This window comes from Nycticebus coucang, chromosome 5 (assembly GCF_027406575.1).
Source record: "Nycticebus coucang isolate mNycCou1 chromosome 5, mNycCou1.pri, whole genome shotgun sequence".
Taxonomy (NCBI): Eukaryota; Metazoa; Chordata; class Mammalia; order Primates; family Lorisidae; genus Nycticebus; species Nycticebus coucang.
The window spans coordinates 103,954,550-104,098,728 of NC_069784.1; the positions used below are offsets into that span (position 1 = coordinate 103,954,550).

The 144,179-nt window shown below is 37.8% G+C and overlaps 1 protein-coding gene across 1 annotated transcript; it reads left to right on the forward strand.

Moving 5' to 3' along the window:
- Window positions 1-31,171: 31,171 nt before the first annotated feature.
- On the forward strand, window positions 31,172-119,671 carry RSPO3 (R-spondin 3). Its single transcript, XM_053592663.1, has 5 exons — window positions 31,172-31,739; window positions 65,234-65,425; window positions 67,399-67,545; window positions 78,128-78,325; window positions 118,461-119,671. Exons 1-5 carry the CDS (start codon window positions 31,643-31,645, stop codon window positions 118,649-118,651), a joined length of 825 nt encoding a protein of 274 aa, XP_053448638.1. The 5' UTR covers window positions 31,172-31,642; the 3' UTR covers window positions 118,652-119,671.
- Window positions 119,672-144,179: the final 24,508 nt, after the last annotated feature.

Consider the following 144,179-nt stretch of genomic DNA (forward strand, 5'->3'; position numbering starts at 1 on the left):
GGCCAGGAGCACAAACATGTCTCAGACAGAGGACAGAATACCACGGTGCTAATAGCCTCGTAGACAGAATTTCCAGGAAATAAGTCACTGAGAAAAGGCATTTGCAGAGTGCCCAGGAAGAAAAAGCTGCTTGCATGAGTACTATGAAACTGAAGACAGAGGTAAGTCGCACTCAGGAAATGTAGTCAGGATCTCATAGTTACACCCACAGCCCCTTACAGAAACAAACAAATGAAAACAACAACACAAAACAAAAACAAAAGCTCAAGGGACTCCTTTTAGTGCCTATGGAAAGCTCTTAGTCTATAATCTAGGTATGGTTAAAGGACTAAATATTTCCTGAAAATAAAATATAAGATAATTGGAGGCGGAGCAAGATGGCAGCGAGTAACAGCTTCCTTGCATCTGGGCACCATGAGTTTGGGGAGATAGGACTCCAGGCATCTCTGGCTGGTGGGATCTGCCTATCATCACCCCTGAGAGGACACAGGGAGTCAGCGAGAGACTTCTGGACCCCAAGAGGAGGACTAAAACAGTGGAAAACCGGCAAGTGGTCGCGTGTGTTCAATCCGTCTAAACCCGCCCGCAACTGTAAGTTCAGTAGCAGCGAGACTGAAAACCAGAAAGACCTTACCTGTGAACTGTTTTGGTGTCTTTGGACTTGGCACTCAGCTGAACTGCCTTGGGGAGAGCCTGAGAGGGAGTGCGGAGAACTTTGGCCTTTGTCTAGGGCCCCAGTCTGAGCCGCTGAGCCAGACGGAGCTAATAGTGTTTGGCTCTGGGTTACAGGCAGCCATTGTGAGCGATCTGCCCTGGCAAGCTCCGCCCTTAGGGTCGCAGAGCTAGAATTGGGTGGAAGCTGGTAACCCAGCGACCAAGTAGCCTAAGGGCAGGGTCTGAGCCGCCTTGCAGTCCTAACCCTCGGGGGCAGAGGGAGACCAGCTTTGGCACACAGGGTAAGTGAATAGCCACTTCAGCAGTGATTCCAGTGACAAGCACTTCCCTGGGAAAGCTTCTGCTCAGCAAGTGAACAAGTTCAAAGTGCCTTTTAAGTGGGCTGAAGAGAGATTTAGGGTGTCTACCTGCTGGGGTTTGAGAAGCTAGCAGCCTCCAGTCATATCAGAACTGTGATTAACATCTCATACCCCAGAAGACCACGTGTTGCCCAGACAATATTCAATAACATAAACATACTGCTTTGTTTTTGGTTGTGTTTTTTTTTTTTGCTTTGGTTTTTTTTTTTGTTTATTTTGATGTTGTTGATGTTGTTTTGTTTTTTAAGTCAAACCTTTTCCATATAGATCCTTTTTTCTTTCTCAATTTTTCTAGTTTAATTGTAATTTCCCATTGCTGCCTATTTCAATAATTAGAACTTCATTTTTGTTAGTGTTTCTACCGCTATTATTTGGTTTCCCACCAAATTTTATCCCGTAAAGTTTTCTTTTTGCTTGTTTTGGTTTGATTTATAGCATTTTTGTCTTTCCTCTCTACTTGGTGGAGGTGGGGTACTGTGTCTGATCAGGTTAGCAAAGAGCTGCTGACCTCAAGGGAACCACCCAACTGGGCAACCCCAGAAGGTGGTTTTTTTTAAGGTTGTATCAAAGTACCCTACTGTACACCTATATTGCTCTGTCTCCCTCTTTCTGTGCCTCTCTTCTTTTTGTCAATATTCCTTTTACCCACCCCCTCTCCTTTCTCTATCTTTCTTTTTTTTTCTTATCACTCGGTCCTCCTTTCTTTCATCTTTCTTTTGCTCTTCAACCTTCTAACCCTTCTGGTCCTGTAACCCCTAGTCCACAGGCACGAGAACGTAAAGAGCAAGAGGAAGTGAAAGGAAAATTAGGGCAAGGAAACAGATAAAAGAAAACACTCATGAGGAAGAATCAGCAGAAAACTCCAGGCAACATGAAGAACCAGTCCAGAAAAACCCCACCAAGGGACCATGAGGTAGCTACTGCAGAGGATTCCACCTATACAGAAATGTTAGGAATGACAGAAAGGGAATTTAGAATACACATGTTGAAAACAATGAAAGAAATGATGGAAACAATGAAGGAAACTGCTAATAAAATGGAAAATAACCAAAAGGAAATTCAAAAACAGAATCAAATAAGAGATGAACGATATGAAGAATATAAAAAGGATATAGCAGACCTGAAGGAACTGAAACAGTCAATTAGGGAACTTAAAGATGCAATGGAAAGTATCAGCAACAGGTTAGACCATGCAGAAGAAAGAATTTCAGAGGTAGAAGACAAAGTTTTTGAGATAACTCAGATAGTAAAAGAGGCAGAAAAGAAGAGAGAGAAAGCAGAACGTTCACTGTCAGAACTATGGGACTTCATGAAGCGTTCCAACATACGAGTTATAGGAATTCCAGAAGGAGAAGAAGAATGCCCCAGAGGAATGGAAGCCACACTACAGAATATTATAAAAGAAAATTTCCCAAATATCACCAAAGATTCTGACACACTGCTTTCAGAGGGATATCGGACCCCAGGTCGCCTGAACTTTAACCGAGCTTCTCCAAGACACATTGTGATGAACCTGTCCAAAGTCAAGACAAAAGAAAAGATTCTGCAAGCTGCCAGGAGTAAGCGCCAGTTGACCTACAGGGGCAAATCCATCAGAGTGACCGCAGACTTCTCTAATGAAACTTTCCAAGCAAGAAGACAATAGTCATCTACCTTTAATCTACTTAAACAGAACAATTTCCAGCCCAGAATTCTGTACCCTGCTAAGCTAAGCTTCAAAATTGACAGAGAAATCAAATCATTTACGGATATACAAACATTGAGGAAATTCGCCACAACAAGACCGGCTCTACAGGAAATACTTCAACCTGTTCTGCACACTGACCACCACAATGGATCAGCAGCAAAGTAAGAACTCAGAAATTAAAGGACAGAACCTAACCTCCACACAGATGCAAATGATAAAACTAAGCAATGGACTCTCACAAAATAAGATGAATAGAATACTACCACACTTATCAGTTATCTCAATAAATGTTAATGGCTTGAATTCCCCAGTGAAGAGACATAGATTGGTTGACTGGATTAAAAAACACAAGCCATCCATTTGCTGTCTGCAAGAAACACACCTGGCTTCAAAAGACAAATTAAAGCTCCGAGTCAAGGGTTGGAAGACAATTTTTCAGGCAAATGGAATTCAGAAGAAAAGAGGAGTTGCAATCTTATTTTCAGATACATGTGGATTTAAAGCAACTAAAGTCAAAAAAGACAAAGATGGCCACTTTATATTGGTCAAGGGAAAAATACAACAAGAAGACATTTCAATTCTAAATATTTATGCACCCAATTTAAATGCTTCCAGATTCTTGAAGCAGACCTTACTCAGTCTGAGCAATATGATATCTGATAATACCATAATAACAGGGGACCTTAACACTCCTCTTACAGAGCTGGACAGATCCTCTAAACAGAAATTAAACAAAGATATAAGAGATTTAAATGAGACCCTAGAACAACTGTGCTTGATAGACGCATATAGAACACTCCATCCCAAAGATAAAGAATATACATTCTTCTCATCACCCCATGGAACATTCTCCAAAATTGACCATATCCTGGGACACAAAACAAATATCAACAGAATCAAAAGAATTGAAATTTTACCTTGTATCTTCTCAGACCATAAGGCACTAAAGGTGGAACTCAACTCTAACAAAAATGCTCGACCCCACCCAAAGGCATGGAAATTAAACAATCTTCTGTTGAATAACAGATGGGTGCAGGAAGAAATCAAACAGGAAATCATTAACTTCCTTGAGCATAACAACAATGAAGGCCCAATCTACCAAAACCTGTGGGATACTGCAAAAGCAGTTTTGAGAGGAAAATTCATCGCTTTAGATGCCTACATTCGAAAAACAGAAAGAGAGCACATCAACAATCTTACAAGAGATCTTATGGAATTGGAAAAAGAAGAACAATCTAAGCCTAAAGTCAGTAGAAGAAAAGAAATATCCAAAATCAAATCAGAGATCAATGAAATTGAAAACAAAAGAATCATTCAGAAAATTAATGAAACAAGGAGTTGGTTTTTTGAAAAAATAAATAAAACAGATAAACCATTGGCCAGACTAACAAGGAATAGAAAAGTAAAATCTCTAGTAACCTCAATCAGAAATGATAAAGGGGAAATAACAACTGGTCCCACAGAGATACAAGAGATCATCTCTGAATACTACCAGAAACTCTATGCTCAGAAATTTGACAATGTGAAAGAAATCGATCAATATTTGGATTCACACCCTCTCCATAGTCTCAGCCAGGAAGAAATAGAGCTCCTGAACAGACCAATTTCAAGCACTGAGATCAAAGAAACAATAAAAAATCTTCCAACCAAAAAATGCCCTGGTCCAGATGGCTTCACTCCAGAATTCTATCAAACCTTCAAGGAAGAGCTGATTCCTGTACTGCAGAAATTATTCCAAAAAATTGAGGAAGAAGGAATCTTCCCCAACACATTCTATGAAGCAAACATCACCCTGATAGCAAAACCAGGAAAAGACCCAAACAGAAAGGAGAATTTCAGACCAATCTCACTCATGAATATAGATGGAAAAATTCTCAACAAAATCCTAGCCAATAGATTACAGCTTATCATCAAAAAAGTCATTCATCATGATCAAGTAGGCTTCATCCCAGGGATGCAAGGCTGCTTTAACATACGCAAGTCTATAAACGTTATCCACCATATTAACAGAGGCAAAAATAAAGATCACATGATCCTCTCAATAGATGCAGAAAAAGCATTTGATAAAATCCAGCATCCTTTTCTAATTAGAACACTGAAGAGTATAGGCATAGGTGGCACATTTCTAAAACTGATTGAAGCTATCTATGACAAACCCACAGCCAATATTTTACTGAATGGAGTAAAACTCAAAGCTTTTCCTCTTAGAACTGGAACCAGACAAGGTTGTCCTCTGTCACCTTTACTATTCAACGTAGTGCTGGAATTTCTAGCCAATACAATTAGGCAAGATAAGGAAATAAAGGGAATCCAAATGGGAGCAGAGGAGGTCAAACTCTCCCTCTTTGCTGACGACATGATCTTATACTTAGAGAACCCCAAAGACTCAACCACAAGACTCAACCACAAGAAGTCATCAAAAAATACAGAAATGTTTCAGGATACAAAATCAATGTCCACAAGTCAGTAGCCTTTGTGTACACCAATAACAGTCCAGATGAGAAGCTAATTAAGGACACAACTCCCTTCACCATAGTTTCAAAGAAAATGAAATACCTAGGAATATACCTAACGAAGGAGGTGAAGGACCTCTATAAAGAAAACTATGAAATCCTCAGAAAGGAAATAGCAGAGGATATTAACAAATGGAAGAACATACCATGCTCTTGGATTGGAAGAACCAACATTGTTAAAATGTCTATACTTCCCAAAGCAATCTACCTATTCAATGCCATTCCTATCAAAATACCAACATCGTACTTTCAAGATTTGGAAAAAATGATTCTGCATTTTGTATGGAACCGGAAAAAAACCCATATAGCTAAGGCAGTTCTTAGTAACAAAAATAAAGCTGGGGGCATCAGCATACCAGATTTTAGTCTGTACTACAAAGCCATAGTGCTCAAGACAGCATGGTACTGGCACAAAAACAGAGACATAGACACTTGGAATTGAATTGAAAACCAAGAAATGAAACTAACATTTTTTTTTCTTTGTTAAAACTAACATTTTACAACCACCTAATCTTTGATAAACCAAACAAGAACATACCTTGGGGGAAAGACTCCCTATTCAATAAATGGTGTTGGGAGAACTGGATGTCTACATGTAAAAGACTGAAACTGGACCCACACCTTTCCCCACTCACAAAAATTGATTCAAGATGGATAAAGGACTTAAATTTAAGGCATGAAACAATAAAAATCCTCCAAGAAAACATAGGAAAAACACTAGAAGATATTGGCCTGGGGAAAGACTTCATGAAGAAGACTGCCATGGCAATTGCAACAACAACAAAAATAAACAAATGGGACTTCATTAAACTGAAAAGCTTCTGTACAGCTAAGGAGACAATAACCAAAGCAAAGAGACAACCTACACAATGGGAAAGAATATTTGCATATTTTCAATCAGACAAAAGCTTGATAACTAGGATCTATAGAGAACTTAAATTAATCCACATGAAAAAAGCCAACAATCCCATATATCAATGGGCAAGAGACATGAATAGAACTTTCTCTAAGGACAACAGACGAATGGCTAACAAACACATGAAAAAATGTTCATCATCTCTATATATTAGAGAAATGCAAATCAAAACAACCCTGAGATATCATCTAACCCCAGTGAGAATGGCCCACATCACAAAATCTCAAAACTGCAGATGCTGGCGTGGATGTGGAGAGAAGGGAACAGTTTTACACTGCTGATGGGACTGCAAACTAGTACAACCTTTCTGGAAGGAAGTATGAAGAAACCTCAAAGCACTCAAGCTAGACCTCCCATTTGATCCTGCAATCCCATTACTGGGCATCTACGCAGAAGGAAAAAAATCCTTTTATCATAAGGACACTTGTACTAGACTGTTTATTGCAGCTCAATTTACAATCGCCAAAATGTGGAAACAGCCTAAATGCCCACCAACCCAGGAATGGATTAACAAGCTGTGGTATATGTATCCCATGGAATACTATTCAGCCATTAAAAAAAATGGAGACTTTACATCCTTCGTATTAACCTGGATGGACGTGGAAGACATTATTCTTAGTAAAGCATCATAAGAATGGAGAAGCATGAATCCTATGTACTCAATTTTGATATGAGGACAATTAATGACAATTAAGGTTATGGGGGGGGGAAACAGAAAGAGGGAAGGAGGGAGGGGGGTGGGGCCTTGGTGTGTGTCACACTTTATGGGGGCAAGACATGATTGCAAGAGGGACTTTGCCTAACAATTGCAATCAGTGTAACCTGGCTTATTGTACCCTGAATGAATCCTCAACAATAAAAAAAAAAAAAAGATAATTAGCCACATTTGTTACCTGAAAGAAAAGAACAGAGACCCTTTCCACCTGTTGCCACGAGGATTTTTTTGATTTCTAATTTAGTGGGTTAGTTATTGTATCTAATATCTGTTCTTTTTTTTTTTCCTCCTTGGTAATCCCGTTTGTACATCTTCCACTATTTGAATAGATTTTGTAACCAAAAAATGACACAGTGAATCTAGTGAAAAATAAAATTGAGTCCTGAATTTAAAAAAAAAAAAAAAGAAAAGAAAAAGTAGATCACATCTTACATAAATGATACTATATAAACAATTGCAGTAGTAAAAACGGGTAAATAACACTATGCACAAACCAGCCTTATAACCCTAAGTCTAAGAAGTAGATGTAACTGTCACTAAAGTAACAGATTCTGAAGCCAAAGGGAAATGCACATGTCCTGTGTGTTGGCGAACACCAAACATGAATAAATACAAAAATGAAACAAACAATAAACAGAAAAAACAGACTTATTTTTTTTTTTTAGACAGAACCTTAAACTGTCGCCCTGGGTAGAGTGCCATGGCATCACAGCTCACAGCAACCTCCAACTCCTGGGCTCAAGTGAGTCCCCACCTCCGCCTCCCCAGTAGCTGGGACTACAGGTGCCTGCCACAACACCCAGCTATTTTTGGTTGCAGCATCATTGTTATTTGGGGGGCCCGGGCTAGATTTGAACCCACCAGCTCAGGTGTATGTGGCTGGCACCTTAGCCACTTGAGCCACAGGCGCCGAGCAGAAAAAACTAAGACTTCTTTAAAAAAAATAAATAATGACAACCTGTAAAGGTCACATTAAATCAAAGTTCCAGCGGAGGAAAGAGACCTTGAAAAAAATAAATTTAAAATGTATATATAATTAGGAGAAAATAATTTGCAACATGTATGAAGTAGAAGAGAAGTCCTTAAAGGTCAGATGATGACCAGTAGAGTCACAGAAAAGAGATATAGACGAAATTAGAAATGATTTCTTTTTTAAGCTGAAATGGAATAACAGAGTTAAAATCCACATTAGAAGGAGTAAATGACACTATGTACACTGTGGTAACTGAAACTAGTCATCCAGTGAGAATGTTTAATATATTCTCCCAAAATAATGCAGAAAAGGAAAAAAAAATCCTAAATGATAGCTATGTAGGCTAAGTAACAAAGGTCTAGATAAGCAACAATAGTTAACACAAAGCACCTCTCAAAGCACTTCAGATACTTTTAACACATTTATCTTCCTCAACAACCCATCCCGGTATTTATAAATATAAAAATTGAGTAGAAAGGATAAAATGACTAGTCAAGGTCAAAAAAGCTAGGAAGGAGAGAGAAAATAGTACAACCCAGGTCATTTGACATCAGAATTTGCTGTTAGTCACTTTGCTATGCTATTATTTCCCCCCAAAAGAACACTAGAAAGAAAGAAAAGCCAAAGAAAGAAAAAATTTCAACTGATAACATGAAAAGTTACATCAAATGTCAGAATTAATCTATAAAAATAAACGCTAACTAGACAAAAATTTTACATGATGAAATAAAGAAAAAGAATAGCTTACATAGCTTTTTTCTGCAATAATAATTGGCAAAAGTTGTTGAGAGAAAAACTTTTTGAGCCAATAATTTAATATTCAGCCAAGTTATTATTCATCTGTGAAAGGCTCAGATGATATACCAACCTCATATACTCCAAGGCTCAGAAATATACCAACCTCATAGCAGTTATGAAAAAAAATGACACACTCAAAAAATTTGGCATTATTGCAGTTAAGTAGGAAAAGTAGGTTATAAACAATAAGTATTAAAACAATGTACCCTACAAATACATACAACTATTATTTGTCAATTAAAATTTTAAAAATATAAAATTATAGCCATTAGTTAAGCCATTTTTGAAAAATAAACTATTTTACAAATATATGCATTAAAAAATCTAAAGATTATATACCAAAATGTTGGCATGTATGCATATGAAAAGTTTTGCTTTTTGTTTTTGTTAATTTGTTTTGTTCACTTTGGGGTTTATTTGGTGATGTTTGGTTTTATGTTGGGTTTTTTCTGGGGAGGGTAACCAAGAAATGAATCAAAATTAGGAACTTAAGAATGGACAATCATCCTATTAAGAATGACAATAAATGCTGAACTGCATTAAGCATAAAATCAAGTTGATATATTCACTTGATAATGAAAATAAATGAAAAAACACAAGAAAAATAATTATGTGTTAATAGTACTCTAGTATAAAATCTAATTTAAAAAAAAATCAGAGGCTAAAAAGAGTAATATATTCCTGTGTATCTCATCATACATGTGGGCCCAAATGCCGCCATGAGAAAAGTAGAAATTGTGGTGGCCAGTATACACTGAAAGATATTTGTCATCCTTAATTAAGGGAAAAAAATTGAAACAACAATGAAATTTTATCTTTCAGATATAAGCTTGTCATAAGTATATATCTAGTGCTGAAAGTGTAGATAAAATTGATCACAATAAAAAAATCCATAGAGATAATAAGAGGTGTAAGACTTGGGAGTATCTAGTAAAATGCGTAACATTCAACCCCAGCAGTATCACTCATAGTATTTCTCTAATTCCAAAGAAATCTTTGAACATGGGTACATAGAAGCACTTACAAAAATATTTATTACAGCATTATTTGTAATAATAAAAAATTGGAAACACATGAATGTAAGTTAAAAAGGGAATAGATTAAATTAATCTATTTAATAGATTAAATAGTGGCCCATCCTGATGATACCATCCTGGTATTTCATTGTATGAAATACTGTGTTTCAAAGACCAAGAACACTGTGTACTGATACAGAACAATCTCCAAGATCCATTGTTTCATGAAGAAATAATAAAAGTGCAGGAAAATGCATAAAATTATTTCATCTATAAAAAAATACACAAAGCGAAAAAAGATACATTATTTATCTTAAATATATACAAAAAATTGTTAAAATCTGGGGGGAACTAGGGAAAGAAGAGGAGGGGATTTATTCTTGTAACACCTAACACCTACATGTTTATAATTCCATAGGAAATTTATTTAAAAATAAGTAGGTATCTGTCAAGACCCAGGTTTTCTAGAAAACAGAAGCTAAGCTTGGATTTTAATGCTTTATTGGGGGAAACAGTCAGGCTGGGAGAAGGGTATGCAATCCCAGGGGCAGCAAGATTAAGAGAAATAGGAGCTTGAGGCAGGGAATCAAGGAAAAAGAAAACAGCACGGGCCAGTGTGGAGCTGGCAGAGCTTTGCAGGAAAACAGCTGGGGACTGTTTTCCTGCAAAGGAAACACTGGAACACTGTACCTTGGAACACTGGGGAGTGGGATAGGGAGTAGACTATGGTACCAGACTTCTCATCTCTTATCTTCATTGGTCAACTTTTCCCCACAAGTTAATTCCCCTGAATTCCTGGATTGGGTCAGTCATGCCCTCCAGCTAGTCCTTGTGAAAGGCAAATCTCAGGCCCAATGTTCAGTGTTCATCAGAATGCAGAACCAGGGGAAGAGACAGACTTGTCAGGCATTTAGTTGATTTGAACCCAGTTTAGATGCCACAGTAGGTCCTTCCTTCAACAGGTGCAATAAAACCTTACTACTTGCCAGAGGAGCCTAAGGCAGCAAGTGGCATTTGAGATGAGGTGACTCCACAGTGAGACAGCCAAACATGTACCCTGAGCAAGTGGCCAAGCCCCAGGGAAGCAGGTGGGCCAGGTGAATCTGGGAAGATGCACATACGTTTGATTCTGAAATGTGTTCATTAAATTATAAGAATGCACAAGTTTTAGAATTAAAAATGAATAAACCAAAGTTGCTAATTTAATTTTAACCTTCAACAATAAGAGAATCGAGGAAATGAAGAAAAATTTTTTGGAAAAAAATGAAGGCTTTTTAGTAGTAGAATTAAAAATGGGATACTTGTTTTCCAAGTTCCTAGACAAGTAAAACTAAAATATAGGTCATAATGGTATAAAAAGGGGAAAAGAAGAATGCAAAGAAGCACAAAAATTAGGAAGCATAAAACAAAGTACCAAAAATAAACATGATACATTTCAACTGTACAAATGGTTAATAGCCCATCAAGAGACAGGACACAGATAGTATTAAAGCTAGCAAAACAACAATATCCAAGTGTTTATGGGCAAAATACTTTTCATCAGTTCTTCCATGTCTCAGTGTACAAACTCAGAAGTTACCTTCATCTAATGCAAAGCATCACTAGCTGTCAATAGAAAGTCCCCAAAAGGCAGAGATGAATATAAATTTCTAAAGCATATGCAAAAAACATGATGTTCAAAGCTGAGCAATTTAGAAATCTGAATTTAAACACTTAATGACACCCAAGTTACCATTAGCAGTAGGGATATGAGTCTACTTCGTTGATTTCTAACATAGGGAACAAAAAGTATCAATTTTGAAAACAAAAACCATAGTAACAATGGGATTTGGGGGAGGGGTGGAGGAAGAGCATTAATTCTTATGCTTTGTGAAGAAGACCATTGGGAGCTTTACTTTTTCAGGTTTTTTTTTTTTTGAGACAGAGCCTCAGGCTATCGCCCTGGGTAGAGTACGTGGTGTCACAGCTCACAGCAACCTCCAACTCCTGGGCTTAAGTGATTCTCTTGCCTCAGCCTCCCAAGTGGCTGGGACTACAGGCGCCCGCCACAACGCCGGCTATTTTTTGGTTGTAGTTGTCATTGTTGTTTGGCAGGCCCCGGACTGGATTCGAACCCACCAGCTCTTGTGTATGTGGCTGGCACCTTAGCCACTTGAGCTACAGGCACCGAGCCTACTTTTTCAGCTTTTTTGATTTAAAAACAATTTTGACTGAACAGAAATATAAAGGCAAAAAGAGCAGTTCAGCAGGAATAAATTGAATAAGACTTTTAAGAGAGCATGTTATAGTTAACATCATTGTTCCTGTGCCTCTGCAGCAACACCAACATAGCTTTGTCTCCCCCCAAACCTTTCTTTAATGTTTTTGTATTATTGAAAATAAAACTTAATTTCTGCTCTCCGTAGTTCAAGGATTTGGGGCAAAATTTTCAAAGTCAATATCTAAACATTTGAGATAATTATTGCACTTCAGAAAGGTACATCAGCCCTCAAAGCCTATTTTATCTAATTTTTAGAAAAACTTACAGTTAAAATGGAAAATAATTATTGAATTTTGTTCTATTCCTTCATTTTTACCTGTGATATGAACGGCATCTAGAACCATAAAAAATATAAGGAACAAAGACCATGCACCAGGAAAAAGGCAATGAAGACGACCAGAAACATTTCTTGGTTGTAATTAGCCAACAGTTTACTAAGGAAACTGCTCTCATGGCACTAAGTTTTCCCTAAGGAAGGATCTTGGTACTGGATTTATATGTCTTCATAAATAAGCACAGTAGCTATAATGTGTTTAGTTTTAGATTCTGAAAATAATTTTATGGCTTGGTATTTCTTTTTCTCAGGATACTCAAGCACTAAAATTATCAGTTATCCATTTTAGTAACTTCAAAAAAGATTTGAGTTCAGTACACACCCACATGCACATACGCACACACACACAGACCTCAACATCAGGTATTTAAAAGAAAAAATGAAAGAAGGAATAAAGAAAAGAGGAAAGGAGAAGGGGAGGGGAAGAGAGAAAAGGAAAGAAGGAAGCAAGGAAGAGAAGGAGGGAAAAAGCAGGGAGGTAGGAAGATTTGTTAAAGAGTAAGACTTGTCCACAGAACAAGTGTAATGCAAAGCAAAATGCAGAGAAGAAAAAAGAAAGCAAAATTCAAGTGAACTTTAAAGGAAGCTGAAATCATTCCTATAGTGTGTTGAGAAGGGACAAAGACTGGGCCTTGAAGAATATTTAGGATTTCTATAGTTATGGACAGAAGTTGAAAACATCCCAAAGAGAATAGTAATGTAATAAAAAGAACAAACACTGGAAAGGCACAGAAGGTATGAGGTGGAAGAATGTGTGATCCATTTGTGCAATGCTTAGTGATCATATAAGCAGACTAAGAACAAAATGATGATACAAAGTGATGATACAAGCATACTTAGACGTCCAGGATTTTTCCAGAAGCTATTAGCTCATACCCAGAATTTCAAGACATACTTTCATACAAATTATAAACTACCTTCTATACAAATAAAATCATAAAATTTAGATCTGGACCTTCTAGTTCAACTCTCAGTTTTAGCAGAATGAAAAAACTGAATTTCAAAGAAGTTAAGTGGTGTTTCCAAGTTCACACAGTTAATTAATGGCATCATGGAGACCAACATTGCAGTCTTTTATCCCAGTCTGGTAGGAAAATTTTTCCTGGCCCTCAAATACTCTCTTACTCCACACTCTACTCTCCCTCTCTTCCCATTCATGCCAAAGTATGCACACGTTCACATGCTGACCCAAGCACTCTGTCACCAAGAGAGAGGGCATTTTTCTCTGTAAGAGGCTAATTGGTTCACACAGGAAGTCAGTCTTTACCTCAGCCTCATTAGCTCCAGGTTCTAACCAATTCCTGGGATGGACCTTTATTAACCAAGAGGGTCAAAACAGATTGTCACCAAGAAAAGGGATTCATAAAAAGAACCAACAGCACTTGAAATGCATTAAACATAACTTTCTAAGATTTGACTCCCTCTAGAGTATGTTGAAGGAAAAGACCTGATCCCGTAAATTCTTTTCTAATACACATTTTAAAACATGGGAAGTTCATGCTACAAACCCATCCATCCCCTCCAAGGGGAGGGAAGGAAGATAGTTCTTAAAAATAAAAAAAAGCAAAAACAATTCAATGTATTTTAATGGATAAAATTAAAATATTTCTGTTGAATAAAATACTCTCTAACTCATTCACCTGGTGGTTCCAGGGCCGGAGATCTCTAGTCAAGTCATTAAATACTGGCATTGTGATTTAAAGCATGAAAATTCCAAATTTATAATAATAGATTTTGTATGAATCAGATGGTGTTTTTTTAAAACAAGCTAGCGTTTAATAAACACTATCAAATCAAATAAACCTACCTACTGTAGAGCCTTTATTTCTACAATTTAAACTACCCTACCTGAACTCAATGAAATTCAGCTTCTCACATCTCTGATGAACATATATTCCTTTGTAAGGATGCAAATGTTACTTCTTCCTTTATGGCAGAATACACATGTACTAGCTGCAAACTGCAAAAAATGAAAAGAATGCAAAATAAGGAACTGGCTTAATTCTCCTGAAATCTTAACATTTGAAAACATTGAAGAAAATTGTTTCGTGAGTTTTGCATTTTCAATCTCAGGTAGACCTACTTAACATAATAGAAATTTTCTCAATGTCACTGAAGCTTTATGGACCATACATCCATTATAACAAAAGTATGAAATCCCTCATAGAAATAATTCTTCATACTAACATAATCAAGTTAGTACAATCATAATCAAGTTAGTATGAAAAGAGCTAATGTATAGTTCTTTTTTGTCCATTTCCATTCTAGTATGGAACCTACATAAAATACACGTTAACACACACACATAAACACACATCTGTGATGTTTATCTGTAATATGTATTTGTGGATTTTAGTGAGCTCCATTTCAATGAGCTTCTATATCTCATGTCACCCTACTGCAGTGTTACTTGACTTAAGTAGCTAAATAAACTTGGAAATAATATGGAAAAAGAAACCATAAAATCTTAATTTGACTAACAACTCAATCCTCAACTGTATATCTGCACAAATTCTACTCTGTAGAAAACACAGTCCATTTTAGGCAAAATGACCCCTTACTTTATTCTGTCTCAGTAATGCTCCTCTCAGTAAAGAAAGCTCTTGCTTGGTCTTGGATTCCCCAGAGATTAGTTGACTAGTAACATGCTTTGGCTTGTCTGCTAAAATCAATAATTAACTTGACTGATTAATATATATTAAAAGGGTAGAAGAAAGTCATGCTGTAAGGGATTGGCTTTTTATCTGAACACTGGGCACATCAAGGGTTCATTTTGACTTTTGTGAATCCCTTAAAGCAGAATTGCTCACCTTCTGCAGAACTGAGAAAAGAACTCCAGTTTTTCACAAGTTGCAAAATCTAGTGACTAATCCTTATAATATTGTATTACACAGTTGTGTGGTGTCTCCTGATGTCAATAGACCATTTCCCATTCCACAGACTGGACTCACTTGACTTTCTGTTTATTTAAGTGACACTTGTTTGAAATGCTGGGTGCTTCTTATCCCTTTGAGTCACACGCTGTGTCTGGGAGCCTCTGCTCTGGCACTTTTAGCACCTCATTAATTACTAACTCCAGCAAAGTCCTGCTGTTTTGCAACTCTCCTGCTTTTGTTGGGAAATCACAAGCCCTTGCTAGAAGGAGAAGGCAGGACAATAGTTATCAGCCAAATGTTCAATTTGGGTGCAGGTTACAAAGGCTAATTATCTTAGGGTCTTGTAATTTCCATAGATACTCAACTAGATAAGATAACCCATTGTGTTTCTAACCATCCTTTAAATTTAACACCAGGGGCAATCCAGGAAGCACTTTTTTTCACTAACCAATTTATAGTATTTGCATTCAGCTAACCAATATTCAGAAAAGCGAAATAATCATTAAAGTTTTACAGTTAAAATTGGTGATGAAATAAAAAATAGTCTTTTGGTTCAAAAAGACAACATTTTGAGGGAGAACATAGACAAATATTCATGAGCATAACAGAACCCTCAACTCCTACGGCACTTACTGTATGGAATTGATCACTGGCTGTCAATATGTGCTGTGTTCCAGCAAAGAAGTTCTAATATCACCACCCCAAATAAGTTTTAAGCCTTGGCCCAGTGCCCATAGCTCAGTGGCTAGGGCATCAGCCACATGTACCCGGGATGGCGGGTTCGAAACTGGCCCAGGCCTGCTAAACAACAATGACAGCTACAACAAAAAAATAGCTGGGCGTTGTGGTGGGCGCCTGTAGTCCCAGCTACTTGGGAGGCTGAGGTAAGAGAACCACTGAAGCCCAAGTGTTTGAGGTTGCTGTGAGCTGAGACACCACAGCATTCTACCGAGGGTGACATAGTGAAATTCTGTCTCAAAATAAATAAATAAGTTCTAAGCCCTTCAGAAGCAGGGGCCATATCCCTTAACAATCTTTTCTATCTACAGCGCCTAGGAAGGTGTTTCACTTATTTTTCCATGTAGATGCTTAAAATACATGGTATTTCTCCCACTATGAAATACAAATAACACCATAAATAATCCCATGAATCAGTGTATGGTATTAAGAAAATACTTGAAAGGCAATTTAACATAATTTTTTACAAAGTTCATGTGTCAAACCAACCTGTGTTCTATGTCAGGACAGACGATATATTGGAAAGATGCAATGAGTATAATCAATACTAATATTAGAAATGTGCTGTTGTTCTTTATGACCCGTTAATCAATAAAGAGACTATATATTCTTGAAGTCAGTATTCCTCAATCTGAGGATCACATAAAAGCAAAAGGAATCCAAAGGATGGATTCCCACCATCCTAAAAAATACCAATTCATCCCCTTCTTATTGAACCATAGGAAGCTCAGTCAAATTAACCATTCTGATGTGCCTTCTCTCTTCCCTCAAAATCATGGTTATCTTCTCTGGAAATGTACCCTTTTAACTCTAGTCCCTTCCCAAACAAAAAGATTTAGAGTTGTTCACAATCATTCACTGATCTAAATGCAGTTCTTGATAAAGACAAAGGGATTCGGTCTGATTTGAGGGCCACCTCCACCTCCGCCCCCAGCCTGTCAGATACTTTAGAACCTGAATCTCACCTCACATTCTCTCCTTTCTGTGTCTGTCTGCCTGCTTCTCCACAGTCCACATCCTCTTGTCACTGGGTGAAGAATGGAACAAGACTGAGACAAAAATAGGCTCCCACGAGGTCTCCAGATAAAAATTCTGCAGAAATTCCACTGGAAATTCTGATTTATGATACTGCAGAATCTAGACTGGACTCTATGAACAAAGGTTCTAGGTGATTTTTATCTTTAGGTCCTTTTGGGAAAGAGTAGAGCAGTGTGTCTCAACCATGAAAGTATACTATCATCTCCTGGGGAGTATTTAAATCATACAGATACCCCAATCACCAGAGATTCTGACTTAATGGTGTTGAAATGGAGTCCATTCAAGTGTCTTTTTTTTTTTTTTTTTTTTTTTTTGCAGTTTTTGGCCAGGGCTGGATTTGAACCCACCACCTCCTGCATATGGGGCCAGTGCCCTACTCCTCTGAGCCACAGGCGCGGCCCTAAGTGTCCTTTTAAACACTCCCTCAGATGATTCTATTCTGAAGCACCTTCTCAAATGTTCATGTACGTACAAACCACTTAGGAAAATGGTTAAAACAAGGAAGTAGATTGTGATTTGGCAGGATGGGGTGGGGCCTGAGATTCTACATTTCTGACAAGTTTCCACATAATCTTAGTGCTGCTGCTCTGAGGACCCAACTGTAAGTAGCAGGGCCTATTAAACTGAATATTTGGGGGAATAAAGGCAGAGCTGAAGCCAGCACTTGCTCACACATCCCTCCACCACCGCCCATTCCCCATCAACATACATTACATATGTACTTTCTTTTTATAGGTAGAGTGCCATGGCATCATCATAGCTCACAGTAATCTCAAAGTCTTGGGCTCAAGCAACCTCCTGCCTTGGCCTCCTGATTAGATGGGACTACTGGCACCAGCCACGATAGAGAGTTTTTCTATTTTTAGTAGAGATGAGGTCTCCCTCATGCTCAGGCTGGTCTCAAACTCCTGAGCTCAAGCAATCCACCCACCTCAGCCTCCCAGAGTGCTGGGATTACAGGGGTGAGCCACCATAGTAGGCCTTATATTTTAGATTCCTGTGGTGAGTAAGAAGCATGGCATGGAAGAGAAGATTGAAAATAAACTGCCTAGATGGAAGAATCTTATGATCACCAGTGAAAGGACATACCATAGGGCCTTGCTCAAGGCCTGGAATGAGCTCTCAGGATTTGCTGCTGATGGGAGTCTGAACATTCCTCAGGGGCCTCATGCAGGGAGGGAGTCAGGCATTGGTCTCAAAAAAGAAAGGCCAAATTAAATGCCTACTCCTTCCCTCAAAGAGTAATATATTCAACACCTAAACCCCTCTTTCACTATATCTCCATTAGATTTAAACTTAGATTTGAACTTGCTTCAAATTTTGGCTTACCACTCATGTCTTTAAAACTGGTTGGTACCTTATCTAAATGGACCTTGTTCTGCTCTTTTCTCTGTAGTCTAAGGGTGACTTTTTTCTAGTGATAAAAGTACGTATATAAAACATTTTGATTGTTGGTATATTTCTTTAGGTCTTCTTCATGACTTAGTTATGAGCTCCTGGAGAGCTGTGTCCTTCATTTCTTTGGTGTTATTCTCACCACACTTGTTAAGTTTATACTTATTGTCCAAAAACTGGTATGTATATGCTCAATGACAATGGGAAATAGAATCCACATAATGTTTAGACATGGCAGCTATTTAAAAATAAAGAAACAATTTTCATCAATACAAATAGAGGGTAATGCATTAAATGCATTGCCTGATTTGAGAAAGGTATTATTTTTTCCTTAAGTGTGACTAAAAAAAAGAAAAAAGGGGATCAGTTTTCTGCAAAAAATTCATATGGATTTCCCCAATTATAAAAACAAATAGTGATTTCAGTTATCAAAATAGATGCAGAAATATTAGGGCTTCTTTCTATTATATTTAGAACTCCTCAATAAGAAGTATATGAAAGTCAATGAAGAATTATTAAGATAATGAAAATTAAAATGTTTAATCCGAAAGTGGATAAATTCATAATTGTTTTAAACTTGATGAAGGGTGTTCTGAAATATAATGAGGATAAGGACAATGCCCGAAGAGGGTAACTACTGAAGGAATATTAAATAAGTGTAGGCCCAGTGCAGTGACTCATACCTGTAATTCCAGCACTCTGGGAGGCCAAGGTGGGTGGATTGCCTGAACTCAGGAGTTCAAAACCAACCTGAGCAAGAAGAGTGAGATCCTGTCTCTAAAAATAGCCAGGCATTGTGGCAGATGCCTGTGGTCCCAGCTACTTGGCAGGCTGATGCAGCAGAATCCCTTGAGCCCAGAGAGTTTGAGGTTGCTGTGAGCTATGAAGCCACAGCATTCTACGACGGACATTAAAAATAAATAAATAAATATGTTAAATAAATGTAAGTAGGCTCATGCCTGTAATACTGAAACTGTGGGAGGCGGAGGCGGTCGATTGCTTGAGCTCGGGAGCTGGAGTCCAGCCTGAGCAAGAGTGAGACCCCCATCTCTACTGAAAATAGAAAAACTAGCCAGGCATTGTTGCAGACACCTATAGTCCCAACTGCTTGGGAGGCTGAAGCATGAGGACGACTTGAGCCTAGGAGTTTGAGGTTGCTGTGAGCTGTAACGCCACAGCACTGTAGCCCAGGTAACAGAGTAAAACTCTGTCTCAATAAATAAATAAATATATGTGAGTAAATGAAAGAATGAATGAATTGCTGAATGAATGAACTATTCTCAGACTCTATTGATGTGAAACTAGCGTATGGATTTCTAAAATAGAATGAGTGATGAAACACTGAGACAGAATTCAGAATCTTAGTCAGTGTTGCTAGTAGGACCTTGGACAAGTCATTTGGTCTTTCAGGCATCAGTCAAAATAAAATTATGTATATATTAGATGATCTCTAAGAGTACTTCTGGTGCTAGAGAACCATAAATTTTGTAGGTCAAATTAAATTGGACCAAATTTGATTCCTTAAGAATCAAACGTTTTACCATTTTCTAGGCAAAGATTTCAATTTGCCTTTGAAATTTCAGGTCAGTAAAGAAGACTTATGCTGGCATACCTTGCCATTAGAGAGAAGTGAAGTTTGTTCTGTACATAGAAAGGTTCTAAAGAAGATGGGAAATTCCTTCCCTGAAAGTCTTAAAAACAGTATACATCTTTGCCTCTCAAGGATGTTTAATCATTCCCCTACCTCAGGTACAGGTGGAAAACAGGTTTCATATTCTATTCCAGCTCCCATCAATTAGCAGTGACTTCATAGAGTGGTTTGCATAAAGGATTCTGAAATCCCTTAGGCCTTGGGGTCCAGAGTGCCAAGATCACATCTGTCACGTGTGTTTCAGAAGGAAGCTGCTATGGCACAAGACTGAAATATTTGCCCAGTGTGAAAGATTAAACTAACTGATCTTTCAAGGACCCTTCAGATTCTCTAAAATATATGTTTCTCCACTTGGTATTAAAGGTAATCATTCTTTAACAATGAACATGATACATAGTATCTTATTCCAGGGGACTCAGATGCTCCATTTTTGAGTCATTCTTACCCATCATCAATGAGGACCTATTGAATTTAGTCTGTAAATTACCATTACTTTCTACTTTGGTATTTTGATGAAAAGTATCTATTTTTTATTGTGTGATTTATTCCTCTTTTGCATACATATTTTGATTTTTATATGTGTGAACTTATTCTGACTGAGGATATGCAATGTAACTCAGTTGCCCCAAAACTACAAAGTTAAGTTTCTCACTCATGTTACGTGTCCAGCGCAGGTAAGTGGGGGCTAGGGAGAAGGGGTTTTTCACTGTAGTCATTGAGAAACCTGACCCATGCTTCCATGATCATGACAGCATTAGAAAAAGAAGATGTTAAATTCAACCCTGGCTCTGGAAACTTACTTTGAAGTGACCAATGTCACTTCTAATCTCCTTTTTTTTCAACTTATACATTCCATGTATAACTTTAAAAAGAGGTGGGGAGAAATGGGGAGATGTAATCCCTGCATGTGTCCAGAAAGCAAGGTGAGGAGAAACAGAGCTAATAGCTGAAATGCTCCATGGTGACCACAGAAGGCCGTGCCAGGGTCAGAATTACAGGGAAAATTGCTTTGGCCACTTTTCACCCATGCTTGAGTATTGTGTAAGATGTCTCTGGCCTCCCAAGCAAATCTGCCATTGAGCAATTATATTAGTTCCTACCAGCGCAAAATTAATTATAATTTATCCTCCAATATGTGACTATACGTTCCTTATGGACATTTTACACACAGCCCTAAATGTCCATAATTCTACCCCATCTGACTGATGAGAAGTCAAGAGGAGACTAGAGTCTGACTTCTTTGTTCTACTCTCCCACTCTCTTCCCTCCTGTTCCAGAAGAGTTCTCCATTTCCTCTTTCCTTTGATAGGGATATTTTAAGATTGGGCGGTGCCTGTGGCTCAAGGAGTAGGGCGCCGGTCCCATATGCCGGAGGTGGCAGGTTCAAACCCAGCCCCGGCCAAAAAAAAGATATTTTAAGATTTCTTGCTACACAGTGGCTTTCAGTGAAACTGTGTATTTGGACCCAACTTTGCTTGTATATACAAATGAAATTTGAAGTTTAGAATCTCTTTCTCTCAACAAATCCATGGCAAGACTAATATTGGCAGGATTTCAAGGAAGGCAGCTTTGAAACTCAAAGCAGAATAATGACATTGTGTTCTAGGGGTCATCTGCTCTTACCCCAAACAATAAATGGTCCTGATTCAATGGGCAGAGTAGCACAGGGCAACATAATGTTCATAGAATGAAAAATACATCTGCTTATCATTTTCAAAACTAGTACCTTCAAATTAACCAGAATATCAAACTTCAGAGCTATAAATTTAACCAAAAGTTGTTCTTTAAGTGGGGTAGTCTTTAAATTAAAATATAATACAGGTACTAGTATCCAGTCAAACATATCTATGTTGCTACTCAAGTTTCCTCCAAAGAAGCATTTAGAAGTTGGTGGTGCAGAGGAAATACTTTCGAACAATCCTTACTAGTCAGTATCAATAATAACACCAATTTTGATAACAATTACTTTAAAAAGAAAATGGGTGCAAAGTAAAAATGGTGTATGTGTTTTGCCTAACTTCCTTATGTTCAATAGAATATATGCACTCGCTTTCAATCTTTGGGGCAAGTTCTGGATAATTTTTCTTCTTTCTTATTTATGCCAAATCTCAGGTGAACCTACGTCAGGGAATTTTTATTTACATTTAGAACAATCCATGTGTAAACTTTTATACAATCTGTCCTTATGTTTAGTAGATTCCAATAGGTATCCAATTTAAATTTATATTAATGCTTCATAGGCCTATCTAGAAAATAAAGTTCATCCTTGTAACAGCCACACTTCTCCTTTATGGCCTGGTTTTTCTTGCAGCTTCCATTTCTTCCCTCACTTCTCCACCTCCCATACTTACTCAGCATCCTTATGACACAGGTGTTCCCCCTACGCACATTTCATAAAGCCCTCCACAAATCAGACCTTCTTGCCTTGCCAAGTGTCCAAGATTTGTTAAGAAGAAACCAACTTCATTAAAATAATTCACTCATTATTAACTTCCTTGGGAATATTTGCATTTAAAATAAATTACTAAATGTGATGATTCCAAGGAGTACATCTAGTGATGTGAATAATTCCAACAATGAGAACAAAAAGAGGAAAAAATATAAGTACAGGTGCATATCTACATAGAGGAAAAACAAGCTAAACACATGAATATAATTATTGGGGGAGAAATCCTTGAGGTATTTCTATTAGAAAGCAGGCTGGCCTCTAATTTCTAACTATTATACCATGTGCTCAGTTCATTTGGGCTGCTACAAAAAATACCTTAGACCTACTGAGTAATTTATAAAGCAACATAAAGGTATTGCTCACAGTTCTGGAAGCTGAGAAGTCCAAGATCAGAGGCACCAGAAGAGTCATCAGCTGGGAGAACTTGCTCTCTGCTGCAAGGATGGTAGCTTCTTGCTTCGCCTTCACATGGGATGAAAGGCAAGGGAGCTCCCTGAGCCACTTTTCTTAAGGGCACTCATCTGATTTATAAGGATGGAGCCTTCATGACTCAATCAGTTGCCAAAGACCCCACCTCTTAATAAAATCACTCTAAGGATGAAGTTTCAACTTTGGGGGAGACACATTCAGACCATAACATCATGTATCTTTTAAAAAACATAAAAGACACCATACTATATGTAATTTACAGTATTCCTTAAAACAAGTATTGATTCTTATGACCACAAATAATGAAAATTCACCCTAAAGTCAGTAAAATCCAATGTATCATTCTTCAGTAAATCAGAGAAATCAAGTAACACTGAGGACGTAAATGCATTAATTTACTTGCCTTATTCTCTAAATCTTTAAGGCAAGTTCATTTTTTAGGACAAAACAATTGTACGTCATTTCATTAACTCTCAGAATTCTGAAATTGAATGAGGTAGTGCTTCATGTTTCTGCACTCTAAAATGGTAAGCCTTACTGCCAATTTTACTAGACAAAAGGCTGCCCAGAAAGGAGGCGCTGATGCAGGGGTTCTTTTTAACGAGGAACCTTCTATTTTGTATGTACAAATCTTAAGTAATACTATGTATGCTAGCTCTTGAGACAAGACAGAAAAGAAAGAAAGAACAGATTAAAGTTTTGTCTGTACAAGGAAAACCCTTGTGACTTCCCCCAAAATGAGAATGCCACAATGATTTTTCTCTACAAGTTCCAAACCATAATTGCATTTTACTTATGGATCTAAAACTGAAAATTTGTCCCAGAAATGGCCTGTAACTTTGTGCTGCTTTGATATTATGAGGCTTTGAGTCTAGAATGGAAGCTCAGTTCACAGAAACAGCTAATCTAGAACCAGACAGTCCCTGTAGGTGGTGAGCTAAGGTATGTGGTCAACCCTCAGTTTTGCTTTCTTTTTTCAGTTCAGTGTCAGTTTTCTGACTGGCCAACGGGTTCAAAAGTTTGACTTTCTACGTGAGTCAATAACCTGCTCATTAGCTCTGTAGAGGATTAAAAATAGCCAGCAAATCTTTGCAATTCCTCATACCAAAAGACAGGGTCTGTTGGGTAAACCCTGGAATCTAGGCTGGCCCTGGTAGCTTGTTTTGACCAATAAAATGCAGTAGAAGTGACAGTGGATGACTTCCAAGGAGCCTTCCAGTTTCCTTTCGCATGTTCTGGAATCCAGAGAGCTCCATGTTCTGAAGATGAAAAACCACCTGGAAAGAGAGTCCTGCCATCTCCGACATCTCAGCTGAACCAGCCGCTGGATGCGGCATGTGAGGGCCCTGGGGAGATCAGCAGAAGAATCGGTCAACCCACTAAGTGGTGAGAAACCAAGTATATTTTAAGCCGCAAAATTTAGTGGTGGTTTGTGATACAGCAACGCACAGCTGACACAGAACCTCTAGGAAGAAAGTCCTTTGCTTCCTGCCATCCTCTTGCAGAATTCTTCTCACTGAGTCCATCTTACCTACAGACAGAAACCACCACCTGCCACATGTGAGAGTGGGAAGTGGGCTGGCAGCCATACGTCAGGACCACCAGCCACTCAGACCTTGTTCAGTTCCTCAAAACGGCTTGGTATCTCCCACATCTGGGGCATGTGCTAGAGGCCAACTGAAATGAAAATATGTTTCTGGAAAGAAAGGATTATCTGGGGGAAGAGAGGGAGAGGAGGGCAGAGCTAAACCAGCCCTTTATCACGAATAAGTGAGCAAGGGTTAGGATCCAGAGTAGGCGACTTTTCAGGTGGAGGGAACTGGAAGGCTGAGTGGATAAGACTCAGTGGGGGACTTCTGACAAGGCCTGGGGTACAGAACACTGTCTGGGGGGAACAGGTCCAAAGGAATACAGAAGGTACAGAGAGGGCCGGGGCAGGGAGAAAGGGCCACAGAATGAGAGCAACCTTCATTTCTTTGGTGGCTTCTCTAAATATGCTCAAACTCTTGTAGGAAACAGAAGGTAGAATGTCATTTTTTTCCACATGACAGGAATCTGCCCACATTGTCGCTACAGTAAACCCGTCAAATCATTAACCCGCACAGACCTCCACACAGGAGGTTAATGTCCTTTCCTTAATAACACTCCCCCGCAGTCAACACCCCCAGAGCCACAATGGATTACTGGAGGAGGAAGGGCCTGGTACCACCCTCGGGGTGTGGCTGCCTCCCTGGCAAGCAGGCGGCCAACCGTGTCTACTGACCACTGCAGAGCAACAGACCAGCTCAGCCCTCCACCTCTGAATCAGGGCCAGTTTAAAGCAAAGGAAGGACTCCTTCCTTATCCGGATGGCGATTCACCCTAAGTCCTTTCAATGCTGGACATCTTAGATGCAGAGTTTATCTTTTTCCTGACCATCCCTCAAGCATTGTTTCTTTTTCCTCTTCGTACAACATACCACAGAGCCCTTATCACGTAGCACTTATCACATGGAAACTTGGATGGGTTCTGTGTCTGCCTCCCTCCTCAGGCTGTTCACTTTGAGAGCGGGGTCCTGGTCCCCATAGCTTTACCTCTCTAGGGCCTGGCATGGGGCTTGCCACATAGTCAGTGAATGTTGACATGAAAGTAACCAGCTGACCAAAAGTAGCTACCCACCTGCATCGGTGGTAATAAATGTAAACGCTAAGTGATAGGTAAGTGTACAGGTGAGAAAGGTTTTGTTCTGTTTTGTCTGTAAACATAGCTACTTTGCAAAGATGTTTCCTAAAGTTTATTGTTGAGCATGTGCTTATATACTTTTACATGCCACTTTGATTCTATTATAAACTTCATCTTGGCTTTTAATCAGAGCACAATATACCCCATGAAGTCATTCCTTTGATATTCTTGCCTTAAAGGCCAGGCATAAATCTCTGCCTCAGTGTTCTGCCTGGAGTCACTCACAGTAGGCACCATCAACAAATATTTATGAGAGGAATGGATGGCAAGTTGACCTTAGCTTCCTCCGCCTGCCCTGATCCCCTCTCTTCATCCAGCTCAGTTCTAATCAGAGTGCATTCCTCTAGAAAAGCAGGATGATACAGTGGAAAAAGCAGTGGTTTAAAATCAGACAGCCTGGTTTCAAGTCCCAGTCCAGACACTGAGACCCAGCATGAGTTTTTGAAAGAGAAATAGCTGTATAAAATGATTAATTTTTAATAGTGGACAGGGTTAAAGGAACCAACAGGAGATAATAAGACACCCAGGAACTAGGAAGGTAAGGCCATTTTCACTCCTAGGTCCAAAGTGTCAGGAGGAGTGAAAAGTGGTATTGAAACCTAGTTGAGAGATGAAGTCATGAAAAGGGGCTGCCTGACAGAGCTGAGGTCTCCCAAGGACTATAACCACTTCCAGAATGATGCCAAAGCGGGGAGGTGGCATCACTCTTTCCTCCTGTGCCCTGATCCTCTGCAGTTGCTCCCCTTTGGCTGAACTCAACCAGAAACCAGAGGAAGGGAGCTCTGGTGATTCAATCCCAACCTCCTGGCAAACATGGAAGGCAGAGAAAATAAATCTTGATGTAACCCAAAATATCAAGAAGGTTTTTTACAATTTCAGGTAAGTGGCACCTTTCTGGCTTCAGTTGTCTCCTCTATGAAACAATGTGTTGTAAGTATTTTGAGATACACGGAAAAGCAATTCCAAAAATTTGTTCATTACTATGTTCCCTGATCTAGTACGCTACATCTTATATTATTTTTATGTCTTTGGCACCCACAACTTAAGGCTGGAACCACAGATACTTAAACATCCCTCTTGATCTTCTGAAGAGGATCCTAGGACAAAAGAGATATAGCTGTAAGTTCTTATCCAAAGAGATGAGCAGAAAAAAATAACAAGTAGCTCGGGTGGTGCCTGTGGCTCAAAAGAATAGGGCGCCGACCCCATATTCCAGGGGTGGAGGGTTCAAATGTCACCCCTGGCCAAAAACTGCAAAAAAAATAAAAAGTGACTCTTATTTCCCACTTTTTATTCCAAAAAAGAAAGTAACAACACAAAATTAAAAGAATGGTCCTCACTTTGTGAAATACATGTATCTTCCTCACCTATGATTTCTATAAAACCAAATAGAATCTCTTCTCCAAGAGATGCAGAAGCCCTTTTCTCTACTCTATTTAGCAGTCTGCCCAGAATCCTCAGTTTAAAATTTGGTCTTCCTTGTTGTCCCAATGTCTACAGAGATCTAGATGGATTAAACTAGTCCTGGGTTTATCTTCACTGGGCCAGAGTCATCTAGGATTCTTGTAATGGGTTAGGCATTTCCAGAAAGTCAATGAGCTTGGAAGCAGATTTCTAAATCTGGACCTATTTAATTAAACACAATTCCATAAGTGAAAGCTGTGATGTCACACAACTAGAAATAGCTTTGACATTTGCAACTACAAGTCTGTCTTTCTTATTTGGAGACATTGCCATTATTTTCAGAACTAAACAGGACTTTGGAAATTCACTTACTTGAATTTCCTTATTTTTCAAATGAAGAAACCTGGAACACAACAATACTGTATAAATACAAAACAAGGACTCACCTCAGCCCCCAGATTTCCTAATCTAGTGCTTGCCAACTGCAACACACAGCCTCTTTATGGTAAAGCTCTATAATCATGCAAAAATTTCTCAGGCATTAAATTCTTTATATTGAGTATCATTGGACATCCACATTTTAAGTGAGCCCAGCAATCAACTGATTTGTGAAAGGAATTTTAAACATAGGCATACCAGACGGTACTTGCCACAAATTTATAAATGTCCCATAACTTCATCTAGGAGGAAGAACATTCTTTCTTGTTGACAGCAAGTAATCCATCATGGGTCTTGATGTTCTCATTTTCTTAATGTTATGTAGATATTTAATCACTTTTTAAGTCATTATAATAATCCTATCTCCCTTCTTTCTCTCTCTAAATGTAATATTTGTCCTTCATCTAGGAATCTCTCTGGCTTTCAAATACTGCTGTCTGCTCTATATTTCAGGGATAACTTCTAGCCGCATCAGCTACATAGACCCCGCCAGCAGTACCCTGTGTGACTTACTGACTCAGATGCCTTCAGATCTGAGCAAGTGGGGAGTTGAGCATTTTCAAAATCTGCATATTAGCTCTGTGGTATAATGACTGATGTCAGCCCTGACTCTGCCAAACATCTCTCATCACTGCTAGTTATATCCCTTTCCAAACTATTGCGCTTGCTCTTTCTTTCTGGAGCACACCCCCTTCTACATATTTGCAGTATGGATTCAACAATATGACAATCATTTTCATTCTTTAAAGTGCCACTGCTACAATGGATAAAAATAACTTTTTACTGTTGTCACTGCCTGGTTGGGAGAAGTGGTAAAGGAGAGAAAAGAAGTTGCAATAACTAGTCTGGATATGCTTAACCTCCTATCTTGGTCCAAAACTATTCTATTCTCCTGGCCTAAGTCTCCTAAACTCTTAGTTGTCCAAATTCCCTGGGACTAATGTTTTTTGGAGAAAAATGACAAACAAATGTTGACCTTCTAGGCTAAGCCTATGGTTTTTAACTACTTTAGGCTTGAGTTTGCAATCCACAGGCAGCCACAGGCTTCTGTGAGCGATTTCTTGATTTAAAAAAAAAAAAAAAATGGGGGGAGAGGGTACTATGTTAAACAAAATATACCATGGCATGATTTCCATAAGCTTCTAGGTCAGTCGAGGGAATGTAAGACTCAGCCAGGCAAGTAAACACACATTTAATAGTACATTAACATGGATCAGGAAAAAGTTATTCTAAAGCATAGCGTCAAGAGAGAAAGAAGACTCTCCCCGTTTATTTAATGTTTTCCTTATGTTTCCTCCAAGCAGAGCTTATTCCTTGACAAGCTTTTCCTTCCCACTGCAACTAGCACTTCTCTTCTGGGATGGCTCAAGAATTGTAGCTTCTCACTGAGTTTGTTTATTTATTTACACTGCCGTTCTTGTTCTCATCCAAACTAACATATGTCTGCACAACACACGGTGAAAAGTAAATGTCTTCTTTCATGTTTATTTCCCTGAAGTTGTTCACCAAATTGCTTTTTTACATCCCTTTTGCAATCTCATCCCATCCGGCTCAAGTATCCCAGATTAGAAAGGCTGTCTCTGGAGTCCTTTTCAAAGGGAGCCTCCCATAGCCTTTAAATCCCCATGTTTTATGGTGTAGATACTCAGGATCTGAGGTATTAGGTAAGAAGGAAAGCAAAGCTGATGGGGGCAGGCTCAGACAAATAGTGACTTCTTTTTGGATAATCATTATTGGAATTGTCCTGTTATCCTTAACATCTGGTTCAAAGTGATAAACTCAATCATTTAGTACTAGACATTAGGCAATAGATAAAGGGCAGAGAAGCTCTCTGTGTGTGTTGGCGTGTATGTGTGCCGTCCTACAGAAAGACAAATGTTGTAAATGAGAACTCTTAAAAATAAGGCAAAAATCATATCTTGATGAGGTTATCGCCTTCACCTAAACCTCAAGAAAACTATGCCTACTTTCAAAATTTCAACATAAATATGCAAAATGATAAATGATATTTAATTAAGGAATTAGCAACAAAAGGTCAGTCTTTCAGATTGTAATTTTTAACACCTTGAAAAGAATGTGTATTTCAAATTCCCTTGCATCCAGGCCATTTTATTGCCTCAATTCTGCCTTTGGGGACTTGTAACAAATACAGCACCGGAGGCCTGCAGAGACATACAACAATGTGTAGCATTGCAAACTTACAAGCTCGCGTGGACAGAAGTAATAACCTCTTTTTCTAACACACAAATTGATGGCAATCCAGTAATAATGATTACAAATGGAGAATGGAGAGAGAAATACAAATCTTACTTGTTTTCCCACAGGGCTTTGGTGATTTCTTAAACCAAAATTATTTGAGCATAAGAATTAGCAAGGTGTCTGTAGATCAGGAACTTTTTCATAGTGGCCTCCCAGGAAGTTTGCTACTGTGTAAAGCTGTAATGCTACAGAGTGTACAGAGGTAGTCCTTCAGATATTTTGTTAAATACAACATTTAGGACAGGTTTATACAAAAGTTACTTTGTGAACTTGTGACTTTCAAACTAAATACTTCTTTCAGTAACTGCTGAAGGCTCAAAGGCTTATGCTACTGGAGAAAAGAGGTGGTAAGCTTGCCATTGACTGACAGCCAGCGTGTACTGGACTCAGAGGTGCTGGCCCTCTTCTTCAAACCCTGGGTGGGCCAGGGGATCCTATTCTTTGCTTTGCTGCCAGGGGTCCCCACTTACGCTAGGAATAGAAGAAAGTCATGGGCTTTCCACTTCTTCCTTAAGACGGGAGAAATCCTTCCAAATATTATTCCCAGTCCCCCAAATGAGAAATGAAAATGCACAACAGATCCTCGCAAGAACTTTAGGAGGCAGAGCTGGGGGGCGGAGAGAGCGCGCCTAGCGATGGCGAGTTGACTAAGGAGGGAATTGCCTGGGGGAGGAGGAGTCTTCCAGACCCACAGTAAAAGCTTGGTTTGGAAGAAAGCCCCAGCACGATTGAATTTCCAACGGGACGGTCCCCAGCGCACACACCTGTGGGTCCTCCCCCCTCGGAGCAGGTAAACCGCGGCGGAGCTGACCCGCAGCGCCCATGGAGTTTCCTCCGGACCACCGGCCTGGCGACCAGTACAGCTACTTTTATTGAAAGAAAGAGAAAAAGGCAGCAAAAGAGAGGGTCGGAAAGGCTGAGAAGGAGTCCGGATCCAGAAACCCTCCAGCGATCTGCCAAGGGGGCGAGGGGCGAGCTCCCCCAGGCCCAGGCATTGCTCTCTGGCTCTGGGGGAGCGGGAGACTGCAGGGGCGTGAGGGTGCTCGGCCACCGAGAGCAGGGTGCGCCCAATCTGAGGCCGCGGAAAGAAGCCGCACTGGGCGAGGGGCACTCCCGTCCGCAGTACCTCCGGCATCTACCCTCCCAGCCCCAGCGCGCCCAACTCTCCCCGCCGGAGCTGCCCTTCTGGGGACTCTTCTCCGCACGCAGTGCTCCGGCTCTGCCCCCGCTCCTGTTCTTCCGCCGTCTCAGCGGCGTCCAGAGATGCTCCGCCACAGACCCAGGACCCCTTAGGCGCCTCTTCCAGTCCCTCTGCCAAATCGCAACGCCTGTACTTTTCCAGCTCCCTCTTTCCCTCTTGAAATTGAAAGTTATTGAGGTCGCTCTGGGTTGTTGCTGCGGCAGTTTCCTTCCCCGCCCCCCGCGGTCATCCCCCCTCCCCTCCCCCCTCCCCTCCTGCTCCCCTATGGGGTGCTCCCGGGAGCCCAGCCCAACACTGGAGCGGCTCCTGCTCACGAAAGCCAGAAGCAGCTCGGGGTCTCTCCGCCGCCCCTTGGCCATGGCCGCGGTGCCGACGGCGCCCGCTCCCGAGCACTCCTGGGGCCCCAGCCGCCGCCGCCGCAGCTTCTGAGCCCAAGGGGCTGCCGCCGCCGCCGCTAGCCCGCCTGGATCCCGCCCGCGGCCATCGCCGCCGCCCACCATGCTACCTGAGGCCGCCCCCGCGGCTCCTGGAACCCTCCTTCGCGGCGATGACAGCCACCCCAGAGAAGCCGCTGCAGTTCAGTGCTCGGACAATTTGAAAGTACAATAGTTGTTGCCCTGTCCACCCGCCCCGCTTCGCTTGCCATCACAGCACGCCTATCGGATCTGAGTGGAGAAGTCCCGCTGCTCGGGTCCTCTATCTATACGCCTAACACCTACATATATTTTTAAAACAGTAAATATAATTAACGATCAAAACTATAAAGGAGAAAAGGAGGGAAACATTACTGGGTTACTATGCACTTGCGACTGATTCCTTGGCTTTTTATTATTTTGAACTTTATGGAATACATCGGCAGCCAAAACGCCTCCCGGGGAAGGCGCCAGCGAAGAAGTAAGTGCAGGGGTTTTTACGCATTTGCTCCCTCCCGCCGCTCTCACCTGTCGGGTCGCTTAGCCTGTCCTAAGTTGGCTCCCAGAGACAGCGGTCTTCCCGCCCGGCACCCCACGCCTTCCAAAGGAGATAACAGGTTGGGCTCTGGGGATACTGACAGCGCCCCTCTCTTCCCCGGCATCCTACTCCGGCGAACCTGGCGCTAACGTGGCTCCCGCCCCCCACGTAGCTCAGGTTCGTTGGAAAGTTCTGTCCTTGGTTAGACTCGCTCTAGGGATTTGTGCTTTCCTTTTGAAGATGGACAGGGGTCGGAAGCTTGGACGCTAGGCCCGCAGGGTATCTGACCGCTGAGTAAACGCCGGGGGAGGAGCAGCCGCGGGGGCCAAGGCAGCCGCTCCCCTCTGGTAGCGGTCTCGCGCCGGGCCACCTCGGCAGGGGCCTTAAAGCGGCGTTGGGGGTTCGAAGCGCCGACCAGCGGCCCAGGGAGCCAGCCAGCGAGCCAGCGCCGGCTGGGCCGAGTCCCTAGACGCGCGCTAGCGAAGCAAAGGGGAGCGTAGGGCGCGGGGGCTAGCGTGTCCCAGCGCTGGCGGAGCAAGCTAACGTCCCACGCCTGGGGGGCTGAAGACAGAGAAAACCCAGCCTCTGGGAGACGGAGGTGCCGGTTTCCAGTTACTGTCTTGCCTGTCACATGTGAGCCCTTTTACGATCTCAGGCCCTTTCAAGTGTGTCCCCTGAGACACACACACACACACACACGCGCGCGCGCGCGCGCGCGCGGAGGATGAGGTTCCCCCAGACACTCTCGCCTCCTCCCTGTCCTTTATCCTGTCACTTGGGAGGCTGGAGTTTTAAGAATTGTCCTAGCTGAGATTAAACCCTCCAACCAGACTCCGTCTGTCCAAAGGTGGCAACTTCCCGAGATAAGAGGACAAAAGCGAAGGCAGCTCGTAACTCTGCTCTGGGGTCGTCTGGTGCGCTTGCTGCTGCGATGTGTGTGCTCGGGTGGGGAGTCCCTTCTCAGACCCCAGAGCCGCCGGGAACGACCCTGGCTCCATCGTTGGGGGCGCTGGTGGGAGAGAGAGGAATAAAGCTCCCATGGAGCTCGAGAGGCGCAGAGGGCGATGTTGCTGCCTGGGCCCCTCGGATCTCCGCGCCGGCCAGCGCACTACCTTGGTTGCGCCTGGTCCCCCAAGCGTAGCCCTCTGCAGCGTCCAGCCAGGGAAGCCCCTCCGGGCAGGAGCAGGGGCAGCTCGGAGGACACAACACTGGCTTGTGTAATATGGAAATTTTGTAATTGCTTCTCGACCGCTATTTGTCCTGCCCTGCTCCTGAGCACTAGGGTCCCCTGAAAGGTGCCTTTGTACCGCTCGCCCGGGGCAGACAAGGTTTAATTCACCCGAAAATTGCTTCTAAGAAACGTGGCCGGGCCGGAGCGCCAGCGGCTCTGGTTCGGCCTCAACGCCTCTAGATCGCATAGCAGGGGGCAGGAGGGCCTAAACTAAATAGGTCATCCTATTTATTATTCTTGGCCTCTGAATGGTTTGTATTCTTCCTAACTCCCCTACCCACGCTGTAATTCAGGTCAGGAAGCCCTCTCGCTGAGGGCGCACTCTGGGGCTCAGCCGTGCCCTCGCGCCTGGCCGTCCCGTCGCCTCTCCTCGCTCCTCTCCGGTAGGGTCTGGCCTTGAGAACTGAGTCCCGGGGTCTGTAGGGAAAGGGGAGAGGCGTTGCCTGCAGCCTTCTATCCGATCCTCCAGTCCCTGCTGGAGGGCGCCCACAGACACTACCTCCTTCACTACACGAAGGAGCACCGCACCCCACCCCAACCCCAGCCGGGAGCCACGCTCTGGCAGGGGCGAGGCAGGGTACTGATTGTCAGTGTTATAGGCATCTCTGTTTGCAGCTTTGGGACCCTGTTTCTGAAGGAACACGCTGGAAAGAAATCTTGCTGCCCATTTGTTCTCACCTCCCCCGCGAGGACCAAGGGAAGCTGCCGCATTACGCTGCCCAGGTCTTTGGGGTGCAGGGGGACGCTTCACCTCTAGGCTGGGACTGGAAAGGAATCTAGGAGTTAAAGGGGGAAACTGCTTTAAGACCTGTCTTTATTGTGTCAAGGCCAATCAAAGGCGCCCTCTAGTTGTGTTGAGGGGCTATAAGAGGGAAAAGGTTGAATTGGGCTGAAATTTCGATTATTTTGTGGGAGTGGGTCTGAGAGAGAGCGCCTGCAAGCGATGCTCCTTCGCACGTGAATCTGCTTTTGCGACTTGGTTTGCTGTCGCAATCCTGGGAGAGGGGCGACCCCTTGCGTCCTCTGAGGAGACGGACGAGACTGCATTGGCAGGTGCAGTGCGACTTTTTGGGAAAAAAAAGTGGGTAGTGGAGAGCCTTATTAAATGCACAGAAACTCGCAGTCAGACTGCCTACACACAAACTCGCATATATAGTTTGTTTGGAAGTCTCTCAAAAGTGAATAAAACCCTTTTTGTCAAATAGGGACTAAAAAGAATAAGGTATTGGCAAAACTATTTTTTTTAAGGTCAATTTTCCTATTTTTTCTTCCAGAAGCAACTAAAGTGAATATTTAAGAATATTCCTCTGGCCTGTAGATAAATATCTTCACTTTCCTAAACATTTAAAACTGCAATTAAAGATATGAGAAGTTGGAAATTAAGGTGTAAGAACTGTTTTTCAGGGGTTTTTTTTTAATGCTATCTTTGTTTTAGTAGAAAAGTTTCTTACAAACTGAGGTAGATATTCATATGCAGTGTTAAATATTGTCAGTTCTAAATAACCATGGCTTATCCTTAGAAATAGCAAGTAAAGCAGGATCAGGATTGTCCTGTTTTCCCTAAAACAACTTTTATTCCATTTGTCCCTACTTGGTTACGAACCAGTGATCCTAGTTGTTACAAACTAATGTTTCTTCATATAAAAGAAACAAGATTTTAAAACAGGAGTCTTATAATTTTTAAACATTTATTTAAGTAATGGGTAGACAAATAAACAATAACTTTTTATCTACTTGAGTTGATATACAGCTCCTAGAGATGAAAAAAATTGAATTTATTCAAGAAAAAATTAAATACTGTTTTTATTTAAAACTACCCAACCAGCAATGTTTTTAGAGGTATGCCTTAGCTTTAAATACAACATGCTAAGTCAAGAACCTTGAACTCAGTTTCTGTATTATTTTCAGCTCAGCCTTTGCAGCTTGATAAAATCAACCTTTAAATTCCAGGTTGTGTGCTAATAAAATTAAACAGCATCTTTGCTGTCATAATGGCTGTCATACCTTATTAGTGCATCACAGTCTCACTTTGATTATTCATTTGAGCCCTGAAGAAGCTATGTGAAGTGTAGAGGCAGGTGTTCATCTTTTCATTATGCAAAGAAAGGACCTAGAAAACAGGGGTTAAGTAACCTACCAAAGCCATGCAAACAGTAGGTGGAACTTACCCCTTACCATGAATCTCTAAAATTATTTATACATTTATTTTATATGCTGATCCATTTCATAGAAAGGATATCAAGCTTATTAAGTAATAAATTTAATTGTTCCAAGATCATCATCCAATCTAATATGTTTATAGAATAAGCTGTTATCCTTGACTGGAAAATTGTGAATGATATTTATGTGTATTATGTATTGGTAACTAACATCAAAGAATTAAATATCTAATAATGATCATAAAGCTTCATAAATAGAATATTATTTGATCATCCAGAAGGTATTATAGGATCATATTGTGCTAGAAGTTTGTAGAAACATAAGATGCCATTTCATGTCCTTTTACTAGATGCTATCTATCAATTGGGTTTTAATTGCTCAGTTTCTAGAGAAATGGAACTTTTGAAAAGTCATTTATGCATAATAATTGAAAAGTGTTCACTGTACAATCTATAAAACTTTTTAAAGTCTTTCATAAAGAAATCCGAACAAAAGGAGTGAGAATACAAAGGAACAATTTTAATGGTAATAAAGGAAAAATAGACTTTCTGGAATATACTGGTCATTGCTCACGGCATTTTTTCAGACATCGAGCTATTGTTTGAAATTATGAGACACTCTTGGTGAGCATACTGCTAACCCTAGAAAGTAACAAGTTAACTAATAGAACAGAAAAATTCTTTAAGTCTACTATGCATTTTGCAATATTAATTTTGGATGAAAGTTGAGTTTAGATATTGGCTACAATGCATTTTTCTCACCTGTCTACATTTGCCATCAGTCTATCTTATTTTTGAGAGAGATCTTGTTTTACAGATAGAGACAGGAACAGAATTTTCTGGAGAAAGTACATTCTTTCACATGTACTGTGATATCTGTATAAATCAAAGACAGATTCAAATGCATAGGCAGTAGTGTCAACATCTAAATATACTCAAAAAAGTCTTTGTCAATTCTAATTTAATCATCATTATGCTGTCCCATGTTTAAAATTTTCTTGGTTTTATAATATTTTAATTCTCTGTTTATTACTCCACTAGAAGTATTTTACCAAGAACATTAGGAACATAATTTTAAAATAGTCCTTTTAGTCCCAAATTTCTCTAAGTAATTAAGAATGTGACAATAGCTGTGAAACTGATTGAATGTCATTATATCAATATGCCTTAAGTGTGAAATATGAACAGTATTTCAACTTGTAAATAGATAAGCTTTACTAAATTATTTCTCCATTAAATATTTTTCTGGCATTTAGTATTCTACAAATTAGATCCCCAATGAATGGAAATACAACTTGTAAAACTTGATTTTCAAGATATTATGGGGTAAACCTTACAACAGTACTACAAAATGAATGTAGTTGCCATATGATCCTTTTAGATGATTTGAATCTGGATAGAGAACTCTAGATTGCTACTAAATGTCTACAATATTTTCTAGTTAAATGGTTAATCTTTTTTTAGATGCAATAGTTCTTTTGAGTTTTATGTAATGTTGAAAGCATACTATATAGACTTGTCAGGAGCCTGTATAAAATTAAGACCAAAGATCCCAGCGCAATTATAAAAATGAACTATCAAAATGTAAAACCATTCTAAATATAGTGATTTACGAAGTCATCCTTTCCCCTTTCTATCTAACCAAATGTTTAATTCTGGACATTGCCCTAACCCTCTCTCCCTCACTATTCATTCACATATCCTATTCCTACCCTACTCCAAATCTTGAAATGCCATGAGAATGGATATTGTGTTTCATAAAATGTAAGAATCAACTTTGCTTACCATTAGGAAAACATCGTTTGGTTTTGAGAGCATGGTAAGAACCGTGCAAGACAGTGTGTTGAAATTGTATGTTTAACTTGGTTAGGACTATTTCTTCTCTAACAGTGCATTGTATCCTGGCATTCTTTTTATTTTATTTTATTTTAGAGACAGAGTCTCACTTTATCACCCTTGGTAGAATGCTGTGGCATCACAGCTCACAGCAACCTCCTGCTCTTGGGCTTAGGTGATTCTCTTGCCTCAGCCTCCTGAGTAGCTGGGACTACAGGTGCCCGCCACACGCCTGGCTGTTTTTTTGTTGCAGTTTGGCAGGGGCCAGGTTTGAACCGGCCACCCTTGGTATATGGGGCCGGCATCCTACTCACTGAGCCACAGGTGCCACCCTGACCTTCTTTTTAGAATGATAATTTGAGAAAATGATCCATCATAAATTATAAAGATTTTATTTGCCTTGCATTTGGTTTAGAAAGAAGAGACAAATTTCTTTCTTGATTTCCGAGTTTTTTCAGGATTTAATATGATGGAATTATCTTAAAACTTAACATTTGTTTGTTAACCTAATAAATTTGAAATGCTTTGTAATTACATGTATACCTGAACAAAATATCTGAAATATAAAATATACATCTGTAAAATGTGCCACCCATTTTTTTTATGTTTCTTTAATTCTGACCATCAACTACTTCCATTCAGGAATATTACTAGCATTCTGATTAAAGTACTCATCAAATAATACTGAAAAGCATAGAACGTTCCATTCTCATGAATGGTGGGGGTGCTGAGAATGCTAAATATCTAAGTGTGCTAACCAATCCCCTTTTTCGCTTCAAAGGTTTCAATAACATGAAACTTCAAAGCAAAATACCTTATTTCTTTTCACAGGCGCTCAGTTTGATTAATAATTTTCAAAGTTCATTTTTTAAAATATGGTTGCAGGTGCCTCTTAGAGCATTTCTGCCGTATTTATAATCTCGGCAAAGACCTAGTTGCCATCTGCTGTAGTTAAATTCTTCTGGAAGTATTTTAGGGAGAATTCAGCGGTACTAAAGAATATTATTGCCCAATGAAATATATCAAATACCTTTTAACTGTCTTTATATTTTATGTAAAAATAGAATCTAGTTTTGAAAACATCATCTTGGTGTTCTACATGACCTTTAAGAATTTCATGAATAGCAAGTATCATAAGTTTGTAATAGAAACTGAGACCTGAGAAGGAAGACTCCCCAGTGTGTGTTGGGTACAGGTTGACCAAAAAGTTGAAGACCTGGGTTCAAGAGTCAGTGCTGCTACTAACGTCTGGATAACCCAGGCATTAATGCAGGCAAGTGCTTTTACCTCATTAGGCTGATAGTTCCTCATCTGCAAAATGAGGAGATGGATCAAGAATTTATATCCAAGCGTCCCCTACAGTCTCTTTACCTTGCAATCTTTTGGTATGAGAATGTTTAAGTCATGTCTAGAGAATTAAACAGTAACTTACTTGTCTTATTCAATTAAGTTTAGCAGATAAAGATTAAGAATACAAACAAATATAAGCATTCATTTGTTAGAAGTAAATTCATCACCTACTGATTAAAGAGTGAGTACCAATGTGAAGAAGGAATTAATTATGATATGCACCAACCTTCACAATGTTTAGTGTCTGAAAACCATAGTCACAGCATCAGTCAACATAGAGTAGGTTCATCTTGTCTTTGGGCTTGGGTCACAGGGACCAGGTTTAACATACCAACTAGAGGGATACAACAGAGCTTCCCTACCATGGCAGGCTTTCAGAGGCAGCCTGTGCTTATGAAAAAAAAAAAAAAAAAAAAAGAGGTGATTCTATTAGTCTAGCTATAAGGTAAGGAGGCCCTACCCTATGACAGTGAATGATTCAGCAAGAAAGTATAAATGGCAGATGATTTCTTTTGATCAAATCATCAGTTCTTGAAAATTAATTGGATATGAAGGGGAAAGAAGAGGAGGGCCATATTTGGCACTAAATTTTGGAGAATGAGGACTCAGGTCTGAGTGAATGGATAATGATGGCAACAAACAAAAAGAAAAATAAGAGAAGCAGGTTTTGTAGGAAATCTATTTGTCTTTTGAACTGATTTTACTTTAATAAGTCAGAAGACTGTTTAGGAATGCAGAACTAGTTTCAGGGAGTATCAAGGGCTGAAAACAAGTACTTTACAGTCACTCACATACAAGGGATGTTTACTATTATCAAAAGTGTTTGCAGTGCTAACATTGAAGCTCACTCTTCTTGGTGGTATCAAAATAAAACTAATTACATTAAGATTCTTTTTCTGTTTTAAATAGGGTTTAATATATCATTCTCAACTGTGATTTCTTATTTTTATAGCACTCTCTGTATTACATAAGGGAATGGTTTCTGGTATGAGCTATAGCTTTTAGTTGCCAAATCTTGCAGCTGAATATTATACTTAGAGGTCTCATTGCCTGTGGAACTGTTACCTTGCCACAGATCATAAGAAGACTTGAAACATTTTATGGTAATGAAAGACAAATTTCCATAAGATGTAATAATGAGTATTTGAAATACTCGATTTGGATCGAGTATCTATTCATAACAGTAGCATGCTACTTTTCAAGTAGGTTCCTCCATAAAGAGTGTTCTCTTAAACTAAGAGAATCTTAGGATGGGATAAAACTTGAAGGACTCCAATCCAAGTACATAGTGTGAGGATTCCATTGACAACATCCCCAATGAGTAATTTATCCAGCCTCAGTTACAGGCAGGCTGCAAGCTAGCTTGCTTTTTTTTTCCTCTTACCCATTCTGGGGCTTCTATATTGGAAGCCGTTTATTCTCCTCCTAGTCCTTTTCTGAGAAGTTGGCATTGGCATGGGATTAGATTTAGTTACCTTAAAACACCTTTCTAAACTGAGTACACACTAATGCAATGTACTATATTCACTCCCCCAAAAAAGTCCTCCAAAAACTAGCTGGTAAGCATATTTATAATTATACCCCAATACAAAGCACATTCCTGAGAGTAAGTGGTAAAGCAGCCCCCATTTTATAACCACATTATACAAACCACTACCACACAATATAAAATAACAGAATTTGTGAGCTGCTTATTTTAGAACACTGTTTTCTTAACATATGCTCAATAAGTCGGTAAGAAAAAGAACAGTAGTTTCTTATTGTTATGTTCTGTTATACAAAGGGATCTCAAGAGTATAGGCAGGGTCAACTTGACAAAGGCTGACATACAAGGAGAGGAAATACCTGTCACATTTTGCTAAAAAGAAAGAGGAAAAATAACATGCCAAAATATGTGCAGATGTCTTCTCTTCTATTTATACATGTGTATCTTCAGATGAATATATATTTCATGGGCAGCACCTGTGTCACTGGGTAGGGCACCAGCCCCATATACCGAGGGTGGCAGGTTCAAACCTGGCCCTGGTCGAAACTGCAACAACAACAACGACAACAAAATGAATATATATTTCTTAAACTGAGTGCTCTAATAATAATTAAATTGCTCCCATGTTTCAATTACCTGTGGGGGTGCCAGACCCTCTATTTGATGTTTTTGCAAAACTTGTCTCATTCCAATGTTATCCACACTCACCCTGTAAGGATTGAGTCAGTAGTCCCACTTTAGTCTATCATTCCGGAAAGGTGATGGACCTGAAATTGCAGTCAAGGCTTCACTCCAAAGCCCAGCTCCTGGCTTGAGTTCTCCACTCCACCCTAACCACTGGGTTGGTCCTCGAGGCAGTCGTGGAAGCCTTTTATCAAATTCCCCCTTACTTTTTTCTTTTCCTTCCCTCTTTCTCTCTCCCTCCTTGTTTAACAAACCACAAGTTCTTTTCAAACACTTACCATGGATATTGTTTCTGGTATTCAAGTTCTCCCCCCCACACACACACACACATTTCTCTCTTTTCTCCACCCATCCTTCTCTTTCCTTAAACTTGCCCCATTGATGGTTTTTAAGCATAAAAAGTTGCTGTTTTTTTTAATTAGAAGCAATAAGATTTCACTGTTTATATGAAATATATGAAGATTATTCTATCTACCGTATGCATATCCAAGGGAAAATTAACATAGGCTTGAGGATGTGGGAAAAGTTGGTAATTTTGCAGTTAAAAATCAAAATCCTTCTATGTGATTTATAACCACAGTAGATATTTCACTGGCTAGTTTTTGTTATCCAGAAAAATTGACTTTATGGTGTTTCATAAAATTTGACATTTATATTATTTTTACCACGACCATCTACAGTAACTTCTACTCTGAATTCTTGCTTTATGGGACTTGGTACAGAGATTCTCAGCCCCTGAGTTCACATTAGAATCACCTGGGGATCTTTTAAAAAATAGTATGTACTAATGCCCAGAACCCACCCTGGAGAAAATGAAACAATCTCCGGGCTGGGGCTGACATATTAGTATTTCTAAAAGTGGTCCTGGTGATACATGGTTGTTCTTATACTTGAATTTGACAATAAGATAAATAATTGAAGAATCCTAATTTTGGAAACTTAGCAGCAAATTTGTGACCTGCGTTTCTCAAGCAAAGCTGAGAAATATTGTCAGAGCCTTAAATCAAGAATAACTTTTGACAGCCAAAACAAACTTGTGCAGAGTGTGATAAGACAGGAGATACATGTCATTTGAACAAATAGTAGTTTAACATATAGAGTAATCTGATAGCTGTGTGTTGTTTATCAGTAAAGTTATTGTTAAACTTGCAGCGCTCCCTGGTGCAGACAAGACTATCTGATAGAGAATTATGTCAAAGAGTCCAAGAAAAAGAGCAAGGTGCACACAGGAGGGTGTGATAGTGACTTTATAACTGAGGCTGGCTTCCTAGAAGAGGAACACTTGTGCGGGAGAAGTGCGAACTGTGGCTGAGTGGGTTTGCTGCTGAACTAGACTGTGGGTGTGTGTGGGGGGGGTAAATAGGAAAACTGTCGAAGATGGGGTCTCACACATATTCATTTTTTCTCCAAAGCTACTTAATAATAAACAACTGTTTTTTTATGTCTAACCAGATGATTGGTAACGTGCCACAGAATCCTCCTTGTTTTTAGGAAAAACTTAATGGTTAGGAAACTTCCTAACAAGAAATAAATGTCCCGCTCTTTTATAGTTTCTAAAATTCCCAACTCACTTTCAATTGACTACTGATGATCAGTAAAACCACTATAAATAGCATAGTTTCAACTCTATCTTACTCAGTTAAGTTTTATGGTAGGTGGTTTAGTCATGAACTTACTGTTTGTACTTCACTCCTAATGTGCTCTTCTTTGAGGAGTTATCTTCATTAAATCTTGTTTATTAGTCTTTTCTAGTCCATGAAGGATTTTCAAATCTTGCCATAAACTGGGGAAAGCTCCATGTAAAAGGGAGGTGGAAGTCTGGGCTTCCTGTCACACTTAATTCTGCTTGTTAAGGGGGCTCTTTGGGAAAATTTGGGTTCCAACGAGTCACTAGGCCAAATCCCAATAACCACAATTGCCAAAAGTAATTAGACTGAGGAAAGCCAGGCTCCTTGGAAGGGAGGTCGTTGCAGCACGTTTTAGCCGTTGCTTCTCGGTCAGACCTTGTTACCCCTCCCTAAGGATTGGGAGCAATCATGAGTTCCAGAGAGCAGGAAATCCATCACAATACAATGCTTTCCACCCATTTTTTCAATAGATAATTCACCCTAAGCATGCAAGAGATAACCTATTTTCTTAATAGCTTATTCGCCCTAAGCATGCAAGAGATAGAAATGTGCCATCAGGACGTGCCTGTCAGCATCCCCTTGTAAACCACCTTGTCTGCCGCGTGAGCACACGTGCCCACATAGAAAACTCCCGCTGTCACCCCTGCAAGCTCTCCTCCTCCCTTCCTGAGTAGATAAAAAGAACCCAAGGAATTTTGTCTAAGTCTTCATAAAAGAGGTGTATGACTGGGATGGAAAAGGAAAGGAAGGAGTTCTTGTAAACATCCTGAGGTCAACTTAGATATAATATTATTGAAGTAACATTTGGCAACAAAGAAATGGTAGTACATTACATCAGGACAGGAGTTGTAAAATCTCTAGAGCTAGAAAAAGGTCAAGCGCAAACTCATGATTCCTTATGTTTAAAACAATACCTTTTACAAACATGGTGTTGAAAGTTGTGAAGTAGAAATTATCAACAAATCAGTGGTGCCGTAACTTTAAACATTTAATATATGAAAAGTTAAGACTGTTAAACCTTCCCATAGGAAAATATTCAAGTGGTACAAATGTGCCTGTGTTTAATAACTGAAGTCAAAGTTTGATTTTGAAACGATTGGCTAGCATACTCAGAAAAGATATTCTACCGCTCCATGGGATGCATCTTTAATTGAACAAAGACCAGAGCTACCACTGGTCATAGTCCTTACAGTGGTAAGTTTCAAATTCCTTTTTGTTTCGGGATGACTTTGGTATATTTTAGTATTCCTTTGAGCCTAAGCTACTAGTTCTCTTGTTAAATACATGGATGGGAGATTGCTTATTTTAAATTACGGGAATGAAATCAGATTCCTTTTCCAGCCAGCTTTTTCTGACAACTGGTAACTTCCAGGTATCATTTAGCAAATAAACCCTGTCCTTATACACTTTGCACACCTCGAAATTGTAATGACTTGCATGTCACTATGACCAATATAGTGGAACAATACATATGGTTTTCTTTATTCTTGAATTTGACAATAAGATAACCAAAGAAAAGAAGAATCCTAATTTTGGGAAATTTAGCAGTGAAACTTGGACCTGTACCACTTGGCATGTAGTTTTGGCCCTGAAACACAATACATACAGACTAACACTGGTTGGCCATAAACTGAGGATGTGTTTTTTGATCTAGAGTCCAAAACAACCCTCGTTTACTTGTTTGGTAACAAGAAATAGGGTCCGAACATGGTATCCCTAGCCTCCATGGATTGAATTTACATACATATTTCATGCTGTCCTCAAGATGGTAACTCTTAGTCCCCTCCACAAATACTGAATATAATTTTAAAGGACCAGTCTCTCATATAGCACATTTTTAAAACATCCAGCCAACTTTTTAATTCTTCCCAAAGGATTTTTTTTTCCTCCCCTGACAGTGTCTCATTTACTTGTCTTGGGGTTGAATGCCCTGGCATCGTAGCTCACAGCAACCTCAAACTATCCTCTTGCCTCAGTCTCCCAATTAGCTGGGATGACAGAAACCCACCGCAATGCCCAGCTAGTTTTGCTATTTGGAGAGACAGGGTCTTGTTTTGCTCAGGCTGGTCTCAAACTCCCAAGCTCAAGCAATCCACCAGCCTCGACCTCCCAGAGTGCTAGGATACAGGTGCGAGCCACTGCAGCCTCTTCCCACAGTTTTTAACAGATCAGTGGGATCATCTTGGAGGTCAGCTAGTCTTGCGAGATTACGTAGATGCATACTTGGCCTTAGCATAATAAAGAGCATTTGTTATTACACCCAGCACCACGCCTCTAGGACCAGCTCCTGATTCATGTTCATTTTCAGACCTGTGGACATTATGTGACCACATTCCAAAGTTTAAGTTCTAACAGAATGAATAAGAGCCCCACTGAGAGTATCTGCAGACCATTTCAGGCTACCACTACCATGTTCAGCATCTCACTGACATACCAGAAATTTATTTTAAAGAATTTTTTTCTTGACTGAATATGTTGTTTATGCTACAAAAGGAGAGTTTACAACCTCAAAAACTTTATGTACTAGTTTTTAGCTAAACTACTTAATTCACAGGGTGTCGAGCAGAAGTGCTATAGTTCATCAGATAAGAACATGTTTCAAATGAAAATTGCCAAGATTTTTCAATATAGGACCTTTTCTTCACCTTTTCTACCTGAAACTCACTTCCTCATCCATCCCCCAAATTCTAAACCAGTTGCTAAAATGAATTGAACACTCTTAATTTTAGAATTTTCCAAAGAAAAAAATTAAATATGCAGACAGCTGAATTAATTTATAAAATACTACCACGTTTATCTTGGCATTTATCTAGGCAGATTTCGGTTATCACATTCACTAAATCTTGTGTGCTGGCTCTACTTAGCCCCTCAGGAAGGAACACGTTTTTTTCTATGCCTTAACCACCTGGAGGACCATTGCACAGAATAAATTTGGTGTTTCTTCACACTTCTTGTACAAATTTCTTTCCTCATAGACAATTTATTTACTGGGTCTCTGAAGCCTAAATAATCCCTTTATTTTAAACCTGAAGCAAATGGAGAGTCGTTTTTACAAGAGCAATAAACTAAAGTGGCTGTTCAAATACTTGCTTCTCTGCACGCTGAAGTACCTTTTTGTTAATACAAACCCTTCATATTCTAGCAGGTAGCTCCCTGAAACTCTAGGGCTGCTTCTATTTATATAACCAGGAATCTCCCCTCCTCCACACAGCAGCCCCCTTGCTCCTGGGTGTATGCCAGCAATTTTGTAGGATTCATTCTGACAACTGCTCCGGTGTAAATATTTAGAGAAATCCTTTCCATTAAAGATTAAACAAAGTGTAAGTAACTGTTCCTAAATGATAGATCTTATTAATGCTTGCAACGGCAGGTCAGATGCTATCTGATGCGTAGATTTTAATATGGTTCTCTAGAGAAAAGACTAAAGAAGAAAGAACCAAGAGAAATTAGAGTGAGTTGTGTGTAATTTGAGCTGTAAAATATTTTAAACCATCAATAAAGAGGTGATTTTTTTTAATGTGCACAGATGTAGGAAAATGAGTCCATTATAATTGGCTGTAGTAAAAATTAGCTGCTGGCGCTTTAATAGTTTAAAAAAGGTGGGGGCAATTATACATCTTCTAATCATCCTGCCGGCTCAAATGCAGTACAGTGCTTGGCTATTTCTCCACATTCTCACCAAAATGAAGTAACATATCTGAGATCTGATCTGATGTAAGCTCTGGTTTCTATGTTATTATTCAACTATTAAAAGGGATAATGACTGAGCTCTTAGGCTTATACTGAATATCATTTATTAAAACAGGGTGGTACCCCAGGCCTCCAGGGGTGAAAGCATACCAGTGTTCCCTTTCCGCACTTTCCTAGTTACACAGAATTTTTCAAATGTTTATTATATACTAGGGGATTACACAGCTAAGCCATTTAAGGCACCAGAGACTTCACTGACTCAATATAAATTAATTCTACAATATTAATGATCCCTGCCATACATGACTAGAAAAGGTATACATAATTTAAACAAGTTATTATTTCCTCTTTCTCTTGATGATGTAAGGCCTACATTAAACTATAAAAAGCCATGAATTTTAATTCTATTTCTTTGTTGTTAAGTTCCAATCTAAGACTGCTTATTGAAAGGCATGTTAGAAAAAAATTCTACATAAATAATATTAAAGCTTTTAAAGGGAATTTTTCTTTTCCTTGTTTTGCTTCAAACATATACTGGCAGTCATTCACTACTGAGTTGCCAATCGAATCCCACTTGAATACTGTATTTATTATGATTTAGCAAAGAAAATAATAAGAAGGGATTTATGGGATATGAAATGGAAACTTCATAAACTTCATTGGAGAAGAATCATGTCTTTCTAATGACTTTACAAACCAGGTTTTCTTGGGTTTGAACCATAGTAAGAAAAATCCCACAGTAGGAGGCAGGGAGATTGATTTTCATTTACACACTGCTAGATAATTTACAGATCATTTAGTCTACGGTTCAGTTGTATCCACTACAAAATAGGACTCAGAATCTTTCATTTATCTGAAAACAGAAAACTGATATTGAAGCCCCTCCAATAGTAAGATCAGTGAGCTTTCCCCATCCATTCTTGGAGTATGCTGTAGCCTTAGTTGTCTAGCACAACTTCTAGAATGTGGAGTTTTGAAAAAACTTCGAAAGGATAGGTTTCTCTTTCTACTTTCATGGAATTTTCAGGCCATATTTTTCAAAAGCTACCTAACAAGAAGGAAATCTTATTAGGGGGAAATATGAAAGAAGAACTTAAATCGAACTTAGCCCGAGCTAAAATATCATACATTTGTTTATTCACTTAACAGCTATTTAATAAAAAATAATGCTGTCCTGAGATTATAAAAGTGAGCAAAAAATACCTGAAACCTGCCCTTATAGCAGTCACAGGAATTAGGGAAAGAAAATATGAAGCCAGAATTTAAAAACAAGATTAAATTGGAACACCTAGCTATCATTTCTAAGGTGCGTAATTTTTTTTAATTTGTTTAAATAGAGTTGGGAATTAATTAGGTAGTTTACAATGAGTCTAATACATTCTCAGATTGTTCTCCAGAAAACAGGGATACATAAGTCAGCACGTAAGGATGAAGCAGGAAGGTGGAAGGAAGATCAGCTAAAAACACTGGAATTTATTAGGTCTCCCAGCATTTTCTTGTCTTAAAATTTATGACCAATGAATGGGAGTCATCACGTAGCATGACGTTTGAGACAATCTTCGGAAATTTGCTATGTGCACTATAAACGCAGTTGGCATTGTTAGGTAAAGCTTGTAATGGAGTGGCATAGTTTGGCTAAGGGAATTTCCATTTTCGGCACATGACTAATTTCTATAGCTGAACTTTCACACTTGTTCATTAACTGGAATTACTTTTATTAAACAAACACTAAAATATTGCGTATTTAAAAATAGTGCATTTTTGTCCATCTCTCCGGGGCATTTTTCAAACCTTTTATGGTAACCTCTTGACCACAACATGGAACATACAATCTAATCTACTTAAAACACCAGTTTGGCAAACCCATGTCAACAAGTTATTTGGATTTCTTATGTAAGTCTGTTGAGAACTATTGATGACCTTTCCTTTAAAGATGACAGTTGCCAAAATTCAGAGTCTTAAAAAAATAACTTGATTCAGTTCTTTTCTTTAGGTTGTCACTAACTTGTGGAGGATTTTGAATAAAAAAAGGAAACTATCAGCTCTTTTCACATGCGTTTTCCCATTTAACCCTCCCAACAATTTTGTAATAGACTGTTGTCCATTCTATAAATGAGGGAAACTGAGACTCAAAACAATTAAGGAACAGATCAACATAACGTAGAAATGGTCGACCTAAAATGTGCACCCAGATTTTCTAACCCCCTGATCAGCTTTCTCCATTGCTTTCTGCTTTTCCTTAAGCCTGTTATAGGATGTTTAAGGAAGGGAGAATTCTCTTTCTGCAACTGAAATGCAATTATGAATACCTCATGAGCATGCCCAGCATGGTGGCTCACACCTGCAATCCCATCACTTTGAGAGGCCAAGCTGGGAGGATGCCTTGAGGTCCAGAGTTCAAGGCTTCAGTGAGCTGTGTTGCACCACCAAACTCTCCATCCTGGGCAACAGAGTGAGAACCAGTCTCTAAAATAAAATTAAACAAATAATACTTCATTAGAGAAAAAGTAAGATGAGAGAGATTGAATGGGTTTAGTTGACAGAGTGGTTACTTGGGAAGGGCAATGTAAAGGTTTTAAACTGGTTTTGAAGCAGAAGCCCAGTAAAAGATCACAACTGTTGATCGTAAAAAGATCCTCTCATTGCTGAATGGTAGCATTAGTGGTAGTAAGAAATGGAAAGATTTGACCTCTGTTAATGGAGGAGGAGGTAGCATTTGTAGGAAAGATTAGAGATGGGGATGAGGAAGGCTTCTAGATTCCTGGCCTTAGCAACTAACTATATAGCCCCATTTACTGAGATAGAAAATAGTAGAGAAAGAGCTTGTGTCTGTTCAGTGTTCAACACATTTTAACAGCTAGGAAGATCTAGAGAATGACGTATGCAGCATAGCCTCCTTGTGTTATTGAAGAAGATAAACAGACACTAGTGAAGTAAGTGACTTGATTGTTACAGCCAAGAGGAGAAATGACTCCTGTGGCCACTCTGTAACACCAAAATGCTACACAGCAGACTCACATTTCACAGAAGTGCTCTATGCATATTCTGGCAATCTGGTTTCATATTTGTTTAATAATGGTTTTCTCAGAGAGAATTATCTGTTTATTAGCTGAGTCTTTATTTCACAATCTCTTTTATTTCCTTACTCCAAGAGATGTCATCCCTTAAAAAGTTACAATAACCCGTTACCATAAGCTAAGAAGACTTGTGATGGAAACACAGTTTTTAAAAACAAACCTATTACATATACTGTACTCTCATCAAATATCCATTTCCTCATTGAGAATATTCTTACTTTATTCCTGGGAAGGAGGGTGTTTCAAATCTGGCCCCAAGCTGGCAAAGGATCATTTTGTTCATTTCAAGCAATTCCTTATATCAGTATAAGCACGCATAAGACATTGTCTCATCATTATCGTCTTTGATTTGTTTCAATACCCTTTGGAAATGGACAGAGCAGGACTCACCACACACACTTTACAGATAAACCTCAAAGATGTTAAGTGATTTGCATAGTATTACGAGGCTAGTAAGTGACAAAACGTAGTTTCAGTGTTCTTGTAGGATGACAATTTGTTTTGTTTTTCTACACGTTCATGACCTTTCCTGCACTGACACAATCCCCATATATCTACTGTGAGGTTTTCGCTATTAGTATGAATTTCTGTGGGGTTGGCAATAAAAACATGTAGATTAGAGACAAATCTTTGTTATAGGTAAGACTCCTGTTGGCTAGCAAAGTAAGTTGGCAGATCTTAAGGTCCTGTCCCATTTGAATACCCACCTAGAAGCTCATCTTGGGAGGAGGAGTTGCTCACAGCCAGAACACCAAGCATCCTTTGACAAACTATCTCAAGGTAAAAGAAAAACCTTACTGAGTGCTCTGTATGGTAGTAGAACTTCCTGAGGAACAAGTTGAGGTTTGAGATGAGGGGGTGTTTATTAAGAAATATTGCTACAAAGCAATCGTATGGGCTTCCTTCAAATATCATAATATTTGTTTCACTGGAGAAGTGGTTTGAACTAGATACCCCAAAGTTCCAAAATTTTATGATTTTTATCAGCTGGGAGCTAATTAACTATGTGTATCTCAGTATTCTCATCTGAAATTTAAAGAAGGAAGAGTTTGAAGATGCTTTTGCATTCCACAGTTATATTCACCGTCTTCTCAAATATTCTTTATGGAGTCCTACATAAAGAAGTTTGTTCATACCATTTCCCTCTTTCTCCTTTTCTGTTTTTCTAAGTTATTTTTTTCCTTCAACCTCCATAACTATTTAATTTCAGATTAATTTGAGGGTACAAAAGAACTAGGTTACAGTGTTTGCATTTGTTAGGTAAAGTCCCTGTTGTGTTGTGTTCCCAGGAGGTGGCCCACATCGTGCCCATTTAGGAGCACACCCATCTCCCGCCCTTCTCTCTTCTCCATCCTCCTTTCTTCCCCCCAACTTGAATTGAATTAAGTTTTTCTCTTGTGTGGGTGTGTACTTAACTTGGATGGAGTTGAAACACATTCTTCTTAGCAAAGTATCGCAAGAATGGAGAAGCCAGTATCCAATGTACTCTATACTAATATGAAGCCAGTACACAACCTAACACACACCTCCATAACTATTTTCTCTATAGTCTCCAACTGCCTCAGCTATCAGTAGTTGCTCCATCTTTTAACTTGTTGCATTAAATCTCTCGTTTATATATTCATGGCCTTTAGCATATAAAAAGATGAGTTTATGAATTGTATTGTAGGCTTCTTAAGTCAGAGACGATATTTTATCTCTCAATACAATCATTCCTTAGAGGACTGCTTCTGGTAATCACTGAAGAGATGCTTCTTTGTGAAGTTGTAATGATGTGATAGTGAAAGTATAATATCTATAATCACGTGTGTTAAACTCACCTGGGTTGCTTCCTATAACTGCAGCTACCTAAGTCCACCATCTTTATTTCCAAATAAAAATTCTTCTAGTGAAACTTGTGCACCTGCATTTTAAACAAGAAATGCAGGGCTATGTCTACATACGATAGAGTTTGGGTCCCACAGGTGTAGACCTTTGGCTTCTCCATGCCTCCTGATATCGTTTCCAGGGCATGTCTTACTTCTTCCAGTCCATTTAAGCAGGTGCTTGTCTTCAGTTTCTAGAGCCCTGTAGACCTTCTTGCCCAGAATGCCACGTGAGACTACCAGTGATACCCATTAAAGTCTGTGTCTGTAGTCCTTAACCAGTAGCCACTCCCTGTGACTCTTAGTGCGTCCTCTCATCTCCTGTATTAGAAGGAAGCATCAGCATCTGCTCCCTTTCCAGCCTCCTTGCTTAGAGGTTTTTGAGAGCTATTTCTGGATAAAACTGCCAGCTGCCTCCAATACAGATAGAAACAACACAGAATGGAGTCAGCGCCTCTTGAGTAAAACCAACTGTCTTATACCTACTGATTTTTTTAATGGGTGCCTGTAAAAGTGCTAGGTCCTTTAAATAGCATCTTTCTTGAGCTTCTCAGTATAATATATCAAGCATATATTCCCTAATTGCAGACAGAGAAGCCCAGGCTGAAAGATATTAAGCAACCTTTGACTAAAGAAATCATCAACCTGTGTGTGAACTCCTTCACACAAAGAATTGGTTTCATTCATCTTTGTATGCTCACTAACTAGCACTGTCTCTGAATGTCAAATAATTTAATTTTTTAAATGAATAGCTAGAAAAAAAGAGATAAATATTGGTAATTCTTCTAGAAAATGTCAGGATTGAGATTCCAAACCAAACTCTGTACGAGTCCAGAGCCAGCACTCCATCCCTCATCGCTGTGCTCCTGCGGGAAGTGTGCAGGGCCCGATTCCGAATGTGCTGGAATGAAGGGAGCCAGGCACTGAGTACCAAACAGCATCATGCTCACAAATGAGCACATGTGCTCCTCTTCTGTCAACAACTTCATGAATTTAGGAAAAAAAATTATTAATTTTATTTGCTCAGGACTTTAGATACAACACAGAAAACTGGATTTTTTTCCAATGGTATACCCACTATTTGCACCCCTTCTAATGCCTGTTAAAATACCACAGGTCCCTCGCCTGCTGTTTGCTTATGCTAAGCCTTCAACCACCAGATATGCGACTTAAGCATGCTATGTGGCAAGAAGACCCAAGTTTATTCATAATATAACAAAGTAGAGTTTGTTTTTAGCACAGACTTAAGTTTGTTTCATGTGAACAAATATGTGAAGTTAGTAGTTATGGACTCAGACCCAGGCAGATTCATTTCCATTAAACTATCACATTTTCTGTTTATGTTGATTTCTAATTATTTCTCCCCTTTAAAAAAGAAAGAAAGAATAAAGAAAAAGAAAGAAAGCCTCTCTCAGCCAGACCAGAGCACATAATGATTCCCACTGTTGGATGAACACTGTTGGATCTGTCTCATGAAAAACGCTGCTATTACCACCCACTAACTCATCAACAGGTCCTGGCTCTCTACAGAACCTGGGTCTCCATTACCCTTGTCCAACCCCTCTTGTCCTCTATTCACCTCTACTTGGGAACATGGCCACTTGCAGAAAGGGAAGCTTTCCCTCACTTAGCAACAGCTGGAGTTGCTGATTCCGTCTTACACTTACACCCATAGCAGAGTGTGTTAGCTATAGGACAGATTTTCTACTTGTGATTGGTGGGATAAAACCTGTTTTTGTTCTACAAATGCTTTGTTACAGTCTCAGCTGCAGTATCAACTATAACAAGCTGTTTGGTCACAGGAAGATAAATATAATTTTCCCTGCTTTGGAAGAATCAACTTGAAATATAGACCATAGATTATTCATTCATTTAATGAACAAAAGAACATAATACTGACATTCTAAAAAAAAAAAAAAGGTTACATTAGAAGTAAAAAACAGCAATGTTCTAAATTATTTAGACTTGTAATAGGCATTTTAAATAGCAGGAATTTAGAAAAATGCAAGGAAAGATATATGCAACAGTTTTTTTTTTTTTTTAGTTTTTATTCTTTCTTTGTTCTCATGACCCCTTGTATGTATCATAACTTTTCTCTTTCTCCTCCTCTATCCGCCCCCCCCCCACACACACACACCTCCAGTAAAACTAAAGGAACACTTAAAACCTTGAAGGAAACTAAAATTACTGCTGGAGGGAGATGGGGAGGAACAGAGGAGAAATGAAATGTTCCCAAGAGCAAAGAACATGTCAATTGATGCACAGTGTCTTCAAAGAGTGGAATCTTGATGTAAATTCTCAAGTTCATTACTAGTTGGAACATTCTTCTCTGATATAAAAGTTAATAAGAAAACATATTTTCATGGGATACAAGATGCTGGGTCTGCTCCAAGATCCATAAAATTAACAAAAATTAAAGTGAATAACTATCAGGCAAAATTAGTCCTTTCCTTTCCTCCTGATATTGGGAATACCAAGTCTAAATGTTACTAGGCTCTTTACTTCAGTCCACAAAGACCCGACTCCAATGCCCTTGTCTAATCACGTCCTGTCACTCCCAGTCTGCAGCCCTGTTGGTTCCCATGTGCTGTTCTTCCCCCACAGTCTTCCACTCTCTTAAGATGTTCTTCCTTGGTTTTTCGTAACTCCTCTGCATTCTCCAAGTCTCAACCAAACAGTAACCTTAAAGGGTCTCCCTTGACCACTGTATTTAAAGACATTCCTAGAGTCATTCTCTGCCTTATCCACCTGTTTATTTCCTCCACAACACTCCTCACTGCCCCGGCCCGCGGGGAATTCAACGGGGACCTGGGAAACAAAGGGGTCAGTCGAATGAGGGGACAAGAGACACGAAAGAATGAGAGCAAGTCAAGAGTCTGATCAAGCTCCGAAGAGTTTATTTTTCAGCTGGGCTTATAAGCACACAAAGGAAGTAACTAAGGGCTGTTCCTAGCAGGGCGGGGAGGGGGCTAGTTTCTGGAAAATTACTAGGAGAAGGACCCTAAGGCGGGGGGTGCATTTTTGAGGAGATATGCAAGGGGAAAGTACCGTTGCTGTTTACGGTTGAATTCCTGAGAATAGTTTGCTCGTAAAATCAAGATAGCAAGGGGTATTCTTGTGAGATGTTTTGGCTCCTGGCATCTCCTCCCTTTTAGTTTTTTAAATTGTTGGGGTCTGTCAGTTGTCGGCGTAGAAGAGAGGGCATTAACCTTTTGGGGGGAAGTATTGACCTGATTCCTCCCGCGGGCATAATGACCGCATGATAAGTTTGAGTGTCTTTTGGGGAGGAGAGGAGAAAATTTTACGACGCTAACCTCTATGCAAATCAGATTTGCTTCCAAGGGACTCAGAGAGGCTGTTTATGCCTTCCCTCTGCAGTGTCTTTATTGCACCCCGTAAAAAGGTACCCAGGTTGTACTCACATATGATGGTGAGTCAACGTGCATAGCTCTGAGTGCTTACGCAATTCCCGGTGGAATATCTTCGTTGGCAAGGCCCCGGTCTGCAAGGTCGAGTCTATGATAATGGACTTCAATGGGTTTTGATGCCAGGGAGTCAATCTGTGATTTGATAAAATTCATGATTTTGTTAAGAATAATGGGTCCAAGGGTGATTATTAATAGCAAGAATAAGGGGACCTGCAAGGGGCATGAGTAAGGAGTACATGGAGGATTTCCATCACTCGTTTGCCTCAGAAGAAAATTTTTGTTTTTGTAAATCTGAGCTAAGCTTATGAAGTTTGTCAATCTGTGTTTTCATCAGTCGAGTTTTCAGTTAAATAAAAGCGCCAAGCGAAGGGCTTGGTAACTGCTGGAACAGGTTGGCCCAGTGCTGGAAGGCAGAAGATCAGGAGATAAGGCAGCATCATGGATGGAAGTCCGTGGTTCTGTAAGGGAAAGGAGAAAGATAATCTCAGGGAGGTTTTTCTCCCTGGATTTTAGAATTGTTATCAATTTGTTTTACTAATCTTTCAGGCAGCCATCTGGCTGCATGTTCTTTCATATTTGGACTGCACATAATTAGTCTTACTTGGGCCAGGCTGTCTCTGCCCCAGAGATTGACTGGGAGGCCAGGCACAACATAAGGTTGGACAGTACCAGTGTTGCCTTCCTCGTCTGTCCATTTGAGGATTTCAGCACTCTGTTGGGGGTTGGAGGTTTGGCCAATACCCGGGAGATGGGTTAGGGAAGTAGTGAGGGGCCAGGAAGGGGGCCAGTATTTACTGGCGATTACTGTGGCGTCTGCCCCAGTGTCAAGTAATCCTTCAAAAGTTTTGCCATTTAATTGTAGCTTAAGGAGGGGTTTTTCTTGTGTGATTTGTCTGACCCAATAACCGTCAGAGGAACCGAGGTTATGAGTACCCCGGGTTTTTAGAGAATAAGGATGGTTGGAGGGTAAGAGGGGAAGTCATATTAGCTGAGCTATTCTTTGGCCTGGGTGAATGGTTATAGGGCCGAGGGAGGCGGAAGCAAGTATTTTAATTTCTCCGGCGTAATCATTGTCAATGATGCGGGGGGAATAGTGAGGCCTTGCAGGGTGGTACTGGCATGGCCAAGAAGAAGTCTGAAAGTGTTGGGGGGCAAGGGGCCATAAACCCCAGTAGGGAGGATTTGGATGCCCATTTCAGGTGTTAGTATTGCGCTGGTGGAGGAACAGAGGTCCAGTCCTGCGCTGCCGGCAGTTGCTCGGGAGAGGGAGAGGAGGCTTGGACTTGAGGGGGCGGGTTTTGGGGGACAAACCTGATAGCCCCAGATTTTTTATTTTGGAAGGTTTGTTAAATATCAAAGGCCTAAAACATTTGTTTAAAGAAAATTACCAGCCAAAAGATTTTAAAGGAAATACATAGTCAACTGGATCACATGTAAATTCTTTCACAAAGTCTCTTTTATGAACTTCATTTAACCTGCACAGACCATCTACAAACATTCTAAACTTTCTTTAACTTTTGCCCTGCCTTTCACTTTCTTACACAACCATTCTGCTTCAGGACAAAATTTATCATACAAGATTCTTTCTTTACACAATGCCATTCTCCTGTCTAATTTCTCTTACTCTTAAAAACTCACTTTCCACAAAACAGGATCCCAGTTTACCATGAAGTCACCCATTCACTCAGCCTAACTGATAACTAGAAGGTTTAAAAGGTAAGAATCTTACCCTAAGACCAAGATTCAGTTTCCCCAACAATTTAAACAATCAAATTATTTCATTTTACAAATGAGAGGCATTTATGAGATGTAACATTGATACAGGATTTTCCCACTCAGGGCTGGACAGGGAACCCCCATTTTTCAGGCTCCGGCATAGGAACAGAAACAGAAGGGCAGGCTGAGGGTGGTCTGGAGTGTTCTTTAAGTGCCTTCTCTCTTTCTTTAACAACTTCTTGGATATCAGGCCATTGGTTGTAAGTTTTTAAAATATCATAGATCAAGTTCCAGTAGGAAAATGCATGAACGGGGATTTTTTCGGGGCCAAATGTTCTATAACAATCTTTTAGACAATCACCAACTCTAGTCCATCTCAGAACATCAATAGTGCCTTCTTGGGGGAACCAAGGACAGATATTACCAATAAAAACAAAAAATTTATAGAGATCCTTTTTCTTTACCCAAATTCCTCGTGTCTTGAGGGACTCCTTGAGTCCCTGAATAAACAAGTTATGTTTACTTAACGTTTGTCCCATAAACTCGTTGCTTTTTCTTACCTTGACGGATCAGACTCGCAGGTGGGCAATTCTGCGGCGATCTCAGTGCGGATCTTCACTCACGTCCTTCTTGTGGCGCAGCGATCACAGTGCGGATTTTCACTCACAACCTTGGTGTTGCGGCAATCCAATGATAAGGGTACCCTTACTGGCAGCAACGTTCGATGACACCCCCGTACCCTTGCCCCTCGTCGGGCGCCAATTGCCCCGGCCCGCGGGGAATTCAACGGGGACCTGGGAAACAAAGGGGTCAGTCGAATGAGGGGACAAGAGACACGAAAGAATGAGAGCAAGTCAAGAGTCTGATCAAGCTCCGAAGAGTTTATTTTTCAGCTGGGCTTATAAGCACACAAACGAGGAAGTAACTAAGGGCTGTTCCTAGCAGGGCGGGGAGGGGGCTAGTTTCTGGAAAATTACTAGGAGAAGGACCCTACGGCAGGGGGTGCATTTTTGAAGAGATACGCAAGGGGAAAGTACCGTTGCTGTTTACAGTTGAATTCCTGAGAACAGTTTGCCTGTAAAATCAAGATAGCAAGGGGTATTCTTGTGAGATGTTTTGGCTCCTGGCACCTCACCATCTTTAATAATTCTTTGTTTACTCGCCTATTAACTGACTAACGTCAGGACTTGGAGGTCTTGTTCCCCCTGCATTTTCTGCATCACATGTAGTGTTGGGCACATTGAGCTCTCAGAGAATTTTGTTGAAAACCTTACTCAGAGTGTCCACATATATAATGAAACCCACTTTCATCTATTTTTCCTTTCTAATCCTGATTCTGTAGCATGTGGTCAGATGCAGCATAGCCCTGGGCCACCAAACTGGCATCTAGCTACCAAATATTCATCATATCTTAGATTTCAGGGATTCTACAGCTGCCATCACTTCTTGGCCATTTTCTTAATATTTTGAGCTGACTTGATTTTAGTGGAAAGTCTAGCTAATTGCTCTTTAAGTCTAGGTTTGTCTTATTGCTGTGGTTTTATTTGGAAGTATTTATAGAATATAAATATTAGACTCCCTGCAGGAAATTATTATTCAGTAAGAGAAAAAGAAAGACTTTCCAAGTTCTCAGAGAAATCATGTCCATTAAAAACAGTATGTTTCCCCACATAATGATAGTGGTGGAGGACCAATGAGGCTGTATTCAGCAGCTCCTGAATACATTCGTCTCTGAGACTATTAAGACTCTGAGACCATTGGCGTAGCCATAAACTTTCAGAGTAAAGGTTGATTCAGTGGGACAAAAGATGCAATAGACTGTTATCCTAGCTGTTTCAGCTCAATTAAAGCCTATGCTTGTTCCTTTGGTAAAAGACCTAATAGAGTAAGTGTGGAGGTATGTGTGCACATGCGTGTATATGCATGCATCAATGGGTTTATAGCTGTATATACGTACATATATACATTCATATGGAAACACACACATATATACATATTTAAATACCACAGGTGAACTTCAATTCATTTAATGATTAGCACATTGGTATAGTAAAACATTAAAATCATCAGGTAATAGTTTTGAAATGTACGATTGCATCATGCACATTAGGTACATTTCAAAACTATTAAGAAAGGAGTATAATTGTGATGGATGTGTTACTTAGTTCAATGCAAGCATTTCACATTGTATATCGAAGCAGTACCCTGAACCCCATAAATGCATCAATGTAGCAAGTAATGATTTAATAAAAAATAATTTTAAAATATCATCAGGTAATAGTATTTCAAAATAGCAAGATATATATATATATATATATATTCAGACATACAAACATGTGGCTCTTTCAACAAATTATTAATCAGAAATACAATATAGACTTCTATTCATCCAGATACCAATGTTTGAGAATATAAAAGAGTGCTATATGCCATAAGTAATTATATTCATTCAAAAAAAGGTTTTATACATACAGCAGAAGAACAGGCTCAGAAAGAAGAAACAAAAAAGCTTTTGGATGTATTTTGCTGTCTATATCTAACTCCCCCAAATTGCCTGAATAGTTGTGGAAACCTGGCCATTGTCGGTTCTACTTTGGAAGCTTTACCTAAGGAGCAAATAAGAAATATAGACTTGCAATACTTTCTTGGATCAACCCAATAAAATTTGAAAGAGACTGCCAAGTCATTCAAATTTTTAACATTATATTTTTCTTAAAGTGAACATTGCCAAGTATTCCAGAGGAACCACAAAACATCTCTTAATTTTCAGTAACCATAACATTACTCTAAACATAAATACGACTCTTTAACAATCCAGTCCCAAGATACGGTAAAAATGTGCTATCCTAACTTAGGCAAAGAACTTCACGTTTTCTTAAGGTGAACAGATTATTGAAGTAAATGATACTGCAAAAGCTTTGATTATTTTATTTTGAATGATTTATTGTATAATTAAGCATTCAAAATGTATGTAACTTGGAACATGATTTCTTTACCAGATATTCGTAGGCATAGCCCACTTAAAATCAACTAGTATAGATATTTTCTTAAGCACTTACTGTTTTAACATAATTATTATTTCTAAAAACACACAAAAGTAGCTTATCCCTTTTATTATATGTACGCCCTTCATTCACGGAGTAATCAAAAACAGTTTATTGAGAACCTATTCAATAAATAGCCACCCTATGTAGAAGCTGGGAATTATCGATAAAATTATGAAGAAATTATCAAACCAGCCAGACTCCTTCCCTCAGAACTATACAATCAATGTGAACATACTTGTAAAAAGAGAAGGCATGGAGGAAAAAACAGATGTAAAAATAACTTTGGTTATGAGATTTCTTTGGTTTCTTCTCTACATCCTATCTCTTTTTATTTTTCCTGATTTATTTTATTTATTTTTAAAATTTCATGTTAATGTGAGGGTACAAATCATTAGGTTACAATAAGTTACCATGTTAGTATTTGTTAGGGAAAGTCCCTGTTGCAGTTGTGTCCCATACCCAGGAGGTGTGCCATGTACCCTTAAATTCTGCCCATTAAGTATATCCTGTCTCTTAAGGCCACTGTATACAGAAGAGCAAGCAATGTATGCTGTGAGGACAAAAATCCCTTAAGGGGACTGTCCATCACTTTTTGTAATTAAAAATAACTTTTGTGAAATTTGAACCTATTAGATTTTAACTAAATTACAAAATCAATAAGTTATTTTAGTATATTTGGTATTGCTTTGAACTCAGTTAAACCCATTTTATTAATCTAAAGTCTGTTGAATTTTGTATTTCTGGAAATTCTCAGCCATGAATAAATGACCATCAGAGGTAATTGGCACCAAGCGATAATACATTTCTTTCACATAGCAATTTACAATAGATAATAGTACATTTGCAATTGATTTTCATAGAAGGGTAGTAAAGTAAGGCAACTCCTTGAAGCTTGCACTTAAATTGTTATGCAAACAGATTTAGTTTCCAATACTGTATGTGGTTGGATACATCATAAACATTGAAAATAAGCAGCCAAAGGTTGTATATTTACCAAATATTGTTGTTCCATTTAAAATTCTGTGTTCTGGATGTTTTACCAAAGTTGAATTAACACTCATGAGTATAACAAATTCCCTAGTAACTATTCCATCAGTTATATTATCACAAGTTGAAGGTTATCGGATAAAGAGTAGGAATGGCTTGTTTAATAGCTGGAGAAATTGAAGTCCTCACTCAGGGGATGTTTTCAGTTCAGACTCTGCAAATAGATTTAAGTTATGAACAAATACATGCTCTTTTCATATGCTTAACCTTCATAAACAAGTTAAGAAAAGACGCTTGCATCTTCCTCAATTTTGAAGAAAGACATTAATTTTACTGTGTATACAACGTATTTGTGATCAGAAGGTCCCAACTTAAAATTCTCATGAATTATATCCATTTTCCCATTCATATCTGTCCCCTATTATGCATACACATAGAAAGAGATAAAACCAGAAATCAAAGATCTAAGTTCTAAACTTTGCTCTAAACTCACTATTCATTCAGTAAGTTACAGCATTTCTTAGAGTCCTACATTGGGGACTCAACTCATAAATGAATTTGACAGCTTCTACTTATTTACATACTTGCTTAATCACAGAGCAATTACATTAGATAATTTAGCTTTTTATAAGATCCATGCTTTGAAACCAAAAGTGATAAGTAAATTTAAAGTATTATAAACATCTGCTGATAAAACACATTTTTCCCTCTTACTGAATGTCCCTTATTTTGGATTATCTTTCCTTTTCTGTCATTTTCTGCACATGTCCATTTCATGATGCCTTTTTAAATTAAGTTAACCACCACCAGAGACTCACATGTACATCTCCAACAGCCCCCTCAAAGTAAGCTCCTCTATTAACCGTCACTTCCTGATGTTTTATAAAATCTGCAAAATTAGTGTTCCCAAGCCATGTTTATATTTGCAGTTCTTTATTCTATGCAGATTGCCCCACCCTCCAACTTCAGGCTTCCATCCCCCTGGTAACTCTTCCTCTCTCTACTCATTGGCTGCAACTAGAAACACATTCTCAACTCCTTTCTTGCTCAATCAACATTCAATTAGTCACCACATTTGATTACTTCCACCTCCTAAATATCCTGGAACACGCATCCCTTCCTCACCACATTATACTGCTTCTGCTATGTTGTAAGTTATTGTCAGCTATATTAGTTACTGTTCACTATATTAGTCTTCTAGTTTCTATGCTTGCCACGCTGCCAGGGAAATTACCTTTCTAATACGAATCTGACCATATCACTCACTGGATTGAAATTCCCCCATGTCAACAGAACAATCTCCTTGGCCTAACCCACAAACAATCTTTTAATCTAGATCTACCCTATGCTTCCAGTCTTCTTGACCTTCCCCATTCCTTAGCCAGTCTTCTCGATTTGGCTAAATGCGTATATTTACCTCTACTCCGGTAAGGGCACTGGTGAACTCTAACACATTTTAAGACTTAAATTCAAATGCCAGATAGTCTAGTAAACTCCCCTACCTCTCCATGACTACCATCTCTATTTGGTCATATGAAATAACAGGGGAAAAAAAGGGATTCATAAATGAAAAATGAAGTTAGTATTAAAAGGGGGAAAAGAAGAAAGAAGCATGAGAAAGTAAAATCCTATCTTAGAATCACAAGATTTTATGGCTAAAAGGGTTGTTACAGTCAATCTAGACCAAAGTTTTCTGTGATTTTCATATAAAAGTAAAGCTCTTCCCTTCAGATGAAGTTTGGGAAATGTGTATCTGGTTGTGTAATCCTGACTGAATAATTTGGGTGATCCTTATACAGCATTCAAGAAAGCAGCTGCTACACTACTCAACCATAAAAAGAAAAAACTAGATTCATGGAATCTGAGCTTTGTAAGTCTCAATTTGTCTCTTCCCACAGCCAAGTATTTCAGCCTTCATGAAGAGATAAAGTTTGTCATTTCATATTCCAGATCCATTGCCTATATTCAGAATTTACTGATTAAAAACAAATGAAAAAAATGTTTTTATTACATAGATAATGCTAGAGTCAGGGCTTTCCATGTACCTGTCACCAGAATAGTGTACATTGTACTCCATAGGTAAATTTTTATCTTTCACTCCCACCTTCCTCCTTCGTAGTTTCCAATGTCCATTACTCTCTTTATAACCCCATATATCCTTTGTTTAGCTCCACTTATAGGTGAGAACATGTGGTATTTATCCATTTTTAGATGCTGCCTTAGAATAACTGTCTCCAGGTCCATCCAAGTTGCTACAAAAGACGGTAATTCATTACTTTTCATGGCTGATTAGTATTCCATGGTGTGTATGTATGTGTACTATATATGCATGTAAACACAATTTATATAAACACAGACATGTTCCTCTGTCCTCTGTAAATTTCCCTTAGATTTAAGCATTTACTTATATTTTTTCAAGCTATTTAATTATTTGGTGGGGAGGGAACAAGACCACATAGGCATACACCACATTTTCTTTATTTACTCCTCAGTTGATGAGCACTTCCATATCTTTCTAATTATGAATTGTGCTGTGATAAACATTATTTGCAGGTGTCTTTATATATATATATATATATATATATATATATATATAATGGCTTTTCCTTTAAGTAGATACCCAGTAGTGGAATTGCTGGATGGAATGGTAGTTCTACTTTTTTCTTTGAGGTCCATACTGTTTTCCACAGAGGTTGTACTAGTGCACATTTCCACCAAGAGCTTGTAGGTGTCCCTTTTCACCAAATCCGTACCAACATCTATGGTTTTTCGACTTTATTGGAGGCCATTGTGACTAGCATAAGGTGGTATCTCAGTGTAGTTTTAATCTGCATTTCTCTGATAATTAGTGATTTTGAGCATTTGTTCATATATGTAAAACTAGTAGAAAATTTCATTGTAAGTTGGAACAACAGGTCTTTTGTGATTTTTTTAAATCTGTTTTTTGAAAAACTGTTGTTAAAAAAGCCAAAGTATAAAAAGACAAAGAAAAGAGAACTATTGTAGCACCGTGTTGACTACTGCATTTCATCACTAAAAGCTTTAGAGAGAAAGAGGGAATTGAGCAAGGTGTTTTGGCATATCTCATAATTTTAGTGCAAACTATTACCAATCATGAGACCCAAACAGAGTTCTCTTGGACAAGTTTCCAAACATCAAAACCTAATTTTTTTAATGAATTTTTTCTTAAGGAATACCAGTTTTGGTGCTCTAAATATGAAAATTATATTTGTATTAACAAATGATCTATATAAAGTTATATCATAATTGACAAAAATTTCAGGGTGCATAGAATTAAAATTTTGTGTTTCTTCTCCACAGACATGTTTCCGAAATAGAGATAAATTGGCGTGGACCGATCTGATCCCCCTTCATTAAACCCAGAGTCACTTAGTCCACAAAGCTTGGAGTGATTTTCTTTCAAGTTAAGGTTCACTTTTGCACAGGCAATTCTTATGAAAAGGTTTTACAGGTTTTTACCTACACACTTGGCTTCTTGCAATGAATTCTTAACACACAGAGCTCCCTTGCCCCTTTTCCTTTTTTGGGTGTTGTCAAGCTTAAAATACATACACATTTTCTGTAAGTCTCCAATGCTGAGTTACCGGCATGAAAAATGACCCTGTTACTTGGACGGCAGTTTTCACTCACAAGTCCCCCAGGCCCTATAATGTCTAAACCTCCTGTGCCACTTTATATGGCTGCCCCACCCCACAGAGGAACATGTACAGGAAAAGCAGACTTCCCTTCCCCCACACATTTCCTCAGTTTATTTACAAAATGTCTTGGAATGAGAATGAGCTGCTTGTGGTTCCTGCGGCTGATTCAGAGATGGTTTCCTAAAGGCAGAGGATGCCGCTCAACCGAATGACCTCTCCGTAGCTAACCCCTGCACCCCATTAGGTCTTATAGGTCCCCCTTCTAACTGAGCCTGGAGGAACCTGTGTTTGAGGTAGGAACTTAGTAACCAAACATCACTGTGAAGACAGATTTAAGAATGACAAGATTCATCACTGCCTATCTCTTCCACTACCAACAAAAGAAGTGGGAAATACACTTGAGATGGCTTTAGACTCCTGTCATCAACCTTCCCTTCTTAAAGGATCATTTTTTCCCTTCTGGCATCCAGAAAGGATGATAAGCTATTAGTATTATAGTTGAATCAAGAATACATTAAGAAAGAAAATCATCTCAAACACCAACTACATGGGAGACCCCCCCCCAGTCAACAGTTTCTACCAGCTCACACATAGGTGATGATGATTAATGAATAGTTAGAAGATTTAAAGTTGTAAAGATCTTAAGTCAACATAACTCTCCCAAATAGTTCATTTATTGACAAAAATTTCAGGGTGCATAAAATTAAAATTTTGCTCAGACTTGCTAATGAGCAGTCTGGCTGACACAGTGGTGACACTTGGAAACTTTGGAATATGTTTAGTGATGATCCCTAAGGTAGACAGGTCCAGCCTCACCAAATATACATTCAATTTGAGTAAGTGAAAAATGAGGGCACAGAAACTATGTCTTCCCTCCCCAAGGATAAAAATATTGTATGTAAACTACCCTAAATAGTGACAAATGATCCATGTGGAAATACTAGTAAGATAAATATTACATTTTCACTATTATATGAATTTGAACTGGTAATATTAACCTCTCATGAGAAGAGATATTTCTGGAAAGCATTAAGGTGTTTTCTGAATAGCTATTATACTTTCATAATCAATGCACACTGGATCAAAAAGTAAAATTGTGTTTTCTAAAAGACCATAGTTGAAAAGAGATATTATAGAACTTAGGGTCCTTATTCAAGTTCTGTCCCAATGTATGTTGTTTTACTTGCTGAAGAAACAAGAAGCATGTACTTGTCATCCAACATACAAATGAAAAGCAAAACTACTGTAATGAGTATTAATTTCAATGTGTAAAGAGCACAAAATTACCAGTCTCTGACCTCCCAGGGTGGTATTTCAGTGAGGATATCAGATTCAGACACGTATATTCTATAAGTCCTTTGAGGAAATATGTTCTTACTTCTCAAATGCTCAAATTTTAAGAACTTTGAAATGAAAAACAACAAATATGCTAAAGGGAAAAATAGGAAAAAAAAATCCTACCACATTTATTCATTACTACCAAATTGAAAGCTAATGACAGAAAAAGTATGGCCTGCCCAGGAAATGTCATTTAACCTCTATGTCAACACATACGATTTAACCTTTGTTTTTGCCTTTCCATTTGTCTCCCCAGTGCATCCTAACGTCAGTCAAGGCTGCCAAGGAGGCTGTGCAACGTGTTCAGATTACAATGGATGTTTGTCATGTAAGCCCAGACTATTTTTTGTTCTGGAAAGAATTGGCATGAAGCAGATTGGAGTGTGTCTCTCTTCATGTCCAAGTGGATATTATGGAACTCGATATCCAGATATAAATAAGTGTACAAGTAAGTGACTACACAAAATTGTATTTTTATCTCATCCTTGGGGACTTTCCCAGGTTGAAATGGCCTCTCATATATTTGTGATATTTGATGTTATGCAAATAAAAATGTTTATCTGATAATTAGGCTCAACCATACTTGGACTTAGCCCTTAGGGCAGGAAAATTTTCACCACTAACTTACCAAAAAAGCACTTAAGTGTTTGTTTGTTTGTAGTTTTTGGCCGGGGCTGGGTTTGAACCTGCTTCCTCTGGCATATGGAGCCGGCACCCTACTCCTTTGAGCCACAGGCACCACCCAGTGTTTTTTTTCTTTTTTTATAAAAGTGAAGATTGAGAACATGACCATTACTTATCGAACTTATAGAGAATGACTGGAATCCTCACTTCCATCTGAGTTCCCATTAATATCAGAATTCTTCAATAACCTGAAGAATCATTTCAGGTATTTTGGCTTCAAGGATTCGGGTATAGCAAACAAAACATTTATTAATCAACTAGAAATCAAGATCAGAAGCACTCTTGTCTATACCCTGAAAGTCTACTCTCTACGCTGTAAACCAAGTGCCCTTTTAAAACTTTAAATCAGGAAATATCACTTCTCTGGACAGATATCACATGCATACCTGCTTCTCTCTCCAAACTTATTTCCTCCTACTCCACTTCTGCCATCTGGCACCACCCTCGCTGGCCTTCTTACAAGATCTTCCTATCTCAAGCCTTGCAATGATTGCTCTTCACTAGCTGTTCTGGCAGTTTGGAAAGCTCTTTGCCCACACCTTTGCAAGGCTGCCCCACTCATTTCATTGAACATTTTGTTCATATGTCATCTTCTCAGAGAAGCATTCCATGACCCATTGTATCCAAAATAATCAGCCTGTTCCCCATAGTAGTTATTTTTTATCTCTTTTTCCATGTTTTCCTATTGTCATTTTTTCACCACCTTTTGCTGTTTTTTATTTTTTATTTTTTTCCAGAACACTCATCACTGTGGAACCAAACTGCCTGGTTTCAAAAACCAGTGTGCTCTGTGGTTCTAGACTAGTGACATAGCCATTTTGAGCCTCAGCTTCCTTATCTGTAAGATGGAAATCACAGTAGTGACTATCTCATCAAATTGTTGTAAAGTTTAAATGACTTAATACTGTAAAGCGCTTGTAGCAAGCCTGGCTTACTGTAATTTGCCATATAAGGGTTGACTATTGTTCTGTTTATCATGTCTTCCTTCCTAAAATGTAAACCTGGAATGTGAAGTCTGGGCCTTATTTCTCTTGTACTTGATGCTGCTGTCAACCAATACCTAAAATAATGCCTGGCACATTATGGACAAAAAAATATTTGTTGAATAGTCCTCAAGAATAGCACAAAGGCAACATCCCAGTACATTTTATTAATGTTTAGATGAAATGTTTTTTAATATCATTTAATATAAATATAGTCTTGGTTTTATCAACATTCTTGGCTTAATATTTATTAAATTATTAATAAATAAAATAATTTTATAAGGCAATCAGTACAATGATTCTGAAATTAATAATAAATGTGCATAAATTAGATGATTGTAGAGGAATCCTAATTCAGTTTGGCAAAATAGTTTTGAGCCCCAAGTGTTTGACATAAAAGTTGCACATGCCTGCATTGTACACATCCAGAATTGATGGTTAAGATAATAAAAGCAGAATTTCTGGCTCGGTTCTTATAGCTCAGCAGCTAGGGGCTCCAGTCACACTGTGGCTGGCAGGTTCAAACAACGATGATAACAACAACAACAACAACAAAAATAGCCAGGCGTTATGGCAGGCACTTGTAGTCCCAGCTACTTGGAAGGCTGAGGCAAGAAAATCACTTAAGCCTAAGAGTTTGAGGTTGCTGTCAGCAGTGACACCATAGCACTCTACTGAGGTCGACAAAATGAGACTCTGTCTCAAACAATAAATAAATAAATAAAAGCATAATTTCGTTTTTTTACTTTTTCAGAATGCAAAGCTGACTGTGATACCTGTTTCAACAAAAATTTCTGCACAAAGTGTAAAAATGGATTTTACTTACACCTTGGAAAGTGCCTCGACAATTGCCCAGAAGGGCTGGAAGCCAACAACCATACCATGGAGTGTGTCAGTATTGGTAAGGAGAACCTCTAAGAATTTGAATGGATGATAATGTCGGTCTCCACGGAGGTGCTTATCGGAGTCTTATTTCACAAGAACCTGGAGGATGTCTCTTAAAGGCTCTTTTCATCCTTCTTTACAAAGATACAATCTTAAGGTGCTCCAACAGCCTCACCTGTCATGTTCCATGAAGCAATTTAACACCCAGTGGGTGCTCCATTATTTCTTAGGAACTGTCAATAATTGTTTCAATTCTGATCATTATACATTTATTTTGCATCATTATTTAATGAAGTTTTATTTACAGTAAAAGGGTATATATACTACTGTATATATATATATGTGTATACGTGTGTATATGTATACGTGTCTTGAACTAAATTTTCACATTAGGGCAAGAGTTTCATAGAAAACCTATGTTTAATTTCACCAGTGACCAAAATTATTTTCCAGAGGGGGAAAATGTAGTCTACTGATACAATCCATTCATGCTCAATAGATGGATCAAAAACCCAGAGAAACAGAATTGATACAGTTAAAAATCTCACTTTTCTCTCTCACACCGCTTTGCTGAAATGTTCTGCTTCAAGAGGTATTCAGAAATAAGAAAGAGAGGACTGTGGACTTACTCAAACTGACAGAATGAGTCAGTCCCAGGGTCTGATTAATTGCAGGCTGAGTTTCGTGGTAGGGGGAGGTCCTTCAGACAAGTTGTTTGTCTAAATAACAGATCACTGTCAGGCTATATTTTTCCTCTTTTAAATGTTGTGCAGCTACCACAGCTACAAGTTTGATGAACACTTGGGGAGCAGATGCTAAACCAAATGGGAAAACAGCCTACAAAATCTCAAAATCCCCTGGGCAAGAACTCCAAGAACCTTTGATGCTGCTGTGATGTTGGCATACGCACACAAATGCCCTCTTGATTCAGTACAAGATAGTCTCCAGATTTCCCCTTGGGGTCCGCACAGTACAGATCCCATTAGAATCTTAAGTGCCAGAGTAATAACTCTCGTGTCGTGGTTTAACCATTTCAGGTCCACCACAGACCTGAAAATGGTTTTTTTTGTTTCTAAACAAAGTTTTTGGTAGTATGAAATAAACAGATGATATTTTAAAGGTAATTTCAGAAGTATCTGGAAAACAACAATCCTGAACTAGTTCACGGCTCATTTTTTGTTAAATCTTTTCTTTGGTATAAAAAGACAGGGAAAAAAATTATTAGGAATAGGGTAAAGGGTACTTGAGAAAGCACTTGAAGTTCCTGTCCTTATAGGTCCTGAGGGCTGACAGTTAAAGGTAATAAGTTCCAAACAGTGGGAAAAAGAGGAAACACTTCTGTGGAATATTCGAGGACAGAAATTCAGAATGAGTTGCAGAAAGTTTGTGGGATTTCACTATGGAGGTAAAAGGCACATATGTAGATGTTTTTAATTGTTGAAGGTATAGCATTCAGCCCTTGGAAGGCTAGGAAGGCTATTTATCTTAAATTTATTAATGTTTTTCTATAGGGTCAGCATTTAATACTTGATGCTGTTGAATTAGCCTTTAATACTTACATAATTTATATATTTTAGAATAGGGTTGAGCAGTCTAAGGGCAGTTTACTGAATCTGGAAATCAAATCTGAATCCTTATGGGAAGTCTCTCATCATGTGGCCCCTGCCCTAGAAACACCACCCTTGCCTTTCCTGAAGGCTTGCCTCAGAATTCCAAAGAAAAGGATCACCTCTTCCTTGTCATGGAGAAATAGTAAAGCCTATCCTTTTAATGAATATGAAAACTAGGATCCAGAGAGCTGAAATGAGCCCCAGGGAAATAGTCTAAGTTACTGTCAGTGCTATAATCAGTACTTTGACTTCAGCTCCCCACTACTCACCCAACAAGTTAAAGAATAAGTCTTTCTCTTTGCTAAAGCCTACACCTATATTTTAAAGGAAAGATCATAAACTGACACTACCCTGATATAGAGCTGATGTAAAGACTTACATTACAACATATTTCCCCTTGGTTTGCAGCTTAAATTAAACGAAACCATTCATTGAACCCCATTTTATAAAAGAACATATTCTTTGCACTGTATCTTTCAGATATTTGCTTCCTTTCTGCACTGTTATTTTGTCTTCTTTGTTGCTTCTCTGGGTGAGCACATTATTCACATAGTCACAGAGGAATAAGGATCCACTCCAAACAAAAGGAACACAGAAGTTTGGTAGCTGGTAGTTCTGTTTTTTTCTTATTTTCCTCTTAACCATCTCTTAATCAAGTCATTCCCCAGTTTTTAATTGTTAATTAAATGACATGAATACAACTTAAATAGCACCTGTCAGTTGTCTTTAGTATTCTTTCCAAAGTTTCTATTTTTTTTCCTGGAAATGTTATTTGAATGCTAATATTATAGGTTTGTTCTATAGTATTTCTATAAGAAAAATTCACTGACTCTCATGGCTTTCTAACTATCTGGTCTTGTTAGAGTTTTTTACTGTCTAAACCAGTGGTTCTCAACCCTCCTAATGCCACGACCCTTTAATATATTTCCTCGATTTTAATTGAACAAACTGGGTCTCCATTTTCCTTTCATCTCACGCCTCAGAATAATCTTTCATCTTTGGCTCGGTAACCTTTCAGGGACTACAGGCATCCACCACAACACCTGGCTAGTTTTTCTATTTTTAGTAAAGACAAGGTTTTGCTCTTACTCTGGCTGGCCTCAAACTCCTGAGCTCAAGCAATCCATCCACCTCTGCCTCCCAGGGTGCTGGGATTACAGGTGTGAGCAACTGTGCCTGGCACTATTTGAAGATTCTTGACTCAACAGGGAAGAATACAATTTTAAATCAGATGAATTATTGGTACAGATGCTGGAATGGAGCTTCATGTATAGGTGATGCCTAGACTGAGAAGCTTATCCCAGAGCTTTACCTGCAGTGGACAATGGAGTTCAGCACCACACCACACAAAGTTTCACCATTAAATTCTCTTAAAATCTTCCTGAACTCCAAGAGAAAAGCTCCTAACAAGACAAGAGTAAAGACAAACACTGTCCTGGTGTTTCCGATCCTGAGGTCTGATTTTACATCTATCAGGGACACTTAGGAATCACTTCAGGCTTAAAGAACAAATTTTAAAAAGAAAAGATTCCATTTGTTCCAGGGAGGAGCAAGATGGCAGCTGAATAACAGCTTCCTTGCAATTGGGCACGGTGAGACTGGGGAGAGAAGACTTCAGGCATCTTTGGCTGGTAGGACCTACCAGAAACATCGCTTTGGGGACATAGGGAGTCAGTGAGAGACTTCTGGACCTCATGAGGAGGACAAAAGCAGTGGAGAACTGGCAAGTGGTTGTGTGTGTCAGTTCAGTCCAATCTTGCCAGCAGCTGACTCATCAAAATCCTAAGCCAGAGTCACGGCAACTTAAACAGCAAGAGGAAGTGAAAGGAAAATTAGGGCAAGAAAACAGATAAAAGAAAACACTCATGAGGAAGAATCAGCAGAAAAATCCTAGCAACATGAAAAACCAGTCCAGAGAAACCCGCCAAAGGGACTGTGACGTAGCTACTGCAGAGAAGTCCACCTATAAAGAAATGTTAGAAATGACAGAAAGGGAATTTAAAATGTAGATGATGAAAACAATGAAGTAAATGATGGAAACAATGAAGGAAACTGCTGATAAAGTGGAAAATAACCAAAAGGAAATCCAAAAACAGAATCAAATAAGATATGAACAATATGAAGAATATAGAAAGGATATAGCAGAGCTGAAGGAACTGAAGCAGTCAATTAGGGAACTTAAAGATGCAATAGAAAGTATCAGCAACAGATTACACAATGCAGAAGAAAAAAATTCTCAGAGGTAGAGGACAAAGCTCTTGAGATAACTCAGATTGTTAAAGAGGCAGAAAAAAGGAGAGAGAAAGTAGAACATTCACTGACAGAATTATGGGACTTTATGAAATGTTCAAACATACGAGTTATAGATATCCCAGAAGCAGAAGAAGAACGCCCCCAGAGGAATGGAAACCATACTAGAGAATATTATAAATGAGAATTTCCCAAATATCACCAAAGATTCTAACACACTCTTTTCAGATGGATATTGGACCCCAGGTCACCTCAACTCTAACAGAGCTTCTCCAAGGCACATTGTGATGAGCCTGTCCAAAATCAAGACAAAAGAAAAGATTCTTCAAGCTGCCAGGAGTAAGTGCCAACTGACCTACAGGGGAAAATCCATCAGGGTGACTGCAGACTTCTCTAATGAAACTTTTCAAGCAAGAAGACAATAGACATCTACCTTTAATCTACTTAAACAGAACAATTTCCAGCCCAGAATTCTATATCCAGCTAAGCTAAGCTTTAAAATTGACAAAGAAATCAAATCATTTACTGATATGCAAACATTGAGGAAATTTGCCACAAGATCAGCTCTATAGAAAATACTTCAACATGTTCTACACACTGACCATCACAATGGATCAACAGCAAAGTAAGAACTCAGAAATTAAAGGACAAAACTTAACTTCCATAGTGATGCAAAAGATAAAAAGCAATGGACTCTCACAAAATAAGATGAACAGAACACTACCACACTTATCAATTACCTCAATAAATGTTAATGGCTTGAATTCCCCACTGAAAAGGCATAGATTGGCTGATTGGATTTAAAAACACATGCCATCCATTTGCTGTCTGCAGGAAACACACCTAGCCTCAAAAAACTAATTGAAATTCAGAGTTAAGGGTTGAAAGACAATTTTTCAAGCAAATGGAATTCAGAAAAAAAGAAGGGTTGCAATCTTATTTTCAGATATATGTGGATTTAAAGCAACTAAAGTCAAAAAAGACAAAGACAAAGATGGTCACTTTATATTGGTCAAGAGAAAAATACAACAAAAAGGTGTTTCAATTCTAAACATTTATATACCCAACTTAAATGCTCCCAGATTCTTACTCAGTCTGAGCAATATGAAGTCCTATACCACCATAATAACAGGGAACTTTAACACTCCTCTTACAGAGCTAGACAGATTCTCTAAACAGAAATTAAACAAAGATATAAGGGACTTAAATGAGACCCTAGAACAACTGTGCTTGATAGACACATATAGAACTCTCCATCCCAAAGATAAAGAATATACATTCTTCTCATCACCCCATGGAACATTCTCCAAAATTGATCATATCCTAGGACACAAAACAACCCTCAATAGAATCACAGGAATTGCAATTTTACCTTGTATCTTCTCAGATCACAAGGCACTAAAGGTGGAACGCAAAGCCAACAAAAACGTTCAACTCCACACAAAGGCATGGAAATTAAACAACCTTCTGTTGAATGACAGTGGGTGCAGGATGAAATAAAACAGGAAATTATTAACTTCCTTGGGCATAACAACAATGAAGACACAAGCTACCAAAACCTATGGGATACTGCAAAAGCAGTTCTGAGAGGAAAAAATATCGCTTTAGATGCCTACATTTGAAAAACAAAGAGAGTGCATCAACAAACTCACAAGCCATCTTATGGAATTGGGAAAAGAAGAACAATCTAAGCCAAAATCCAGCAGAAGAAAAGAAATATCCAAAATTAAATCAGAGATCAATGAAATTGAAAACAAAAGAATCATTTAGAAAATTAATGAATCAAGGAGTTGGGTTTTTTTAAAAAATAAATAAAATAGATAAACCTTTGGCTAAACTAACTAGAAATAGGAAAGCAAAATCTCTAGAAACCTCAATTAGAAATGATAAAGGAGAAATAACAACTGATGCCACAGAGAATACTACCAGAAACTCTATGCCCAGAAATTTGACAATGTGAAGGAAATGGATCAATATTTGGAATCACAACCTCTCCCTAGACTTAGCCAGGAAGAAATAGAGCTCTTGAACACACCAATTTCAAGCACTGAGATCAAAGAAACAATAAAAAATCTTCCAACAAAAAAAAAAATGCCCTGGTCTGGATGACTTCACACCAGAATTCTAGCAAACCTTCAAAAAAAAAAAAAGCTTATTCCTATGCTGCAGAAATTATTCCAAAAAATTGAGGTGGAAGGGATCTTCCCCAACACGTTCTATGAACCAAACATCACCCTGATACCAAACCCAGGAAAAGACTCAACTAAAAAGGAGAATTTCAGACCAATTTCACTAATGAACATAGATCCAAAAATTCTCAACAAAATCCCAGCCAATAGATTACAGCTTATCATCAAAAAAGTCATACACCATGATCAAGTAGGTTTCATCCCAGGGATGCAAGGCTGGTTTAACACATGCAAGTCCATAAACATTATTCACCGTATCAACAGAAGCAAAAACAAAGACCATACGATCCTCTCAATAGATGCAGAAAAAGCATTGGATAAAATTCAGCATCCTTTTCTGATTAGAACACTGAGGAGTATAGGCATAGGTGGCATGTTTCTTAAACTGATCGATACTATCTATGACAAATCCACAGCTAATATTTTACTAAATGGTGTAAAACTGAAAGCTTTTCCTCTTAGAACTGGAACCAGACAAGGTTTTCCTCTGTCACCATTACTATTCAACATAGTGCTGGAAGTTCTAGCCAATACAATTAGGCAAGACAAAGAAATAAAGGGCATCCAAATAGGAACAGAGGAAGTCAAACTCTCCATCTTTGCTGATAATATTATCTTATACTTAGAGAACCCCAAAGACTCAACCACAAGACTCCTAGAAGTCATCAAAAAATACAGTAATATCTCAGGATATAAAATCAATGTCCACAAGTCAGTAGCCTTTGTATACGTCAATAACAGCCAAGATGAGAGACTAATTAAGGACACAACTCCCTTCACCATAGCTTCAAATAAAATGAAATACCTAGGAATATACCTAACAAAAGAGGTGGAGGACCTCTATAAATAAAATTATGGAACACTAAGAAAGGAAATAGCAGAGGATATTAACAAATGGAAGAACATACCATGATCCTGGCTGGGAAGAATCAATATTGTTAAAATGTCTATACTTTCCAGAGCAATTTACCAATTCAATGCCATCCTGATTAAAAGACCAACATTGTACTTTCGAGACTTGGAAAAAATGATTTTGCATTTTGTATGGGAGCAGGAAAAACCCCGTATAGCTAAGGCACTTCTTAGTAATAAAAACAAATCCAGGGGCATCAGCATACCAGATTTTAGGCTGTACTACAAAGCTACAGTGGTCAAGACAGCATGGTACTGGCACAAAAATAGAGACATAGACATTTGGAATCCAACAGAAGGCCAGGAAATGAAACTGACATCTTACAACCACCTAATTTTTGGTAAACCAAACAAGAATATACACTGGGGGAAAGACTCCCTATTCAATAAAGGGTGCTGGGAGAACTGGATACCCACATGTAAAAGACTGAAACTGAGTCCACACCTTTCTCCACTCACAAAAGTCGATTCAAGATGGATAAAGGACTTAAATTTAAGGCAAAAAACAATAAAAATCCTCAAAGAAAGCATAGTAAAAACACTGGAAGATACCAGCCTGGGTAAGACTTCATGAAGAAGATAATTGCCATGGCAATTTCAACAACAACAAAAATAAACAAATGGGACTTAATTAAACTGAAAAGTTTCTGTACCGCTAAGGAGACAACAACCAAAGCAAATAAACAATCTACACAATGGGAAAGGATATTTGCATATTTGAATCAGACAAAAGCTTGATAACTAGGATCTATAGAGAACTCAAATTAATCCACATGAAAAAAGCCAACAATCCCATATATCAATGGGCAAGAGACATGAATAGAACCTTCTCAAAAGAAGACAGACAAATGACTAACAAACATATGAAAAAATGGTCATCATCCCTAATTATTAGAGAAATGTAAATCAAAACCACCCTGTGATACCATCTAACCCCAGCGAGAATGGCCCACATTAAAAAATCTCAAAACTGCAGATGCTGGCGTGGATGTGGAGAGAAAGGAACACTTTTACACTGCTGGTGGGACTGCAAACTAATACAACCTTTTTGGAAGGAAATATGGAGAACCCTCAAAGAATTCAAGTCAGACCTCCCATTTGATCCTGCAATCCCATTACTGGGCATCTACCCAGAAGGAAAAAATCCTTTTATCATAAGGACACTTGTACTAGACTGTTTATCGCAGCTCAATTTACAATCACCAAAATGTGGAAACAGCCTAAATGCCCACCAACCCAGGAATGGATTAACAAGCTGTGGTATATGTACACCATGGAATACTATTCAGCCATTTAAAAAATGGAGCCTTTACAGCCTTTGTATTAACCTGGATGGAAGTGGAACACATTATTCTCGGTAAAGCATCACAAGAATGGAGAAGCATGAATCCTATGTGCTCAATTTTGATATGAGGACAATTAATGACACGGTGGGGGTGGGGAAGGGGAGAGCAGAGAGAGAAAGAAGGAGGGAGAGGTGGGAGAAAGAAAGAACAGAGAGAAGGAAGGAGGGGGGGTGGGGTCTTAGTGTGTGACACACCTTTTGGGGGCAAGACACACTTGTAAAAGGGACTTTACCTAACAAATGCAGTCAATGTAACCTGGTTTCTTGTACCCTCAATGAATCCACAACAATAAAAAAAAAGTACAATTCCACATGTTGTAGTGACCTCCAACCATAAAATTATTTTCGTTGCTACTTCATAACTGTAATTTTGCTACTGTTATGAATCATAATGTAAATATCTAATATGCAGGATGTATTTTCATTGTTACAAAGGGGTCGCAACCCACAGGTTGAGTACTCCTGATCTGAACTCATTAGTTTTGAGTATGTTCCCTCCTCCAGCGGAATTATCTAAGACTATCCTTGGAATTTCATTTATAGAACAATTCATCTTTTTTTTTTTTTTGCAGTTTTTGGCCAGGGCTGGGTTTGAACCTGTCACCTCCAGCATATGGGGCCTGTGCCCTACTCCTTTGAGCCACAGACACTGCCCAACAATTCATCTTCTAAATACAGCTAACCATTGTCAAGTTATTACTTTTTAAATCTGTTTTTCTGAAGTCTAAGTATACATTTGCCTAGACTTTTGCTGTTAAAGAAAGGCACCAAAGTTCTGGTCATTTCCACATAAGATATTTTTTCCTAATTTAGCTCTCTTAATTCTGGTATTAAATAAATACTGAAGCAAGTGACAGCTTGCAAACTTATTGTCCTTTTTCCATTTGATCTCTTGAAGGTGTTTTTATTTATATGTGCTGAAGATCCAATACTTTTTAATGGTTAATAGCATGGGATTCTGGGAAATAAGGCCCATAACTGGCAAGAGATTATAGTATTATGACTTATTTATTCTATTCTTTAATCAAAGTTATATTGGTATAACTGAGCATGAAACTGTTTTGAAATGGTTCAATAAAGCTCATTTAATTTCACAGAAACTTAAATTCACTTTAACTAATGGCTAACCCATTTAACTCTGGGTTGCATTCAAGTAAAATGAAAGTGACTGAAAAAGCCTGTGAAAAATGAGTGACAAACGGATTTAAATTTCCAAAGCATTTAGGTTATCTTTCTCCATGTTGTGATGAGAATATTGTGCTCTAAAATGAGAGTTCAGTAACCAGAAAGCAGCAAAAGAGGTTACCAGAAACTTGTTTGTGTGGAAAGAGATTCTTACATCATCTGAAAGAGCTATTGATGCCAGCTGTTTCAGGTCTATGTTAAGAAATTTTACGGACACAAATATAAGAATAGCACCTTTCAGATTTTTCTTTTTATTAGAGGGGCAAAAATCTGTTATAAGACCTGAGAACATGGTAATTGAAGAGACTAACACATAGAAGGAGAGGATAGAAATTTACAAAAGAAGCTTCAGAAAAAGTACATCAGTTCTTAGGAATTGCTCAGTCAAGTTAATTTTAGAATCAGTTATCAGATAAAATGGATTCAGACTTCACCTAGAACAGATGTTGTTATACTTGAACCATGCCCAGTAATAAATGACAATATTTAAGTGCCCAACAGCACATGAAGTAGAAAAGGCAATGAATTGTAGGCCAAAGCCCTTGATTTGTTTTCTACTCAACAACTCTCTAGCACAGAGGTTCTCAAAGATGAGCCCAGTACCTACAAATAAGCATCACCTATATGTTAGAAAGGCAAATTCACAGTCCCACCCCAGGCAACTGGGTGAGGCCCAGCATCTCTTGTTTCAGGAAGTCCTCCAGGTGATTCTGATGCATGCCAAAGGCTGAAAACCAATTCTCTAATACATAATAACAATTCTATCATGTTCTGGTCAGGATCAATCAATACTTGCAGAGGTACTCTAGAAAATATTTAAAAAGATCAATCGTGGGTAATTATATTAGTGCCTGAGTTAATCAAATTTATAGAAAAAAGGAAATCTAATGCAAAAAATAATATGAATACTAAAAATGAAAATATTTCATTCCTACCTTTCTCATTTTCTTTATCTTATATTTCAATCATCTCACTCACCTTTTATCTGCTAGATTTCTGCTCAGAATCTGGGCAAGTACCGATAGAAACAACAAACCTTTCTTTTCCCTTAACAGAGATGAAAGTGATTGACAGCCAACTGAAGCACTTTCTGCTGTTCTGTTTCAGTGCACTGTGAGGCCAGTGAATGGAGTCCTTGGAGTCCATGCACCAAGAAAGGAAAAACGTGTGGCTTCAAAAGAGGGACTGAAACACGGGTCCGAGAAATAATACAGCATCCTTCAGCAAAGGGTAACCTGTGTTCCCCCACAACTGAGACAAGAAAGTGTATAGTGCAAAGAAAGAAGTGTCAGAAAGGAGAACGAGGTAGGATCATAATAACAAAACGTGCTTGTGTGAATCATAACTTGATGCATATTTCTTTATATATTTTAGGGAAATCTTTGGTATTATTTCTCATGTCTAAAACCTTCAAATGCGTATCAAACACATTTGATGGCTTTAAATTAGTGTACATAGATACAGTATTCTACAGGAATTGTAGAATGTGGAGCCTGATATCAGAACTTTAAACTGCTGAAGAAGTATGCTAATTGAATCTTGATTAATGAGGCTGTATTGTAAGCATTTGGGCCATTGTCTTAATATACTCCACATTATATTAAAGTGGATTATATTTAATCCACTGGTAGCTAAAAAAACTTTGGAATGTCCCACAGAGCAAAGGCCTAATGCTACTTGGTACAAAAACCACCTTCAACTATTCCCTTCCTCATTATCTACACACTAAGGTGGTGCTGTTAGGTTGTATATTTTTGTAGCTAAACATATATTTTTAATACTGATTTTACATTTGAATTAAATGATCAAGGCCACATTTCACGAATATAGCTCAACCATCCATGTCATTCTGTACCGCAGTATTTTTCATATTATAGCAACTTTGTAGACAAAATCACAACCTACCAGATCAATATTAACTGTGTCAGTGCTGGTTCTGAACTCTCGTGAGGGCCAAGAAGAAATATACTATTTAATATGATGCTTGAGGGTGAACGGGCTTCTAAATAGAAGTGCATAGTTGGTGACTTTTAAAATACCATCTTATCATCTTCCTCACTAATGTTCTCAGCACTACTGCCTACAAATATGTTATATATTTTAGACAACTATTGGTAGTTATCTGGTGAGCCCATAAATGATTCTCTCCATTAACTGCAGCTTGAAAGGAGTTTGGTTGCCTCTGTGGTTGAACTTCCTTAGCTTATTTCATTTATTTATTATACAGTCTTACTTTATGGCTATACATGTGCTAAGCCCTAGGGATTCACAACTGACTAGGGTACTATCTCTATTGTGAGGGTGCTCTCAATACTTAGAACTAAGGTACTCTTAGTGGACGGTTGAGATGGGTAAATAGACAGTCACAACATCATATAGTGTGTTTGCCCATTTGTGTTGCTATAAAGGAGTACTCCGGGTTGGTAATTTATAGAGAAAATGGTCAATATGGCTCACGATTCTGCTGGCTGTAAGAGTAGGCTTCTGTTGAAAGTTTCAGGCTGCTAACACTCAAGATGGACGGTAAAGGGGAGCTGAGGTGTGCAGAGATCACACAGTGACTGAGAGCTAGGAGATTCAGGCTCTTTTTAACCACTAGCTTTTCTGGAAACCAACAGAGTGAGAACTCACTACCTTGAGGATGGTACTGAGCCATTCGTGAAGAATCTGCCTCCATGATGTAAACACCTCTCACTGGGCCCAACGCTGGGGATGAAATTTTAACATGGGGTTTGGAAGGAAATTATGGACATGTGAACTACATTCAGTGGGAGCACAGAAGACATGGTGCAAACCTGAACGTTACTCAGACATTTGGTCACCTGTTCTTTGCAACGTGTCTTTCACTATATTAACTTTCCATTAATTATTGTCCATTATAAAAAGGTCTGAAGCTTGTTGTTGGCTAATGCCAACAACATTGTGGTCTGAAGCTTGTTGTTGGCTAATCAAGTAGTTAATGTGATAAAATTCTCAAAAACATGGGTTATTTTAAAGCGCACTTCAAACCCTTGTAAATTTGTAAGAGGTTTTAGTTAAAATTTATTTTAAGGAATGGAAATTGGCTACGGAAAAAGGTCTTTCTGGCATTTGTTACCAATTAATTTAAAACATTTTAGAGTTTGAAAGTTGGATTTAAAAGTCAAAGATTTCATCACTCTACTTGGTGGTATGCTCACATAGCCGTTTACTTATGTTTACTAAATTTTCTTAAAATGTAATGACTTACAAGTGGTCTTCATTCGTATCACTATTAAAACAAAGATTCTGCATTACTAATCAGTATTCAATCAACTTAGCTTTTAAAACATAAGAAAAGCTTATCCAATAGAAAAACTAAATTATGAAACTAATTAAATTTTACTACTCTTATTTGAGAATGTGGCCTTCTACTATAGTATATTTATTGGCACTTAACCATTAACATTGAAAATGTCCATTCTTAAAAGAATGTCAGTTCTTAAATAATGCCACCAGAAGTTTGAAATAGTAACCTGTGACATACGTACAAGTTTCTGTCTGATCATTTTCCCTACCCTCTGAGGATACAGTGGCATTTTACATTTACAAGAAAACTTTGTACAATTAGAAAAATGTAGATGTTTTAGACCAACAAGTGAGAAATGTGGGTCACATTTCTAATTAAAATTCCAGATTTAGCTCCATTTTTATTTACTTTTCATTTATCTTCCAATGTGTTTGTCAAAAATTTTTCTCAAGTAGCCTAGAAACTTAAGGCAGGAAGTAAAACACTTCTCCCTTCATTTTTTTATTTCTTTAATGGTTTTCTTAACATCTCTCAAAGTTTACTCATCAAATATCCTATTTGAACACAAACCAAATAGAAAAGTAATTATGACCTATGGCTATCTCCCTATAGGCACCGTACTGAGCATCACACCAAAATAATAACATTGCTTGGAGTCCTCATGTAGGCTCCGATGTATACTTATATGTGTACAATGAATACTTAAAATTTCTCTTTGTCTTGAATTTGTAATCTAAGTGGTGAGAATCACACATACATAAAGAAAGAAGTATATTATCAAACAAAATGAAGCAGAAGACTTTGCTTTCTCCTTACATTTTTCTATGTGAGTTAGTATTTCTTATTTTAAGAAATAGGAAAAGCATTAGACACATTTAAGTAACTTTAAAGATAAACACAATAAAGGTGTAAAGACATGATTTCTCTTACCACATAGCTATTATTTGAGTTGCTCCTAAATGCTTATCGATTCATAATAACATAAGAAGATTCTGTTAGGATCACTGATTGAAAATTTCTAGATGAGGAAGCTAAAAGATAAGATTTATTTTACAAAATTTTGCCAGAAAATTTTGCATTTAAACTTACAGTTATGCCTAAGAGGTTAACAATAGGCAGAGAGGGATAACTCATAATTGGAAAAGGTATGGAGCATGTGTTCGGGATTTTCTCTGCTGTGTTGTAATTGCCAAAGACAAAGTCTCCAGGGAAGAATGATAAGATCCAGAAATGACTTTCCCAATGTACACAAAGAAGAAGCTGAATAGAGGAAATAGTTTTTAGTGACAGAATGGATTTTTCTAGTCATGAGATACCTTTTAATATGTATGTGTTGGAAAAATAGGTTGCAAAATCTTATACAGTTTTCTTTACTGCCATTAGGTGTAGAGCAGAAACAAAATGAATCTGAGGAGATAAATGTAATTGTTGCAACCCCAACTCTATTTTCTTTTACCTGTCATATCACCTTTTAATCAATCTTAACTTCTTCGTCAGTTGCGAGCTTTAATATGAGAAGTCATTAGCATTACAATTTTTTCTAGCTTGAACCTATCTCAAAGAAATTATATATTCAAAATGTGGACAACATATATTTTAAGAGATTATATAGGCTAAAATGTAGACTAGTCTAACGTGGATTAAAACAGCATTGAAATAGAAGTAAACAAGGAAAAAAATGTACTGTCAGTGGTTGTCAATTTATATTTATTGATTCAATTTATATTTAGTGACTCTTTTGATCTACTGAGCGTAACCATCTCAGATAAGAAGAAGTCAAAGAGTCAGGGATGTGTGTGTGTGTAACTTGATCTAATCCAAAATGGGGTGTGTGTGTGTGTGGTATCAGTAGAGTGAACAAATACATTTCTCATTAATACCATCCTCTCATTAACTGAAGATAATTTCCAGTAGATGATTTTTAAGGCAGTTCACAAAGAATGAAAGAAATTTGATTCTTTGGTTAAATTCTTGAAGAAGATTTTCATTCATTACCGGTAGTATATGATCTTGGGATAGAAAGGAGAGAAAAGAGGAGACTCAGAGAAGAAATGAGGTTGAGGTCTTGCTACAAAGATGAGCTAGCATCCATTACACCAGAGAAATGAAAAAGAAATCTTTAAAATAGAAAGAAATAAAATGTTCAGAGACGTTCCAGGGAAGAAACAAGTGTGGGAGCCATTACATCATTGCACTAATCTAATATGTTCTAGGTTGGCTTATGTGCCTTCTCTACAAAAAAGAAAACGTCTCACTTGTTAACTTACAAATTGTTAATCAAGCTCTCTAGTACAAGTGTGCATTATATTTATTATGAATACAAAATTTAAAATTGCAGCAAGATCAATTTTTAAAACTCTAACAAAAAAAATGACAAGGAGTCGGCTTTGTCTCTAGATTTTCTCCTCTATCTTTTATAAATCTTTATAATTACTCCAGTGCCATATATTTGAGTTCTACTGAAGCATTTATATTAAATATTAATTCAAACTCAAAACAAGATATTCAGCCAAGATTCTCAAAACAGTTCATCACAATCCAAATAAATGGATTTGTTAACTCAAAACTGTGGCTGCCAACTGGCTTTTGAGATGATGTCTGCCCACGTTCACCTCATGAATTGCAGCTGGCCGAAACATAATCATCCTGTTAGGCACTGGAGGGTAGGAGCTTTCTCTACACCCACTAGTAAACTGGCCTCTTGACATAGGTCAGAGAAAACATCAACAAAGTAAGAGATGAGATAATAATGGCACTAGAGATTGTGGTTCTTGGCTGGGACAGCTCCCCAGGAGACATTATTATCTGATAATATCACCATGGATGATAAACTTTGGTGGAAACTCAAAACTCTCTGTATTCCTTCTTGAGCCCTGGTCCTTCTTTACGCAAATGGGTTGCTTGTTCAGATTCTGGAGAGGACGGGTTGCCACCAGGGAAAACCCATACATGGCAGGAAGCCTTGACAACAAGAGCAAAAGGGTGGCACAGAGGGGGAAGGTAATAGTCAATTTTACTGAAATTTAATATTTTTTTAAAAATATCCCAGTGCCACACAAAAATATTCAACTACATTTAAAACCTCCAAGAAAGGTAATCCATTGCAGTAAATAACAACTTTCCTTCTAGAGACATAATCCTTAATGGAAATATATGTGTTTGCCCTCTTAAAGGGTAAGCCAAATATTTTATTTAATGTCTTCGGTGGACAGGGCTGCCAGTTGTTGCATTGCTGTTTATGTTTCCCTTTCCCAAAACTAATTCTGTGGCTGAAATTATTTTTTGTTTTGTAAGACTCTCCTTTCTGTTAAGTTGAACTGTATGCAGTTACTTCTTTATAGGTCATAAATAGTCAATATGAGCAGTTTCATACGGCTGAACCTGAAACTTTAAAATGTTTTTCTCTCTAAGTTTTTCAAGTATTAGAACCATACTTGGACTGCGGTTGTTAAGGATTGAAAGATTATAGTTTGTGTATGCTGCAAACTATTTTAAATATTAGGCTTTTAATAATTATAGGCATATAATTGCCTTTAAAAGAAAGTAGGTGCTCCTAATCTATAAAGACCCTTTTTAAAAGGCCGGGTGTAGTGGTTCACACCTGTAAATAGGCACTTTGGGCGGCTGAGGAGGGTGGACTGCTTGAGTTCAGGAGTTCAAGATCAGCCTGAGCAAGAGAGAGGCCCAACTCTTATTAAAAACTAGCCAAGAGTCATGGCCCATGTCTATAATAGTCCCAGCTACTGGGGAAGCTGAGCCAAGAGGATCGCTTAAGCCCAAGAGTTTGAGGTTGCTGTGAGCTATGATGATGCCGTGGCATTCTATCCAGGAAGAGAGTGAGACTCTGTCTCAAAAAAAAAAAAAAATCTTCATAAAAGCATGTTTCACCTTCAAATTTTTTTAGTCATGTTCAAATCCTCCCTTATTCCCTGTTTTTATATGACTTGTCATTTTTCTCCTTAGCTACATTACTCATCTTACTCTTTTTGGTTCTTTCCCACCAACTCCAATTTAATCACTGAAGCATCAAATCATCTTGTAAATCTAGTGTGTATGTGTCAGAATTTATTATCTATACAGATAAAAACACTGGTGTATGTTCTTAGTGACAGGCCCCAACCACTTAGTGTTTCCTCTGATATTAACATCACAATGGCAAGATCTTTGTGAGGATTCTCTGGTGCCCAGGTTTATGGGTTGAAGACCAAACCAAGATCCTTTATATGTATAACTTAATTCCCCTGTGTCATAATAAAGCAGTAGGATCACAGCTTGCACCTGAATAGATGTAGGAAACTTTTAATGAAAGTTACTCAGTGTCTTGCTCTAACACATCTTTCCATCCTATTAAACTTCTCAACATTAAAGAGAAAGCTCTGCAGAAAATAACAAAGATGGGCGGCACCTGTGGCTCAGTCGGTAAGGCGCCGGCCCCATATACCGAGGGTCACAGGTTCAACCCCGGCCCCGGCTGAACTGCAACCAAAAAATAGCCGGGCGTTCTGGCGGGCGCCTGTAGTCCCAGCTACTCTGGAGGCTGAGGCAAGAGAATCACTTAAGCCCAGGAGTTGGAGGTTGCTGTGAGCTGTGTGATGCCACGGCACTCTACCGAGGGCCATAAAGTGAGACTCTGTCTCTAAAAAAAAAAAAAAAAAAGAACAAAGACTTTATTATCTCAATCCTGGGTATGATATCATTCTTTTTATAACTCAACCAGCAGGTATTACCTCTTTATTATAAAGACCAAGTTTATATCATCCATTTTTGTCCTAAGATTTTTTGAGACATTATTAATGTTGGTCAAAATACATGGTGGATGTTCTCCATTATGGGAAATTCTTAAGTGTCACTATTATTTATGTTGTCCCTTCCTTCCTGCGGTGGTAGAAAATAATTTGAAGGCTTCTCTGCTGTATTGGTAGGTCCTTCAGCATCCCTATTCTAACATGAGCTTTATAATAAATGATCCTTGAAAATGGCTACGAGATTCTCTGAGAATTTTTTTGTAATGTTTTTAGATATCTAACTCTTTGGACCCACTGGTACCTGTTGCATAGCACACCTGATCAGTTCATTGAATAGGGTAACATCTGCACCGTACAAATCACCCCTCAGCCTCTAAGCAAGCAACGATCTTGCCATTGTTTAGATTCAGTACATGATCGTCATATCATTACCTTGTACTAAATAGCAAACAAGTGGATCCCTATGAAAGTTCTGAGACAGAATTAGTTATGTCCATTATTTTACCTTTAAGAAACAATGATGACAGCATCCTTTCTGAGTCACCTGTGTAAGTTTCAACTTGCCTCCATACCAGTGTTGCTGGGAGGCTTCATTTCTTTCTGTCCACACAGATTTTATGGCTTTGGGGGGTTTGGGGGGATTTTTTTTTTTTTACAGTTTTGGCTGGGGCCAGGCTTGAACCCACCACCCCTGGTATATGGTGCCAGCGCCCTACTCCTTGAGCCATAGGCGCCACCCCAGATTTTATGTTTCTTGATTCTTGTGTATCTCAAAACCTTGAGACATAACCTCAAAACATAGGGGCTTAAAAATAGCCATCAATCAACCAACAATCAACAACCAACTACAATCTGTATATGGGCAATTTAGGCTGAGGTCCACTGGGCAACCTTGTTCTTGGCTGGGCTCCCTCACATGGCTGGGTGGCTGAAGACAGAGGAAGCCACTATATCCCTAATGTCATTAAGGTGGCAGAAAGTTCTACAGCCTTCCAAGCAGAAGAGGAAAAGTGGTTCTTCTTGAGGCTAGACATAGAACCTGTCACAGTTTTATTTTCACCATATAGTCACAAGCCCAGTCCTGATTCAAGAGTTGAAGAAATAGATTTCCCCTCTGATAGGAGAACTGCCAATTTACTTTGCAAGGTGGCCTGCCTAGGTTTTTCTCTTGATCGTAGTTGGACAAATATGGTTGCTCATTCATTCAGCATTCTCTTACTGTCTATAACACTGTCTCTTCCTTTATAAAAACACAGTCAATTGTTGTTACAGGAGATGATGCATAGGGTATTATGTCTATCGTACTTTTCAATTTAATGAAAGCAGAATAGAAAGAATAAATAAAATTCCAGGCCAAGATAACTTTATACATTCAACAAACATTTATTAAAGCACCAGCTATGTGCTAGGCACTCTTAAGTGCTGAGGATATAGCAGAGCAAAAAAAAAGACTAAAGTCCCTTTCATTATGTATTTATAGATCTTATAAAATAAACGTAGAATAAATATTCTGAATATCAGCATCATGGCTTATGTCAGCCCATAAAGTAGTAACCATCAGTAACAAGCATGTACCCATGTCAACAGTTTTCATCTTTGCAATTTGTACCACCAGTAGCTGTAACTGCAGTCTTCATCAGAGTTTGTCGACACATTACAAATACATTTGTTTATGCTGGCAAAAAAAAAAAAAAATCTCTCTGCTTATATTTTGTTTTAGTCTCAAGGCAAATACACATATTTTTTCTGTGACCACCATAATGATTTTGATTTGCTAATATGTGTTTGTAAGATGGCTAAGTAGGGTTAAAGATACAGCCAGTGGCTGTGGAACAGAGCTGAGTTAACGGGCCCTTTGGAAAAATGACCCCAAGACCTTGGCTTTCTTTGTAGCCTGTTCTAGCCAACCTTGATCCCTGCCAATTAGGAGGGTTCCCTAGAGAGAGCCTCCAAGAGTATCAGCATAAATTTAAATTCTGGACCCCCAAAGATAGTTTCCAAAAGAGCCTTCTTGTCCTTTGCTAATTACAAAGTAAACATTTCTCCAGCAAAGAGACACTCCCTCCTTTCCTGCTCCTGTTTCTCCTTCCCACCTCCCTAATGCACTCACTCCCTGAAACTGCTGGTGTAGCTGAAACCTCTTTGGCACAGGAGATAACCAGCATTTGAAGGCACAGAAGAATTATTCTTTCCATAGATCATTATCTTGTTTTCTTTTTTGTCTATTCCAGCAACTTCTTTACAGAACTATTACAGCCTAACTTTGTAGATGCTGTAGCGTACAGAAAGGACTAACTAAACACCTTGTCCCTACGCCTCTTAAGAGGTGTGACCAAGCAAATAGAATAGGTTGCAATGAAACTCTGTGACATCATTGAAACAGAAACCTTCTCAAACTTGTTTACATTAAAACCATGTCTTTTTACATCACAAATGGGAATGCACCATTGAAATGGTCTAATTCTTGTGCATTCCTGTCAAACCAGATTTCAAATGGGATATAGTGTATATGTTTTTACTAATGAACAAATCTAAGATTAAAGATAAGCATAAAGGTTCCAGCACAGTAGGTTATTATATTAGTATGATAAAAATAGATGTAAATGGAAAATTCTTTAAAACCTCTTTATCGACTATATTCTCACTCTCTTTCACATGTAGCTCTTTTTTTTTTTTGCAGTTTTTGGCCAGGGCCAGGTTTGTACCCACCACCTCCAGTATATGGGGCCAGCGCCCTACTCCTTTGAGCCACAGGCGCCGCCCATCTTTTTCGAATTAATTTTAAATTCAGTCCCTTTCACCTTTTGTCTAAAGCATCACCTTTCTCATGTCCCAAAATGGAAATACTTTTCTATAATTTTTCTCTCTGTCTTTCATTTTCTCTAAAAATAAGTTTGCATGATATATGTACTTTAATAGAAAAACAATCTATCTGTATTTATTCCTCATTGAAAGCTTTTTCTCACCAACCTCATTGTTATCTCTTCTGTAGTCATTAGAAAATTTTAGTTGAAAGTCATGGATCTAAATTATTATAAACAAAATAAAACTATTGGCTTAAAGCAAAGATTGCTCCAAATGCTCAATCAATATCATTGGATCCATCCTCTCTCTCTTTCTCTTTCTCTCTCTCCCATTTCAACTCCCCCTGCCTGTATTCCTCATTGTTTATTGGCTTGTTCCCCTCTGCTGTGGAGTCTTTCTCCATTTGGACGAAAGCTAGCTCTGGGCAAGTCTATGTTCATATTGCTCTAAATCTAAAAGGGTGGTGCTCTCTCTTTCAGTGTCCACTCATCTTATCTCGTGAAAGAATTCAAACTGACCCGCTTAGGTCACATGTCCACCCTTGAACCAGTCACCATGGCAGGAGAATTGGGGTGTCTAAATCACAGGCTTGCCGTTGAAGCCAGAGACCAGTTGGCCATTTTGAACGGCAGTTCTTAGAAATAAATGTGCTAGACTGACAAAAACAACACATGTAAGTAGCCCCCTTAAAAAAAAAAGGCAACAAAATTTACCAAATCTAGAAACTTATGTTCTACAAGATAATCCCTGTTCAATATTACTGATGAAACAAACTTAAGTGAGAAAGAGCAATCAAAGTTTTTTCCCATCTAATTCAGACTAGATACACAGGCCCAGAATAATGCCAATAAAGTACAGACATGTCCATTTCCATTTCTTGCTGCTGAGCATTCTGTGTGAAATATATCAGAGTGGGTAATGACCTTCTGCACCAGGCCACTGAAACTTTAAAATTAACTCAAACCTCATTACTGAACTCTTATGTTTATATTGTGTATACACCACTGGGTCATAACTCTAGCCTTTGTGAATCCAGGCGGCTATAATTGAAAAATATGCCTCGTAAAAGATTGTTTTGTTCATTTGTTGTTTCTACTGGAAGAGCCTGCTTTTCCTATTTTTGCAAAGAACCAGATTTTGAGAAGGATTTTTGCACAAGGTCTAATTACATTTGATATCTCAATGCGAAACATGTACATTTTCAAATGACATATTCCTTTCACTTTTGATCACATGAAATCTAATATCTGGAATCACAATGTCATGTCACTTTATTTTTTCTTTTTTAATAATATCACATTTTATGCAAGGGAATACCAATACACTAATCTCATACTTGAGAAATATGAATATTTTTAATTCCAAAGTTAAAAGATATTGAAAAAGTGTGCCCCCTTAGGGTCAGCAATTAATATCTAATTAATTGTAACACACGAATAAAAATTATTGACCTAATTAACAGAAATAATAACTGAGATTTTTATAATGTGATTAGCAGAATGCTAATTAGACCGGTAACTAATTTTCATGGAATATAGACATATGATAGCGAAATATTTCTCAGATTAATAAGCAAACATTGTAAACATCTGCTGTGCTACTTAGGTCTTTTCCCGCCAACACCAAAATCAAGGAGGGATTTTTGTTTTGCTTGAAATTTGGTTTATTTCAATAGCTAAGATGCAGTTACTAAAGTAATACTTCGTGGGCTGTTAGTCAAGGTTTGTTTTGAAATGTGTAAAAGAAGGGAGATTTTACTTTTCATTTCTTTCCCTCGGCACCTTGGCTTCTTACCATGTTACGTGGTAAGAAGTATTTCTTCTATCCCACCTTATTATCCTTTCCCTCCTTCTTTCCCTGCAGTTTTCTTCAACTTTGAATACAAATTATCTGCCTGTAGAATCACAGTTTCTTCTCGTGTTCATAATCTTCAAAAAATAATGTTTACTATTTCAGTGTCAGCCTAGTGAACTAAAAAAGCCAGAACCCTCTGAGTTCAGCTAGGGGTTGTCCTTTATTTTGTTTTCACAAAAGCTCTATGATTTTTAATATCAATAATGGTACACACACTCTTGTAAAAATTTAAAAACTTAAAAGGTACACAGATAAAAAAAATGAATAATCTCATTTTGCCTCAGTCCAATCCTATGCCCCAAGAAAAGCAAAGTTAAAATGTATTGTGTAACCTCCCGTATTATTCTTCTGCTTATAAGGATATACCCATATAAAACATATTCTCATAGATAATTAACATAATTTGGCCTATTCATTCTCTATCTACAGAGGGAGGCTGTACACCCTGGTAGCTCAATAGTGTATGTGTCTATTTGTGTCACTTTTTGATTTATCTGTCACAGACCTCTTTCCAAGTCATCCTTTAGCTGCAAAATGTGACATTCTGTGAATATGTTGTGATTTATTCAACCACTCTGCTATTGATGGACAATAACTATTTTTCTCAGCTTTTGCTCTTACTCTTATGTGTGTGTATAACAAAAACCTCTATAATGTTAATGAACTGTTACACTCATTTTCTATCAAAGGTAAAGGAGATGATGCATTGGGGTATTTAGAACACAGGCTTTGGAACTATCTTTTTCCAGATTTCAAATGTGCTTTTCACTAGATCTGTGACTTCAAGAGGATTATTTAGCCTTCTAGATCCAATTTTCCTCATCTGTAAAATGGGATTACACCAGTGACCACTTCACAAAATTGTAGTGAGTCATTAGGAGTGTGTATAAAACTCTCTGCCTTGTGCCTGGCACCTAAGTGTATGCTCAATAATTGTGAAATTTAATATAAAATGGAGTACCAAACATTGGATGAGTAAATCGAAGAATGTGAATATTTTAAATATTAATATTTCTGCCAGATTATTTTTAAAGAGGCTTTACTAGTTCACACTTGCAATATATCAGAAATGCCTGATATCCTCATCCAAAATGAGTATTATCAGTCATTTAACCTTTTGCCAATATAATAGATCAACACATCGAATCCTATTGTTTTGCCGTTGGCATTTTCCTGAATATAAGGCTAAGCCCATGGTTGCTGGCTGTTTGAATAAATAGGATGTCTATTTATATGTTTCCCCCATTTTTCTAATTTTTCTATTGAGTGAAACAGTTGTAGGAACCTGTTGTATTGTAGGAATTTTTTTTGTCATATGTGTGGCAAATGTTTTCTTCTTCTATTATTTATTTGACCATAGTAGGATTTGCCTGTCTTTTAAATAATCACAATTTTTCCTTCTGGAATGCTGATTTAAGAAAAAAAAAAATGAAAAACTTGTTAAATGCCATAATCGTACATGTGTAGCTATTCGACAAACATTACTGAGTTGGAATTTGGGAACTGTGTGCTAGACACAGTGCTGGGCACACTCATGTAAATGTACTTCTGTGTAAACGGGATAATCCAAATATGTAAGCTGTCTTGCCACCTGTATCCTGCACAAATCCACTTCTGCCTCTACTGATATAATTAAGAGGACTTATGTTTGAACTAATTTTATTCTAGATAGCCTCCTCTTGCATAGTAATAAAAAAAATACAAGACATTAGAATAGGTCAGAAGGTTACTTAGAGATGCACAGTTAATCAGTTGTGTAGCTGCGTTTTTTGACATCAAAGATTTTAAATGATTTTGCCCACGTGACCTTATCACAGGCTGGTAATGACAGAAGGGAAATAAGAATGTTTGCCAGGTGTACCGGCTCACGCCTGTAATCCTTGCATTCTGGGAGGCCGAGGAGGGTGGACTACTTGAGCTCAGGACTTTGAGACACCAGCCTAAGCAAAAGCAAAACCCCATCTCTAAAAATAGCCAGGAGTGGTAGGTACCTATAGTCCCAGCTACCTGGGAGGCTGTGGCCAGTGGATCCCTTGAGCCCAAGAATTTGAGGTTGTTGTGAGCTATAATGCCATGGCACTCTACTGAGGTCAACTAGGTAAGACTCTGTCTTTAAAAAAAATAAAAATAAAAAAATGTTGAAGTGATTAATTCAGTTCGTGGAGCTATCCACTTATCTAATCGTATGTCATCATACTAACTCTACCTGTTTTCTCCTTTTTTAAATCACGAGCCCTATTTTTAAAGAGCAAAGGGAGCCACCTACTATCCCTTGCTAATGGAAAAATCTCTTTTCAATGAAATGGGTCTTCTAGAAGATTGTTCTCATTGTCTGGGTGACTTGGGACAAGGTGTTCTAGAGAGCAAATTTAAGCATTAGGTTGAGAAAGATCTCCTTGAAAAGGAATACCAGAAAAGGTGGGGCAAAATAACGATCGTGATAATGATGATGAAGAAAAGGCAAGTAGAAGTAGTAAGAGGAGCTTTTTAGTGGACATTTTCCTAGGGCTTGTTTTGCTCCTGGTAATAGTAGATTGCTTGGTTATCTACAGATGCTTATAAAATGAGAAAATTATATTAGAAAAGTGGTTTTTTAAAATGGATATTTAGTAACAGAACTCTCTGTGCTATTGAAAGTGTTTGCAGATCCCAACATAATAATAGGTAAAAAATAGAAATGCCTGTTGTTGGCAAGAATAGGGGAGGGCAAGGATGTGGAGAAATCGGAATACTCGTGCACTGTTGGTGGGAAGGTAAGATGGAACAGCAGCCATGGGGAAACAGCATGGTGGTTCCACAAAAACTCGAAAATAGAATTAACATATGATCCAGCAATTCCATTTCCGACTGTATACCCCAAAGAACTGAAAATTCAATTCTTAAAGAGTTATTTGTACACCCATGTTCCCAGCAGGGTTCTTCGTAATAGCCAAAAGTTGAGTTGGGGGCAACCCAATGACTGAGACATGGATAAACAAAATGTGGTAGGTGCATACAATGAACTTCATTGTCTTAAAAAGGAAGGAAATTCTGACTCTTGCTGCAACACGGATAAACCTTGAAGACATTATGCTAAGGGAAAGAAGGCAGTCAAAAAAAGCAAATACCATATGATTCCACTAATATGAGGTACCTAAAGTAGGAAATTTATAGAAAGAGAAAGTAGAATGACAGTTTTCAGGAACTGGGGTAGAGAAAACAAGACTTGAATGGGTACAGACTTCTCAATTATGCAAGATGAAAAGAGCTCCAAAGATGGATGGCGGCGATGTCACACACAGTGTGAAGCTACTTGACGCCGCTGAACTGTATACATCAGCATGTTTAAGACAGTTATGTGTATTTTACCCCAGTTGAAAAAACAATACAGTGTGCTTGTGTTGAAGGAAGGTATAAACAACCAAGAGCCCTGCCCTGAAGTACTGTATTTGAAAACTGCTGAACCAGATGATTCCTAAAGCCTTACATTTTTCAGTTATAGTTGTGGTAAAATTTGAATTTGACATTCCTGTGGACCTTTCGCTACAAAAAAAGCATATGGTATTTTTTGTAGGAAAATTCCTTGAATCTCAGATGGAAAAAATATGTCAGTGTGCTCTCCAGGGCATAGTGCAAGGTTACATCAGCGGTCTTGGAGTCCCGCAGGCTGTAGCTGTGGGATGTTGCAGCGTGGCAAGAATCCATAGGTGTGAGAAGTGGCGCTCTCAGGGCACACGGACGCAGTGGGCTTTGTGTTTGTTCACGTCTAGGTTTTTCTCCTCAAGTTAGTATTCACTTGTCCTGATTGAGGAAATGGCCCTTCACGTTTGTCATCTGTGACTGTAGTCAAACTACAGAAAACAGATGAAATTTTGTAAAATTTCTAACACATACACCACACACGCAAACTATACTTTGTAGTTATGTTCAATGTATGGCACCATAGCATTTTCAACAACATCTCTTGCTGTTATTTGTCCCGTGTAATCCCCTGGCATAATGTTTTTTTCAGGATTTTTGTCATGTATTCCTCCTGTTTTGATTGCTAAATACATAATCGAAAACATTAGGTTGCAAACTGGCCTTAAATTGGCAAAGAGCTTCGGAGAACTACTCTGAAAACTTTTTATATAAACTCCAAGAAGGTCAAATTTTAGAAAAACCTCAGCTGCTGGACTTGGATCCCAGGGGCCCATGATTATTTATAATTAATATTAATAAATGGCAGATGACAGATGCTCATTGCTTAACTAAAAATGTGTGTGCAATACTAAGTTTTTTAAAAGTTAAAGAACCAAAGGACTTGAATATATGAATTGGAATAATGAAAAGAATAAAACTACCAACCTGTGATCCAGAATGCTCTCACTATAAGCACCTAAAGTTCTGTAGGAAATATAGAAGTATTTTTAATTTACCATATTAAACATTGGATTGCCATGAAATTCTTTTCCTTTAAACTAGTATGTCTGTTTCGCAAGCCTACATTTCTCTGGAAAATGGGCTTTGAATCATTTTATATGCATGTGTATGTACACACTCCACACACATACACTAAACTATTGCTCTCACAGTCTAAAACCAAATTGTTTACCATATACAGATTTTACAATCAGAAATTTTTTTAAATAATGGCCAAATGTTGAGTTGGCTTAAATCCTTATGTTCCATAGAGTCCCACTAAATAATATAACTGGCAGGGATTTATTCATCTCTGGACACTAACCAGTTAGGCCACAGTAGTTTAGTTACCTGGTTATATAATTCTGGGAACTTGATAAGATGATAAAAATAGACATGAGACTCCAGTTATTTCAGGGGAAGCAAAATGGCTTTTCCGGGGAATTACACATACACTCAAAATCATCTTACAAAAGCCAAAAGACAGGAAAATAATTTGCTTGAGTTGTATGTCCTCATTCAGCCACACCCATTAGCATAACCATATCCATTCACATAGTTTTCTCCAGTTGGGCTGTGATTTAATAATATGGTTTATTTAAATCTTGGAAGTTTTCCATGATTATCTCACTTGATCCTTTAAATATTCCAGGCATGTGAGCATTATTATTATAAACTCCAATTTAAAGATAGGAGGAAATTGAGGCTTTGAATGCAAGTAGCTGACTTCAAACCCCACGAAGTTAAGTGTCAGACCAGGACTCACACACAGCCGTGACTCCAAACCCAATGATACTTCCCATAACAGAGTGTGAAAAGAATATACAACTACCTTAAGAGTGTCAGTTAATAAATTAGTCAGGACTGGAACCTGGATCTGTTGACTGTTAATCTGATCTTCTTCCTTTTCCATCTTCCTCTGCACTTGCCACATGTTCAGGATGACCATTTATTTCCATGTGCCTGCCCTTTTCTAATTATACCCACCAAACATGAAGGCTACCATTAATCATTATTTCTTCTTCTTATCATTGTCATCATTGACAAAATTGAAAACGTTCTATTTCTACCACGAAATCTACTTAGCCTTTCTCTGTTCTATAACCATTTTTGTTGTTCACAGAACAAACTCGAACTTAATAAGCAAATTGGCCAGCGATTCGCCTTTTGCTTCAAATCACAGTGATGTTTTGAAGCCAAATAGTTTTCACAAATTGTCAACATCATATTCAAATGCAGTAAATGGTTATGTTAGCGTATCATGTTATCTAAACAAAGATGCTGTCAGTCAATAAAGTCAGTGACCTACAGGCTGTAAGTGGTTTGTGCAATTTTCACAGGGTTATGTTTAAATATAGGTCTTAATAAAGAACTGCATTTGGCTAATAGGTTAGGAAAATAAATACTTAATCCAATTACCGTAAAATAACATGGAAGACATAAAGTAAAATTCATTTTAAAAATGTATTTCGAAGACTGGGATTTTCTTCTCAATTTATGATGCATGTATGGTCTCCGAAATGTTGTGTGAATCAGTGGACATGCCAGATATGAAGCAAAGTTCCCACCCCAGGAGGCTTCCCAGCCTGAAGCAAGATGTCAGTGCGCACAGTTCCAAGAGAGAACACGATGTGCATGTGTGAACACAGCAGATGCAGCATGACTTTGGGTTTGTTCTCTGGGAACACACGACTATATGGAAAAATCACATGCTGCTCTCAATTGCTGTAGACATCTGCTAAAGGCACGTGAGATGGAGAACGGGGAAATGGTGCAAAATTTCTCCCAGAATATCATAGCTGAGCTTTGGAAACACAAGGAAACTGTTAACAGAGTAAGAATTCTATTCTAATGTGATAATTATGCATCAAGTTCATTCATGTAGGCAAACAGAGGCATGAAGCTATATATTTGCAAAAAGACAGGACCGCGTATTTCCTGGAGAGGTTTTAGATGATACCTACTTATGCCTTTGACTTTGGGTTGTCAAAGATCAGTCCATTTTTACTTGCATGCATGTGTGTGATACTTTGCTCTTGGCTAAAGCTTGAAAATTTAAAGAGGCTTTTAAATCCTTTTTAGGCATGAAATTGACCTCACAAAATAAGCTTAATGGCAAATTAGTCAGAGACACATGGATATGTTTTCTTTATATTATACACGGATTTTCAGAATTAGGATGTGGCACAACTTACCCGTGGTCTATTAAGCTTTCTAAATCACTCGAAACATAATTATGGATTTGCAAATTCAAGGTCAGCCGAATAGAAATAGGAACAAATTTGTGGTTGCATTTTGGCATTGCCTGCATAGTTTTATAAACACTTGATTGAGTTTTGAACTGGTGGATATGCTCACATCAGAAGAACAAGAAGTGTGAAGAGAGAAAAAGAAACAGGGGATGTTAAGAAATCAGGGTAATAATACATGAAGAAACTACTTCTGTGCTAGGTTTCATTTTGTTCCTGTCATCCTGTGGGAAGATGAGGACTGTGGCTTTTCAGGTTGACCTCGCTGCCCCCTACTCCTTAGAGCCATTAGAATGGAACTAGTCTTCTTACTCCATTTTCCCCAAAGTTTATGTGTGTGCATGCTTCACATTTATTTATTACTTTAATCATAAAATAATTAAAAGTAGTATGGTATGGAGTCAAAGAACTAGACTACATTATTTAAACCAAGGGTATTTTATTATAGATTTTTCTGTGTTACAATAGATTTTCATTTGAAGTACTCAGTTAAATTTTCCTAGGCTGATGTGAAGGGTTGACAGAAATAGTGTTTAGGTTGGGAGAGAAGCTTTCTACTTTTGGAATGCTTTATCTTTAAACTTGCCGTAGAATCGTGTGTGTGAGAAACTCTTAGATGTCTTTGACTTATATTCCTGAGGTTAAGTACAGATGCATGAAAGTTTATATAATTTTAAGATTTCTTAGTGAATAGATTTTTTAGTACTTTTCACTGCAAAAGTAAGTGATGTTTTTCCCAGTTTATCAAAAGCCTTCAGTGCTTATTCTTTTTACATTTGGTAATTCATTTGTCCCCTACTGTATATTTTCTCCCAAAGTAAGAGTTATTTATTGCTGTCAATGACGCCCTATTGTCTGTCTTTTCTTCAGTTCGCCCATTTGTTTTGTTTTATTCATTAGTCTAACTTAAACAGTAGAGTTCCCTCATGGAAGATAAAGTCCAAAAGCACGTTATTTTATTTGTGTGTGGGGAAGCAGATTATGGATCTTGCAGATATTGAAAACCCAGAAAATCTAAAGAAATAAGAGCTTTGCTAGTCTGAATCCCAGAACATGTTTAAAATGCAGTTATGTTCTTCAATTGGGCAGGTAACTGCTTCAGTTATAAAAAAAAAAAAAAAAAAGACTGCCTAATAACATTGATTTTGTTCATAAATGAGTATAAAATGCTAGGACGCTTTATACTTTTTTATCGTTTAAGTTGAGCTAAGCACAACTTATTGTTTCAAAATTAATTTAAGATCCCTTTTCCCTGGCAATGCTGCAAAGGTCAATTTTAGCACAGTTGTGACATTTCTTTCTAAATCATAAATTCCAAATCCAGGAACTTAAGCTGATTTTTTTTTTTTTTTAATTAGCCAGCCTCATTTCTGCATCGCCAGTTTGGTCTCAGTCTGAAAACTAGTAAAACTAGATCAAACCTGGATATTCTTGAGACTGTACTCTTCACAGCTGGTTCACCACATTTTCTAATACTGGTTAAGTGTGAACATGTTACTGTAAATGAGAGTATTGTTAACCAAATTCTCTCTAAAATTTTCTTCTCATAAGCATTGTGTATTTATAAAAAAATTCATTATTATTTTAAAATACAAAGTGCCCATCTGAAAATGAGATGCTGCTGGATGCTCTGTGATGTTAAACAGATCCAGACACAAAGACAAAAGCAAATTCCAGAGTATTTTTGTAGCCATGAAACCACCATAAAAAGAGGTTGGTGACCCCAGCGTTACCTTAACATTGTCTTCAGCATTTCATATTTAATTACAGTAGATTACTCACCAATATAATAAATATAGATTTATGAGATACTTTAATGTTCTTAAAACAAATGAAAACCACCCAAGAGGAGCCTCACCAAACCTGAGGTTGTCCAGATTGCATTGGCTTAGATTAAGCAGAAGATCATTCATCTCCAAGGGTCATGCAATTAATCTCGGAGTGGGAGTTAAAGCAATGACTAAGCAGAAAAGGAAGCTGAAGTACAAGCCTGTAGCAAAAAGAGTTGGAACTCCAACCTTAAGAAACTTGTTATTTCCTTTTTTGTAAATAGATGTAAAACACTCACTTCTTACTAGTGGCTTTGAGTTCTAAAATCCCACTTGGTTAGGTTAGCTACTCTTCATAACTATTTTTCATATGGTCAAACAGATACACAGAATAAGCTTTTCAAAGAGCACAATGGATTTTAACATCTAGAAAGGAAAAAAAGAAGATACTTCATCTTAAGTGTTACCAGAAAGTAATTTAGGATAAATATTTGATAATCCAGGGTCTAGACAATGCAAAAGCTCAAGATACACTTTAAAGAAGAAATATTCTACTCCAGGGTTCATATGTTTATTTAATTTCAAGTAAAAGTCAAAGTTGATCCTTACTTAGCTCAGGTGACAAACTGTTGCAAAATACCGAGCAAAATTTTTGACCCTCATTTCCCAGAGCTGAATTACCCTAGCCCTGATAATCCTTAGAATTTCCTGTGGCAGCAAATTTTTATTTTCAATAAACACTACCTGTTCCCTAACACACACCAGAGATTCTCAAACCTTACATTTTAAGCCAATAATTCTTTTGAATGTAGTCTTTCCTTACCAATAGGGCTTCTATCTGGGGCAAATTCTGACCCAAGGTTGGCCTGCCCGATACGTCATGGCTGATAGCCCATGAAAGTGACTGCTAAGTCTAATGCCCACGTCAAAGTTCCCACTGGATATTTTGCTCATTCCTTGGGTATTTAAAAGAATAACAAATAACCAACAAATCATCAAAAACTATAACATGTTACCCAATTCTTGGGAGTAAGCCAATAAGGCTAAAATCTGCTTAAACATCACAAATGTGAATTCTCAGCCTTTCAAGCTACTCAATTGCACCAAATGTTCACCAGTGACAAATCTGTATTTCAGCTATACACAAGGAGCACATTCATCCAGTAGCTGTCAAGTATAAGGTTCCAGCTCCTTCTTGAACCCAGTTGGTCAGACAAGCAGGCAGGAGCTGCGTGTTTGACCTGGAGACAGAGGGTCAGACATGCAGCCCCAGAGGGCAGTGCCCTGCCAGGAAGGCGAAATGGGCAAAAATGGAATCTGGAATGGATCTGAGGTTGGCATCAGAGGTTCCATGACTGATCACAAGAACTCTACTCTGTATTCCATGAGAATTAGTGATAGGGTGTGAGGTAGTTTACAATCTAGAAGAGTGAATAATAAAAGCAGAGTGAAAAACTCAAATGGCAAAATAAGAATTGAAGTTTAAAAAATATATAAATTAAAAAGATTTATGTCTACTTTCTCTCTTTTTATAGCCTTAGTAAAAGAATTGAAAGACAAAAGAGGCAAGCACTGGGAAGAAGCCAAACGTTTTCTTACAAATGTGTTTATTTTTTCTCAAAAGCCAACTGTAAATGCTATTCAGGGAAGGGAGTGGGAGGGAGCCAAACAGTGGTCTTAAAGTTTTGTTTTTGTTATTGAAGTGCTGTTGCTGTTATCTGAGAAACACTGAAATAACTTTTATTGCAATAGTTTTAGTCTCATAATCGTGGTGCACAGTCCTTTGAGTCATTTCTAAAATAGAAATAGGTGTGAGTGAACCTGACATTCACTGAATATAACAGGTACACTTAGGTGCACGTCTAGGAGAGAGCCCTGACTAATCCGAATGTTGAAATGTTGACTAATTGTATTTAACTGTGTAGATTTTTAAATAATAGATTATATTATTATATCTGACAAGGGGAAACATTCTGCATTATTTGAGCTGGACAACAACTAATATCACAGAAAAATCCTTGAGATTCTCTAAGTTCTACACTTAGTAATCTTAGTGGTTAAAGCTGCTTTAAGATAGCCTTATCTTAAAGATGTGTATCTTAAAAAAGCTTTAATTAGAATCCTGTTTTTCAATATAATTATAAAAATAAAAAACAAGTAAATTGGTACAAACTTAATAGTTTTAGATATCTCTTCATAGATTTTCCTAGAATGATTGGGAATCTGACAAATAAAAATAATCTCCAAGCCATAAATATGCTCAGTGATAAGTCAGAATAAACAGTAGGATGCCAGTTTCCTATGAATTTTCAAAGGAAAACATGCTGGGCTAAAGGTAAACATGATATTACATGTATTGCCTTGTATTTCATTTCACATATATATACATATATTGTTTTTGTGAACTTTTATAAATGAAATCAGTAAAATATGTGTGTATATGAAATACATATTGTTCTGGATCTCAACTAGATTTTTTCAATTATACTTCAAAAGTATGAAAATATTGCTGAGAAAAGAGCATCTGTGTCTTTTCACATATAACTTTTCTTGATTATTTCTAGGAAAGCAGACTAAACATGCAGTTCTGACATAATGCAGCTTCCCATTTGGATTTCTGGTTAGCTCAGAAGACTTCACCAGCTGGAAAAAAAAATCCCTGAAAAGGGCAATCCATCTGACCTCAGGAGGTTCTGATAGGCAGAACCAAAGCAGTGAACACTGACTGCAGAGAAAACATTGAAATAAATTCCCCAGTGTTGTGTAACCACACTGGTGTGGGTGCATGGAGGAAGGCATAATTTCATTCTTAAAGACTCTCCCTGTTTTCACATTCTTTCATTCTTCTTACAGCTGATCTTGCAGATGATAAAGTCCAGATGAATTTCTGCTTAATAGGAATTGAATTTTTATTGTCAAATTGACACAAAAATATACCCACCATGTATATAAAAATGAGGTGGAGAATAAATACCCAACTGTACTTCAATATCTTCTTCAGCTAATAATTAATCAGATCATTTTCAAGAAAGAAACATTTTTGCTTTTATTAAGAATTGAATTGAAAGTAGATGCACGAACTTATAATAAAAAAATAAGATGTGGTTTCTTTCTGATACTTAACTTCCTTTGATTTATAATTTTGCATCTTATCAATAAATTCAATTTCTTCAAATTTGCTGAAACAAAGTTTCAAGAAAAGAGAATTGACGCTCTTATGTTCTGATGGTCTGTGTAGACAAGTTGGGTGCTGTTCATCACCAAAATGATCTCATTCAATTTATCCTAGGGTATTTAAGTAGTGGCATAGTGGTCCTTAAAACTGTTTTTGATGCTTACGAACTGAAATATGAGCAAATAGTTACAAACTGGGGCTTGGTTAGTTTTCTGTTACTGTAATAGATTACCAAAAACTTCGTGTCCTACACAACACAAGTTTATTATTTTACATTTAGGTAGGTCAGAAGTCCAATGTAAGTTTTACTAGGCTAAAATCAAGATATCTTGATCTTTCTGGAGCAGAATCCATGTACTTGCCTTTTCCAGATTCCAGGCTGCCTGTACTCAGGGACTCCTGGCCTTTTCCTCCACCTTCAAAGCCTGAAATGGCAGGTTAAATCTTTTTCACATAGCCTCTCTCTGGCCCTTTCTTCTGTCTCTTTTTAATTTTATTACATTATCTGCTTTATAAAAAATACCAAGTAACCATTATATTTTAATTACTCCAGAAATACTGAGATTTTTAAATTTCTTTTAAAAATTTTATTCCACTTTTAAGGATCCATGTAATTAAATGAACCAACCTGGATAATCCCAGATAATCTCCCCATCTCAAAATCAGCTGATTAGCAATCTTTATTCATCTTTTCATATTAAATCACCTATTCACAAGTTCCAGGACATGGGCATCTTTGGAGGCAATTTTTCTCCCTGTCATAGGAGTGCTTCTTAGAAATTTGAAGCACCCTTAATTTACATAGCATGCTCTTCATGGACCTCAGAAGAATGGTCACTGGGCCAAGGACAAACATTACATGGCTTTGCTCATTTTGTGAAATGAATACTCATGGTGATGATTTCCTCTGTGAAAAATTATTAACAAGTTTAGCTAAGTCTGTCCAGTTCTTTCATTTCTATCTGTGTGTTTTTCCTCTAATTTTTACTGATTCTAAAGGAAGATTAATCCTTCTGAGAAGCATAGTGTAGAAAAACGTGACTAAATCTTTTACTCTTAACTCATGTATGATTGTGTTGTGGATATTTATCAGAGGAGAAACTGAGCCTAGATGCCATGGTACCTGGAGTAAGCCTTGGATGCAATGGTAGTGAGAGTAAGCCTTGGATGCCATGGTCCCAGGCAGTAGTGGGAGTAAGCCTTGGATGCCATGGTCCCAGGCAGTAGTGGGAGTAAGCCTTGGATGCCATGGTCCCAGGCAGTAGTGGGAGTAAGCCTTGGATGCCATGGTACTGGGAGTAAGCCTTGGATGCATGGTCCTAGGCAGTAGTGGGAGGAAGCATTGGATGCCATGGTACTGGGAGTAAGCCTTGGATGCCATGGTACTGGGAGTAAGCCTTGGATGCCATGATCCTAGGCAGTAGTGGGAGTAAGCCTTGGATGCCATGGTACTGGGAGTAAGCCTTGGATGCATGGTCCTAGGCAGTAGTGGGAGGAAGCATTGGATGCCATGGTACTGGGAGTAAGCCTTGGATGCCATGGTACTGGGAGTAAGCCTTGGATGCCATGGTGCTGGGAGTAAGCCTTGTATCTTCATTGCTCTCAGCTGGGGTAAGGTGATGCCCCATGTGCCACCACACTCACATAGAACAATTGTACACCCTTTACTAAGAACAGTATAATCATGATTTTTTAGAGGTGCCTAATAAAATGACCTGTACTACTAGGAAATATGTTTTTTTGCTTTTGTTTTTTTGAGACAGAGTCTCACTCTGTCACCCTTAATAGAGTGCGGTCCCATCACAGCTCACAGCAACCTCCAACTCCTGGGCTCAGGCGATTCTCCTACCTCAGCCTCCCAAGAAGCTGGGACTACAGGTGCCTGCCACAATGCCCAGCTATTTTTTGTTGCAGTTGCCACTGCTGTTTTAGCTGGCCAGGCCTAAGTTCAAACCTGCCACCCTCGATGTATGTGGCTGGCGCCCTACCCACTGAGCCACAGGTGCCACCCAGGAAATGTGTTTTTATAAACAGAATTGTCATAAATCATACCATTATTAAGCCCTGTAGTATCATTACAACATGCTTTGCGTCATTTTCGTATTGAACATTTTGTCTATTCGTTCTTTTAATTTCATTCTGTCTATTCAGCTTTCATCTACTATATGAAGCAATTATATGCTAAGCATTTAATAACTACTGTATTCCAGGAACTGTGCTAGATGCTCGAAGTGAAAATAACAAGGAAGACTTACAAATATATGTGAGATTCATTTGAAAGTTCATAATTTCATGGGAGAGTGGGTTGTAAACAAATAAATACAGAATAGACAAAAGCGTCCTCTGGAAACAGAAGTAAATTATTATTGGTTCTTGGAGGTCAAGTAGAATTTTTCCAGCTAAAAAGGCAGAGAGGAACTTTCCATTGAGAAGGAACATTGATAAACACACAAGAGGAAGAAAGAGTAGAGAGTCATCAAATACTAGTGAGATCTATAGTGTGGCTGAAACTAAGGCAAATTAAAGAAAGAGATAATGCTCTATAAAATAGGCTAGAGTCAGATTCTGAAAGGATTCTAAACCATGCTAAGAACTTGGGAGTACAAGCCTGGGGAGATTTAAAAACAAGAGACCAGCCCTTTGCATTTATAAGAACGTAACCTGACACCAAGGTGGAAATGTGTCTGGAAGCAAAGAAACACCCCCCCCCAAAACAAACAAACAAACAAATGACCCAGTTTTTGCAAAAATAAAATCTAGAGATGATAAAGGCCTGAAGGAAATGAGGACAAAGAGGAAAGGACATGTTTAAGAGATATGCAAGAGGTATAATGTTTTAGAATTGTACTAAGACGGATGGGTTTGAGTGGGTTAAGGACTTTCACCAAACATGTTAAGAAATTAAATACTCTTGAAATTTTACCTTAGCCAGATTAATCCTATTCTATTTTCTTGATTCACTCAGCTGTCTTATAATTTCATGGAGACTATTATTATTATTACTAATTATTATTACTTTAAGGGTTATCATTTTATGTTTGTTTTCATTTTTCTGCGTATGCATCATTTATTTCTCACATCTACCCCAAATAGTGAGAAAAATAAAAATTGTTGGTTCTGTTTTATAAAGGAGGCAACCGAAGCTCAGGAAATGCTTCCGCTATGGCTGGCAGGGATGCAACCACATTTAATGGGCACATTTTCTGATGCTTCATTAAGATTTTTAACAGCTAATGCCACACCTTTTTTTAAGCACAGTTTTAAAGATGAGGTCAGGAGAGTTTAAGTAACATCCCCTCAAAATAGAAAATGACTAACGGGCATGGCAGAAAATCAAGCTCAGATCTTTTCTGACATCAAAGGCCAAGGTCGTAGCAGCTGTACTTTACTGCATCCTTCCTCACCTGCTGGAGAATGATCAGGAAACACTTCGTGGGGAAGCAGCCCTTGAAATGTGTCTAGAAGGATGTACATCGGCAAGGAGAGATTTTCAAAATACTTAACGACTAGCGATGTAAAATATGTAACCAGACTAGTCCATGTATAAATAAATGTATTAAATATATGAACACACATGGATAAAGAATATAACTGCTTACCGTTTATGACAGATAATGGATAATGAAGTGATCCATTATCATGTCTGTGACATCATTTAGTGATGTCTGAAATATGTAGTATTTGCTGATTTTTAGAAATCATTTGGTATTGGTTTCTGCTTATTAGGGTAGAGTCACCCAGACCTGTTTAAACTCAGGGAAGGCTCTTAAGGAGACATACTGTGCTTGATTCCTTCAGGCCTCTGCTGCTTAAAAAGTTGCAACAGAGTTCACAGGGCCCAAAAATGTGCTTGATCAAGTGTATCAAAGTATAATGGAGAAGGAAGGATTCTCGCTTCTTCCCCTCAAACACAGACACAGCAGAGGAGCGCCAATCCCGACTTGTGCTTTCCTTCCATGTATATATATATATATATATACTTTTTTTTTTTTTTGGCTGGGGCCGATTTTGAACCCACCACCAATGGCATAAGGGGCTGGTGCCCTACTCCTTTAAGCCACAGGCACCACCCACCTTCAATATTTTTACTCCCTTGTATTTTGAATTACCCGCTGACGACTACCCTTTCTTCTGAAAAATCTCTGCTAATAAGGAAAGGGCTTACGTAGAATTATTGACCCTGTGTCCCCCTTTCTACCTCAACATGATCTTAAGACACACAGAAAGATGGAAGTAAAAACCAAAAACCTGGGTTATCAAAAGCTCGTTACCTATTTAAAGATTTGTTCGGTTTCATTTGGCCTTCTTATTTCCAGGATCATTTTATTTGTCACTAAATACCTCTGCTAAACAACAAAGACTTGTTTTCCTGGAGGAAAAGGCAGGGTTCATTCCTTTAGGAATTGTCACATGGTCTTTAATCCTCAGCACATTTGCTTGTCTTCCGAGGACTTTCTCTTCCATTAGTTTCTTTGCGTATAACATCTGCTGCCCTTGCTGCACCCTCTTAAATGGAAAGTTTCATCATACCACCCAGTGGTCCTTCATCTTGGTGGCAGCCACTGAAAGCAAAATTCAGTGGATTACAACAAAAGCCACAGTCCCTCAAAACTCCAGGGGAGGACATGCTTCTGAGACTGTGGAGTACCATGTCAAAAGAGTTTATAAGCCCTAAGATTGGGGCAAGATGAGCCAGAATCATATATTATGACTTTAAAAGAAGACCACATTCCCAACCCCACCAAATAAAACACTATTTATGCCTGCTACAAAAGATAATTTAAGGAAGAAAAGGTTGCTCTGGCATCTTTCAATTTTTGACAATCACCTTATGTCCTGTCCTCTCCTCCATGTCCCTTTCCTGACCACCTCTCTTTCTCCAAACAATTTCAGAAAGTTTTTGTTAAGCCACTATTTTCCAGATTTGGGCTGGGAAATGGACTCTGGCCTACACACGTCCAGCCTCAGGGAAGCTTTCAAATTCCTAAAGCTCCTCTCGAATTTAAATGCTTTCTCAAAACAGGAGAAAAGAATGCAATCTGCTGTATCTTTTCTGTTGCGACCTGGACTTTCTATGGCCACTTCTTGAATCACCCTTAGGGATAATCTAGTTATTCATCACAGACTTGGTTTCAAAGATGATCTATCAGAGCATGACAAGTCAAAATGATTTCCCTGAGATCATAATGTAGTTCTCCTGAGTTCTCTTAAAGCTCATATTGATACAGAAGCCACTAACTGGCTGAGGACCTCAGAATAATAAATAGGATTTGTTGAGACAAATTAGGACAATGGATAACCACAGAATGTTTGCATATAAGAAAGTAACACCAAAAACATCTCTGCCTATGCCTGCCCTACCCCAGCTTTCCCTCAAATTGAATGACGGCCATGAAATTAAAAAGAGGGAGCATTACTCACCTTTTTCATTTAATTTGTTCAATAAACATCTAAAGACCAGCCAGTATTCAGTGTGCAGACTTTTGCCAAAGAGAAAGGTGGTTTTGGTGACAATGCTAGCCCTAGGTATGTGGGCTTCATATGTCTCCCCTAGTACACAAAATTGTACAATCAGATCCAGAATCCACTGCTAGATGCTTCCAATGCTATCCACCCCACCCTGTAATATGAATTGTATTTTCTTTTTGATGATTTATCAGATGAATCATAATTACAGTTGAGTTTCTATAAAGAGAAAGTTCATTATATTTGCAGTTGTTACTACTACTACTATTTGTTCCTACAAATTAGGAACAATATAATTGTTCCTAATAGTATTTAAAAAATATAAATTTAGTTCAATATCACCTGGACAAATTGTAGAAGGACTTCAAGCTATAGACCCAAACTCAGTAGATGATACATTGTTACGCACATAGGGACCAACCAGACAAGGAGGGAAGGACACACACTAGTTAGTAGCAAAGAAAGAGGAAGGGAATTAGGCTACTGACTAAGATGTCAATCCTGAGAGGAAAAGTTTGTATAGAGGAGGCTGAGTAGCTAAAGAATGAAAATAATTCTTTTATTTCATCTGTCTTAATCAGATGCTTATTAGAGAGCCATATTCTATCTTGACCAGAACATTTTGAAAGTATGTGAAGAAAAAAAGTCATTAAGGTACAAATGTTAATTTAACAGATGGAAAATATGGTTGATAAGAAAAAGTCATATATGAAAAGTCATATAACTTCTTAATTTAAAATTTCAAGTTTCTGAAGGACTATTGTAAGAGGATGACTCTCCTTTCAGAATTATTGAAATTAAATTGGAAAACAGGCTGCCTTGTAATTGATATTTTAAAATCTATCCCTCAAAGTAGAACTTTTCCATCTGTCACAGAAAGGAACTTGTAAATAAATATGTGCCTATATATTTTTATCTATACACACAAAAGTCATATTTATTTTCCTAATATTAATTAATAATGATAGAAGAAGTACAGTGAAAAGCTGTAGACACAGTAAAATCTGACTAATCTTGCTTAATTACAGGGTGGATATTTCTGGATTAGCAAATGACTGCCAAAAATTTTAAAGAAATTAAACCAGTTGTATTCCACTCAAGCGCTAACCACTTACAGTGTAAGCACTATTGATGAAGTCATTATAAGGAGCTATCTTGCTGCTTAAGGAAATGCTTGCAGAAAGTATATCTAATTAAGAACAGATATTTATTGCAGCAGATAGAATGGGAGAAAAAGGCCTTAGAACAATCTGCATTATCTGCTGCAGGTGAAACATGCTGCATATGGTCTTATTTACATCAGGAATAAAATTAATATATTACAAATTTTGATATAATAGAGGCTGAGTGAGATTTTCTATATTTTTCAATAGAGTTAAGAAACCAATAGTCTGACACAGCATTTGCAACAAAGAAAATGAAAAATTAAAATACTGAAGCAAAATGAAACCATCTAAGAATGTATTTGCAAATGCATAAAAATTAGTTTCACACTGATAGTCAATACATAGCTGAAAACCTTAAATGCTGCTATAAAGGTATGTGACATCGTTAGCTAAAATATTATGGTGCAGCATGTATGGTACATTGAATAGCACTAATAAGAAACTCAATAATTGGCTGGGTGTGATGGCTCATGCCTGTTATCCTAGCTCTCTGGAAGGCAGAGCCCAGTGGATAGCTTGAGCTCAGGAGTCTGAGATCAGCCTGAACAAGAGTGAGACCCCCTTATCTATGTAAAAAAAATTGAGAAACCTGCAGGGAGTGGTGGCTCATGCCTGTAGTCTCAGCTACTCAGGAGATAGAGGCAAGAGGATCACTTGAGCCCCAAAGTTTGAGGTTGTTGTGAGCTATGATGCCACAGGACTCTAGCCTGGTACAACCCTTTTAAAAAGTTATGTTGATTAGTATGTTGTAAGCACTACAATTTGTACAAATAATCAACACATTGAAAATGGCATAAATGTATTTATGATCAATGTACAAAAGACTTAATAAAAAAATAAAATAATAAAAAAAAGATTTGCCAAAGGGGGGAAAAATAAAGTTTTATTTTTTTAAAAATAAAATAAAACAAAAATAAAGAAACTCAGTAGCTGTTTTTACCCTGGTGATGCAATTCCAGATTAGAGTTATATTTTTACCCCACATCTCAGGGGGAAAAAAAGCTTCAAAGGAAAGAAAGAGTGGTCTTAGTATAATAAGAATTAGACAGCAGAGTCAATTATAACATAAAAGGATGAAAAAGAGTAGAATAATATCAAGACTCCTAGTAAAATCAATCACTGCAACCTGTCAGCAAGCGTGAGGCCATCGCCTCCTGTCAATGCAATGGAGTAGACTAAGTGGGTAATGGAGGGAAGACTGCACAAACACGGCCGTCAACACATCTTTTTCTGTCTCAGAAGACTACAGTTCTAAGACAGGTTCTTGGAGCAAATGGAAATTTATCCAAATAAAAATCAAATGATAAATGCCCAGAGAATATCCATTCTTTGGAATTCCTTCAATTCTTTAATTTAACCAGCTGGAATAAATTTTCAAGTAGCATTCTGTTCAGGCTTTTGAAATGAAGGACTTTCGTGTTAATTGGAAAGCTATATTTCATCAAAGATGAAGACAAGGCTTTGGGCTTAGTAATGCTTTGAAAAAAGGGGAGGGTTGAGGGGCATTTGATGGATATTTACTATAAACAAATTCCACATCCAGAGCATGTATTTCAAGCACGAAAGAATGAATTCTGAGTCTACACAACTAACTAAATAAAATAGGGAAAATTCAAATGCAAATTTCATTCTAAACGCTACATGAAAAGTCACTTTCACTAGGTTCCTTCATGAGAGGAGTATGTAAAGACAGGAAAAAAAACACAAAAGCTATTATTCACCTTGAGAATCAAATATTGATCATACATCTGAGGTTTCTGATTTTCTGAGGCAAATGAATTAGGTAAGTCAGCACGTTTAAGCATTCTTAATTGTGTTGCTTGAATAGGTGCTGTTGGGGCTAAAAAAAGCATGACAACTTGGAAAAATGTAGCAAAAAAATAAAAATTCACAAGGAAAAGAATGCTTTTGAAGATATTCTTTCAAAGCAATCTGTACTGTAGGCAGTACTTTCCATTTAATTGTTGTTTAGTGACATATTAAGTAAAGTTACATTTGCATTTTAAAGTGGCATAAAATCAGGCAAAACAATCTACCACCAAGAATGTGAAAAGTTTGAAAAAATTAATTATGCTCTTGTACTAAAGAAATAATTTTTTTTAGACTTCTTAAAGGAGTCACTTCCTAGGTGATCTGAATGATAATCATGTATTCTGCTTTAAAATAATTTTATAGGAAAACTTACAGCTGGTACTATTTATGTACTTTAAGTCTGGCAAAATACATATATAATGGGAATTTTCAAAGAAGATATTTCACTATTATTATTTAAATTTCTGAGAGAGCTTTTTAAAGGGTGATAGGAAAGATATTTGACACGAACATATGGTAGATTCACACATATTCTCTAGCTTGAAATCAAAGTTTGGTGGTCTACAGCAGCAGAGGGCGCCACCGCGCACGGGTGAGAGAAAGAAGACAGGGCAGAGTATGATGAGTGTTACAAAAAAGATGGAACACATCACTTCATTTTTGAGATAATCATTAATGCTTTGAGAATGCTAGGCCCAAACTGAAAATTTGGGATAGGACATTTGACAATGTTACCAAGGCAAGCATTCATTAAAATATTAGAGATCAGCCACGCAACTGTCTAAATTTAACTAAGAAAAATCCCAATATTATAAGTTCATAAACAGTGCATAAAATATACAAACTATCCTATGCAGAGTTTGTTTTTACTTAAGGAAACAATACTATTCATTTTAAAATCTAATCACAAAATTCATGGCAAAAGTAATAAATAAAATTTGATTGGATTTAATAGTTTGAAATTCACCAACACAGCATTTAACATCCAGTAAAAATTAGATTAATTTATATGCTTACCTAATAGATACCATTGTTAAGACCCATGATGTGGTTTAGAACACATTAGGCAAACATACTTATACGAAGAAATTTTCAACATGTAAATTAATGTGTCTGATTGAGTTTCCAAAATGTAATCTAACCTTTATGCGGTAGTCAAGAACTTTTACACTGAAAAAAGAAACACTAAAATTACTTATTTCAAATAAACTTTTCACCAAAAAGCAATTGATTTAAGAGAAATAAGCTCATATAATAGAATACTAAGTTCATTTGTTGATTGATGGATTGATTTTTATTTTTTTTTAGACAGGGTCTCACAGCAACCTCAAACTCTTGGGCTCAAGCAATTCTCATGCCTCAGCTTCCCAAATAGCTAGGACTATAGACGCCCTCCACAACACCCAGCTAATTTTTCTACTGGGGTCTCACTCTTGCTCAAGCTGGAGAATACTAAATTTAAAAATATTTATCTAGTATAATTATAATATGCTGCTATGTTTTTTAAAATATTATACAATAAAATACAGGATACTCCTTACTTTTATAATGATAAATAATGTATAAAAAAAGTCTTTGGTAAATATCGTACAAAAGTATCTTTGGGAACTTTCTCCCTTTTGCATTTTTAACTATTGTTTTAATGCTGATAGTTTACAGCAGGCAGGCATCCTAGTTTGTAATATTCAGTATCTTTAACACTTTCTTTTGGAAATTTCTATCAGGACATAAAGCCAAAATCTGAAATTCTAGATTTGAATCTTAAGTGGATAATAAAATTATTTAAACAACAGAGGAAAAAACACACGTAAAAGCCTGCTAACAATAGTCAATTTATAAGGAAAGCATTTGATTTGGCAAAAGGAAGTTCATTATGCTTAAAGTAGACTATGAAAATATAGATTTTTAAATATAGTGATTATTGATATTTATGATATTGGATATAGGATGAAATGATTTATAATAGGACTTTATTCAAACCTCCACAGGATTCTTAAAATTTAAATCCATATAGTTTGTCTCTCTTTTTTTCAGTCATAAGTATAACAACATATACAAATACCTGATAATTTCTCCAAGATTTCAAAAAATATAATGGTGGTAGCTTAACAGTAAAATAAAGTTTCTAAGATAGTTATAAATGAGATAAATGAGATATAATTTTCAAATTACACATATATCATACTTCCATATGTTGGGAGAGTGGAATTATTAATATTTAACAAATAGACTTGTAGCAATAGAAAAGAACAGAGCAGGCAGTAACTGAATGATGTGGACGCAAAGACTCTTTTCCAAGCCTTCTTAGGTTCTGAGTTAGTTCCTGATAAGCAGCAAGCTGCCTAACAAACTCAAATTTCAAGAGGTTATGTAAGCACATTCCAAATCTTTATTTTTATAAAACTCTTTTGCCTTAAAAAGTTAATTCACACCTGGGCACTTTCCTTGTGTCAGTTTTTCTACTCAGTACTTGAAGCGTGAAGGAAAATAAGGATGGCTGGTCACACTGGGCTCTGCTGAGACGTAAAGTGAAGCAGGTGTGTTCTGTGGTCAGGAGCCCCCGTTGTCCTCATCTGTGACACTGGGGTTAGGACAGAGCTGAAGGGACACATACTCTTACCTAGAAGTCTGCCTGGTACACAGAGGTGTTTGTTGAATTTCGGTTATCATTACTCTTACTATTTTTAAAAACAGACTTCCCCAGTCATCTTCACCTTGATTATTGCAAGAGGATCATGATTGGGAGCTGAGGACACAGAGCGGGGAAATGACCCAGCCTAGGAAGAGGCTGGAAGATTGAGGAAGATTTCTCTGAAGGAGGTGATGTGGCCAGAAAATTAAACAGGAAGTCAGAGTTAGGCAAAGAAGGCTACAAACTGCATTCTAGGTGTACGTTATTGTGGAGTGAGTACAGGGGTGACAGAAGACACATAGGAAGGCCAGGGAGGGTGGGCAAGCGGAGGCCAAGTCACAGTGGACAAGGACCTTGAATGCCATGTTAACAAGCTTGAGAGTACTTGTTTTCACCTCCTAAAATTTCCACTCAGTGCCGTATAACCAGTGCATTCTCATTTCAGAATTCCCCAAAGAACACAATACAAACAGATAACATCTCTTAAATTGACCCTTTTCAAATGGTGGTAAAATGCTTTTTCAGTCTTAATGTATTGTAATGATCAGAGCTTTCTTTGCAAAAGTGAATCCAAGGTAATATCCCAAATTAACAGCCCTTGGTAAAATACACAATAATATGTCAAATGATTTTTCTTTGAATAATGAATCCGAAGCATCTTGGAAGTTAATAGAAAAGCAATTGAATTTGTTCACGTGTAAACCCACAGAATAGGTAATTCAGGTAGCTTTAAATGTCAATTTCAGAAATTATCTGCCTATTTATCAAAAAGGAAAAGACATTCATTCTTTGATATTTTTACTTATTTTTATATTCCTAGGTTAAAATTATAAGAAGGGGGAATAAGTTTTTCTCAAAGACTAAAGGTTTGGGTACATTTCTCAAGTCAATGCTCCTTGGTAACCATGTAGCTAAGAAGGAAATTGGTGATTTTCAGCTGTGTTCTTTGCCACAGGGTCAAACTGTCCTGTGCTCATATAGCCCACATTTCAAAGATACTTAAGTATCTACACAGGAGATTACAATTGCTTTAAAAAAAAAAAAAAAAGTTATACTGCAGCAATTCCTCTTCCTTAAAAAGTAAAAACAACAGAAAGCTGGAATTTCCATTGTCTGTGCATAAAAATCAGATCCAACTATAGATTCACAAATCATCAGATTTACCTCTTTTTTACATCATTTATGGCTTTTAGAAGATTCAAAGCCATAGGCTTCTAACTGAATTTCATTCCACACCAAATAAGAAGACCTACCAATAAATTTTTTTTAATGTAATATTTATCCAATTGCTTTAAATCATAAAATCAGTGATATTCAGTTTTAGTCTACAAAAATGGATGCATTTTTAGCTTTGTGGGAAAAATTATAACCTAGTTTGTCTCAGGCTGTGGGGCTACTTAAAGCTCAATGGCTCCCCTTAGTGGCACCTTGTGAGAAATTCAGAAAGAAGCTGGCTTTTGTGAAAACTTGTGGACAGATTTTATCTAAACATCAACGAAATAATTTACTGACATTTATAATTCAAGCAATCCTCAATAAATAGATTAGTTTTTTTTTATTCTAGGAAGATCATCCCTTTTAGTCATAACCTCACTCATTACATTTCAAAAGGTATTAAACAGGTTCTGTGTTTTGTATTTCCACTTGGAAGGTAAACATGAAACTTACGAGAAATAATTCAGCATTGTTTTCTTCTCCTTCTCTTATAATTACACGTATATTCCTTTTAGTTCAGATCTTTATTTGGAAAGGTTTTAGAAAGACAATTTGAAGCTGATTTTCATTTTATATCTGGATACCAATTCCAAATGTTCCTTATTAGAAAACTTAACTTAAAAATCAGTAGCTGCAGAAACACAAAAACATATTTGATATTGATTAAGAAAAAAATGCTCATTTTTTGTGATTTGAATAAATTTTCAAAGTATATATTTAAGGAAATCGGGTCTTCTACTACTCAATAGCTGTGGTTTTTCAGTGTGGCTGTACATCAAAATAAATTGGGGGTGAGTGAGCTTGTTCTTAATACAAATCTGGGGCCCCTCATAAGAGCTACTGAATCATAATTTCCAGGGATCAGACCAGGAATCTGTATTTTTAAAAATCATCTATGTTCGGGAACCTGGTCTGCAGATGACCCTCAGAAGTACTTATATGAAGAAACTATGTATGTTTGTATTAATAGAAAATAATTTCAGAGTCTCAAAAACTTCAATTCCCTACTCAATTATAAGATACTAGGTTGCAACCAAATCATAAATAATATTGGCTTTATGGTCTACATAGAAATTTTAGTTGCTCTTTAAGGCTCAAAAATAAACACCAGCCATTGACGACACTCGTGTATGGCTTGTATTACTTATAGCAATTTTCTAAAATAGGAAATAAGGTCACATTTCAGAATATTCTATCGGCTTTTTCTAAATTAGTCACAGAAACATTCAAACTCTTCCCTGACCCCGAGTTCTGATACTTGCCCTTCTCCAGTTTTCAGTACCACTGGCCCTCAGAACAAACTCCCAACATGGCAATCAAGGCCTGTATGTCTTTCCAGCTTTTCTGGGTAATATCCTATATATAGACCCTGATCAAACCCAGGAAGTCAACTTTCAGTGCCCCAGATTTACCATGTCCTTGCGTGCCTTCATGCTGTTAGCATATTGTTCACTGCCTGACATGCCCTTCTTCCACCATCAGCCTGGCAAACTTTCAGTCATTCTTTCAGGCTTAGCTCAAGCATCACCCCATCTGGGGGATCTTTTTCAATCTCTATTTGCAGAGTTCAATGCTTTCCCACTGTGTTCCCAACAGGACCTCATGCATGCCTCTATTTTAGCATTAGCCTGTGACTATAATTATTGCCAGTCTCCCTATCTCATTTGTATCCCAGGTATTAACACACTTTGGGCTTAGAGCAGGGGTTTAATTCATCTAATGCATTAATAACTTTAGCTTTCCTTGGTCTCATGATTAATATATCTCAGGCACTCTACCAAGTGGTCTACACACATTTTCATCTAATCCTTACAAAGTTTAGCAAGCAGTGGTGATGATTCATATTTTAAATATTAGACGATTAATCCTGAGAAATATCAACAACTTGAAAAAGGTTACACACTAGTTGGGGACAGGCCTAGAATTTGAGCACAGGGTTTTTCTGCCCCTAACAACAGTATTCTTAAGTGTCACACTATCTTGCAAGTGCTCAGTATGTTCATGATTGCTAATAGTGATTTCTCTTTGACAGTTATACCCAAACACCCTCATCAGTGAGACACTGAGGAAAGATTAACATTCTTTTAATCATTAGAATGTAAAAAATAATAATAATTAGAATGTTCCACAATCCAGTTCGAAGACGTGTCTGCATGTGCACACGCACACACACGTTCAGTGATGACAAAGCACCACGTATATGTTAGATTGTTATTACTGGGATGCTTAGTTTGCAAAATGGCAAAAAAGAAAAAGTTGAAAAGTAACCCATTAAACACATCAATGAAAAGGAACTAGAGTAAAAAATAAAAAAAAAGGTCTCCTTTAAAGAAAACCTTACAAAATTATTTCAAATTCCACGTGATTTTTAATGGACTACAGCCACTGTTCTGCATTTCTATTTTATTTCTTGGACAAGAGAAAAATATATTTATGCAAAAGGGTAGTTAGTGTTTCCAACCACTAACACATGTCCTGTAAAAAAATAATATTCCCATATTTCTATTGTGCAATAACCTTCTCTTGGGCAACAACAATGTACAATGTGCTAGTTCCCTGTTACTTTACTAGAGCCTCCCCTTTCACTCACCACCCAGACTAGTTATTCCTTGGATAATTAAGCTATAGTACTGAGTTTTAAGCTTTTTCCAAAAATGTTTCTGCCTGTCTTAGGAAATAATCGTATCAGTTTGCCAGTAAGCAGAAATACACTGTAAGTTGAGTAGTTGTCACATATGGCTAAAAAACATATAAATCAATCTGTGACTAAGGAAGAAACAATATATTTCTTATGTGTCCAAAACATTATGGTCGGGATCACAGCTGTAAGATGTTGGACTATCATCAAGAGAACAATGTCAAACACTAGACTTCTGGATGACTTCCATAAAAATAACATTTTGTTTGGGGTCAGTAGTTTTTATGGAACTTTGGAATAATTTTTGCTGACAATTGTTTTTTTGGAGTTGAACTTGAACACCTCCAAAACACTCCATAATGTGGAAATATTGTATAATCCAACCTTTACCGCCATCTCCTTCTGAATACTAAGCACATACCACAAAAACCAAACCAATATTTCTCTCTTTCAAGTTTGTGCAGCTTTATAAAATTTATGATCAAGAAGGTAAATTTACTCTTCAGTTTTTCCTTATTTAGTTACTGCGTTCAAGTCAGCTCTTCAAATGTGTAGTCATTACACCCAGCTGAAGCCCCTGGTTTCCTTCTGCAGAAATCTTATCCATCTAGTGATGTTCTTTTAGTATCCTTTTAGGAAAAGGATAATGGAACTGGCAAATCAGTGTTCAAGAAGTTCATCTCTATATGCCCTAAACAATTTGACTGATTTTTGCTTCACCCTGGGCTGAATTTTCATTTTTGTTAACTGTCCTCCTAGAGTCCAAAATTTAGAGGTATATTATGTTGAGCCCCACAAGGCAAGTTTTCATAAAGTAACTAGATGATCTTGTAAATATAGTCTCACGACAAAGCTAGTTGTGGCATAAAATCATTAATCTAGGGAGACTATACTGGCTTAGTTTACCTATGCAGAATTAATAATACCACTCCCTAGGATTCTGTAACCAGAGCTCAAGTAAAGGCAAGCCAAACCACTGAATTCAATATTTGCAGCCTGTTTTAGGACATGAAAATATTTTTGTTCTTTCATACAAATAATTTCTCCAAAATACTCTTGTCCAAAGTGGCTTATTGTAATCAGACAAATTTCAAATTTTACATTGTTCACGATGTGGGGATAAGCATTCAAAATTCGTACCATATCGGAAAGTCGTTGGTTGGTTCCTAGTTTTCATTTATTATGATACTTATTTGAATCTAAATGATCTCTCATTGGGATACATGTGTTAATTTATGGTTAAAACCATGCATTCAGAAATTGTTTAAACTATAACTTGTATGTGTAAAATTTTTACCTAATAATAAAACATACAGTTAATTCACTATTTAGAAATAAAATAACCCATTCAATTTGGTGCCAGACTTATCCACTTTGATCAAATTACTCTCTTCCTTTAAAACTCTCAGCAGTTTTTCAATGCCAGCAGAATAAAATTCAGTCCTCCACCTTGGCTCCATGTTGACTACAGTATGCCTTCCCATGTCAAAACCCTTAAGGTCATATTGATTCTACTTTAAAAATTCCTCAAGGTGTGAGTTTGAATTAAATCTGTGCTTCAAATACAGCTCAAGGTCAGAGGTCTCCATGGAATCCATATACATCCAAAAAATATCTACTGACTCATAGTTCCTAACCTCATAGCTTGTACCATAGGGTCATTGATAAGGTACCACACTGCATATAGAGAAATTGCAATGCAAATTAATTCCAACATACAAATATTTGTGTTAAAATACAGTTACTCAGTAATCATCATGAACTATTATTTCCATAAATCAATTCTCTTCTATTAGATGGTATGCAAATATCTGGAGAGATTGCAAATATTCGGAAATATTTGAATACTAAAATAGTGCCTTAAAAAGGAGCCAGGTAAAATATACATATCAATAATGTTTTTAAATGGCAAGAAATCTGTTCAAAACTTGCCATTAAATATGCATAATTATTATACAAAATTAATTCCAAATGTGTAAGAATAGAACTTTCTTGAGGTATTATATATTAGTTACTTTATTCACTTTATTTACACATATATTTTGCATATATGTGTGTATATATATGTCTTATATTTATATGTCTTTCCATTGTTTGGAATATATCACAGACTAGAGTAGTTGAATGAATGATTTAAATAGTAGATATTTGATGTCTATTATTATGGTATGCAACCTATGAAAAATTAAGTCATCTTTTAAAACTTAAAGTAACCAAATAGAACATAATTGTGTGTCATGTTTAAAAGAGTATCCTTTTGTTTCAGGGAAAAAAGGAAGGGAAAGGAAAAGAAAAAAACTTAATAAAGAAGAAAGTAAAGAAGCAATCCCTGAAAGCAAAGTTCTGGAATCCAGCAGAGAAATTCCAGAACGAGAAAACAAAGAGAAACAGCAGCAGAAGAAGAGAAAAGTTCAAGACAAACAACAGAAATCGGTCTCAGTCAGCACTGTACACTAGAAGGTCCCATGAGATGTTTGTAGACTCATGATGCTGCTATCTCAACCAGATGCCCAGGACAGGTGCTCTAGCCATTAGGACCACAAATGGACAACCTATCTATTACTGCTCTGTCTAAACAACATTCCAAATAGTTGCTATACTCTTCATACAAGCATAGTTAACAACAAAGAGCCAAAAGTTCAAAGAAAGGGTACTCTCAAATGGTTATCCTAAGTGCTCTGTGCATTTTTAAAAGACAAGAAACATTGTACATAATTATCAATAGTCTCAAAGATGTAACAACATAATGATGGCATCTAAAGAAGAAACATCTTTTTGCTATAAAAATACATTTTAAGAAGCAAAAGGTCATTCTGCAAATTCAAAGATGCAATATCCCTTAAAAATACTAAGAGATCAGAGGAGAGAAACATCATTCAAAGGAAGTGTTGTTTTGTCCAGGAGATCTATAGAGTGCTCGGAGTTAGGGCCTGGCATTTGGAATTGTAGGATTTATCATCACAGAAACAACTGTTTTAAAAAGTAGTTCCACTGCCCTCATCCTGTACTTCTGCAAGAAACATGAGTGCGCATATCAGAGCTAAATAATATGTATGGGATTGGGAAAAGGCAAAATGTGGAGGAAATAGAGTTGGAGATGACTTTCGTGCTTTACAAAACTGTAAAGGGTTGTGATCACGTGGAACAAGTCTCCAATCTATGTCAGCACTATGTGGTTTAGCCTCTGCTGCCCTTTTAATTAGACAAGTCTGTAAACACATGCCTGTAACTTACTTCCAAAAAAAAATCGTACTTATTCAAAGAAAATTCTGATTTCATAGAAAACAAAAAATAATAGAGCAAGAAGAATATAACATGTTTGCAAAGTCAGGCATTTTCTCTCTCAGTGAAGGAAAAACAGTTTTATTACCTGCTTAATAATGGTCCACCCAGAACTAAAAGGGATACTACTTTCTAACAAGGTGTATCTAGTAGGGGAGAAAGCCACCACAATAAATATATTTGTTAATAGTTTTTAAAGTTTTATTCCCTTTGTTTTGTCGTCTATCTTATGGGGTCATGGTCACTGTTAGAGACTCATGAATTAGGAAAGAGAATTCTGCTCAATCAGAGAACCAGTGTCCTGTGTAATTCATAACATACTATATTTCTCAAGGTTTGCTTTTTGAATCCTCCTTTATCTGAACTGATGATGCTTTACTTATATTAGGAGATTTTTGTTCCTCTTTCTTATTTTAATCAACAAAATTCTAGTTATAGACACACGGGCCTCTCTAAGTGATTTCGCATGCTTCCCCTCTGTTGCTTAGAAATGAGCATCTTTTCTTGCATGTCAGTTTTTTCTGCATCTTTAACTTTTAGCCTTTTCTTATGCATATTTTCCCAGTCTGTGGACATCTTTGGGGGATTGAAGTCCCCCTGGCTGAAGGCCTCACCAGTGTTTGACAGAGGACACAATGGACCCCATAGAGGAGGAGGCATGTCTGAGGGACAGAACCCCATGACCCAGCTTCACCTTCCTGTTGTAAGGGAAGGACACACAGCAGCTCTGTTTGCTGTGCTTCCTAACCCTCTCAAGGTCACTGCTTTCTGAAGAAATTGCAATGAATCTGGCTTCCGGCTGCCTGTCTTTGGGCACCTTTTCTCCACCAGCTTGTAATACGCCTGAACTGCTTGGCATAATTGATTTTCCGCTTTTCTTTTCTTCCTCCAAGATATAAAAATTTCAAATCATGTATTCCTGTGTCTGAATCTGGTGTTTCTTTTTCCTTATCCCCAAGAGGTAAGTGTTTCAACTACTTAGATCTATTGCCAGTGTCTAAAATAATTCTATTTTCAATGAAAACATACACTATGAAGGAGAAGCAACCCTTACCCTATAGAATTATGCCAGGTGGAAGTATGTTCCCATGTTTTAGAACTTTTGGATAATTTCAAACACCAAAAACCTTTGTTCTCAGCGTTAACCCTGTTGAGTGTAAGTAGCCAAATTATTTCTGCATGTTTCTCTACACTTGTTTTGTCTCCATTTGTTGATAAGCACTTATGGGGACGGTCTACACATGCACATGCAGTGCTGGAGAAAGGATTAAAGAAACCAGAGCAGGATGTGATGAACGACTGTCAGGTCTTCCCATGTGTTTAGGCTTAAGGACCTTGTGGTCCTCCAGACAATGGCAGAGGATCTAAACCCAGGATGCCACATTTAAACAAAAATAGAATTATTACAAAGGAAAAATAAGAGAAAATTAACATTCAGCTAAAATATAAATGCAATCAAAGATAATATCAGTTTTAACTGCACAGTCTAGATCCTTAAGTACACGGAATTATACAGTATTCAAACTAGCAATCTCCTCAACTTTGCACAAAAACTCTTTATCAACTTCTGGTAAAGTGCCTGCACCAGATGCAGAAGGCATCAGCTTTTTGCTCTGATTCTGTCTCTGAGATCTGGTAAACTGTTGATGGTAATGGATGGAGGGTGAATTCTGGATACAAAGAGTCAAGAGAGTGCAGCAACATAAATCTGTTCATATCTGATCTATGCTCCTTCCCTGGTCTCCAAATCCTGCTTTATCACTGAGGGGAGGTCTCTTTTCTACCCTCAGAAGACTTATGTTCTAGTCTTAGTAAGTTACTTAACCAGATTTGGGTCCCCGTTTTTAACATGCAACAGGAAAGAGGGAGACTGGAGATGGTCACTGTAGACCCAGGAAAGGGACCGTTTGATAATTCTTTTACTTTAGGGTTATGCCCCTGATGAGTCCTTACTAATGACAACCAAATCTTTTTCCAAAAAGTGAAAATGCATAGCCCATAGGAGGAGGCAGATAGAACTCTGCTGCTCTGATGTTTGAATTAAAAGTTGTTCACATTAGTAGTTATTAAGATATTGAGATGAATAACCTTGGGAAGAAAAAGAATATATAAATATATATACATCTAATGCCAAGAATACAGGCTGATCTCCAGAAAGGAGACAGTACAGAAGGTGGGATGGGCACCTTATGCTAATGTCCCAGTTCTGCTACTAACTGGTTATAACTTGTGTGACCTTGGGCAAATCATGTGGTCTCTTAGAGCCTACATCCCTATTCTGCAAAACAGAAATAGCAATACTTTTCTTGCAAGGTTGTTATGAAAATTAAAAAGTTTATAATTCAATATGATAATAGCTATAGAAATATCAATTAAAAATTGTGATTAATTCCACAAGTCACACATATAAATCAGTTTTACTTCTTGATTAATGATAATGTGATACTATCCTTATATGTGTAATAATTTCAAAGAATAAACTAGACATGAGAATCATGGAAATGAAATAAATCATAGCGACTAGTAACTAAAATGTAAATACCAATTTTGTCTTGGGTCCTCTTAAAATTAAGAAGTTACTTATTCTTTAAAGTTACTTTTTTTTATAAATAAGCCTAAATAAAGACAGTATCTTTTCCATGGATATATTTTTATAGCAGAAGAACTAACTAGATTCTTTCTCAATATTACTACAACTATTTCTGGGCAAATTACGGAGAAAGGGCTTCTTTTCATGGCTGATCTATTACAAACAGGGTGTAACTTCCTGTAACACAAAGAGAATTTGTCTGGAATCCATCCTCCACTAAAAGAATAAGATTAAACAAAGCTGGTGGTTGGATCAACTGAGACTTTTCCCAATTCAAGCAATCACATTTCATCTCATTAATTAATATATTATTATTTTTTTATATCTAGATTTCTTAGTAAAAGAAAAACAAAGTAAAACAAACAGCTGTACCCCTGTGATGCCAGCCACATACCCTTTGACTATATTATATAATTATCCCAAAAGCTCTCTGAGAGAGTTATTGGAATCCGTGTTTAATGAAAGAGGAAACTGATGGTGGCGCCTGTAGCTCAGTGGGTAGGGCACTGGCCCCATCTACCAAGGGTGGCAGGTTTGAACCCAGCCCCAGCCAAACTGCAACAAAAAAATAGCCGGGCATAGCCTGGCACCTGTAGTCCCAGCTACTCGGGAGGCTGAGGCAAGAGAATCACCTAAGCCCAAGAGCTGGAGGTTGCTGTGAGCTATGACACCATGGCACTCTCCCAAGGGTGACAAAGAGAGACTCTGTCTCTTAAAAAAAAAAAAAAGGAAACTGAGGCACAGAGGAGAGCCCAAAGTCACACAACCAGCAACTGGTAAGCCTGGAATTCACACCCAGCCTCGACTGACTCCAAAGTCTATGTTCCTGCTTCTTCAGTATATCTCTCAAAATCACACACCCATTTATGATGAATTCCAAGGTCACCAGTGTCATGCAACATCGAAGTGTATTCTCATGATCTGAAATAGTACTTTATGAAGAAGCTGGAGAGGTCAAATAATAAAGTCCTCAACCCAAGATAAGACTTAACTTTGAATTCAAATGTGACTCTGTGTGCTTGGTGCGGGGGTCAAGTGCTGTTCAGAGACCAGCTGGTGGGACAGTGGTTGGGGGAAAGCAAGTGTTTTAGGAGGCCAGAACTATAAAAAAGGAGAAATGAGAATTACATGCTCTCAGAGAAAGATCACACAGCTCAAATAGAAAGGGAATCGCAGGTTGGGCTCCTTGGGAAGTCCCGATTGCTGTAGACTTTTGTAACTGTGGAGTAGCCCTCCACTCAGCTCCATTCTGGTATTATCAGGCCATTTACCAGCACTGTCATCACTCGCCTGAGTCCTTGTTCAGAATTCCAATGATCCGGGAAGAAACATCAATGGATCTTCACTGTTGGAACTACCAAACAACTTCCTTCAGATGATGTCTCACTTTCTCCCCAGCTACTTTCATGCATTCAGTGATCAGGCTTTTCATTTTGCCCATCTTGTCTCTCAAATAATTCTGAGGCTGACATATTCATCACATAAACAGGTGCAAAAAAAGAAGGAAGAAGAAACAAGAGGAGGGAAGGGAGGAACGACAGAGGGAGAGATGGCGGGAGGAGGGAAAGAGGGAGGGACCCAGAAAATAGTAATCACCTTTACTTATAGTCATTAAAATACAATGATAACACAACTTCAATGAGTAGAAATATATCATTATCTAGAAAACTGGCAACATTGTAATTTCAGGAGACAGAATTACATGATTGCAAAATAATGAGATATATAAAGTTTGCAAAATATCTTGCACCTTTATATCTATAGTTGTGTGCAATGAAAATTGCTGCTTAAAATGATGCTGAATCTATCCAAGATATTGAATCACCTACTAAAGATTAAATTTTATTTTTAAAAACAGAAAACTGAAAAATACATATCAGACAAGTGTTTAAACAAAGTTGAATAACTTTACTTACCGAAGTCTTCTGGCTTGAAATTTAATTGATGTATTAGCTTTTGTACTATTACCCATCCCTTAATTCCCATCACAAATGGATTTAGATTTTCAATAAAATCTAAAATAATCCAATGCACTGTAAGTGCTTTGAAATTATAAAGCACAATAAAAATATAAGCACGCTATCTGGGAGATAGGCACATTTATAACATTGACTCAAGCTGCACAAAAGCAAATCATAAAACCGAAATGCTTATACCCCCATAATATTCTGAAATAAAAAATAAAATAAAGTAAAATTAGATTAAAACAAATTAAAAATATGAGCTATTATTGTTGCTAGCCAGTTGCTAGCTTCGGCAACAGATTGATTTTCCTTTTCCCATTTCTCATACTAAAGCCCTCACTAGAAATTTTAGTCTTAGAAGAAATTATCCATATTCTTTCCCAAAAGGAGACAGTGGAAATACCAACACCTAAGGCAACCACATATCTGAGGATATAGCAGTGCAGCCTTTCCTTCTAGTGCCTTTTTTTCTATATCTGCCTGCAATGGAGTTACATCAAGGTAACACAACAATTGAAACTTACTTCACCTTGTAAATTTTCTGATACCCAAACACAGTAAAATAAGCTACCAGTAAATATTGAATCTTGAGCTGGAGACATATCTGAGTCAGTTAATGCTACCATCTGCTGTGTCCCAGAGCATTCACACTTCAATTTGGACCCAATCTCCCAAGAGGTAGGAAATTCTGCAACAACTCAGTCAACTATCTGGTCACAATGATCTCAAGGTTGGTAAAAAAGAAAAAAAATTCTGATCCCAAAAGACAGAAAGAATGGGACTCTTAGAGTTGCTCAGTGGCAACCACATGCTGCCCATCCGCAAAATGCCACATCCTGGGACACTGGGCTGTCCCTGGTAGCAGTCAAACCATTTTGGCCTTTGACCTCTTTTGCTACTTTGGTTCTGTACTTTCCTTACTTATGTTTTTTAATCGAGTAGTTTGACAGAAGAAAAAAAACCAAAAAAACTCTACCGAATGATTTTAAAATTAAGAAAAAACTGGAGAAGAAATAGTTCAGTAGGGGAAACAATATTATTTGTACTTCTTAAAACAGTAGTATAATAAAACAGCAAAACAGAAAAATAAAAATAAAAACACTTGGTATTAACATCCAAGGCATTTTTCTCATATGGTAACTATTTAGAAGGTCCTATTTATCGCTGAGTTTACATCTACTGATCTTTTTCCCATAGTAAAAAATGGTTATGACTCACTTTAGGAACACAACAAATGCTATAGGAAAATAGATTTTCATTTCATCTAAACCAGCAGTGAGAATAACTTAAGATTCCAAAAAAGACATAGACATGCAGAGTCAATTTAGGAAAGTGAGTCAGTTTCATGCAAATAAGTTATAGCTTTGTCAATTGAGAGTCTCCCTTTAAATGTTGGAGTTTTCAGGTGGGGGTGGAGAATGAAGGATTGTGGTAAACCAATATTGCTAGTTGTTGAGGGTGGACTATCTAAAGGCTTGTTTAATATACACATGTGAAAGGGTCAAGAGAATAGAGTTTGTAGTCAGATGATCCAATCAAATCCAAAATGGTATTATTTATAGAAGAGATCATAGAACATGCTGTGCTAGGATCTGTAGTTTTTCAAATTTATTATGAAACTTATCCTTTTCACCATCATCTAAATACATTATTTCATCATTGACATCCCTACAGGCCTAAGCAATTTGAAATTCAGAGCCTATATCAGTTTCCTGGCCTCCACCCTTTCACCTCCCCTTCCCCCAAGAAATCAGTCAATTAGATTACAAATCACTTAAGACCATGTTGACAAAGAATAATGTGAAATTAATAAGCTAAAGGAGAACTTACTACACACCAGATCATTAGTTTCATGTTCACTTTGGGACAGAAATACAGAAACCAGTCAGTTCATCACTCCTCTCATCCACCAATGAGCTGTAATTTGCATAAAAAAATTATCTATCTATAGGTTCTGCCATGCTCAATGTATAGCTAATTAGCAACAGTGCTTTGAAGCACCTGATTAAAATATCTTCAGATGTATAGGCTATATACATTCTCCTAAATTTTCAAGTTTCTAGGTGAAGGTGTTATTTTGTAATAATTAATATACTAAGCCCAGCATCCACAATAAATATTGCTTTTTTTCCTTCCTATGAAAAGATAGGAAAATATATGATTGCTTTCATAGTTATATAACTGTTAAAGTTTTTGATACCAAGAAAACCCTAGAGACTGTGGAAAATGCAGATAGTTATAACTTGGCAAAGATCAAGAGTGAATTAAATATCAATTGAAAGAGAATTTCTTCGTATGTAACTACTGAACATAACTGAACTACTGAGCTAACTAGCAAAATTAAGTTCTCAAACTGCTACTTAAACAGTCTTTCAAATGACTGAACGAAACCAAATAAGATAAATGATACCTTTGAGTAGCATTTCAACTTCACCTTGGAGAAGTAGCCAGTTATAACGGCTAGCCACAGGCAAAGTGTTTACCAAGAGTCTCTTTAAAAGGTGTAAGATTATTTGAGATCCTCAAAGAAAAATCAACAGATGGGCCTGCTTTTCCCTGTGTCTCTTGAACATAATACAGGACTCAAATATTAAGTTAGAAGTGAATTGAGAAAAATATTTCAGAAAACAAATTTATCCCCAAATCACTTTTTAAACTACAGGAAAAAATAATGCTAAAGTGGAGGGAAAAATTAAAAGTAGAAATCCCTGTACATTCTAATTTGCAAGATGACGCTTCAGTCTTACTGCAAAGTACTGTATTATGGTTCTAAAAATGTCACACCAATTCTAACTGAAAACTGTCCTCAGTACTAGCCTTTGCAACACATCACATTGTCAGATTCTATTTTGTCCTGCCCCTGCACTCCCACAAACTGGATTTCTCAGTAGAAAAACTCAGCATGCTGTGATGAACTCAGCAGAGGTAAGGAAAACAACTGTTGGGGGGAAAAAATTCTGTTTTCAGAACAATTTTTGAAACAAATGCTATCCAAAATTACCAAAATAGCACTGAAGCAGTCATGACGGGGAAAATAGAAACTTGGTTGAACTCTCTTGTACTGGTTTCACAATTTCATATTGTTATATTTTGCAATAGATAAAGAGATAACAGAATCTTTCAACAACCTTGGTCCAGCCCTACTGCAAAAATACATCCAACTACTGCCTCCTCGCTTTCCTGCTAGCCAGTCAGTCCTCCGCCTTATTTGAGACCCACCAATAATTCTATTAAAGTACAACAAACTGCTGTCCATCCTGGAGGCCTTGAGAAATTCTCCAGCTACTCCTTCCTGTTTCACCTTTGACGGGACTGATTTGTAAGCAAAGGTGCCAAGGCCCTATCTCTCACTCGGCTTTGTGTTCCGTTCATTTCCTGTGCAGGGTAACTGCTGCAAAACTCCACTATTTCTCACAGTATAAACTATACGAAACCTTCCAGAGGCTAAAAAAAAAAAAGAAAAGAAAAGAAAATTAACAAAAAAGAAAACATAGAGTTCTCATAATGAAAGGAGCTGAGAGGAAACTGGCACACTCCTTCCTCCTAGGGCTGTGTTGTTTAATCCACACCCAAAGTAAGCTGCCTTCACTTCAAGAAGCTGTCTCTACATAAACTGACCGATGTATCTTTAAGACATAAATGACTGGGATTGTCAAAATAAACATTGCGAAATAAATACCAAATAACATCTGGAGGCAAAGTTTTGCACGGAGTGGGGTGAGCGTGAGTGCTAACTTTAGTATTGTTAATAAAGTACGGATTTCACTTTTTTAGTTTGAGAAATGCTTTCCATTATTAGCCAAAGGCAAATCAAAGACTTACTGATTTTACTTAAAATTCCAAAGAATGTAACACTATCTGCACATAATCTTTTCACTGGTATTTTACTTCCCTCATTCTCTGCTATTTGAAACTCACACTTGGTCACTAAGCAGTTTGTTTAGCTATGAAAACGGTTTATATTTAAGTCTAATTATTGTTGAATTAGTAGACAAGATACTGTTCTTTTTGCCCTGGAAAACCAAAATCTCCAATGTCCTGCACCAAGAAAAGACAACACTTTCATCTTAAGAGAATATTATAATGGTTATGATACTCGACCATTATTTTTCATTGCAATGTAAGCAAAAAGAGCATACTTGGTGTGCTTTCTTTATGCGTCCAACTAATGTGTAGCTATCTCATTCAATTAACATTTATAGTAGGTCTACAGCAACTAGTTGGGCTGTTTCCTATGAAAAATAATTACGTATCATTCTTAGCAAATTTAAAAATTATTATCTTTATACTTGACCTAGGAATCACTGTTTTACATTTTATTTTCATAGGTGATATAGTAAACATTGTACTCCAATACCAAAGAAACAAAAGCATTAGAAATACATGCAATTTGAGAGTACACTGTTAATACCTCCTAAAAATCCATTATGCATAATTTATAATAATGACAATAAAGAATGAAATTAATTATTCCAAATAATTATTTCTCAGTTTTGTTACCAGGGCATAAATCTTGATTTAAGAAAAAAAAAACCTGTTAACTACTAATGGAATAGTAAATATTTCTCATTTAGTCAAATAAACATGTAAGGATATTTAGTCTTATAAAAGTGTTTTTTAAAAGTGTACTTATCTGTCTTTCCACAGAGAGTAGAGCTTGGCAGAAGAAAACTGCTGAGGTGTCTCTGAGATAATTTCATCTCCTCTCTGTCTGCTCCTGATAACACATATTCATTGTACCTCTCACCTGGCCTAAACTACAACAGCAAAATATTTGACTCAGTTTTACTTTCAAATAAATTATCTTTTAAAAATAATAGGCATTTCATTAAATATACTTTTTTTTCTTTTTCTTGTTTTGATCAATCAAAATATCAGTTGTAGGCAGGCTGCATAAAGGACATTCTAAATTCTAATTTCTCTTTCATCACATACTGCAAAGTTTGGAAGTAAGGTGACATTTACCCAGGCTACAAGTTGTGATAAACTTAAAAGAATCATATTTATCCTCCGTGGTTAATCATTCCCTGTCTTTCAACAAAAATTCAACAGATAAGAATAAATACAAATCTATCTATAAATATTTTGAGCTTTGAAAATCAGAAAACATGAATTTAAATCTTTCCACCATTGACTGTACAATCTGGAAAAATAATTTAAGTGCTTAATATATAAAATAAACACATGATTGTAGACTGTATAGAGTTGTGAGGATTAATGGAAACAATGTGTGTGGCATGCCAGATACAGGGTAGGTGTTCAGTAAATTGTTGCTTGTTAGATTCTATGTGTGCTTTGTTTAAAATGAAATTTCCAAGTTACTCTTAAACACACACTGTATATACATGTATATATTACACACCTAAATATGCTTATACATATTTCCTTCAATAATTAATCTTTCTATAGTGTTCAATTTAATCAGTGGGAATTTACAGTATACCTACTAATTTTTATTTTATTTTTCAGTTTGGCCAGGGCTGGGTTTGAACCCATCACCTCCGGCATATGGGGCCAGCGCCCTACTCCCTTGAGCCACAGGCGCCGCCCCAGTATACCTACTATTTGCCGGGCAACATGTTCGATACTGCGGATGCAAATCCATGAGACAAACTGTTTATCTTTGCATCTTCTTAGCGGAAGAAGCACATAAGATACCCAAATGCTGTCTTTTTTACCTAAGTATGTGCCTGGTGGTGTGGAGGTCAAAAGGAACGAACGTTAACTCTACCTTGGATGCAGAGGAAGGAGAGGTTCAATGTCTGAACCAATTCCTCAAGTATGAGTAGTTCTTTGCCAAGTTAGGAGAAGAGTGTTAGTTTGGGTATCACAGGCCATAACCAAGGCGTGATACAAAAGAACATGCAGATTGGAGAACTGCAACTAGTAGTTTTTATGTTTTCTGGCAAGAGATTAGGGAAGTATACGGGCAGGTAACGGGTGGCAAATGGCCTTATATGTTATAGGAATCTGGACTTTATTCTGAAAACAGTGATGAATCTGTTAAGTATTTTATGAAGAACAAAACGATGATTCTATTTGCCTTACAAAGTTGCCTGTGGTGGCAAAGCATGGATTTTTAAGAATGAAGACTCAGACAAGTAGCAGTTTTAAGTATAGGAATGTAAAATTATCTTAGCTAACTCCAAAATAAATAGAACTGAATTAATACAGGGAAAGATGAAGGAGGGGAAGTAATACAGAGATCGAAGGCAGGAGCCATGAAACAGGGCTACCAACAGAAGGAAATAGTAAAGCGAATCCCGTGTTTCCCCTGGGTATGTCTGCAAAGAACAGAGCCATTAACTAGACAATCAACCACAGCCAAGATCAGATTGTTTGTTTTGTTGATATTGAGGTATATGAGAGACATTCAATGGAGATGAACTCACAGAAGTCTGAAATTTAGGTCTGTCCTTGATTAAACTGTATGAAAGTTGAAGATACTAATTCGGAAGTAATCATCTAATAAATAAATCAGAAAGCATGGGTGAGCGAGTCTAAGAAGAAAACAGTGAAAGAGAAGAAAACAGATTGAACGCAATTAGCATTATTTAAAGAGTGAACAGAGGGAAAGGAAATTATGAAGGAAATTTCATAAATTTCACAACTATCACAACAAAATCAATAAATCTAATGACAGGCAGGTGTCTCCTGGATTTGCCAGCCAATCTATTGATCTTTCAGAAATTGTTTCAGGAAAGTTGTGGGCAGAATCCAGGTCTCAGTGCTTCGAGAAAAGATTAGAAATTAGGGAATTGCAGATGTGGAGTATAGACAACTCAATGAAGAAGCTCTTTTATTAGTAGACAAGAAAGGAAGCCCAAGGCAAGGCCTACGTACGGTCAGGCATGTCATGCTAGACGTGCTCTAGCATGTTCACCTGCCGAAGTAAAAAAGAAAGGCCAGGCACAGTGGCTCACGCCTATAATCCTAGCACTTTGGGAGGCCTGGCCAGTGGATTGCTTGAGTTCAGGAGTTCAAGACCAGCCTGAGCAAGAGTGAGACCCCCAGATCTACTAAAAATAGAAAAACTAGCCTGGCATTGTGGTGGGTGCCTTTAGTCCCAGCTACTCAGGAGGCTGAGTTATAAGGATCACTTAAACCTGAGAGTTTGAGGTTGCTGTGAGCTACGATGATGCCAGGGCACTCTACCCCAGGGCAACAGAGTGAGACGCTATCTCAAAAAATAAAAACATATGCAAATAAAAATAGAAAGCAAAGGAGAAAAGAATAAATTTCCTATCTTAACAAAGAGTAGAATTACACTAACCCGTGATAAAACTCCAAGTGCAACTGAAAATATTAAGCCTGATGGACAAATGTCAGTGCTAATAGTATCCATTCTAACCTGTTTCCTTCAACATTTTTTTTCCAGCTTTCTCAGCTTTCTCTCTAGGTTTCCCATATCACTTCATAATTCTCTCCAAGATAATTTTGCCTTCTTTACTTGTCTGTCCTCTTTTCTATTTAAATGTATTTGGTAATGCTCCTTCCATCTTTTTTGTTTGTTTGTTTGTTTTGTTTTAGAGACAGTCTCACTATGTCACCCTCAGTAGAGTGCTGTGGCATCACAGCTCACAACAACCTCCAGCTCTTGGGCTTACGCAATTCTCTTGCCTCAGCCTCCCAAGTAGGTGGGACTATAGGCACCCGCCACAATGCCAGGCTATTTTTTTTTTGTTTTTTCAGTTTGACTGGGTCTGGGTTCGAACCCGCCACCCTCGGTATATGAGGCTGGCTCCCTACTCAGTGAGCCACAGGCACCGCCCTGCTCCTTCCATCTTAACTGTTTTTTCATATAAAACCAATCTATGTTATTGCCCTCCTTAACACCTAGGTCAAATTTCTCAACTTTTGGGCAATATTGCCCATTCAACTCTTTGTTCAAAATTTATATATAGCATATTAATTTCTAAGTTTTGAATGTTACTTTGTAAATGAATTTAAAATAAAAATCAGGGTAATTATATTTTTTAATATAAAACACTGTAAAATATGAGGTATGGTTTTATTATTGATATCAATTCAACAATCCCTTATCTCCTCCTCAGTCAAGTTGCTATCCAGTATTTGAATCACAGATACAAATATTGACAAGAAAAAAGAAACTAGTTCCAGTTAACATCACTACTTAGTAGAAAAATTTCACTCATAAAAATTTAAACCTGTTCAATGAATCCCCAACAATAAAAAAAAAATTAAACCTGTTAATTATTTTATGTAATTAAAATATATAAATTTTTGTTCCATATTTTCTTTAATTTTTTCAAATACAAGCAGCCACAGTCTATGATATGCCATCCTGTTTAATGCCACCTGTTATGTTCTGTAACAGTTTACAATTCCGTCTTTCACATATTGGCACAGTTTCAGCTATTCAATTAAAAATGAGATGTTTTATTAACATTCATTTATTGATGTAAAGCATCTTGTGCTTAGCATAGTCAGCAAAAATAGGACTGAATTATCTCCATTAACTTATTATTTAATCTTTAAAAATAGAAATGTAACGTAATGTTTATGGTATGCATCCAATGAAAAATACAGCATTCCAGTTTTCTGACCTAAATAAACCCAGATTGAACAGCAAAAATCACACATCTTCATAGCTCCTCCAAGTCAGTAAAAGAGAACTGCTTACTTTCAAGTTAGGTTCTAAATCATGAGGTCAGTTAAAGAAGAACAGAAAATAAAGCAATTTTCTAACATCTATTGTATGTCCTTTTGAAAAAAGTCAATTGTGTTTTAGCACCCCTCAAAAACTGCTCAGTTTCAAAAACTGCTTTATTTTCAAAATATATTTTCTTTCACCTAAATAACAGGGCTTGCCTGGAGGAACAAATAGAGACTTTGCAAACTACACTAAAATTGTGTGCTGATTACCTGGCAAAATGTTTAAAATAAAGTGAAACTATAGATAAGAAGCTAGAAGGCCGACTTAAAAAGATGGAAACTTTACATCTTTTACCTTTACCTGGATGGAGTTGTAATACATTCTTCTTAGTAAAGTATCGCCAGAATGGAAAAATAAATATCCAGTGTACTCCATATGAATATGAAATCAATATGTAAATAATTACATGCTCATAAGAAGAATAAAACACTATTATAATCCAGTTTGGGGGTAGAGGGAAGCCGGTTGGGGAGGCAGAAGAAGGGAGGGCAGGAGGCGGGATCTCACCTAAGGAGGACACTGCAGGGTAGATAACACCCGCCCTGCGTGAGGGGCTCTTCTCCAAATGAAACTTCACCCTGGAAGTGAGAACAATGTAACCTAAAAATTGTACCCTCGTATTAATTTGAAAAAATTTTTAAAATTCTCAAAAAACAAAAAAACAAATAAAACAAAACTTATCTACTAATGGCCCACTGTGGATTGGAAGCCTTACCTAAGAACTGTCGATTAACACATATTTAGTACACTATATGAATTATGTATTATGTATGGTGTTCTTACAATAAAATAACCTAGAGAGAAAAAAAAAAAAAAAAAGAAAAAAAAAGCTAGAAGGCCAGACTTTACCATCAGGGAAAACTCTACAGGACATGTGGAATAACCGGGGCTCCCAAACATCAGGCTCTGCCTTACTAATCTCATTTCCTATTGTGCTGTTTTGATTTTTTAGGGTCATACAAGCAATAAATCAGGGAAATTTCATAGAATGTGTGTTGACGTTAACAAAGGATTTGGCAGAGCTTCTCTGGATGCCTTCATGAATAAGATTTACAGGAGGTGCTCCAATCACAGGGCTCCAGTGCTGATTCAACATCAGTGTACAATGAGTATTGATAAAATTATCTGTGTCAACTGCAAGTCCTCTAATGGTGCACTGGAGCCTTCCTCCTGTACCCTGTCTTCATAGCTTCATGTCAATAGCTCAGATGAAGCTACAGAAAACACGCCTGCCTAAATTTGAGAAGAAAAAAATAAAAAAACAGGACAATGTTGAAAGAACTAACTGATACTTGGGAGGAGAAAATCAAAACTGAAAAATAGCAAACAGGCTGAAATGATAGGCGTGGGCCAAAATGATAAAATCAATAAGAAAAAGCAGAAGCCTACATTAAAGTATAACAGACTACACAGGAACAAGGGAATTAAGAGCAATGGGCATAGAGGAAAGTCAACTCTGAGAGGTTTTATTTGACCACAAGCTTACGAGGCGTGATGGTGTTGTGGGCAGCTTGCCATCTCCGCGGCTGCTGCTATTTCTACTCCAAGGTCAGGTCCTGGGAACCAGCTAATCTAAGTGCCTGCATACCTGGACTAGAATTTCCTCAGAGGCACCAACATAAAATCTTCACACCAGTTAGTTTGAAGCCTTGAAAATGACCTTTTATTCACATATTCACAGCTTGCTCAAGTTCACCCCTGAGCTCTATCAGGAAATGTGAAGCCAGGGAAATCCAGCACATGAAGTGGGATTGTTTTTTACAAAGCCACCCCTATTTTTAAGAAAAGTATTCAAATTTCAGCTAAATCAAGGAAATAGCTCAATTTAGAATAGTTTTATGTTGTATTCTAGGTATGGAATTGGGAGAGAGATGGAAATGAGATGGATGAATCAGACTCAAAGCAGCACAGAATAAATTGGAAAAGGATAGAATTTTTACGGCGTGACAAAAGATGAGCAGGATGTACATGGAGAAATAAGAGCCAAAAGAATGAATTTCATGTTACTGCTTTTAAACTTTAACTTCTCCTTGAAGGCCAGGACATCTAATGAAATCATTCTTCACACGTATGCACCATTGCCGTTTTCTCACTTTCTTCCCACTCCCCCACACTCATCAAAGACTTGAGTAGATCAATAACACAGTTTTTCACCCTGATTTTTCAGTCATTTTGGACAACTGCCACTTTTGTGTAAGCAACATACTCAACTTACTCTTTCTTTTTGTGTGTGTGTGTGTGTGTTTTTTTTTGGCCGGGGCAGGGTTTGAACCTGCCACCTCAGGCATATGGGACTGGCGCCCTACTCCTTGAGCCACAGGCACTGCCCCTCAACTTACTCTTTCAACATACCCAATCTTACTCTGTATATACCTCTATGTAGATACCTTAGGCCACATCTTATCCAGCATTTGTCCAGCTCTGGATTTATAACTTCTGTATTATGACATCTGTTCACAATCTCATAAATCTTCAGCTTCCTGAAATTTTTGGTGCACTAACAACATTTTTGTAACCTCATTGGTTCTTCAATTTATTTTAATCTCTCATCCTCTGCCTGAGAGCAGTAATATCCACCTCCCTTGTGTGATGTGAGAATTAGTGATAAATTATGTAAAACAGCACTGATCCTTACTAAGAGTAGACATTAAGTGACTATTACCAACATTAATTCACGTAAATGTCATGGTATGTTACTTAACAATCTCAATACCATTACTTCTCTTGTTCTTTGTTCTTCTTCTGCACGCAATTAGCAAAATCTAACCCCTGGGTCAACTGGTCACTCCCTTTCCAGTCATATATCTGGCTGCCAAATGCCACAACCACGAGGATCAAGGCCACTACAAATTCATGGTCTTCCACATCACTTGAGCTATTAACACTACACAGTAGAACTTCTAGTCCACTTCCTTTCTCATTCCCCACAATAATATTTTCAAACTTTCACCAGTCTGGTTTTTGTCAGCAAATGAACTCTACTTCAGAGAGAAAATACAGATCATCTTGGAAAAATGTTCTCCACTTCTTCTCTCTTCCCACAACACAAACAAGCGTAAATACAGCCTTACCTCTTCCCTTCCTATTTTAGCTAAATGGTCCTACATTTCAAATGTTAGTCTTTCCATCTGTTCTTGAATCACACCTTCCCATTTCTGTGGGAACCTTACTTCAGTTGGGTGTATTTTCTCTCTTTGGTATTTCAACTTCTCGTTTTCTTTCAGCACCTCCTACTTGGTCTCTTCATCTCCTTCTAATGATCACCTAGATTTCCTTTTAACTCAGAGCCATGTTTCTTCAAAAAGTAATTTGTAGTTATCTCCAGTGTCCCCATTTCCTAGGACTGCCTCAACCACACCATCTGGGTTTCTCTACCTCTTTTACCAGTAAATTCAATCTTGTAAATGTCTCTCTAGTTGCAAAAAGTAACAGACGGATTTCCGTCCTTACCTCACATGACTTCTCTAGGACCCATGATGCTCTTTATCATCTTTTTGAAATTCTTTTCTCATATGATTATTATGGTATCACATACTCTTAATTTCTTTCCTTTATCTGCCATATAGAAAATCTCATTCATTTGCAGAATTTTGACTACTGTTCAACATTAATTATCCAACATCTGCATTTCTGACCCTGTTCCTCTCCAGATCCTTGCAGCTAAGGGATAATTCAAGAAAACAAATAATCAAAACTTCCTAACTTGACTGTACTATCACATTTCAAACTTATTATGTCCCAAAGTGAACTCACCATCTCTCATCTATATTTAAATTTGTTTATCTCCTGCTTTTCCTATCTTGGGAAAATAGTACCACCTCCCATGTCTGGTTTTACTCACGTGAGAAATTATATTCAATCCATTGATTGAGTCCTGTCAATTTTTTCCCCTGAATATTCCTCAAATCTATTCTTTTGTTATTGTTATTTTTCCATGATTACTGTTGCATGCTTGGCTTTCTGTCTAGTTTTCTACAAAAGTTTCCCTGACTGTGTCTGCCAAAATTTGTTGGATTCATACTCATCATCCACATTGCTGCCAGATATCCACCAAATCAAAAATTTTCTCCAATGTTTCCCATTACTTTAAACAAAATTAGTAACAACTACAGTTTATTAAGTACTTGCTTTTATATGTCATTTAAGTTAACCCTAAAAATAATCTTTCAAATAGAAATAAAATGGGGAAAGAATAATTAAGATAACCAAGATTAAACAGTAATAGAAGGAAGCAAAGCCAGAATTCAACCAAGAGACTTTCTGACTGGAAAAAGTAATGCCCATGGGGCGGCGCCTGTGGCTCAGTCGGTAAGGCACTGGCCCCATATACCGAGGGTGACGGGTTCAAACCCAGCCCCAGCCAAACTGCAACCAAAAAATAGCCGGGCGTCGTGGCGGACGCCTGTAGTCCCAGCTACTCGGGAGGCTGAGGCAAGAGAATCGCCTAAGCCCAGGAGTTGGAGGTTGCTGTGAGCTGTGTGAGGCCACGGCACTCTACCGAGGGCCATAAAGTGAGACTCTGTCTCTACAAAAAAAAAAAAAAGTAATGCCCATAATGGTTGCTCTAAAACTGAGCCAAAGGTGGCCTCTGTGTCTCAAGCTGAAATCCATTAGATCAAAATTCCACCAGCACCAAACTCAAATTTTTATACGTGCTATTATTTTTGAATAGTCCACACAACCAAATTTTTAGCAATTTAAAGCCTGCCTGCTTTGAATGCCATGAAAAACCTCACACTACAACTGCTGACCAGGAATGAGGCAGAGCCTCTCACAAGACATGATGCCAGGGCAATTTTAAATAGAGGTGACATGTGAGTGAGTCTGGGATTTTACTCTGGGAAAAATGAGGAGTCATTGGAGGAGTTGAGAAGTTCCATGATCTGTCTAATATTTCAACAGAGTCACTCCAGCTTCCAGGTTGAGAATCAACTTGAAGGGACAAAGGACAGGAAGCAGCTGAGAAAAGATGGTGTCTACAGCAGGGCAGCAACAGCGGAACTGGTGCTAGCAGGTCAGATTCTGGAACTATTTTGAAAATTGACTTACCAGATTTGCTCATAGATTATAAATGGGATGTGAAAGAAAGAGAGAAACTAGGAAATTAGGAATTACTCCAATGTATTGTGGTCTGAATAACTTGAAGAACGGAGGGGCTATTAACTGTGATTAGGAAGGTTTCATGCGAGGACTTACGGTTGATTCCATCTCTCCAAGCTTTTTTTTTTTTTCCAGACTTGTATGAGGGTACAAATGTTTAGATTACATTGTCTTCTAAGGTAAAGTTCAAGTTGTAGTTGAGTCCTTTGCCCAGGGGGTCATGCTGAACACCCTCACACTGAGCACATTAGGTGAGACCCCCCCAATCACTCTCCTACTCCCCACCCCCTTCCCCTCCTCTCCTTTCCCCCTTATCAGACTATACTTGTGTTTTTTTCTTTTATGTGGGTGTGTAGTTATTTATATATTGATTTCATATTAGTATTGAGTACATTGGATACTTTTCCCCCCATTCTTGTGATACTTTACTAAGAAGAATGTGTTTCAACTCCATCCAGGTAAACACAAAAGATGTAATGTCTCCATCTTTTCTTATGGCTGGATAGTACTCCATGATGTACATATACCATAGTTTCTTAATCCATTCATGGGTTGATGGGCACTTGGATTACTTCCAATGAACAGAAATTGATAATGTGCATAAAAGCTTTGAAAAAAAATACCTTGATCCCTGGAGAAAAAATAATAACAAAGCAATCCCATCTCAAACTGTACAATGAACTACAGTAATGACACATTGGATGGATCAGTGTGTACCAGATATTCTGACATTTCCGTATGGTCTAAAGAACAGTATAATCCAGACTGCATCCATAAGAATGAGTCACAAACAGGGATTGTTTAAGACTTGCAAAAATACAATATAAATCCCATAGTTGATTTTAAGATTTATTTTTGAAAAATCTATTTTTCTTTACTTTTGTTTTAAGATCCTCTTCCTTGTGGCTCGGTGAGTAGGGCGCCGGCCCCATATGCCGAGGGTGGTGGGTTCAAACCCAGCCCCGGCCGAACTGCAACAAAAAAATAGCCGGGAGTTGTGGCGGGCACCTGTAGTCCCAGCTACTCGGGAGGCTGAGGCAGGAGAATCGCGGAAGCCCAAGAGCTAGAGGTTGCTGTGAGTCCTGTGACATCATGGCACTCTACTGAGGGCGGTAAAGTGAGACTCTGTCTCTACAAAAAAAAAAAAAAAATCCTCTTCCTTTTCCTCCTCCTTCTCCCTTTCTATTACCTTCTGCTTTGTTCTTTTTTTCTCCTTTCTAAAATTGTGGGGGGTGGTTTTCTTAGTTGTGCTGTGGCCCATTAAAGGTTTAAGGCATCAGTTTTATCCTGAAATTGAAGTGTGATTCCTGTAGCATGTACAGATTAGAGCTCATCCAAATCCATCATGTTTTATTCCAAGCAGCCTCTTCCTATCAGCAATGCAAAAAGACCCAGTTCTACTATGAAACCTAATTGGTAGCAGAGGGGCAAGGGTGCGTCTCTTATTATGAGTAGGTGGAGGAGGTGCTTGCCTCAAGATTTGCCTGAATAAAATATACACACTACCTTAAAAATAGAAAGCCCTAGGATGATAAGAATCAAATATTTATATCAGCTTGAAAAACTGCATAAATTTTAAAGTCAGAAGACGTGGGAACTGTGGTTTCCAGTTTGCAAACTAACTGATCTGGGGCAGGTCACTTCACCTCTCCAAGTCTGGGCTTGCTCCATTGTAAGGCATTGTTGCGCATTTTTTGTTTGTCTTTTCTTCCTGTTAATATTATTTTTCCCTACTTTCATCTTTGCTTTTTCTCCTTACCTCCATCTCTCCTTCCCTCTTTTTTCCTTCCTTCTTTCCTTCCTTCCTAGTATACCTCATGCCATATGGCATTTCAGAGATTTCAATAAGAATAGGTCCAATAAAATAACAAGAAAATGAAAAGTAAGTATAGAGAGCCAAGAATATAAATAAATAGCTTTAAAAAGCACCTACCAAGATCTCTAAGCAATTAAAAGTTGAATAGTCCAGCCTAAGTTGTCCTATTTTGGTTAGAATTAAGGTGTTCAGTCAACACTGTCAGCCAGACGGGAGCAGTCACAGCACATTGTGGTGGTGTTTGCACCCTCAGTTCTTACCTTTTCTATCTCTTAAACACATGGTATTGGTATAATATTTCCACACTTAATATGGCTTTCTAAAATTCCTCCTTCTGTGTACTTACTAGGTAGATAAACTTTGGAAAGGTATTTAACCTCTCTGAGCTCAAATCACGGAACTACATATTGCCATAAGAATAAATAAAATATGTGAAAGTGTCTGTATTCATTTTCTATTGCTACTTTACAATAGTACCACACATGTAGCAGCTTAACATATATCTGTGGGTCAGCAGTCCAGACCTGGCCTGTCTCTATCCTCTGCTCAGAACCTCACAAACCTGAAATCAAGATGGTGGCCATACTGCTGTTCTCTTTTGAAGCTCAGAGTCCTCTTCCAAGTTTATTTAGGTTGTTGTAAGGATTTAGCTTCTTGATGTTGCAGGACTGAGGTCTTCATTTTTTTCTGACTACTGGCTGATGCCCACTCTCAGTGTCTAAAGACCATCCTAGTTCCTGACCTTGTGGCTCTGATAAGGAGTTCATAGCATTTTGTTGGCTTTCTTCCAGCAGAAATATGTCTGTTTGTGCTTCCTATTTCTTTTAAGAGCTTACTTCATTAGGTCAAGCTCATTGAGGCTAACTTTCATTTTGAGATTAATCAGATAATATAGTAGCAACCTAATCATGAGAGTGAGGTCTCATCATACTCAGTTTCACTCACACTCAAGGGGTGGGAGTTTTACAAAGTCATTAGAGGTTATCTTAGAATTCTGCCTGTTGTGTTAGCATAACATAGCACCCCTACCATAAACAGAACAATTGAAATAAGATTTTGTTAAGTGCCACATAGTATAATCTTTTTAACACTCCAGAATCTTAACTATCATAATCAACTCAATCTAGGTACCATTACTGAATAATACTACTTCAGAGATTTCTCACACTAATGAATTTTTTCTGCATTCCTTCATATTTTTGTCATTCATTTTATAATCATGTGTTGACTATCTACTGTGCACTAGGCACTGTACTAGACACTGATGGCAAAATAACATAGTCCTGGTTTCAGCCTTTGCAGAGGTTATAGTTAATATGAAGAATAAGAAAACTAAATACGAACAACAAAGGAGACAAAGAGGTACAGTGTTTGCTAATTGTGTTCAGACCTTTCTGCAGGTTAGTGACATTACTCAATTGGTATATTTAGAAGATGATTCTGACATTTTGTGAAGAATTGACTGATTATACAGTAACATCTGTTGGGAGTTCTGAACCCATTCACAAAATATGAATTCCATACTTATTACTGCACATAAACATAAATATATTTTCCTTTAGGAAGAACTCAAACCTCTTTTACAATCCTACCTTAAATTCTACGCACAATGAGGAAGAATAGTATAGTCTAAATTTTTTCAAGACTCTGAACGCGATTAGGCCACAATCTTAGGGAGTAGAACTAAAATGTGTCTACTCCCGTCTACTGAGAACACTTCTCATTGTTCTCTGGGCCTTCTGGCCATTGGATGTGATCTCAGCTAGAATTTTCTCCAACTGGAATGGTCCATCACGTAGGATTACTTTGGCTTCATATGACAAAATGATAAGGATTTAAACTAGATAGAAATTTATTTCTATCTCATGTTTTTAAAAAAGCCTGAAGATGCCTGTAGTCCCAGCTGCTCGGGAGGCTGAGGCAGGAGAATCGTGGAAGCCCAAGAGCTGGAGGTTGCTGTGAGTCCTGTGACATCATGGCACTCTACCAAAGGTGGTAAAGTGAGACTCTGTCTCTACAAAAAAAAAAAAAAGCCTGAAGATATGTGTCCCCTGGCTAGAAGCTCCATAATGTCAGAGACCAAGCTCCGTCAACTTCAGCTCATGATTCGCACCTCATGGTCCCAGAGAAGAGGTCAAGTTGCAGCTGAACTACATCGCAACCATCTGAAAAGAGGGAGGCTCGAAGAAGAAACAGAGAAAAGGCCATATGCCAGTTAACTATGAGGGAGGATTTACAGAGCTTTAGAAAGAAGTCTGAAAATTTATGCAAATATCTCATTAACCAGAACTAATCACAAGGCTGTACCTACCTGCAAGGAAGATTTAAAAATGGAGCTTTAATTCCAGGTGGCATATGTCCAATTAAAACTTAGGGTTGTCATTACAAGAAAGAAAAAGAGAATGAAAATTAGAGTCAACTACTAGCTGTCTCTACCATGTAGGAAAAGCCATAAGATGGATTCAAGTGGAGGTGGTCAAGTCCTCTTAGACAGTTTTTTCTGGGTCACTCCGTCTACCCCCACTGAATAAAAGGAGTCCTCTACCTCTACATGGCCCAGCCTCTTCATCCCCAATACAGGGGTTGAAGCAGAAGCTCTAGTTAGAATGGGTGTAGCAATGTTTTGAGGAAAAAATGAAAGTCTTGGTATGTTAGGACTCTATCGGCTAGATGTGACAGAAACACTTTGAACTAGCTTGAGCAAAAAGGGAGGTTTTACTGTAAAGATATTTGTGTAATATTCAGAACTTAGAAAATTACTAAATAAGCAAGACTTTGGGAGAACAGATATTGAACTAGCCTCAGGGATAAACTAGATACTGAAAAAAAAACTTCTACATATGGTAATATTGTTAAGACGTTCTCCCTACTTCCCATCATCTCTATGTCTTTGGGGTGTTTATGTCAGCTTTATTCTCTTAAATTTCCCAATGTGATGAATATGTGGAATGACTCCTAACTAACTAATCCAAGGCCATGTCCCATGGTTCCTGATCAGAGAACAGGTAGAGAGAGATTTAATCCCTGGGAAGGGACTCTGGTTTGCCCAGTTTGGAGAATATTCCTGTCCATAGACTAATCACTCTCAATCCCCAACTGAACTAGGTGGATGAAAACAGGAAAGAACAGGAGCTACACAGGATGAAGGGAGAAAGATACTGAGCAAATAACCTTAACAGAGATCTGCTAAATCTGGAGTGAACATACTAAAGCTTTGAAAGTCCCGAACACCAGTTCCAACAGCAGCATAAAAAGCAAAATGAAAATGGATGTTGCTGTACTTCTCTAGAATTTTAATACTTCTTCAGGAATAATTCGAAGGTAAATTTTATTTAAGGAACTTCTCATTTCTCTGTGGGAACAAAGGATATTTTTGATTAGGAAAATGTGCTCATTTGGACTACTTTTATAAAAAGACAACAATTTTCAGGCACTCTATATTTCTCACCTTATATAACGGAGCTGAGCTTTTATCTGGTGTATGTTATATAACTCTGGCTGGTTCTTCTACCAGCGGCACAAAAAGTGCCAGGGAAGCTCCCTGGAGTTCCCCTTCCGGCTAACCCAAAAAACACAGAGGATGGGAATCCAACCAGCTCTGCCCTCGTCTGTGGGCCAAATACTGTCTTAGTTTTCTGTGCTTCCCTCCACTGCTTGTTGTTGGAGAGTGCTGACATTCAGAATTTGGACTTAACTTCGGAGTAGCAGCAAAGAAAGCAAGTAGTCCCTTCACTCAACTTTGGCCATAGACTACTTAGGTCCAATTAACCAAACCAAAAAAAAATCAGTAAATTGTTAAGCTAACCCAGTCCACCAGAGCTTCATGGGAATTTGGAGCCAACCTCAGGCAGGAATAAAGGTTTGGTTTTACTTTTTATGCAGATATTTTTCCGGACTTGGGGGAATGGGAGAGTAGCATGAAGGTGCTTTAAATGCTATATCCTGACTGGCCATATGTATTTTCATAAAATCTCTTGCAGTTCACACATACATATATACATATACTTACACATTAGTAACTAACCTAACTTAGTTACATATTATATCTAAATATATACATATACAGAGGGTGACAAAAATGTATATACACTTTTCGATGCGTTAAAAACCTGTATTAAAGTTACAGTTGCTTTGAGCACCTCTTATAACTGCAGAAGTCAAAAATGATTTGAGTATTACAGTTTTAATAGAGTTTTTTCCTTCCTTAAAATGTGTGTGTATATATATATATATATATTTTTTTTTTCGGTTTGGTGCACTCTGTGTTACAGCTAAACACATTCAGTTACATAGGTTTTAATATATTAACATAGTAGGGTTCCAAAATTGACGTTTAGCTTTTTTCTAAGGATCTTAGGAGACCCTCTCAACCTGTTTGGATGAGGGTACCTAGTGTCTTCACTGCTCCAATCTGGAATCCTCTATCTATTGTCCTGATAGTTTTTATCAGGTCACGTATGCTGGGATTTGTGTCTTTCTTATTTAAAAGCCCTCATTACTATTTTCAGAGTAGACTTATTTTTTTGTATCTACAGATGCTGAAATTTCACCATCAG

Excerpts from the sequence above, each read along its gene's own strand:
- RSPO3 (XM_053592663.1), top strand. The coding sequence starts at position 31,643 with ATGCACTTGCGACTGATTCCTTGGCTTTTTATTATTTTGAACTTTATG. Across the intron at positions 65,426-67,398 it reads AGATATAAATAAGTGTACAA|AATGCAAAGCTGACTGTGAT; the intron begins GTAAGTGACTAC and ends TTACTTTTTCAG. Across the intron at positions 67,546-78,127 it reads CATGGAGTGTGTCAGTATTG|TGCACTGTGAGGCCAGTGAA; the intron begins GTAAGGAGAACC and ends GTTCTGTTTCAG.